Source organism: Ruditapes philippinarum, unplaced genomic scaffold (genome assembly GCF_026571515.1).
Source record: "Ruditapes philippinarum isolate M1 unplaced genomic scaffold, ASM2657151v2 ctg439_1_1_1_1, whole genome shotgun sequence".
Lineage (NCBI taxonomy): Eukaryota > Metazoa > Mollusca > Bivalvia > Venerida > Veneridae > Ruditapes > Ruditapes philippinarum.
In genome coordinates, this window is record NW_026862043.1 from 4673 (window position 1) to 140914 (window position 136242).

The 136242-nt window shown below is 32.2% G+C and overlaps 3 protein-coding genes and 1 long non-coding RNA gene across 10 annotated transcripts; 2 read left to right on the forward strand and 2 right to left on the reverse strand.

Moving 5' to 3' along the window:
* Positions 1–421: 421 nt before the first annotated feature.
* On the forward strand, positions 422–4161 carry LOC132717750 (uncharacterized). The gene is made up of 3 exons (XR_009623986.1): positions 422–676; positions 2610–2761; positions 3627–4161. It is a non-coding gene; the product is annotated as an uncharacterized LOC132717750 (long non-coding RNA).
* Positions 4162–11046: 6885 nt separating this feature from the next.
* LOC132717753 (dysferlin-like) lies at positions 11047–101111 on the forward strand. Of its 7 annotated transcripts, none has more exons than XM_060701314.1 (51): positions 11047–11282; positions 12123–12178; positions 19464–19555; positions 28566–28674; positions 30608–30880; positions 31476–31721; positions 32357–32503; positions 33961–34007; positions 35821–35903; positions 36534–36637; positions 37069–37181; positions 41498–41574; positions 43065–43076; positions 44463–44563; positions 47619–47732; positions 48069–48168; positions 48751–48953; positions 49409–49515; positions 51750–51945; positions 52437–52589; positions 53766–53903; positions 54507–54593; positions 55160–55239; positions 55727–55841; positions 56200–56302; positions 57723–57853; positions 60080–60250; positions 60929–60946; positions 65059–65125; positions 65481–65740; positions 66553–66702; positions 76656–76754; positions 77748–77909; positions 78502–78667; positions 79168–79238; positions 79730–79807; positions 84959–85066; positions 85407–85532; positions 86380–86535; positions 90204–90295; positions 90730–90900; positions 94438–94583; positions 95106–95248; positions 95590–95678; positions 96631–96774; positions 97519–97609; positions 98233–98332; positions 99217–99404; positions 99852–99961; positions 100357–100504; positions 100842–101111. In XM_060701314.1, exons 1-51 carry the CDS (start codon positions 11189–11191, stop codon positions 100875–100877), a joined length of 6171 nt encoding a protein of 2056 aa, XP_060557297.1. In that variant the 5' UTR covers positions 11047–11188; the 3' UTR covers positions 100878–101111. The 7 variants fall into 7 exon arrangements, with proteins under 7 accessions (XP_060557297.1, XP_060557296.1, XP_060557298.1 ...); XM_060701313.1 differs by lacking the exon at positions 79730–79807 and adding an exon at positions 82487–82564; XM_060701315.1 differs by lacking the exons at positions 41498–41574; positions 43065–43076; positions 79730–79807 and adding exons at positions 38218–38294; positions 82487–82564.
* LOC132717749 (uncharacterized) lies at positions 100907–101871 on the reverse strand. The gene is made up of 5 exons (XM_060701310.1): positions 101736–101871; positions 101624–101695; positions 101478–101585; positions 101302–101409; positions 100907–101037 (listed from the first exon to the last, which is right to left on the reverse strand). The coding sequence occupies exons 1-5, from the start codon at positions 101869–101871 to the stop codon at positions 100907–100909; spliced, it is 555 nt and encodes a 184-aa protein (XP_060557293.1).
* A 6483-nt stretch (positions 101872–108354) lies between these two features.
* On the reverse strand, positions 108355–116135 carry LOC132717755 (4-hydroxy-2-oxoglutarate aldolase, mitochondrial-like). The gene is made up of 7 exons (XM_060701321.1): positions 115729–116135; positions 114693–114821; positions 110856–110983; positions 110457–110591; positions 110208–110304; positions 109564–109697; positions 108355–109108 (listed from the first exon to the last, which is right to left on the reverse strand). The coding sequence occupies exons 1-7, from the start codon at positions 115985–115987 to the stop codon at positions 108959–108961; spliced, it is 1032 nt and encodes a 343-aa protein (XP_060557304.1). The 5' UTR covers positions 115988–116135; the 3' UTR covers positions 108355–108958.
* Between the last annotated feature and the right edge of the window lie 20107 nt (positions 116136–136242).

A 136242-nucleotide genomic window follows, 5' to 3' on the forward strand; every position in this document is an offset into this window, starting at 1 on the left:
TGTATTTTTTTCTGGGTTTACCGGGAACCGGATATAGTATGGCATCGAGGTTCGACACAGAAAATGTAAGTTAAAATAGCGGATAATATTTGTAAAAGCTTTAATGTCAGAATATTTTTAACAACAGAAAGTAATGATATTAATCACTTTAAACGTATTGTGAAGCTTAGACTACATTATCAAAATATTTACAAAAATAGCATAGTTCTATTGATACATCTTCTAAGTGCTTAGTTTATCGTACATAAAAATATAGTCATTGTTTTGGAAAATATTTAAATGTACTTCCATTTGACACAGGCAAAATTTAAGTAAATTTAGAACAATGAACCATCTATTACCCATTGGAAAACGCAGATATATGACCATTGATAATAATAATAAACTCGTTAAATGTTCCACTAACTACAAAAGACATTATTAATATTGTTGCTTTTATCTGACCATTTAGACTTTACAACATTAATTGAAGAGAAAATGTTGATTTTATATGTTGCATGTACTGGTCAGTAAATTTTATCAAATATATTGTGTTCTATATTGACAGTTATTGAAGGTATCAAGGGACCTAAGTTGATAATTCGGAACGTTCCAAGATATGCCAGTGATAATTACACTTGTAAAGCAACAAACGATCACGGATTCAAGGAAAAATCTATACAACTCACTGTTCAGTGTAAGTTTGAATTATCTCTTTTAATATCTCTTTAAAGAAATGTTTGAGTTTTCTCTTTTAGCTGAAGTTTGAATTATTTCCTTTATTATATGTACAAGTTTTGTTTTTCTCTTTGTTAGCACAAGTTTGATTTTACTCTGTTATCACTCAAGGTACAAAATAAGAATTAAAAAGCATTATTATTATACAAAGAAATAAAATTAAAACTTTGAATCTTTCTCACAGAAGTGAAAGTGTTCAACATATTTCAAATCAATATGTTTTGTTGTCAGTAGAACTTGCAGTTGAATCATTGCTTGTGAAACATACTAAAAACCTGCTTGTGAAACATACTAAAAAACCTGCTTGTGAAACATACTTAAAAACCAAAAGGAATAAAAATGTACAGTTGTGTAGTTCTGAAATTTTCATTTAATTTATTTATATTTCCAAATGGGCTTTTGAATGCTAACCTCTTTTCACAAACATGATTTATTTAAAATTATTTTTATATGTTATATGAAATATTTTTATATGTTATATAACATACTTGTTGTGGTATAGACAAATATTTTAGTATGATAAACTAACTCATACTTGAACTATTATTAACTCATATATGTACTATGATAAACCCATATATGTACTATGATAAACCCATATATGTACTATGATAAACCCATATATGTACTATGATAAACCCATATATGTACTATGGTAAACCCATATTTTGTACTATGGTAACCCATATTTATACTATAATAAAACACCATTTGTCCTAAAAGAAACCCATATTTTTACTATAATAAAACCCATTTGTCCCAAAAGAAACCCATATTTATACTAATATAAACCCCATAGTTGTCCTATGATAAACCTATATGTGTACTATGATAAACCAATATTTGTACTACATGTATGATACACTCATATTTAAACAATAATAAAAAAATTTTTTGCTATGATAGAATCATATTTGTACTATGACAAAATCATATGTGTGCTTTGATAAAATCATATTTATACTATAATTCAATCATATTTGTGGTATGATAAAATCATACGTGTGCTATGATATCGATAAAATCATATTTGTGCTATGATAAAATTGTACATGTGCTATGATAAAATTATATTCGTCCTATGATAAAGTCATATTTGTACTATGATAAAATCATATTTGTGTTATGATAAAATTGCACGTGTGCTATGATAAAATTATATTTGTACTATGATGAAATCATATTTGTGCAATGATGAAATCATATTTGTGCAATGATAAAATTGTTTGTGTGCTATGATAATATTATATTTGTACTATGATAAAGTCATATTTGTACTATGATAAAATCATATTTGTGTTATGATAAAATTGCACATGTGCTATGATAAAATTATATTCGTCCTATGATAAAGTCATATTTGTACTATGATAAACTCATATTTGTGTTATGTAAAAATTGCACGTGTGCTATGATAAAATTATATGTGTACTATGATGAAATCATATTTGTGCAATGATGAAATCATATTTGTGCAATGATAATATTGTTTGTGTGCTATGATAATATTATATTTGTACTATGATAAAATCATATTTGTGCTATGATAAATCATAGATGTACTATAATTAACCCATATTTGTACTTTGATAAACTCATATATATGTACTTTGACAAACCAATAAATTCATATTTTGTACGTTAATTAACCAATATTTGTACCACTATTAACCCAAAAATATTTACTATTCAAACCTCAGATTTGCACTTTTATTTACTTATATTTATACTATGAAAAACTAATATTTTGACCTACGATATATTCTGATACAAAATATACACAGATGTCATATAAGGCACTTGAATGTCTCCACTTTGTGGTATTTTGCGTTAAAGTAATATTTGATTGCAGCCGCAAGAACAATTTTAATTTCATGTAATACTAATTTTAGTTTTACCGGAAGTAAGTGTAATGGAGTCTGTGATACATGTCGCACCTAGTGAAGCGGTGACAATGGGCTGTGCTATTCAAGCATCCCCAATGAAAGAGGCTTTTTGGATAAACAGTAAGGGCCAGAGAATTACAACAGATTGGAAATATGAGGTATAGTAGCGATTAGTACATTGTTTACATACCTTTACAAAATTTAATGTTGCTTTATTTCATGATGCCATTAATCGGCAAATACGATTCGGCAGAATGAAAGTTTGTCCTTTTTTCTGGTATGGTCCGAATGACGTTGTCAACGTACGGAGAACATGACTGGATATGTAGTTTGAATTAGAATAGAGAAGTTATATATTATAAGAGTTATTGGAAGAGTTATTTGGTCTTTTGTTTTTATTTTACTCTCATTGAGTTCATTAAAATAAATAAAATTGATTTGCAATTTTTAACTCTTTGCTTTTTATATCTTACCCGCAAATTTATACGTTATGTGCCTATAAGCACAGCCTTGTTTATCTGTTTTTAAAAAAATTGAAAAGTACTTAAAATGGATATGAGCTAGCCTATTGCACAGATTATTTTCAAAAATATGAAATTTGTGAAAATAGTGAACACGTATTCTATTTCTACGTAATTGTGTGGACCAACGGCGATTTAATAGTAAATTTAATTAAAATGAAGACCGTCACATGCAATGTTGAATATTTTACATATTTGAGCCTCGTCACGACAAAACCAACATCATGGGTTTGCGACAAGCATGGATCCAGACCATCCTGCGCATTCATGCAGTCTGATCAGGGTCCATGCTGTTCGCTTACAAACTTTATAACAAGTAGAGAAACCAATAGCGAACAGAATGGATCTTGATCAGACTGCGCGTATATGCAGGCTGGTCTGGATCCATGCTGGTCGCAAACCCATTATGTTGGTTTTGTCGTGACGCGGCTCATTTATACATTTTTATGTAAAGATTTGAAGCATGTAGCTTTAAGTGTATTGTACTTTACTTTTCTTTAAGGTTTTAGAAGAAGAAGAAAATGATAATTTTCCAGTGCGCTTTCTTGAGCTCCGTATAAAGCAACATAGGATTTCAGTGCACGACATGGGCAATTACACGTGTCACGCCGAGGGAGAAAATGGTGGAACCAATAAGACAGTATTACTTGTTGTGAATACTTAATATTTAGTGTAACTATTTGAATACTTCCTGTAGGGAAGGAAAAGCTACTTGCACTTATACAGGATTAATATGGTCATGTTCGAGATCAGTATACAATTCGCCATTTAAAACAAATGCAATTTATCTTGCAAAAAATCCGTACATGTGTATGTTACTTGCGGAATTCTTCGAAGGACGTTAAATAAGAGACATATAAATAAGAGACATATAATAAGATTAAACAAACTGCAGGGATCACCTGGACTGAAATCACGTGGATTACGATAACGAGCGAGAATTTTTGAGATTAGAGATTCAGCTGCAACGGCTGAACTCCGGTTATAATTGTTTTGTTACTGTTAAAAGACTAATGAATAAATTGATTAAATCTAAATTATAATTGTTTTTGTTAAAATTATTATTATTATTATTATTATTATTATTATTATAATTATTATTATTATTTAATCAGTAATTAAGAGAGAAGAATTCAAATAAGATTCGAGTACACTCATTTACTAAGATTGACAGAACCGCATAATGGTACTTTATGTATACTTATTTATAGCGATAATTTGGCGTAAATCTCACTTTATTTCAAACCATATAAAATATAACCAATGCACTTTCAGTATTTGCACCATGTGATGTTCCAATAGAATCCAATCTTATCAATTAAGCCTCGATGCCAATAATAGAGTCCAAAAGATTCATATGAAATCAATATCATGCACCATATAGCCTGTTTTTCAATTTTTTGTGAGTCCAAAATCTATATCATATCCTTATTGTAATTGAAGTAACAAAGTTCTGTCAAAATGTCAAAAATGGTGGTGTGAAATAAAGAAGTCATACATTGTTGAGAATAATACTCATTCTATTGCGAATTTGAATCCTACACTGCTTCTAAACCTATATCAGACTCGGCTTGCGCCACTACAGTATACATAGCTTCCAAATATAAGCGAATCCCGATTTTCTCGGAATCTCGTGCGAGATTTGAACTATTTTACTAAATTACTTTTGAAATATAAAGTGTTCAACTTTTATTATGAATAATTGTATCTGCAAAATACATTTTATATTTTAATACCATAATTATTATGATAAGATTGTTTATTGTAAAATATTTTTTCTTTTTTTCTCCTTTTTTCAAACAAGGGTCTTGCACTAAAATATATATTGTAAAAATCTACAAGCTATTAGTTTCAACATATTTATTTATGCTCGATTGCGAAACACGTTCTTTCAACTTATATTAATCACTTTAGAGTCCGCTTCCTGGAACAAGCCAGTACTGGTATCAAATGAGGAAACATAGTCGTGACCCGAGTTTGACTCGAACCCACAATCCTGGAATTGAGAGGCAAACATCTTAGCCATTAGGTCACCACTACCTCTTATCACTGTATCAACCATACTTTGTGATTCATCAAGAAAGAATCACAGCTTCCTAGAGCTTGAATGGCAAAAATGCTGCAACCATGCAAAAAGCAAACGTAGAATGCATGTTTAAGTCTGTCAAACAGTTTGTTTGAACTTCAACGCGTTCAGTCGTCCATTTCGAATGCATAGACCATGATGGTTTTAGCATAGTACAAAGTTTAGGGGGGGCAAGTTATAAATGTGGAGTGAACAGAACACCCATTCATAAACTATCTCCTCTAGTGTGTACCGACCTTTTAAATTATTACATCTGGTTTGCAGCCTGAAGAAAAATTATTTATGAAAGTGTTCAAAAATCATTTTTTCGTGATTAACACACACAAGTTTTGATTTTGCTTATATCTAAGTCACGGCGTAAAATACTTAATTTATTTATGGTAAATAAAGTCATTGTTAAAAAGTACATGTCAAAGTCACCGTTTTTGTGGCGCGTAAGATAAAACTTACAAGTGCCCATGACCATGCCCTTAAGTTCAAATACTGGTAATTCAAAATTCATGACCCCTAACTAAAGTATTTATGGAGCATCGGGAACGGGACAGACGCACGTACTCGGCAACAGGCGCACGGGACAGTAAAACGTTTTCAATCCCCCTCTCCCTCAGGGTGGGGACATACATTATCGAAAATTTTTATCAAAATAAAAATATAAAATGTCCAACAAATATTTAAGACAACAGTTTTTGACTCAAATTTGATGAACATAAGATGTTTTGTTGTTGTTTTGGTGGTGGTGGTGATGATCGGTTTATTTACGTTTGATTGTAAGGTAGGTTAAAACGACGAAATTATAATTGTAAAGTTTACTGAAGTAAAATGTAAAATGGTGTGACATATTAGGTCCAGGCCATTTACTTCCAAAAATTGGCAGGGAACGTAATAAGGCCCATAAAACACAGCCTTGTGATTTATTCGGCCGTATATGTCCCCGCGACATATACGTTTGTCCGACGTGGGCTATAACTTTCAAACAAAAGTATTTATTCAAACTAAATTTAAGTATTGTACAAATAATGTACTGGATACCAAAATCCTTTAAATTTGTATTTCGATTTTACTAACAGGACATGTTTTTAAATAATTACATTTTACATGAGCATTTATACACCAGATTGGAATTATAACAATTAAAATTTTTGTTTTTTGTTGGGAATTTTTAAGTGTAAAAAATTTCCTAAGGATCATTTGTAAAAGTTCGGGGCAAAATATACCGGGATGGGAAAGGGACTGGGGATCTTTTGGGACCAAATATATTAAACCCCTCCGAGTCTGAACACACATGCAGTCTGGCAAGTCCCTATACATGTACATGATTAGCTGATCATCTTAATATCCCAAATGTGAGTATTGACAGAGCTGGCCTCGTTATATAACTTTTTACCCCGAGTTTTGTCCGATATCTTAGTATTTCCATGGTCAATGAAAACATTCAACAAGGCATGGCGACGATAAAATTTCCTTTGGATTATTTCTTCCTATAATATATGAGTAAGTGCCTAATAGAAATATGGTTGGAAACATAGTAACAAGTTTCATGACTTTGTCAAATTCATCTACATGTATATTGAAAGCAATGCGCGGTTGATAGATAATTATACTTAGACGGTGTCATTTCAAAGCAGCATGTATCCAAATTCTTGCTAATTTTCACGAAAATGCTTAAACTGTATTAATAAGTAAAATATTGTCAAGTGAATGAAAATAGCAATTAACACATGGCAAAACGACACTTATAATTGCCCAAAATAGGTAGAGTATGCAAAATAGCCCAAACTTTGTTAGTCACGCTGTGAAAATATTCTGCTCAATATTGCAAAATCAGTAATTAATTTCATTTAACATGTAAATTGTTTCTTTAATTTTGAATAATTTTACTTTTATCAAAATGTTAGAACATTTTCCTCAAGGTTGATTTGGCTCCTTTGAAGACATGGAGCTTTAAAGATGCCGTGTCGTGCAGTCATTTTGCCGTTTTCTTACGGTTAAAATTATGAATAAAATGCTACTTTCTTTTTACAGCGTTTTAATCGCTCTAGAAGGTGGGTGGTAGCAAGGCAATTTAACTTTTTTCACTTACAGTAAAGGAGATTTGTATAAGACTGTTAGTATATAGTGTGTAAGAGCGATACTGTAATGCCTCATTCATTTCTATTTAATACCAATAAAATTACAAATATAACATGATCATACATGTGAACTTTTACCAGATATTTCTATAGTTTTAACAACTGAATATTTTTTTATAGATTGGCAAAACTGTCACAGCGATTCTGTGTGATAAGAGGAACAACTGCACGGCATTGCAGATTTACTACCCCTTTTAGCTAAATTTATATTTAACAAGACAATATTTTTACAACTTTTGAAGAGTGTCGCGCGACAATATCTACTGCCTTTATGCAATGGAAATTCACCACCCGTATACACATTGTCTAGACTAAACCATTCATCTTTCAAAAAGTATACATGTATTATTAAATTGACATCGACCATACAGTGCAGTCTATGAACAGACGGCACGGACATGACGTTATAACTAAGTAAATATGAAAATGTTACCATATGAAAATGTTACCAACTTTCTATTAAATACTTAATCCTGTGAAGAAATATTGCACCCTCTCTACTCAGAATCCTGTAGAATACTGACCCACCCCTCTAATCGACTTGAAACAGAATATTGACATCTAGAAGCTGCAGCTGTTGTCGCAATATAAGTCGTCTTGTCTGTTTTTCACTTTTATGTGACCTTGACCTTACCATTTAACCTTACGCAGACTTAAACTTTTACATCAGCTGACTTACTTTTACAATTTGTTCTTGTTGTTTTATTGTTTGATTGAGACTGTTTGTACGATATGATGAAAAGGGTACAGCATCACTCACACCCCTAGCACCGGTTAAAGCGGTGTTCATTCCTGAACAAAATCAATGATTCCAAAGGTAAATATGACAACACTGATATGATATACGGGACAACATTTGATATCAAACATTTACAGCTGCCATATTATATGTCTGACACAACCGATACTGTCATCTTGTCCAATGGTATTCAGGCACATGTAATTAAAGAAATATATCGGTGCTTAATGTACATGAGATCGATCCCCGCATATGGCAGGAAAAAACTCGTACGGTTCTACCTAGCAACAAAATACATTTATATTAATTTAGCAGTCAGCACTTTTGTCATGAGTAAGCCAAAGTGTAACTTGTCCCCGCCCTTTCCCTGGATAATAACGGGGGCATAGTCTTGGATGGAAGCTACTCCATGATCGTAAGGCATATGTCTTGCACTACGAGTAGGGCTATATCCCCTATGAATCTCTTCAGCACATATGGAGCTCAGATGGAATTTTGACCAGCAATTCCTTTATTTTGAGACCATCTCAATACAATTTTCAATAACGGTTTGTTTGAATGTTAAGCATCGTTTGGTGGTAAGATTTTGTGAAAACTCTGTATTTAGAGTATGTTTATCGACATTTTTATTCATACGCATTTGATATTTTGGGCACACCAGAACTTACGACGGAAATAATATCTCGATGAAGACTGCATAAAAATCCGGAACAAAAATAGGTAAATATAAAGGAAAGTCATTAGTGTAGAATCACATTTCAATTTTCTTTTTTAAAATAAGCTTTGAATTTTATATTAATATTAAAAAAAAAGTTGAACACTTACCCTGTGATTCAGCACATATCGAGTTATAGCGCACATTTGGATCAGCGGAAATTTATTTTTTTATCAATATCCATATTGGAAGTTTATTTGAGCATACTCATTAGATACATTCAAATTGTTTAATGAAAAGCTTCTGCATTTGAAATATTAACTGTTTCACGGATGTAGAGCTGATGTTTTCACACTTCTTGGGCAAATTGAAAAAAATCAACTATATAACCCTAACACAAGACGACGTACATGTAAGTAACATCCTTAAAATCAAGGACAATATTGCTATCTATATAATATATGGTAAGGCACAAATCTTTACAATATATACAAACACTCATCATAAATTATTTTCCTATAAAAAAATATGTAAAGATTTACCCATTAACTAAGATGACAATGGTTTTTCAAAGCATGGAATCATTTGTTCCAACAGAACGCAGCTACGGCAGAAATGATAAGTTTCTCTCATAAGATGTTTAAACTATGTATACACTTTTGAAACAAAACAATATACATGCATATACATTATTTTTTTTTATTTATTTATTTAAATCTCATTCATGTACATATAAAATTTCGATTTCATAAGCATACATAATATGACAAACAGTGTAAATGGCCATTGAAACATTGAACTATCAGAGACTAGAACACGTATAATACATTGTAATATCAACACATGTTTGTGTTGCTTCTTTATATAGTTTTGAATTCACATGATGCGAGCACACTATTATAATAATTATAATAAACTTTAAGTTATGCTATATTTTGTATTTCGTTACTTTTCAATGCCTTCTTTAAAGGGATATTCAGGCAAAATAATGACAAAAATATTAAAGTGATCTTTTGTACTCATCTCGCGCTAAAATGACATTTCTAAAAGTTTCAGCATAAATTTCTGTTAAAATTCTCTATATTTTGGATTTGAAGCATAAATATATCTATATATGTTTAACAAAATTTAATGCCTATAGAATCACCGAATAATTTAAAAACAAGTCAGGTGACTTAAAAAATCGTTGAAGTTACATTAACAGATACTATGGATATTGTATGATTGAAACAAACTTAAATCATTCATTTGACATGTTCTTTAACGTTTCCAGAGTTCACTGTGACAACTATTGTGAAATCCTAGCGCTCTAACCTGACCCACGCGGGTCAGGTTAGGAAACCGCCAATTTATTCTTAATATGGAGCAAAGTTTTGTTCCTTTGACTGTCTAATATATTTATTTTGAGGGCATTTACAGAATTAGGAACGAAAAATTCAAAACTAAGAAATGAAAATTTTGCCTGTGTCTCCCTTTAAGAAGTCTAACATTTCTTTAATGTATTCGAATTCCCAGCTCGTGGAATGACTTGCCGGAACGGGCTGTTTCGGCGCAAACAGTCAGTATGAGACCACCATTATCATTGAGCCGCGTCACGACAAAACCAACATAGTGCGTTTGCGACCAGCATGGATCCAGACCAGCCTGAGCATCCGCGTAGTCTGATCAGGATCCATGCTGTTCGTTTACAAACCCTATAACAAGTAGAGAAACTGGTAGCGAACAGCATGACTCCTGATCAGACTGCGCAGGCTGGTCTGGATCCATGCTGGTCGCAAACCCATTATGTTGGTTTTGTCATGGCGCGGCTCATATGTAAATTAATCACGAGAGCCATCGCCTTCAAGTTCCCTTTAGAAAATATGTGTGTAGAAACACATCAATACAGTAAATGTTAATTGTTCATTCAAAATATTTTTTATTTCAAAATACGTTTGCGGTTTCATCTCATCAAAGATCTCATAGATAAGCTTAAAAGCGAAAACTCCCTTGCGACTACTTCACGTGATGCGCGTGCATTTTGCTCGCAGTATACATAGCTATATATATGTGAAACAGACAATCACATGTGATCATTTAGATTAGAAATTCTACTTCTAGATAGCTCCTTACATCTAACAATCTTCGTTATTTCACTAAAACTGGATCCTGTTTCCAGTTATTAAAAAGTCCTGTTAAATTTTAGATTTTATCGCGTGATTTCAAGCGAGGTAACTCATTCAACACACGATTGTATTTAATTCTGGAAATAAAACGCATTAGTCTCCCTTTATTCACCTGTTCGCTTAATTGCAATTACCCACAATTCAACTAGCCGGTACATCGGCTGTCAAGTCACACCCACACTTAACAAGATGCACGGAGTGTAAAGAAGGAAGGGGAAATCGACAAAATTCTCAAGGAAAGGTGTTTTGATTAAAATGGATTTTTAGAAAATACATTAGAGTAAAGAACCATGTCTTTGAAGGTAGAAGTTATTAGCGCTTCAAATGTTCCGAATTTGGAAACTTTTGGTGAAAGTGATCCGTACACCACTTTGAAGTATCAAGGTAAGATGTTTCTATAAATAGAACATACATGTTGAAATAGGTGTGTATTCGTTGTTTGTGTATTGCATTTTCTATACGAAGTTTGCAGATTCTTACTTATGAGTTTAAGCATTATAAAAAACCATAGCTTTTAAATTTACTTTTATGTATGGAAATTTTATTTATTCATTTCTGTCAAAATAAATAGTAATTAAATATAAATGAAACTGAAAATGTTGCAATAAAAGCTCTTGTAAAAAGTATTTTTTTTTAATAATAATATGAAATGTGTTGGCCAGCATTTTTAATTTAGCTCATAGTAAAAGATCGTTTTTGTCTGTTATGTAGTATTTATATAATATTCCCTGTATTTTGGCAAAAATACAGTTTATTTATTTTTATTATATTATTAGATATAGTTTATAGATATTTGCCTTAAATAATGTCAGCTTGATAATATTTTTTTTTTCTTAAGAAAAAAAAGAGAGACAAAGTGAAAAAGCTACATATAATTATAACAATACTATGACAGATTTATAGTACTAAATGTTAAACGATATATAATAATAATGTAGTTTGCCAACTACTTAATGGGATTGTCAGTGTATTTATAGGCTCCACTTTAAAATACATTGTTAGATCGTCAAACATGTTTGAAATATTTGCAATTTTTATTTTGCACACTATCTAGAATATTTGTAAAGAGTATATCCTCATTGCAGTTTAGGGATTGTCATGTGTATTATTTAACAATATTAAAGTACATCTTACCCTTAAGTATCCCAAATATTAATTACATGATACTAGTTAATTATTGCATTTTCTTTCCTTTAAAAGTATACATGTACTTTTATGTTGCAGGGATATCCAAAAAGACGCAAGTTATAAAATCAGACTTAAATCCCAAATGGAATGAGGTAAAACTTTATATATTAATATGTAAATTATCAAGAAACTTCCATTATTTATGCTACCATATGCTTATATTTTAGCTTGACTTTCCACTGATTTTTCTCTATGTTAATTTACAGGCAAATAAAGGCTCTTTCCCGGCCTAGCCCAAAATATTTTAGAATCCCATAAAAATCCTATATTTTCTCATGAAATGCCCTATGCATATTCTTCCCCCTTTTCTGATTTATTGTGCTATAATTTCCCCTTCAGATATCCACAGGTTGTTCTGAAAAAAATCATTGCATCAGGCGTCAGCATCGGTGTCGGCATTTGTGTTTAAGCATTCATCAGGTTTACCCCTAATATCAGGGACGGCATTTAGTCAATATTTTAACGAGGGGTATTTTCCCCCTCATATTGGGGGGGGGGGGGTCATGAGTCAATAATTTACATGATGATTTAATGTAAGTTACTGTCCTAAGATGATAATTTGGTCTTAACAGTACATGGGAAAGTCGAAAAACGGGGTTATCTGGATTATTATCCGATATCGTAAAGTAAACACTTACATATACTATATAGCATTATTCTTACAGAATCGTTTGTGTATTACCGTTATGGCTCTGTCGGTAGGTCGGAGTAATTGTAACTATTAGTGTTTTGTACTCATAGGTTCGAACCCAACTTAGTGTCATTTTATAACCACAGTTTTTTCTTCTGTTTTTTATCATTATTCTTTATTTATTTTTCGTTTTCCTTTTTGTTTTCTTCTTATAATATATATTTTATAGTATATATTTATTTTTTTTTTAAATTCCATTCTATTTTCTTTTTGTATTTTTTGATCGCAGTGTAATAAAATATTCGATATCATATTCATGTATGTATATGAAAAAACGGTCAAACTTGTTTTCTGAACAATTGACTGTTTTCTGAGGTAAAAAAGAAGTGTCTTACCAGTAGTCGAACTTCTGCCTGTACGGGCAAAAAACGCATTACCAACACGGTTGCTCTACCTACTGCGCTAACAAGTCATATGATTATGTAGTTTTCTTTTAATTTTTATAGGTTGTAGCATTGATCTGCCTCACCTATTTTTCGCATTGTTATTGGTCTTTGTTATGTAAACAAAGGCTCAAGTTATCATCCTAGGACAGTATTATCAAGACCTTGATGTTATATTATATTTTATACATAATAGCCGAATCCCAGGGGAGGTCATGACCCCCAACCCCTTTCTGGCACTTGTTTGCATTATGGTGGCATAAACAATTATCTATGCAGAATGATGGCACAAGTGTTAAGAAATTTTAATTGTTAATAATAAGGAAGATTATAAGTTCACTTTATGTTAGAAGTGTAACATGAATTCTGCTCCAAATTGATATTTTTATATGACATGACAAAAATTATATCTTATAATAAAGGGAAGTTGTTTTGTTTTGTTTTTTTGAGATTTTTTTAATAATAATATAAAGGTCTAAAGTCAGTTCAGGAAGAAATAACATGATCATCTCTAAGGACATTACAATGTATTTCATTTGATAGGCATGAAGAGTAAAAAATTGTCAAGTACTTTTAAAATAGTTTGATCTTTAAGTGAGGTTAAATTTCTAAATCAAATGACTTTAACTGGATTATGATGAAGGCTTAAAGGGTATTCAGGTCACTGCTTTAAAACAATATTGTAACCCCTTGCAGAAAAGTACTCCTATTAGTGATCTCGGAGTTGATCAAGAAAGACAGATATTTAACCACCCTACAATGACACTGTGCTCCTAAAAATGCTACATGTATATACGGTATTTTGTCCCCAATTTAAATTTTGCAATATAAGTGTAAAAAAAGGGGTGAAAAAAAGAAACAACAACAAGCAGTGGCTATACTAGTGGTATTACACAGGTCAGATAAGAGTGAAATATAATTAAGTGATGATAATTCATTATGTTCTTGCATTGAAAGCATTAAAGGAATTCCATTGAGGTGCAAATGCTTAAAAACATAATATTTGAAAATCTGAAAAATATCAAGTGAAATAATTAAATTTAAAATTAAAAACTTAACATTAAGGAACAAAGAAATATTCTCAGAATTAAATTGAAAATTGATTTTTTGTCCAACCCTTTTCATTTTTGGGTTATTTTGCGTAATAAAATTGATAATTATGGGAAAATATGGTGAGGGATTGATATTAAAATTTGCACACATTAGTAATTGGACAAAACTTGGAATTTATTTCTACACAAATTTCGAAAAAATGTTGTCAATCGGGACACATCAAAACCTTTAAAGAATGCTCAAATCTACAAATGTAACAATTATTTAATAATACTAATAGGTTATCATATAGTTATCATTAATAGATAATGATAACATTAAAATGATTTGTCAAAGTGAATGTTAAGTTCTTGACACTTGACATGTTATGTATGGGTGATGCATGATTTAGGAATGCAAACATGAAATTATGTGAAATTAAGTAACATTGCTGTCACTGTAGAAAATTTTGAAAATTAAAGCATATAGCCCCTTTAAGCTAGTGCAAATAAATTGTTAATTTATGACATAGCTTCTTTAATATGAAGTACATGCATACCAACATAGAGAGATCAGATATATAAAGTCCAGTGGTAATCAGTTTAAGTTTGACATATCAAAATACTCTTGCCAGGGTGAATATTTGTATTGGGGGACCAGATTAATGTTAAACCTTTGCATAGTTTATCAAAATGTCCTCAACCCACACATTTGCACCATGTCTATGTAGAAATCCTACTCAAAAACTAATAATTTACCTATAATAAAATTTTAGGCTTGGTTGAGATATTTTACATAACTTTAGATAGCAAAAAAAATTTCTTTTGTAAACATAAAAAAGATTGTATGAACGACTCAAATAAGACAGGTACATTTGTATTGACTGCATGCATATATGATTAAATTGAAAAAATGAAAATTGTTTCATTTTAAACCATGACCCTGCTAAATGGTAGTTATGTAATGTCAACTTACCCTGGAGCATGTTCAATTTCTTTTGTAGTTTAAAATGGTTTTCTGCTTCAGAATTTCAAATTGATTAGTCTGGTGTGATTGAATATATATGTACTCAGTACTGACTATATTGTAAGATATTTAACTGATGCCATATATATTTGCAGAATATTAGGCCTGAATCTATGGCTCACATGATTAACCTAGGCAAATTTTTGAATTAGAAAGTTGAATGAGAGGTCTATTGGTTCAGAAATGCCTCTCAACTCGTATGTATGAATCAAATCTGTACATAAATTATAAAATTACAGTATGACAACTTAACCAAAATTCAATAATTTGACCTTGACTGTCAAGGACATTTAAAGGTCAAGTTTGAGGGTGTGAGTTGTACCAAAGTCCATGTAACCATGGTTCCTCATTAAATTGACAATAAATAAACACTGGTTTGTTTTATAGAATAAAACTGAAAAAAAATAATGATATATACATGTATTAAATTAAACATGAATAAAACATGTTTATACCATAATAATATGTTTGATCCTTATTGTAAAGTATGATTACAAAAAATAAGATGTTTGTACAGACATTATAATAATGATTACTAAGGTTACATTGAGCTGATATGATGAATTGATAACCAATGTAACATATGGTATATGATAACATATGTAATGTTATCTGAGTTTTAATAACAGGTGTGTCATATAATGTCAGAATTTAATCAGTCTAAGTGGTTTACAATGCTATATTGTTGATACCCTTTAAATTATTTATAAACAATAAAGCATTGAATATTTAAATTACTATTTAAACTCTTCATGTCATAATTATATGTACCTTTAACTCCCACTTACAATGTTATTTTAAACAAAGAACAGCCTTGGTTCTATATATGGAAACTGCATGATGTGTGTGCCTACATTTTGTTGACATGCAGATCATGTAAATAACAATAATGTCTTTGATATGATGTGCTTAACTGTTTGAATGAATATCTATTTTCATAATGTCATTTTAAGTGCCAATTGAAATTACTCAACTGAGGTCAAAACTGTAACAGTTTCTGGTCCAGTACTTACTATTGAGAGGTTGGGAGATCAACTCTCGGAAATGTGCATTATTATTTTCTAATTTGAATATAATTCTAGATAACAATGATGCCAATTGTATAAAGTTTTGAACAACAAAAAATGAAAATGGCAAATTCTAGTGTATATGGTGAGATAAACAGCCCACCATTGGAGATAAAATTACAATTATATAAATTGCTGCAGTTTGTGTAAATTGCATCAGAGAAACTCACTTTTATATTTCTTTTAGATTTCTATTACTTTAAAAGTTTATATTTAAGTGACTGCACTTTACTATTTTTAACCATTAATTACCTTGCTTAATATCTTAAATGCACTTCACCCCAATTAATATCGTCAATCTTCAATATGTATATAACTATTCATCATAGGTAATTAACTGAATAGTGAGCTGGTGCAGACCATGATCAGATGGCATGGATGTTTCGACTGATCTTGGTAACTGCACTGGACATATTGGTAGAAGCGGGCTAATTATAGTTAAAATAAACTATTTAAGTTTAAATGCTAATATTTATATCTGGTAATACATGAATTGATATGCATGAATTATTGAAAAGCATGAATTATTGAAAAGGGGATTATCAAACTTTCACCATTCAATAATAATATCATTTCTCTTCTTATGTGACTCGATTCATCCGGGTAAAATGAATGACCTTGGGGTATTTATGCATTGGTACATGTTATACAGTCGTCAATAAGAAATTGCTGATCATTCAAAGTTGTCATAGTCTATCATAAAGTGTATACGCACTAACGATTTCATGATGTTTTTACACGTACCTTTACCTATGATTCATAAACATTTGAAATAACATCTTAATGTTTCACTTTGAAATATACACATCAAAAACCGTGTGTAAAGAATGTCACGCAATGGTGTATATTGTATTTTTTATGTGACATATTGAGTTTTATATGGAAAATTTTAAAGAAAACACATACATTGTATATATTATTTAATCTTATCAATTTTTGTTGGTCAAAATGATCTTATAAAGCATTCTTATTTATTGATAAATAACATTCATGTTAACAAATGAGAAAAAATATGCAACTTTTGACTTTAATTTAGGAAAGGGTGCTATGAAATGTATTTTTGTGCATATTGCCTGTTGTTTTTGGAAGTTATCCACTGTATAACTAAATCCTGTTACATAACCAGATTAACCCTGATCCTTCTGAATTTGTATAATGGATTTGCCCTGCTTTGAATTTGGAACATTCCATTCAAAGTTTAAAGGATTTCAACAGTATAGTGCCTGGTCAGCAGACTCAATAGTGGTGGCAATTAGGCTTATCACTTTCAGTAATTGTTTTATTAATCTAGTAAACACTACTCAGCTGTATTGAAGTGGGATCATGTCAGTTGAGCATGTAATGGAGTTGCTGTGGACTCCCAGCATAGAGAAAAAATTTTCTACAGTATTTCAACAAAATTTCCTCAACAAAATTTCATTGCATATCAGATTTATAGATATATTTTTAAGGTTAATGCTTTCTTTGAAATGAATTTACCATTATGTTTAAACTAATACAATCTAATAGCCATATCTATTTCTTTAGATAAAATATACTAACTAGTATATGAAAAAATCTGACCGTAAGTTAATCAGTCATACAATGTGTTGAAATTTCAAAAATGTGACCATATTATTTTACTAGAAAATGTGACCATATTATGGTACTAGGATTAATGTGACCATAAGACATGGATCAGGAGGTTATGGATTGCTGTGAAAATTTGAAAATGGGACCATTACTTTATTGTAGATCGATATAATGATAATTTTTAATATTGAAAATGTGATTATTAGTTTATCGAAGAAAAATTCAGCTATTGAAAATGTGACGATTAGTTTACTAATAAAGTTGACTGTGTGTCATTCAATCATGATAGGTAGTATAATATATTATCAAGATATTGAGAGGTGAAGAATGTTTGACACACTGTAGATAAGTGGTGTCGGACATACTTCACTCATTCATTATCAAGTGCTTGATAGTCTCTATCAACCTGTTATATCTATTACTTGTTTAAACCTTACTTTAATAATAACAGAATCCCTTGTGATAAAATATTTATAATATTTAACTTGGATAATAATTAATAATATATACATGTATATTATATGGAGAGTGTTATTAAAATACACACCAAAGGCTCAGTTTGACTGCACATCAGCTCCATCTGCACATGGGAACTGAAAAATATCATTTTGGATAATGGCCGTTGCTTTAATTTGTATGCAAAAGTAAATTACTTGATGATGCATTTTCAAAGACCTTTGTTAGCTTGTCTGTTTCTAAACAAATGTCGAGCTGTTATCATTGCTGCTGTCTTTACTAGACAAGTGCTAACAATGTGTGTGGTGCTCTTATTATATCTTTGAATTTTGCCTAAGGAATTGAAGACTTGCCATTCAATCAAAGCTTGCAATATATTCAGTCACGTCCTTGCCATTCAATCAAGGCATTGTCAATTATTTCAAGCATTGCCATATTCAATCAAAGTATTGCCATTCAATTAAAAGATTACCATATTCATTCAAGGTCTTGCTATTTAATCAAAGTCTTGCCATTAAATCAAAGCATTGCCATATTCAATCAAATCATTGCCATATTCAATCAAATCATTGCCATATTCAATCAAATCATTGCCATATTCAATCAAAGCATTGCCATTCAATTAAAAGATTGCCATTCAATCAAGGCATTGCCATATTCAATCAAAGTATTGCCATTCAATTAAAAGATTACCATATTCATTCAAGGTCTTGCTATTTAATCAAAGGCTTGTCAGTCAATCAAAGCATTGCCATTCAATCAAGGCATTGACATATTTAACTGAACCTTGCCATATTCAATCAAAGCCTTGCCATTCAATCAAAGCCTTGTAATTTAATCAAACTCTTGCCATTAAATTGAAGCATTGCAATATTCAATCAAAGCATTGCCATTCAATTAAAAGATTGCCAATTTATTCAATCTATCAAAACTATGTCTTAGCTTTGCATATGCAATCTCAGCGTTACTAAATTTAACCATTGTCAAATTTAAGTATTTTAAGTTTTATTAATGTTGATCATTCTAAGTCATTTTATGCTAAGCATGATATTTTTATACTAAGCATTGATTATAAGATTTTCTTTTTTACTTGCGTTTCCTTTTTGTGAAAGGTTGATGTAATTATGATAAATGAACCTGTTTATTTCAGACATTAGAGTTTGATCTTGGAGGTGTACCAATCAGTGGAAATGACCAGCTGGAGGTGGAAGTCAAGGACTGGGAAAGAGTTGGTAGAAACAGGTACAATACTTTTTAAAGCAGCAACTGTTCTTGTATTCTTGTATTAATACCTCAACTAAATGAGCTGTGTCATGACAAAACCAACATAATGGGTTTGCGACCAGCATGGATCCAGACCAGCCTGCGCATCCACACAGTCTGATCAGGATCCATGCTGTAGCTTACATACTCAATAACAAGCAGAGAAACTGATAGCGAACAGCATGGATCCTGATCAGACTGCACGGATGCGCTGGCTGGTCTGGATCCATGCTGGTCGCAAACACACTATGTTGGTTTTGTCATGAGGCGTCTCAAATTATTATATATTATATTAATTTACTTGGTCTGACCTGGTTACAGAATTATCAATAATTGTAAGTTTATTGAATTTTAACTTTTAAGAATGTTTGAACAACCAACAGATAGTTATAGTGAGAATATGCAGACGTGGAGCCTGACCTCAGGTTCTTTACTTGTGCACATGTTAGTATGACTTGAAAATCAGGGAGATGAGCTTGGAAAAGGGCCTCTAACCGTATTGTTGAATGCTTAAGGTTTGCATTAATTGCTTATGAACCTTTGAATCATTTGACCCTTGGCAATGTTTGTTTGAATCTAGGTAGGAAATTCAGATTATTTTAACTTGAGGAAACTATTTTACAAGCTTATGGAAGGTTGGTGGTTTTATTTGGCTACTTCCAAAAAAAATCTAGAATAATAGATTCCAACACCTGTGATCTTTCAACACCTATGATCTGATAATCTTTCACTATGTACAAGAATGATTGATTTTTTATCTTGAAGCTTTGATCATTTTAGCAAAGCAGTCATGAATAAAGTCTCCAAGGTGTAATATTATTATTTCATGACTGGAAAAATTAAAATTTTATGACAACTTTCATTCAGACCTGTTAAATCATTCATAATACTAGCACATTCCTGCAGGATACATAATAATATTTGGTTATTATCAGAAAGTGCAAAATCTTACATTATAAGAAGGCTTATTACTATTTGTATTGACTAGAATGAAATGTGTGTATTCTAAGCTTAATGAGGGTCCATCTACCCTTTGAGAGTATGATGGACCTCTGGGATGAAATGTTGAATTAAAATATTCTTGATTTAAATTTTAGAGTTTCAATTAAATTTGGAGGTTTAAGCTGGTTGAAATCATAATAATAAACAACTTTTACACGTAATATTAAATGGACCATACTATATATAAAGATATTTCAAGACTTAAGTAATGTAAAACATTCTTTGCCAAGGTAAACCGATAGCATGAACATAGTTTGAAGAAGATAAATATTTTCTACAGTGAATTTATTTCACTTTTATCTTCCAGAGATTGTAAAATAAACACATATTGTGAATATATGCTTACATTACATATGTTTAACCTGTGATAGACACAACAGACTTTCTGACTTCAGACTCCAAGTTATATGAAATTTATTTATGTGACAAATTGTTTATTTTTTCCCTATAATTATGTACTGAGCTACTGGCTCTGGAAATTCTTCTCATGAATGTGGCAAATGGTGTGTTTTTCACTAAATCTGGAAGATTGAATCAATATCTGATCTAGACGGAAATTTACTAACACAGTGCAATTTAGTAATCCAATATCTGTGTGGTCAGTTAGGTCTTGTTTTGTTTTCTCCATTCATGACAGACTGTTTGACCAGTTTGACCAGTGTGACCTGTCAATAATAATTGGTATTGGTTTGTAGTCCTGAAATACTTTACTGCACCATTGATAGATTTGTGCTGACATTATATTATTGTTAACATTTTGAGGCAATAATGTCCTGTGGTGACCAGTATTTAAAAAAAGCCTGGCCCTGTGATTTTCCTTTCCATGTATTTTGACAAAACTGCCAGAATTGACTATTGACTTCCTTAAAATTGGAAACAATAGGTCAAGTTCAGTGGCATTTTCATAGTACTGTGTATGTGTATTTAGACTTTGTACTCTGATCGATCCAGACTGAATTAAAGTTATTGCTGCCTGTGTACATTTTAAGATTAGGATAATTATAAAGTAATATGGCAAGAAAGATCTGAACTTTTAACCTGTTGAATTGTTGTAATGGATTTGCCCATTTTTGCATTTTGTTCAATGTTTAAGGGCTTTTATTATCAAAATAAAAGAATGACATTACCTGAAAGAGCCTGGTCAGACTGCATAGTTGTTCAGACCAGCCTAGCTCTACATTAATGATGGGACATTATTTATGTAGGCTAATGAATTATGGTTTGGTTATTAAGTCTTTCAAACTTACTTTGAACTTAAGGAATTGTCTTCAATTTGCTTTGAAAAAAATCTTTTAACCATTTAACTATTTAGAAAATAGATAAATAATGTTAATGAAATGAAGTAAGGTGAAACATTTGCAATGAAAGAGGAAATAATAAATTCCTGTTTTGAAAGGGTCTCATTTACTTATGCATGTTTATAAATTATCTGTCATGTAAAATGTTTTCAAGGGTTTTTATTAAGGAGACATATATCAGTCGTAAAATAGTTTTGTTTTATACATGAATTGGTAAGTTGTCCAGGAAAGCCTGTTCGGCTGATCAACTTCTGACATGTCCCCTGGCTCACCTGTGTAAATGAGGAGGGAGGGGTAACAATTGACATTTGCATTATATATTTAGTACATATAACTATCATTTATTGTATATTTCACCAGATAATTGTTCAACACTGAACCAGGAAGAAACAACATAAATTTAAATATCAAAATAATTGTTGTTTTTTTTTGCACTTGTATATTAATTATACCACACAATTCTCACACTGGCCATAGCTTTCGCAGAAGCGGTGGGTCCATGCAGCGGCGGTGGAGTATTCGTCGCAGAAGCGGTGGATAAAATATGGCCGTTTGCTGTTGACTGAATTTTGTTTTTTATGTTTTAATGTTTTACTTGAAACACTCAGTGAGACTGGAACCCACATATGTACTCTTTCAACCTATTACACGCACACGGTGCAATTCATTGCCGTTTATGCAAACACTTCTGTACAGTTTGATGAGGGGACGCCACTTTTGCCTAATTTTGGTTAAAACACATACAAATGTGTGCAAAACGACCACATAATACAACGGCATCACATCGAATGAATGATACTTTAACAAATGAACCATAATTAGGAAAATTTGGCAAATTATTCTTGCCTTTTTATGAAATAAATGACAAAAAATGTTTTCGTCGCAGACGGCAGTGGATTCGATTGCAAGGCAGTGTGGTGGGCACGATACCATTTTTGTATAGTTTAAGAATTTGAATGTCACTGTGTTATATTAATACCATATACTGAGAACACCAATTTAAATAAATTTTATGTTTACAGCGTATAAGTTATTTCAGGAAAAGTTTTCTCTATTACTTTTTTTGTAAAGACCTACGCGTTTTAAGCTTTACTTTTTCTTCTTTTCTTAAATTGTGACATAGAAAAAAGACTATGGTATGTGTTTAAAGAATGAAAAGTATGAAATGAAATAAAAAAAAGATAATAGAAATATTTTATGGAATTAAGTCATTCTTTGAAAATGTACCCAAATATAGTGAAGAACATAACAAGCGGGGAAAAAATTTCAGACTTACATTTAAGTTGTATGACCTTGAAATAACCACAATTAAGGAAAAAATCAAATTCACATACAGGAAATGAGATCGGTGACTAGCATCATGCTCAATTTAAAGAATATAATTGTATTGAACCTCCTTAATTTTGCGTGCATGTGACCCTATACTGCACGTTTGTTACGTCACTTCATTGGCTAATCGTGACGTTTATATACATACAATGTACTTTTTAAATACATGGCTGCCGTCGATTTATGAAATTATCTCATTTTTTTCTAACAAAAATGCTTGATGTATTATGAGTTCGTTATAAATAAATCCAACAGGCTATATGGTCGTATATAAACGGTTGTTCGCAATATTAATAGCTATCGAAATTCTTTTTAATACTTGTACATGTGTGTAAAAATCAGAAAATAAAGTTACAAATAAACCAAAATCTCTGTAATTAAATAAATGTCTCGATTTTCCAATTACAAATTACGTTACAAACAAACAGTATTATAAAGTTTATATATTTATATACACAACTACTGTTTATTTAATAAGTATTGTATGTCTATATATTATATTTTCAAACAACAGTTTATATACGGCCATATTGTATAGCCTTTCAAAATCTTTATAACTAAAATGATAGTCTCGAAAATGCCATGAATATGTGTTAACTTTATGTTTTTATAACTCATATGCCGTAATGCAAAAATATATGCATATATATATCCCTGCCATGCCGCTTTTAATAAGTCAGAAATCGGCATTGGTTATAAGGTATAACACGTGATCACGTGTAACAAGTAAATGTCTGACACATGTGATATTTTGGCTGAATTTATCACATTTGTTGAATTCCCTGCACATCGCTAAATTTCCTTTCGGTGGTGCATCAAGGTCAACTATTATGACTTAGTTTCCGCCGTTTCCTCAGCGGTCCGGGTTGTCAAATGCATGATCCCTAATATGAACTTGGAAATACAAATATGATAAAGGGCACTATATATGTTCTTACTTTCCTGCGCTTTTCAACTGGAATGGTGCATTCACACTCAAAAATACTTGATACTTAGTAATAACCCGCAATAAATTGTTGAACGTGGATTATTTTATGATAATTACGGCTGAAGTAATTTTCAATGGAAGGAAAATGATAGCGGACATGGGACATATATTTGTACGAGCGTATATACCGGGTATAATAATTAATGTCGCTTTAAACATCAAATAATCAAGTTTCTCAGGAGTCAAAGTAAGAAAAGGACCGAACTCAATTGAAAAGTGCGTTACGTCAAGTTAAACTTTTAAAATATACAAATATGGTATCGGGCCCACCGCACTGCGTTGCAATCGAATCCACCTCCGTCTACAACAAAAACATTTTTTGTCATTTATTTTATAAAAAGGCAAGAATAAGTAAAATGGTTTCCTGCGGTGAACATTTTAATGATATAAAGATATTTCATTTAACTATTTTCAACATTATTTGGGGGGATAAATAAACGTTTGTAACAGGAATATAGTTGACAATAATCGAACAATATAGAAGAAGGTCTTTGGAAACTGCATGTGACCGTTGAAGACCGGAGAAGGTCGAACATAAAACAATTATTTCTTTTTAAGAAAATTATTAAATAGGCCTACCATTTTATGAATAATTCCGAGCAAAAAATAAATAAAGTAAACACACAAGTTTACGCAGAAAATATCTCTTTTTATTATGGCAGATGCCACTACGAATATTTTCATTTTGCAGATTTTCAGTATAAACAATTTATTGTTTGTAAAATTTGGGATAGATATTAAAGAAACATTGATAATTTTCAAACACATCATTCAAGTTTTTCCACCTTGAACGGTAAAATGATTATAGAAAATTAGAAATCTCACGTAATAGATTTTTGTTCTCAATTAGGTGTAATTCGGACATTGGTAAATCCGTAACGTACCGGCAAACGGTATTTAGCTGGGTTTTCGAAAAGGTCAATTAACCAATCATATACGGTTTACAGATCACATGCTCCTCCATGTACCGAAAACAGGTCACGTGCTCCTCCATGCCTCAAAAGTAAAACGCGTACCAATACCCTGCGGTCTCCAGACCGCAGGGAATAATTTCCCAATTTTCCTAATTATGGTTAATTTGTGAATATATCATTCATTCGATGTGATGCCGTTGTATTATGGGGTCGTTTTGCACATATTTGTATGTGTTTTAACCAAAATTAGGCAAAAATGGCGTCCCCTCATCAAACTGTACAGAAGTGTTTGCATAAACGGCAATGAATTGCACCGTGTGCGTGTAATAGGTTAAAAGAGTACAAATGTGGGCTCCAGTCTCACTGAGTGTTTCAAGTAAAACATTAAAACATAAAACAAAATTCAGTCATATACTTACCGACAACAGCAAACGGCCATATTTTATCCACCGCTTCTGCGACGAATACTCCACCGCCGCTGCAATGGACTCACCACTTCTGCAAAAGCTATGGCCAGTGTGATTCTTCTACTGAAAATTTATAACCAGACTATTATAAATTAGTTGCAGTAATTGCTATAGTATTTAAAGAAAAAACCAAAGGGAAGTAATGTGAAAATGCATTAATGCCATTGCTGGATGCCTAAGTTGAACTCGTATAAATTTGGTTAACTTCGTCTTTTTGTCCATTGTAGAGTCAGAGTTATTATTAAACTGAGCAGATTTCTTTTTCTTGTTGATCAGAGGACAATTCAATGTTATTGCTAAAGAAAAATTGTTCTACAGAAATCTAAAGCATTAATTTCAACCATGGGGATTGGGGAAGGAGAGGGGGGAGTCTATTCATTGTTTCTCTCCTAATCTGCATGTAATATTAATTAATATAGAGTGGGAAAGGTAAAATTCAATAGAACCCCCTATGTAGACATGAAAGAAACACCCAGGTTTAAATGGTACATATAGTATATTAGTTCCTGCCAGAATTGCTTGACATTTGTACAATAGTAATTTTGGTGCACCACAATTTCTAAAATTACATGTAATTATCTATTTAGTAATTTCTGGATCAGTAATTGGGGCTGTTAGAATTATCATATGTAAGATTACACAAAACATGACCAATAAAGATAATAAGTAGTTTTTTGTTCTGCCTGATTATCTGAATTATTTCTTACTACATGATAGAGGGTAAATATCCATGAAACACTCACTGGTGTTTGTTCTCATATCTTTATAGGCATGGCTGGTTTTGACACCTAAGAGCTTTTTTTTATCACTGAGAATATTGTATTTGAATTATCCCAGAGAATTTTCTGTGTCAAAACAGCCATTGTTCTATTTTCTCAGGGTTATTAGTGCCATTGTTTTCAGTAGAAAAGTTCTGCTCTTGTTTATGTTTAAGCATGCTTATTTTGGCTTTATTATGTGCAGATGCTTTTAAGAATGTCTGTCCTGGTGCCAATATTAACGAAGCATTGTCATGATCTCAGAAGGGCAAAAAAATATCTTCCCCCAGAGTTCTTCATAAGGCATCTTTACACTTGATATTTTTCCATTAAATCCCTTTGACTGCTAATCAATAAATAGTTCAGAATTTACAAAGCTGGACACACTACGAAACAGATTTCCTAAAGAATGCCCAAATTGACAAAATTGAAAATGTTTCATGGACGATAATGGAAAGTGCAAGTTAACATTCCATGCCCCCCTAGAGCTGGCTTATGTGTGCTGAATTCAAAATTTTAACTCATGGTAATGGTGAAATTTTGAATTAATGAATCTCTTAAACATATTTGATGTGACTGTTACAATGACAAGTTATAATATTCGTAACCTTGACAAAATATCAGTCATTGTCTTGTGGTGTTGCCTTACTTTAGGTGTAAAATATTTGTACAAATCATATGTTAGAGGAGATATCTGACAAATACTCCCACTCATCATCTATATATTTACACATTTTCACAAAAATGATTTATTTGCGAATCATGCCATAACATGTACAGTTTATTGCACAGCTGAGTAAATTTGACAAGATCCTTGATGATGTATACCATTTACCAGTATGCATTTTGCATGCATTTGAATATATTTTTTTTACCAATACAAAACATTGCAATGTAATAATTTTTATCTTATACATTGTACATATTGAGGTCATGATTTTATGACTTAAGTTAAATATTATCAGGACTTAGATTTAAAGGCCCATTATGCCTTATTTTTATTTCACAAGCTCTTTTGGATATAGTTTCCAAAAATTACAAATTGGCCAATTACCTGTACTTTTGCTTTTAAGCAATTATTAAAGTTATATATTGATTTAGTATATTGTATGGAAGTTTAAATGCTTCTTTGTTTACATTTTGTTACATTTATGACAAATAATTTTATATTCAGCACTTCTTTCTTCAGGTGATAAAGATTTTACCTGCTCTTAAGTCACTATATAAACATTATAAAACTTATGTGTGGAGAGAAAAAAAATTGCATCTGAGGCATAATGTGCCTTTAAATGTTGAACTACCTGTTAATAACAATAATTGTGTAATCTGTGTTAAGTTTAGCATAAATATATTGGAAAAAGTCCAGATTAAACATAACATTTTTGCAATATAAGCACACAAAAACATTCCTTTAAGGTATTTTGATTGTCCTTGGTAAAATTTTTATTATAGATAGAGTGTTCAAACATTTTCTTTAATGTTTAAATCATGTCTAAAATCATGGTGATACATTATGTTACACTCTCACAATATTGTCTGTATTATAATGTAACACAATGTGTTTATGTTTGTATGCCTGGACATTTAATATATATAGCCCAGCATGCCTCAATGGTTAGTAAGAATGCAAAGGTAGACTGTATTACTTTACACCCCTCCAGGGAATATTCTTAGTAAGTCTGATGGAGTTATCTCCCTTAGTATAGATTCATACTGTATCACTCACTCCTCTTCAGTAATCATACTGTGAAACTAAGAATTTTTGTTTCTCAGCTAATCCCAGGGTAAAAACAAACTTTAACAGTTACAACATTGAAAATAAGCACAACAGGTTGACAAATCCATAATGTGAACGGTAGTGCACCATGATGCTATAATGGTAAAAGTTTGTACCAGGGAAAAACACACACATTTGAGTTCAGGATATCAACTACTAGGAAAGATGTAGCTTGAGTTTAGGTGTTACAATTTAGAGGTTCTTCAGGTTCGAGTCTCACTAGGATAATAAGTTGGCTTCCTGGTATAACATCAGTGTTAGTTGGTCCATAAATTCAAATAAGCAAGTCATGCTTTATATGATGCTAACAATATTATATTACACATGTTTTAACCAAGCTTTATAATATTATATGTAACTATATTCCATTTTACACTAAAGATTGATTTCAATTATCTAGCATCAAATAGATAAAGGTTAATAAATCTTTATATGGTTATTCTTATATCTCCACAGGTTGCTGGGTACTGCTAAAGTGCCATTGGCAGACTTGTGTAGGGGTGGTACACAGAGTAAAGATGTAGATACGATATTGATGGATGGCAATGGCCAGCCTTTGACTCAGGTAGGTCTTAGATTAAGTATATTTTAATCTAACCCTACCACGCTGGAAACAAAACTAATTAACCTTTTTCACCAATATAGTACAGCCGACACATCCGTGAAGTTTGACCAGGCTTTATACTGCTGGTTGAACAGTATCATTTTGATATCCTCAAATTCTTTTATGGACAATTCCAAAGTTGCAATCTGGACAATTTCATTTTAGATATTCAGCTGGTTAAGGGCATTGGGGCCCCTAAATTTGTTTAATCTAGCCCAGCTTAAAATTTGTGTGTTAATTTTGTACTTTCTGGGTATGTTAAGAATACACTTTTATTTATTTATGAAATTTTTAAGTCATGAATATTGTTGAAATATGTGTTGATACTAAGACAATCAGTCTTTTATTGCTTACCAAACAGAAATAAGATAATGCAGATAAAATCTCTCTCTCTCACATGTCCTACCTAATATTAAATTTTGATGACTAAGGAGATGTGAGCATTGATTTATTGGTATAACAATGTTTACCTTGTTTATGTTAGGGTAGTGTTTCTATAGATTATCTCTTACTGTGTAAACATCTTATTATAATTACACTTCCCTTTAATGTCATGTGAAATATGTCCTGTTTGTTTGAATGTAATATGCTTTCATGGCTGGAAAAATTTCATTGTTGTGGTTAAAGAATAAAGATATGATATGGTTGCAAGGAAGCATTGTATCCAGCATTATAAATTCAATGATATGAGGTTAGGATATGTATGAGTCTAGGATATATATGAGTCTAGGATAGGTATATGTCTAGGATAGCTATGAGTCTAGGATATGTTATTGTCTAGGATAGACCTGTATGAGTCTAGGATAGACCTGTATGAGTCTAGGATAGGTGTTAGTCTAGAATAGACATGTACAATGATAGGCATGAGTCTAGGATATGTACGAGTCTAGAATAGGTACAAGCCTAGGATAGATATGAGCCTAGGATAGGTGATGAGTAGGATAGTATCAGTTTAGGAAAGGTGTGAGTCTGGGAAAGATATGAGCCTAGGATAGGTATGAGTAGGATAGGTATGAGTTTAGGATAGGTATGAGTCTAGGGCAGGTATAAGTCTATGATAGGCATGTACTAGGAAAGATATAAATCTATAATTGGTATGAGTCTAGGATAGGCATTTACTAGAATAGATATTACTCTAGGAAATGTACAAGTCTAGAATAGGTACAAGTCTAGGATAGGTATGTGTCTAGGATAGGTATGTGTAGGATAGGTATGAGTTTAGGATAGGTATGAGTCTAGGATAGATATGAGTCTAGGATAGGTATGAGTCTAGGATAGGTATGAGTAGGATAGGTATGAGTTTAGGATAGGTATGAGTCTAGGGCAGGTATAAGTCTATGATAGGCATGTACTAGGAAAGATATAAATCTATAATTGGTATGAGTCTAGGATAGGCATTTACTAGAATAGATATTACTCTAGGAAATGTACAAGTCTAGAATAGGTACAAGTCTAGGATAGGTATGTGTCTAGGATAGGTATGTGTAGGATAGGTATGAGTTTAGGATAGGTATGAGTCTAGGATAGGTATGAGTCTAGGATAGATATGAGTCTAGGATAGGTATGTGTCTAGGATAGGTATGAGTCTAGTGTAGATATGAGTCTAGGATTGATAAGAGTCTAGGATAGGTATGAGTTTAGGATAGGTACAATCAACAGAACAACAGACTGAAATATGACAGAGATGTTATGTATAGGGTACCAATAAACATTATTTTACTGTAGGTGTAAACCTGTCAGTTACAGTATCATTTCATAATAAATCAAAAAAGCAATTCAAAGATTACTTGAATACTTGTTCATTACCACAATAGTGTGAAAAACTTGTATCAAAACTTATAGTATATTAATATTGATTTAAAACAAATGTTAATAAAATATATCTGATTTTCAGACAAAACTTAAAATGAAGGTTACTTATGCCCCTCCTCCTGGTCAGAAGCAAGCTGGACCTGCGGCTGCCACAACAGCAGCTGGCGGTGGCGGACAGGAAGTCACGCTGGATGATGAAGGGGAGGGCGAGGAGGAAGAGGAAGAAGAGGTTGATCCAGGACCTCCGGAAATAGATCCTGTCACCGGACAACCAAAGCCACGTCCCAAAAAGAAGAAGAAAATGGGCAAAAGAAGATTCCGAGGGAAGTTGTCAAATAAGCCTCAGGACTTCCAGGTTAACAATAATTTCTTGTATTTCTTTGTTGCATGCATATCAAAACGTGTCCCCCATGTTTTATGAAACAAATTTTCTTAATGTGACTATTTTAAACAATGAAAAAAAGCAACACTTTTCTTTTTTCTCAATCATTAGTGACAGGCAAAATGAATGTATATCATGATCAGCTGGATATCCTCTGAAATGCTTAAAGCTCAAGTGACTTTCTGTAGATATTTTCATAAGAATTTACATCTATTTATATGCCAGCTTTAACTGCAACCCCACTTACCCCTCCCTCGGGTTTGGGTCGAGGAAACCTTTTGTCTGACCCCACAAGATTAATGCAGTGGTATTTTATTTGTTCCAAAATGGCTGAGGGTACAAGTTTAAATTTTAATGCTGTGGCTTTAACCAGGACATTAACATTTCCAAAGATTTGAAAATTGAACAGTCAGAATCCCCTTTTACCTTAGGGGATGTGTTCTGGGAGAGTGCAAATTATGGTTATACACTTTTAATTGACTAGTAAATTAGAATCATTAAAAGTTACTCCTGTATATTAGAACATGTGGAAATTGTTTGCATTGAAATCATACATTTCTTTTTATAGATCCGAATCAAAATCTTGGAGGGACGTCAAATTGAAGGATCAAACATTCAACCAGTGTGTAAAGTGACCTGCTTCAACCAAGTGAAGCAGACCCGTGTGCAGAAATCCACGAACTCACCATTCTGGAATGAAACATTCTTTTTCAATTTTAATGCATCACCAGCAGAGTTGTTTGATGAACTTTTAGAATTTACTGTGTTTAATTCTCGTAAACTTAGATCTGATGCCATGATAGGGTCGTTCAAGGTAAGGCTTACCTTTATGTGTATGATAGAAATCTGAAAAATGGTGATTACTCAGAAGCATTAATCACAACAAAATTACATGAAAATTTTGATTCGGTTTGATTGAGTCTGTACATAAGGAATATAATGAAAAAGTACAACATCCCTCATGCCCCCTAGCACCGGCTTGACTTATCTTACTTTGAATTTGGAACCTGTCCATTGTTGATATAAGGGCGTTTGATTAATAACAAAATGTGTAGATAAAGACAGTAGAGATTATGGATTTGTGAAGGTAATCAGAATTACTGTTTTGAGAGTATGAAGGCATAATTTCTCATGCTTATGAATAGCATGTAAACAAGTTACATGCATACATTATTATGTAGAAGTTGCCTGTAAAAACAAGTGAAAACTAATTAAGGGTATCTAAGGGCATGACAATTAAGCAAGAACACAATTTCTAAAGATCTCATAATCCAAACCCTGCCAATTTGTGTGCTTTAAGGAGAATTCTCATAGAGACTTGTGAAGAATTTGAATACTATATAATTTAAATCGTTATTAGTTCAAGAATAAAGAAATAATAATCTTCCTTATAAATTTAGATTATTTACAAGTTTATGTTTGTGATAGTAATTTTTTCCTGAATTCCAGATGGACATTGGTATGGTATGGGAACAAGGAAATCATGCCTTTGTAAATAAATGGCTGTTACTAGGTGATCCCGAGGACAGTATGGCTGGTGCCAAAGGATACCTGAAGTTTTGTGCAATAGTCTTGGGGCCTGGTGATACCCCACCGGTAAGTTTTTTTCCTTCCCTGTCAATAGTTGGTCAGACAGTACAGATTTGCAGGCGAGGTCCGGCTCCATACTGATGGCATAGGCAAATAACAATCATTGCTAGGATCCTGTAGGTCAATGTTACATTGTTTGATGTTTTAGGTCAAAAGACATTATTTTTGCTATATATTTTCCTAAGATAAATTGAATTAATAGGCTCACAATTTAGAGGATTTTACACTTGTTACACAGTTCATAGATCATAAGATGGCATAATTATGACTTAAGTAATGTGAAAATCAACTAAATTAGATCAAATTATCTGTTGAATTAAAGCTATGATGTGTTTATATGATAGAGTATAATTATATTGTTATATTACATACAGGTCATTACTCTATCATATTTAGCTTAACATTATAATAGAAGAATAATTAAGGCTCACTGTTGTGGCATCTTAACATTTAAAGGTTTTACTTGCAACTTTGTGACCCTGAAAGAATTCATTTGAATTTTCACTAATATAGATATCCTTCAATACTTATGCTCTTTGTTTAACAGTCAAGCTCTGAGAATAGGTGAGCTTACAAGTCCTTCTGGCAGCTCTTGTTTTAAACAATATCAATGATACACAGTCGCATTGAATGATAAACAAACAGAGACATCTGTGCATACTATAATTTACATTACATAATTATGTACATTAAACCATAGACTGGTATCAGTTTACCAAAACTTGTGGTTTTTCATAGAACTACAAAATATAGGTTTCACATTATATAGATAATTTGACAATAACTTACAGTTCGGTCTCAATGTCTGCATAAAATTTATATGCATATGTAATTTAAAGATATACTATGCTCATCCTTCAGTAAAATATTTTAACCAAAGAAGTTTATTTAAATCCTTGAATATGTCTAATTTGACTAAAAATGTATTAGAAGCCATGTTCCTATCTACAGGACAAGTAAAGTTGGTCTGCCCGTTTCTTTAACGACATAATATATTCATATTGTGACCACCTATAGTTTGTAGAGTTTTAAACATGACATATATACTTTGAATGAAGTCAAAACATGTTTATTTTATATAAACAAACAGACTTTGTAGACATTATAAATCATTTCTGTTATCAAATTAGAGCATAGTATATCTTTACAAAAATTCTGTTTTGTTTGTTTGTTTGGGGTCACTGTGCCTGGCTGAGGTTTCTTTTTTAAATAAAAAAAAATAATGTGATAACTTTAGAATATTAACAGTTGTGGGCATGAGACATGTAGACAGACTCATTAATTACTTCACTTTATACATAGAACACCATTTCTTGGTATCAATTCGTGGCACAATTGTAGGAGTGATACATAATTATTGCCTGAGTTACAATCAAATTTAATTGCAATGCTATCTATATACTTTGATATCTTACTTTAAAAAAAACACTGAGTGTCATGTTGTTATTTCTTTTCATAAACAGTCCATGAGTGCCAACACAACATCCGATGAATCTGAGGATATTGAGAGGTAAATTTAACCTTTAACCTTTTAACCTTGATTTACTTTCTAGAATTTGGAGTTTTAAATACAGTATGATCTCCTCTGCAAAGCAATAACCTTCGGGAGACAAGACATTTTGGTTCTTGATAAGAGGTGTAGAAGTTTATTTATTGAGGTTTTTCTTTGGGAAGATATGATACTGTTTTTAGTCCCCTACCGGTTTACCGGAGGGGACTTTAGGTTTACCCTCCGTCCGTCTGTCCGTCTGTCCGTCCGTCCGTCCGTCCGTCTGTCCGTCCGTCAGTCCGTCCGTCCACAAAACTGGATCCCGCGATAATGCAAAAAGTACTGAAAATATTTTAATGAAACTTGATATATGGATAGATGGCAGTATGGAGATTATGCACGTCTTTTTCTTTTCTTCCTATGTTGAAAATTCTGGTTGCTATGGCAACAAATAGACTGAAAATATGGCAAATTTTACACATAACCTGGATCCCGCGATAACGCAAAAAGTACTGAAAATATTTTTATGAAACTTGATATATGGATAGATGACAGTATGGAGATTATGCACGTCTTTTTCTTTTCTTCCTATGTTGAAAATTCTGGTTGCTATGGCAACAAATAGACTGAAAATATGGCAAATTTTACACATAACCTGGATCCAGTGATAACACAAAAAGTACTGAAAATATGTTTATGAAACTTGACAAATTGGTAGATGGCAATATGGAAATTATGCACATCCTTTTTTATCTTCCTATGTTGAAAATTCTGGTTGCTATGGCAACAAATAGACTGAATTTCAAGATTTCTGATTCTAGTTTTTAAGTTTTTTCACTATAAGTTCTTTATTTCTTAAGGTATTTTCTTCAAACTTTAAATATAAGTTGCTTGTCATCAACCACATCATATGTGACAAGGTTTACAACTCTAGCACAAAAATTATCAGAATTACCTCCCTTGAACTTAAAATTTTCATTAAAAAACATTGTTTTTTTTTTAATAACTTCTTTTTCTGAATGTATCTACTTCAAACTTCATATAAATGTTTCTTATTGTCACTCAACATTTGTGAGTGTTCAATACTCTAGCAAGACTATTAGGGAGAATTATGCCCCTTTTGAACTTAGACTTTTTTTTGAGAAATTGGTAATTTTTACTCCAACTTCTTCAATCATGATAGGATTTTAAAAATGTTATATTTTGATAACAGGGATGTTTAAAAAATAACTTTAGAGTGTCCGTCTGTCTGTACATAAAAACTGTTTCCTGTGATCACTTTTAAAGAACTTTTTCAACAAATTTACTTAAAATAGGAACCTAAGTGAATGGCCAATGGCCCTTCAGAATGTTGCTTGGGCTCTTACCGGTAGGGGACTTATGGATTGCTTGCAATACTATGATAATTGCTTGTTGTAAAGAGGTTTTTGCTATATAAAGGGCTGCTCTGCAGAGATTGTGCTGAAATTTTTGTTAAAGTTAGTACCAAAAATACTTACACCTATTATAGTCTGTCAGTTATTGCAAGTTTGTTAGGCAGTATAGCTCTGTTAGGTAGCATATGAGGTCAACATAGGTTTGTCACTAAACTAAGGTCGTTTTATTGTGTTGACAAAGAATTTTCTGCCAAGCTGTGTAATTATCTTCTACAACTACCTTATTGTGACATAAATTCAAATACATGTGTATAAAAATTGGGAGAGGGTTTCAGACAGACAAGATGTCTGTTGATTTATTGAAATATGAATGTATTTTAAAGAGTAAATTCTGAAATAAAAACTAAACAAGATGTTAAATAGTTACTCAAGTATCAGAATATGTCATATTATTACAGTAACCTTCTGCGACCAGCTGGTGTTCAGTTGAGGCCAGCAACTTTTGCTCTCAATGTGTACAAGTGTGAAGATATACCTAGGAGTAAGTACTACCCGAGATATATCGGTATCATTGTTAACTAACTATACAAAGTTTGGTCTGACTTAGTGGATATGCAGTCTTGCATTGTTCTGCTGACTCGATGGTTTAAGGAGTGATAATGGTCCTTTGTGGCCATGTTTAAGGTCGTTGACTTCAAATAACTTACCCCTTACCACTGTAAGTTTGAATCTTGTCGAGTACATAGGATACTTAGATAATTATATGTAATATAATATATGGCTAGCGTAACAAAGGTTTGTGGTTCTACTGGAGTGCCTGAGATGATGCACAAAGGTGTCGCCTGAGGTCTTCCTCCAGAATAGTTTGAAAGTTGCACTGTGACCTTTACAGTGCTTTTGTTACTTAAAATCTCACAAATATAACAAAAAGTATGCAAAGAGAGATGAATATATAAAAATATTCTGAGTTTCATGCATATGACTTGTTGCTTTGACCAATAACTTGCATTACCTTCTAAAAGTTTTATTTTTGATTTGAATTCTTTGCTGCAAACATGTTAAGTATCAGCATAATTATAAAACTTCTAGATTTTTGACTGTTTGATCAGCTAATAAATCTTTTTCATTTTCAATTGAAATGATCAATTTCATTGATAGTCATTGATTTCAGTGGACACTGCCTTTTTACAAGGAGTGAAGAAGTTTTTCCGGATTGGTGAGGAAATAAAGGAGCTTGTAGATCCGTACTTCCTTATGAGTTTTGCTGGTAAAGAGGTAAAATAAACTTAAAATTAGTCAATCTTATAACATAAAATAATTTATAATCATTCTAATCTTTGCTGTTTTTAAAGCTGTTTATAAAAGCTTTCCACAACTTTAAAATAACATATATCATGTAAAATTTGGACTCCTTCCCTTGACTTCATACGTGCTATAAAACACATATCCACAATTTTGTGAGGTCTGCATTATACAGTTAGGGTCCTCCAAAGGAGAGACCATACATGGCCTTTATAGACAAATGCTCTTTATTTGTAGTGTACTCTGTTGTATTTTTTTATCAATGAAAGTTTGCTTAAGAGTGGTCTTTATTCACATGGTGCTCTTTATACAGAGGTGGTCTTCAACAGAGATTTAACTGTATTTTATTTTCATAAAAATGTATTCCAATCCCTTATAACATTATGTTAATATAATTTTTTTAGGTCCAAACAAAGATAATGTACTGTAATGACCATCCAGAATACAACCAGAAATTAAAGATAGGTTTACAGTTCCCATCCATGTGTGAAAAGATCCGACTGTCTATGAAAGATTGGTAAGAAATAAATAAAAAAGAAATTTTGAAACTATTTTGATGATGAATCAACATTGTATTACATTTATTAAGTTTGAAAAATTAACTAGTTATATGAAAATTATTGTTTGAAAAAAAAAAAATTGAAAGTAAAGCTGTTACCTGGCTGATTTCCTTTACTGTTAAAATATTTTTGTTCCTAAAATATTGAATGATATTACTGAATTATATTCTGGAAATACTTGATTCATCGTTGAGGATTTATTGAGATTTATGTAGGTATGTATATAAAGGTCAAAGTTGAAATAATTAAAGAATTATAGTAAATTCAGATTTACAAATGTAAAAATAACATTGGTGATAAATATGTTAATATACTTACTGGATTGACCAATACTATTTGATGACTTGCAGAATTTCTATAACTAGAAGATCAAAGGTCATTTCATTGGAAAAAAAATGGAATGTTGTTTAGGGTCATAATGTTAAATGAAAATTTCAACTTGTTTTAGTTAACCTTAAAAAAATTATTAAAAATAAATAAGACAGTAGCTCACAGCACATTGCACATGTACAATGTAGATGTCACATTCCCTTGATTATCCACCCATTTTACCTAGTCAACTTATTTTCACCTTTTTGTCCTTGAAAATAACTGAAATGATAATTTCTACATACTTACATTTTCGTTACATTTGTCTAAAGGAGCTCCACTGAGGTAATAAGCCTTAAAATGTAAAACTTGAATTTTTGACTTTAATACGCCAAGTAAAGTACTGAAAATGTAAAAAAAGTCTGCAAAGGATGATTAAAGAAATATACTCTGAATTAAATCGAAAATCATAGTGCAATTCTTAGTACGATTTGAGTAATCATTTTGCACAATAAAAAGATTATTCTGGTGGGAATATCATAAAATTTGCTCAGATATTTATCAAATGGTTCACAAATTTCGGAAAGATATTTCTAGTCATGTCATGTCAAAAAACCTCAGTGGAGTCCCTTTAACATTTATAATCATTTTTTGTACTAATGTTTTACTGTTACAATAATTTAGGGATAGGATAACAGAAGATGATTGCATAGCTACTGCATGGTTACGAGTGTCACTAATATCGGCCCTCGGAGATAATGGTTCGTCCAATCACATAAGTCATACTTTGGCTTATATAACTTATATTTATAGATGGATTAATTTTTGATGCCAAAGGAAATGTTCATAAGGGCTATTTGATAACTGATTACTACTTTCTCATCTGAGTGCGAGACAATGGTTTCTGCATGGCAGTTAAACATTGTGCTGTAATTTTGCACAGACATTTATCTAGCGTAATAGTATAAAACTGAATACTGATTTTTTTTGTTTGGTAATTTTAGATTAGTTGTTCAAACAGGTTGAATAGAAACTTTGTTAAGGCTAGTAGTTTATATAGAAAGTAGCATACATTACATGTAGCCCTTGTTACCATTTCTAAAGAACATCGCAGGTAGTTTCTCTATATGTTGTCAATATCAGCATTGTAATGTTGAAAAATTCAGACATACCGTACACATTATCATTAATATTTGAGAATATTGACAGTATATTTAAAGTTCTAAATAAAGAAATGCTTTACATACATGAAACTATTGAGTTAGCTGATGGATCTTATTATAATTGACCTAAATATGATTATATAATTGACCCTATATAGATCTTATTGTAATTGACCTCATATGGATCTTATTTAAATTGACCTCATATGGATCTTATTTAAATTGACCTCATATGGATCTTATTATGATTGATCCATTAATCTCACAATGACCAATAAATTTACTTAAGAATTTTACTTGCCTAGTACAAGACTAGCAATATCTTGTTTCATAAATTCTTATGGTATCTTCACTGACACTATTTTTTACAAGGGGACTTCTGTAGCAGAGTGATTCAGTCAATGCCTTCGAATCACTTAACCATCAAACTGCTGTGGGCTCAAAACCCCAACAAAACCCCAACAGGGAATTCATAATACTTTTAAATGCTGAAGCTATCCTGATAATTTACAGAAAGCAGACTGTAACCTAGTCAGGTACCATTTCATGATTAGAATATTTCATTTAACAGGGTATATGGTTATAAATATTGGGTATTTAATTGCTGAGATACCAGCCAAGGGTGAATATTGACAAATGAATTTCCTGAGATTGTGCTTCCGTTAAGGTCCTTGACTTCAAACCACTTGCTCTTCATCGCTGTGGATTGGACATTAGATTCTTTCATGTGAGGAAGCTATTCAGCTAGCTTACGGAACCTTGTCGGGTCTACTCAAGGCCCTTTTGTGACATAACCCGATCCCCCCTCCTGACATTTGAGACAGATCTCAGAAAAAGGTTTTTTAAATTGAGGTGGTACGACCTTTACAATGTTTGTGGGACTTGAAATTAAACATTTAAAAAGGTTTTCCAAATTGTAATATTGGTCAAATGTTTAACAAAAATTAATGATGAATTAATCTGTTAGTGGAATATCAAATGTTGGGTCTGAATTTTTCTTTTTTACAATACTGATAGAATATTAGAACACCAAATTATGTAAGTGTCAACACATTGAATGCCTTCAGCTTTCAGGGGCTGCTGAATGCGCGCTGTTTTGTTTTGTTTTGAGTTTTCCTATAGAACACCTGAAATGCTTGAGACTGGACTGGCTTAAGTTTACTATGGGCTATTATTTCTTTGGAGGGAATTTCATGTTTTTATGCTTTTTTTTGGCAATTCTGGATTGGTGCAGTCTTTAGAAATATAATGTAGGCATATACTTGACATTAAATATACTTTTTGATTGATTTCAGAAGTTTTCAAATTTATAAGTTTATTTTGCTTAATACACCATTTCAGGTTTTCCGGGGGAATTCTTTAACCATTTTGTGTTACTTATACATGTATCATATTATTTATCAATACAAAGTAAAGGCAAGGTTTATGTTGTGTAGTTTTTCAATGATTCAACACAATAGTGTTGTGTCTTAATTACTTTAACTTGAACTTACCAATATTGGTCTGGAACTTAACAATACTGGCCTGAAACTTACCAATACTTGTCTGAAACTTACCAATACTTGTCTGGAACTTACCAATACTGGTCTGGAACTTACCAATACTGGTCTATCAATTCAGTTCTGGAACTTACCAATACTGGTCTAGAACTTACCAATACTTGTCTAGAACTTACCAATACTTGTCTGGAACTTACCAATACTGGTCTATCAATTCAGGTCTGGAACTTACCAATGCTGGTCTCGAACTTACTAATTCTGGTCTTGAACCTACTAATACTAGACTGCAACCTACTTATACTAGTCTGCAACTTATAAATACTTGTTACATAACAGGAATCATTGTATCATGGTTGTGACAGTAATAGGACTCGAACTCAAGAGAGGCAGACATCTTATAATCCAGCTTTACAAAGATGTTGACATGTAATTATTGAAAACAAATCATTGCAAAGAAAATCTACAAAAAATCCATGCGAAAAAAGAAGTTTAAGATTAATTTTCACCTGTATAACTTGAACAAGCTGTACATGAACCTAGCCTTTACTTTACATCGCATGCTTTCATTTTATTGGTGATGTATCAATTACATTTTATGGTACTAGATTACAAAGTTACATGTACACATATACCCTTACCTTTATCAATCGATATAGCTAACATGTACAATGTATATTTTTGGTGTTTATATAGTATATATACATGTACAGGTATATAGTTATAACAGTGACTTCTATTTATTTCAGATACTAACACAGTATTATTTTTTACTCAAAACATTAAAAAAATATATAATACGCCAAGCTTGAGCAAAGAATAGCAATGTTAAATTTTACGGCTTGCCATGAATTTATTGAACAATTTGAAATTAAGTACTCTGATGCAAACACAGGCATTGAAAAATATTTTCAGAGTCACTAGGAGAAGAAGCAGCTTCTAAATCCAACGTGCAGGCAACATTTTTCTACTCGTTCTTCATCGAATTCTCTTAAATTCTACTCATAATTACGAGCGGACGAGTGTAATTTTCAATTTCTGAAACATCATGATGTTATTCTTGATAACAGTTATGCGGGTTTCTATATCTCATTTGTTGTCTGAGTTTGCTCCAGCTTGGTACATAAAATATACTCCATATATAGCATGATAATAGTTAATTGAACTATACTTAACATCCAGTGTTCCCACCTACCCCTACCCCAAACACTGAATGAGCCACTCAGAGTTTTAACCGTCTTAATGAAATTGTCAGGTAACCTTTAACCTCTGTCTTAGAGTCTCGAACTTTTTACCTTCCTACAGGGACAGAATAACGGAGGACGATGTAATCGGAACTACTTTTCTCGAAGTGTCACATATATCATCGCCCGGAGATCAGGGTATACAATTCTTTGTTTGCTCTTATACATTTCCTTGCTGTTCTGAAAATTGAAAGTAAGATCTCCATATTTAATAGCCTGATTCCATTCCACCTAATGTATGTTATAGGCGTATTTTCACCCTAGAATGAAATGTATTAGAAAGATGTTAGAAATGTTGACCTAGACTTGAGTGTTTTAGATGTAAGAAATGTTGACCTAGAATTGAGTGTTTTAGGAATTAGAAACGTGGACCTATAATGCAGTGTGTCAATAGATGAACTTTTTTATATAACCAATGAGTGTATCATTTTTTTAACCTGTAGAGAATATAATGCACCCAGGCATGGAGAAAATTGTTCCTCAGATTCCTGCTTTTCTCTGATGTTTTTGTATAATATTTGCATTCTGGATGATCACTTGGAAGATCTTGAATGTATCAAATTACCTGCTTGATTGAAAAATTCAATCTGCCAATTTCATACATTTGTATTTATTCTGGAGAGTAAATATGATAAAGAATTTCAATTAACGTATAACCTGCTGGTATCAATAGTGAAAGTAATTGAGACTTGGATTATACAAGTACTGTACCTTGATTTCTTGTTACAATTGATCCCTTAACTTTAAGTCTATGCACGAGCGCATCATGACAAAACCAACATAATGGGTTTGCGACCAGCATGGATCCAGACCAGCCTGCGCATCCGCGCAGTCTGATCAGGATCCATGCTGTTCGCTTACAGACCCTATAACAAATATAGAAACTGATAGCGAACAGCATGGATCCTGATCAGACTGCGCGGACATGCTGGTGGCAAACCCATTATGTTAGTTTTGTCGTGACACGGCTCAATCGTCATCACAACTGCTATTGTAACACTATGTTAACTGTAATACAACATTATCAGCATCTTAGTGCAGTAATGGGTTAACTTATTAAATCATTTAATAGGAGATAACTCATTACTGCAGTAAGGTCACAATATTGTATATCAAGCTTCAGTTATCACTACTGTATTATCCTAAGAAATGCTTGCATGACATGCTTTTTTTCAAGTCACACTTGAAATAGTTTGTTATTTCATACATAATTGTTAAATAGCTGTACATCTAATAGATTTCATGCCTTTGAAAGTTGGTTAATTTTATAATGGAATATTTTCCAGTGAGATTATAATTATTGTAATACAAGAATATACATTTTGGTAAACTTAAGATTATTCTTTACCTTCAATCATGGTGTTTCTTTTCAATGAAATAGAAGATAATTTTACAGTTAGGTTTGTTTCAAGGATTGTTTCAAATTTTAGTATTAACATGAATAAACATGTGAAATAAATAGAAATACAGATATATATTCAAATAGGCATTAGATTCATAACTTGGTAAAGCATTTTAAAGACAGAATATATCTAACTATTAGTTGATCGTGTAATATGTTGTTTTTGTTCCATAGCTTTTTAAAATTTCCTCTAATTAATATACTTTGTTATATTTTGATTATATAGACAAAGATGAGGGTAAAAATATATTCTATATTTTTCAAAACACTGGGTGTTTTTTATGCTAATGATTGTTTCTAAATGTTTTCTTTGTGATTGCTATATTATATTTCCAAGCATAATTATGTATCTTTTCACTTTTCTAATAAAGAAAATAAAAATATTACATAATGTCAAGTTAATACTAGATTAATAATTGTTTTAACAATGTTCCTAAGGTTTGTATAAGTTTTCACTTTTAATGATAATATAATTTACTTTGCCTAACATTTTCATTTAAAGATATAACTTTGATGTGTGTGTTTGGGTTTGTTATTGGTCGCCACCAGAAAGAGACCATATGGGCGAGCATAGATATATAGATATATTATTTTTGAATTATCATTTATTACATACTCAACTTTATCCTTAACTGCAAATTAAATTGGAGATTACAAGGTTGGCCAGTTTACTTAATTTGTAGAGCCCAGAAAAATTTTGTAGGGAAATGACTACAGGTGATAAAATAAGTTTTTATTAGGAATCTAAAATGAAATAATTACTTTATAGATGTCTATCTGAAATAAAGAAATCAAGCGTTATAGGACTATCTTTCAATTATAAGAGCAAGATTATATAGCTAGAAACTGTAATTCAACTCACTGTTTCATATTTTGCAACTCACTGTTTTGTAATTTTAACTTGCTCTTCCAATCTTTTGCTTGTGATAGAAGTACATGTATGCAGAATTATGTTTTTACAGGACCTATTTTATTGCTCTGTTTAGTGTTTGAATAAAGAAAACATCTTGATTGATGCATAAAAATTGCCTTGGAATTTAATTTTTGTAGGTGCCAATTAATTCTCTCCTTTTTTCTCTCTCTCCCATTTGCCTGTTTAGTAGATTTTGTAGACATTTTTACAGAGTCACGTTACAATTTAAAGATGGAATGGATTTTATTCTTTTTCATATGGTACTAAAATTTGTTTGCTAAAATGTTTTTTTTTATACATAGAAATTGTAATAAAATAGCAAATTTTGATAAACATTTTATCTGTATCAGGTACTTGAACACTTGGATTGTAAGGAAATTATATTTTACTTTGTGTTTTTGTTTTAGTTACAATAAATGTAACTTTTCTTAAATGTATTAATATTTTTGAGTTTCATTACCATATAATAAAGGCTGTATCATAATGCTTAATAACTTATTTGATCCAAAAGTCATATTCATAAATTTAATTTAAATTTGCAAAGCCTACGAGTGGGTGATATATCTTTAAAAATCTAAATTTGTGCTGTTCAGATCTGAAATGTTGTCATAGTTCATGTTAACTTTATTTTCTTATAGAAGATAATCATTTGTATATGAGTGATCCGCTTTATGAAGCATAATGTTTATTCCCTTGATTTTATTGTTGTAGGTTTTCTACCTACTTTTGGTCCATGCTTTGTTAATTTCTACGGCTCGCCAAGAGAATTCTCGGAACTGCCAGATGAGTATGAAGACCTGAACAATGGAAAGGTAATTTTAGTGGTTTATCGTTAAATGTTGCCTAAATATACGTAAAACTGCAAAGAAAAATCTTTCACTGGGGCATACTTATAAAATCTGTCATATATTGTGGTTCAGATAGAAATAGCCAACCTGAGGGTATCTGCCTAGTGGGCGGTATTGAGGCTTGCTGAGTTATCACCCATGGGCTAGTAACAGAGGGACAGATATTCTGATCTTAACCACAAACACTTGCCATATATATTTTCTCTTGCATATTCTACCATATTTTAAATGATTTACCAAAATAATATAAATTTTCATGGAAATTAATGTCATTTTTAGCTCACCTGAGCAATGCTCAGGGTGAGCTATTGTGATCGCCCTGTGTCCTTCGTCCGTCGTCGTGCGTCGTGCGTCGTCAACTTTTCACATAAACAACATCTCCTCTGAAACCAATGACTGCACATCAACCAAACTTTACAGAAATGATCCTTGGGTGTTCCCTTTTCAAAGTTGTTCAAATGGTTCCGGTCTGTTGCATATGTAGGTCACAGGGCCAGAAAAAGGATTTCAAAAAAACACAAAATTAAAAAATCTTCTTGTCTGAAAGTACATGGGCAGAGCTTTGATTTTTGGTATATGGTATCATCTATGGGTCCTCTACCAAAGTTGTTCAAATTTTGTCCCTAGTGTCAAAATTGGCCCGCCCCGGGGGGTCATAGGTTTTTTCCTTATATGTTCTATAGGTAAATCTAAAAAAATCTTCTTCTCTGATTTGGCAAAGGCTACAGATTAGATATTTGGCATGAAACATTGTGTAGTAGACCTTTATCAAGATTGTTCAAATAATGGCCCTAGGGTCAAAATTGGCCCCGCCCTGGGGGGTCATTGATTTTCATTCAAAATATATAGTGAAAACTTGAAAAATCTTCTGGTCTGAAACTAAATGGCCTAGAGCTTTGATTTTTGGTATATGGTATCATCTATGGGTCCTCTACCAAAGTTGTTCAAATTTTGTCCCTAGTGTCAAAATTGGCCCCGCCCCGGGGGGTCATAGGTTTTTCCTTATATGTATATAGTAAAATCTAAAAAAATCTTCTTCTCTGAATTGGCAAAGGCTACAGATTTGATATTTGGCATGAAACATTGTGTAGTAGACCTCTATCAAGATTGTTCAAATAATGGCCCTAGGGTCAAAAATTGGCCCGGCCCCGGGGGGTCATTGATTTTCATTACATACATATAGTGAAAACTTGAAAAATCTTCTGGTCTGAAAGTAAATGGCCTAGAGCTTTGATATTTCGTCTATGGTATCATCTGAAGGTCCAATACCAAAGTTGTACAAATTTTGTCCCTAGTGTCAAAATTGGCCCCGCCCCGGGGGGTCATAGGTTTTTCTAATATGTATATAGTAAAACATAAAAAAATCTTCTTTCTCTGAATTGGCAAAGGCTACAGGTAAGATATTTGGCATGAAACATTGTGTGGTAGACCTCTACCAAAGATTGTTCAAATAATGGCCCTCGGGTCAAAATTGGCCCCGCCCTCGGAGGTCATTGATTTTCATTATATACATATAGTGAAAACTTGAAAAAAATCTTCTGGTCTGAAAGTAAATGGCTTAGAGCTTTGATATTTGGTCTATGGTAATCATCTATAGGTCCAAAACCAAATTTGTTCAAATTTTTTGTTCCTAGAATTAAAATCGGCCCCGCCCTGGGGGTCATTGTTTTTCCCTATATGTATATAGTAAAAACTTAAAAAATCTTCTTTTAAAGAACCCAAAGAGCTAGAGCTAAGATATTTAGCATGAAACATCTTCTAATGGGTGTCTACCAAGTTTGTTCAAAATAAAAGCCCTGGGGTCAAAATTGGCCCCGCCCCAGGGGGTCATTGATTTTCCCTATATGCATATAGTAAAAACTTAAAAAAATTTTCTTTTAAAGAATGCAAAGAGCTAGAGCTAAGATATTTAGCAGGAAACATGTTCAAATGGATGTCTACCATGTTCGTTCAAATAAGAGCCCCTGGGGTCAAAATTGGCCCCGCCCCGGGGGTCATTCATTAGCTCGACTTTTTTTTTTTTTAGATATATACATATTATATATATATATATATATATATATATTATATATATATATATATATATATATATATATATATATATACATACATATTTATATATATATATATATATATATATACATACATACATACATATATATTTACATATATATAAGATATATATATACAATATAGATACATACATAGTTTCAAAATATACACACACACCAAAAAATGCAATACATATATATATATATATATATATATATATATATATATATATATATATATATGTATGTATGTATATTGTATATATATAATATATATATATAAATTACATATGTATATACATATACATATACATATACATATACATATATATATATATATATATATATATATATATATATATATATATATATATATATATACATAAAAAAATCTTCTTTTAAAACACCCAATAAGCTAGACCTTAGATGTTTAGCATGAAACATCTTCTAATAGGTGGTCAACCAAGTTTGTTCAAATAAAAGCCCTGGGGTTTAAACTGGCCCCGCTCCGGGGGCCTATATACAGGTGAGCGACTTTGGGCCATCATGGCCCTCTTGTTTCTATTACTATTTTCTAACAATAGTGTATAAATTTATCTCTTTATTCATAATGGCAAAGTGATGTCATCCTAGGCACACAGTTTTATTTTTTAATGCACTAAATTACGTCTTTTTAATGCGGTTCATTCATAAACTTTTATTCATGACCTCATCGTATAGCATGCACCTTATCTGGCACCCTCTATATCAAATGAAATTTCTGGAAAAGGTAAAAATAACAAACATTAGTCTAATCTGCAAGGAAAGACTATCCTATTTATAGTACAAGTATATATAATTAATTGAATTACATAATTTGTATAATGATTAAGACTAAAGTAGATAAATCAAATTTCTTAGGGAAATAACCTTAAGAATATAAGATGTATTTATCAAACTGTAAATATTTTGTTGTTATATTAACATAGGGTGAAGGTGTAGCATTCAGAGGCAGAGCAATGGTTGAATTGAAGACTATAGGGGGAGAGTTACCTGATGTTCCTGTAGAAGATATTGGCTCTGAAGATGTTCTTAAAGTACAGGTACTGTGCCTTACCAAACTTTGATATACAAAGATAGATATTTTTAATTACTTAATGTTATTTTCCATGCCCTTGTCTTTTTATGACATATTAAATGTTATTTGGTTATTTATAAAAGAAGCAGCATAATTTGGTTTATTTAAGTGAATAATGAACATTAGATGATGCTAGTGAAATGTTAATCAGTCAATTCAAAGGTTGAAAAATGTACAATGAATAATTGTGTTCACATGAATTTTGATAATATGTAAATAGTTACTGTAATCGGATATAAATTAAAAATGATTTGAAGAAATTAGTAGACTTTCAAAATAATTGTTTGTGTGAATTTTTCAGAAATTTATGAGAAAAAGACGTTTTAAGTTACATGCAGCTTTCTTAAATGCAACCATGGTCAGTGCTATAGATGCCCCAGTGGAGTTTGAAGTTAGCATAGGTATGTATAATGAGTAATAAAATGATTGTGTCTCAACAATTTATTGTAGAGATAATCTGGATTAATACGTACAATTTTTGCACTTTAGTGTTTGCACGTTTGTGAGTGTGCATGCAAACACAACAGTATCTGTTCTGGAAGTTATTTACTTTGACATTTATCATAGTTATCATAAAGACATAGATATAAACGAGATATTGCAAAAACAGAAAAAACGTAACCTTTAGAAATTGAGAAAATACGGTCAAGATAAGCAAATGTTATTAAAATGTCAACCCCATGAATAATCATAGTTAGGTATGATGTATACAGCAAAAAATCACATGGAAGTTAAGAACTATTTATAACAATATGTAACTATGGTATATCAATTTATATCGATCCAGTTATCTTTAAACCCATTTGAATTAAAGTGTTCTTTGAATGAATATGACGTTCTTTGAGCAAATAGTTTCTGCTAGTCCTAATTGTTGGCTGTGCATGGAAGATGATAACTGTACATGAAGAATGATTAATTGGGAATGGAGATGTTGTCATATTGATCTCTATATGTGAATTATTGGAGATAACTTAATTCTATAGGTAACTACGGTAACAAGCTGGATGATTACATAGCTCCGTGTGCATCAACTACCCAGCCGACCAATGCTGTATTTGATGGTTCCCACTACTACTTCTTACCTTGGGGTGGTACCAAGCCCTGTGTGGTGGTTGATGCCCAGTGGGAGGATATTGCCTGGAGACTGGAGGCTCTAAACTTGTTTGAAGGCATTATAGCTGCACTGGTAAGTATTCTGTCAACTTCTCCAGCATTGCTTCATGTTGACCCATGTTGGCTAGGGTTGCATTCCCCAACAACAATTGAGGAAATAAGACCATCTAGGTCACAGGACGTGTTGATTGGCTATTCAAAATACCCTTACATAATGTAAAATGATCAATGTTTTAACAGTTTATCTAAACTTCTTTGAAGGCATTATCTCTACAGTTTTGCATATTGCTCCTATAACTTTGTAAAGTTAGTATGAAGTTGTTGTTAAATAATATCTAGCACTTAAGGGTTGACAAGAAACCTGCAATAACTTATATGAAATAAAGAAGGACTTACAACAGTTTTGTGATCAACCATCAAATTATGTATATAAGTAACCATCCAGCTTATAACATTTTCTGTATACATGTATCTTGTTTCATTTGCAATTATGTAATACATTCAATCAAACTTATTAAATATTTGTAGGAATCTAACATTGAACAAGTAAAGGTTGGTGTAAAAGCTAAACTGCCAACACCAGAACTGGCTCAGCTACTGATTTCAGCTCTAGATCAGTTGGTTGAAGACTGCAAGTAAGTTTAGCCTAATCTTTCTTCTGTGTGAGCAATATATACAATCATTGTCCCCTGTGTAAAGCAGTAAATCATAATTGGTTTTCAAAAGGATTCATCCATGCTTGATTTACTGCATGATTTTGCAATTTTGTTATTGTGCCTCTTTTAGGAGATACAAAAAAATGTAAAGCGTCTATGCAAAAACTGTGAGATAGGAGCCCATTTTGATGAAAGTACACAGTTTGCATACAGCTAACAAATTGTCCTTTGGGATATGATTTTAATGAGATAAGATGTGAGTGGCTCAGGTAGTCCAGTGGTTAAGATGTATGAACCCTACTCAAGTCATGACCACTATGGTCCAAGGGTTATAAAGAAATTCTCTAAGTCTGTGCTCAAACTCAGATCTCAGGTATTTCATTGGTCAGAAACTGCCACAGAATGTACACTAACCAAAGAAAATCCTGAGATTTGAAACTGAACTTGGGAAAAATGTTTTATAACTTCAAGGCCATGTTTCATCAAATACTGGTTAATTCCAGGAGGCAGACTTGATATTAATATGTAGTTGGAAACATTCTTTCACAATCGTGTTAAAGAATATTTTTAAACTTAACTTTAAGTTTTTTAGCTCACCTGAGCATGCTCAGGGTGAGCTTTTAGGAATGATGATTGTCCGTCGTCCGTCCGTCCGTCGTCCGTTCACATTTAGTTGTTAACACTCTAGCGGTCACATTTTTGCCTCAATCATCATCAAACTTGGTCAGGATGCTTATCTAGTTGATAGCTCGGATGAGTTCGAACATGGGTCATCTCGGATGAGAAACTAGGTCACAAGAGCTAAAAATAGAAAAACCTTGTTAACACTCTAGAGGTCACATTTTTGCCTCAATCATCATCAAACTTGGTCAGGATGTTTGTCTAGGTGATAGCTGGGATGAGTTCGAACATGGGTCATCTCGGATGAAAAAGTAGGTCACCGGAGCTAAAAATAGAAAAACCTTGTTAACACTCTAGCGGTCACATTTTTGCATCAATCATCATCAAACTTGGTCAAGATGCTTGTCTAGGTGATAGCTCGGATGAGTTCGAACAATGGTCATCTCGGATGAAAAAGTAGGTCACCGGAGCTAAAAATAGAAAAACCTTGTTAACACTCTAGGGGTCACATTTTTGCATCAATCATCATCAAACTTGGTCAGGATGCTTATATAGTTGATAGCTCGGATGAGTGTGAACATGGGTCATCTCGGATGAAAAAGTAGGTCACCGGAGCTAAAAATAGAAAAACCTTGTTAACACTCTAGTGGTCACATTTTTGCATCAATCATCATCAAACTTGATCAAGATGCTTGTCTAGGTGATAGCTCGGATGAGTTCGAACATGGGTCATCTCGGATGAAAAACTAGGTCACAGGAGCTAAAAATAGAAAAACCTTGTTAACACTCTAGTGGTCACAATTTTGACTCAATTGTCATCAAACTTGGTCAGGAAACTTGTCTAGGTCATTGCTGGGAAGAAATTGAACATGGGTCATCTCGGATGAAAAAGTAGGTCACTGGAGCTAAAAATAGAAAAATCTTGTTAACACTCTAGTGGCTACTGTTGTGATCCAAATATTCTGTTAATTGGTCTGAAAGTTTGTTTTTGATGATTTCTAAGTCAAGTTCGTACATTGGTCATCTTGGATGAAAAAAACTAGGTCACACCGCCCAAAATATGGAAAAACCTTGTTAACATTCTAGTGGTCACATTTTCGACTCAGTTATCATCAAACTTGGTCAGGATGCTTGTATAGGTAATTGCTTGGATGAGTTCGAAATCGCATGTGGAACTAGGTCACCGGAGCTAAAAATAGAAAAATCTTGTTAACACTCTAGTTGCTACTGTTTTGATCCAAGTATCCTTGAAATTGGTCTAAAAGTTTGTTTTGATGATTTCTAGGTCAAGTTTGAATATGTGTCACCTGGGTAAAAAACTAGGTCGCACTGCTCAAATATGGATAATCCTTGTTAACACTGTAGTGGTCACATTTTTGACTCACCTGTCATGAGACTTGGTCAGAATGCTTGTCTAGGTAATTGTTTGGATGAGTTTGATAAATCAGGTGAGCGATCTAGGGCCATCATGGCCCTCTTGTTTTATATTGATATCAATGTAGCTCTAGATTGTCACCAAGGCTTAGCTTCTAACCCAGTTATAATGACTTGATGACTGTATTTGGTGCTTGATACAATACTTATATTTACAGGAAACCATTACCTACCCCAAAGAAAGGTACACATCTACCTACAGAACTTGATACTCTGTTAACCACCTATAGACAGTATGAGATGGAAACTCTTATAGAGATGGCAACAAACCTACGAGAAAGTGCCACTGATATCAATGAAGCCCTCAATGAGGCAGAAAACTTTTTACAAATCCTACATAACCTGGCTGTAGAGGTAACTTTTTTCTGTCATTACCTTTTAAGTGACATTTACACTGTGAAGGTCATATGTTTATGATAACCTCCTAGCTTTATTGGTGAAGGAAGACATAAAGTGTCCATCCTTGCAGTGTGTCCAACTGAGAAGAACATCGGTCATACCTGGCATTATGTTAGATGGATACCTTCATCACATGAAACAATGTAAAATTCTTTGCAAGACTGAAACCATAGATTTACTGGTGCATTTAAAGTGGATTTATATGGAAAATAAATTGATAATAAAATTATTTGCACCAAACCTTAATCAATGCTACACAATTCTAAAAAAAAGAGAGTCAAAATTCAATCTGTTAATGCCAAAAAACCTAAGTGCAGTTCCTTAAAGAAAATAAAAATGGAAATAATTAAGATTGCTTTCTTCTTTCCTTTTATATGATTTTCAACAACTCCAAAAGTCTTAGAATTCTTGTTACATTAAAATGCTCTAAATTATATACCTTATAGCCTCAGAACAGTATGCCAGATGTCATAATCTGGATGATCAGTGGAGAGAAGAGAATAGCTTACTACCGTATCCCGGCACATACTCTTCTCTACTCCAAGAACCCCATGTATTGTGGCAGAGAATGTGGCAAGATACAAGCTATACAAATGAAGGTGAGCGTTAATTCTTAGATGAAGGATTTTGTTCCAAAAGCCAATGTTGGTTGTTAAATTTTTCTGGTCCTTCGGGATCATTGATTCTAGCACTTAAGTGTTGAAAATTGAGTAAGGCTTAAGCCAGGGGGCATTACAGATGTTGCAATTATTCATTATTCATCCTGTACAGTCTGAATCAAACATAGTCTACAATTTTCGTGTAATTTTCTTGTGATTTAAATGCTGCCGAGGGATCACCCTTCTTCCAGATTTTTGTTTACTATGATGTTTTAGTTAAACTAAATTTAAGCCCAGGCAAGAACAGATGTCATTGTTAAATATCAAACATAAAGTAATAGGTCAATATTGTATAGAACAGTATCAGGTTAAACAAATACTTAGCTAGTAGAATTATAGGCCTTTTTTTGGGCTGGCTTGGTGGACATGCTAACCACTGATGTACTTTTGATCTTCTACTGACTGGTTTTAGTGAATTATTTGCAGATATAAGTTATTCTTTATACAAACTTAACTATCATTCTTCTTATGATTTGTTCTTTTTCTCATTAATTTGTCTGACATCAACAATGTTGCAATAAAACGTCACCTTAGTGCAATAACTGATTAACTGCTATTAAATATAGAAGGACTTATTCTGTTATTGCCCTAAGGTGACGATAAGGCCACCGGCCCAAAGTACATTCAAAATGGCATCAGCTTTAGTTATAGATTTGTCTGACAAATGGTTTAAGTTACTAAACTCTTTATAAAATTTTGTATATTCATTTTACCATTGACCATTCTCTTTGTTACACATCTGTTTTTTAATGATATTAATACATCTAAGCAAAAATCACAAATTAAAAATTAATTCCGGACTAAACAAAAGATTGTTTATAACAGTACAAATGAAAAGATACATATGAACTTTTTTCGATGATCATTAAGTGGGAGATTTTTCATCAAAAAGTGGGAGATTTTAGAATTTGCAATAAACAAAGAAGAAAGTTCTGACAGGGAGATTTCTTTAATTTGTGAAAATACATCTTATTTTAAGAAAAATCTGCAGAAAGTGGGAGTCTCTCGCTAAATGTGTGAGAGTTCACATGTATGATGATATTGAAAGCGAAATAAATAAATTTAATTGTAATATTGTTACAACCAAAACTGATACTTTTGTTTTGTCTTGCACAGTATCCTGGTCACAAGGAAGAGAAGAAGCACGATGTTCCAGCTCTATTAAGGATCAAACTTTGGCTCGGTCTGCAGTCGGAGGAGGAAGCATGGCACCAGATGCAGAAAGAAGGTGAAATGGCAGTGTTTGCTGAAACTGTAAGTTCCATTGATTATTTGTTGACGTATATTGTAAATGATGTAGATAGTAAAAAAGTTGAAACAATTTACTATTCAAGTTCTCTTTGATTTCATAGCATCTGGTTGTTTAAATAAGAAGAGTTTAGAATTTATTCTAGAATATCATGGATGTCTGATATTTTAATACAGTATCTTCATATTAATGGTGCTGCGCTTGAATGTAATACATTGCACATTGGTTTCACCAGTCTTTTCATTTATGTTCAAAAATTTTTAGAGAGAAAGTTTTTCTCTATTGACATTTTGGGTGACTGTAAAGTTCATATTTTAACTATTTTAGCATTACTTATGATATACCGAGAAATATCTGACTTACACATACAAGTGTTGAAATTATTTAATAAGTTCAGTAATTGTGAGAGTATTGGCTGCACTGCAGTGAAAAAACTTTGTTGATCATACTGTAATTTCATTTCATAATTTAAATATATAGAGAAAATTATTTCTCAGAATACCAATAAAACTATTATAATAAGACACAATCTTGCCAGAGTGATTGTGGTAGTAAGTAAAAAAAGTTTTTCTAGCCAAGACAACTAATATTTGTAATTGATTTTTCAGTATGAGAACCAAGTGAGCATTCTGGGTAACTGGACCAACAGGGGACCAATGATGAGTAGACCAAAATTCTCTGACTCTCAGGGAAAGGTAAGTGAAAAAATATTTTAGTGAGAAAATTTCAATGTTAATGTAAAAAATTTATTATCTTTTTTTATGCCTACTGTTAAGGAAATATTGATTTTCCATTGTATGTCTGTCCCGCTTTTACGCTGTCTGTCCATTGACTAACTTAAATTTTCGAGGGCTTGGTGTGAAAGGGTTGTAACTCGTATTGAATAAAGAAGGAGTTAAGACCCTTTCACATCATGCTGTCGAAATAGTGAAATGTGGGGGCTTGTCTGTCCTATAGACACATTTGTAATTTATGAATTTACTTTTCTGTTGCAAATAAGTCATACAAAGGTTTCATATTATATAAACTCTAATATTGTTAAAGCAACTGCTTCAGTACCCATAGATGAGTAATAATTATTTAGTTAAAGAAATTCTAATTACACATTTAATTTTTCAGGTAGCATAAACTGAATACAAATACTGAGGTTTTTGATATAAATAGTTATATTAAAAAAAGATATCAATGATTTAAATTTTGATTTTTGTTGAATATAAGTTTGGTATGGATTTCTTTAAAAAACTTGTGTGAAAATTTTCAGGTAAAATTAACAAAAGAGAAGTTTGTACCCCCACCCGGCTGGCAATGGGAAGGTGAATGGTATATTAACCCTGAATTGAGGTATTTATTTATATATATTTATGATGAAAATACTTCATCTATTAACTGAAGGTAAATTCTAAAACTTCACCAGAAGATTATAATCTAGTTAGTTGACCAACCAAGTAGTTGTTGGAGATATGGCCAAATCTCACTTCAAAGTTTTAATTTTAAATTTTTATACCTCAGTATTGATTGTCAAATCAGATGTTTTGTTACCATCTTATATCCTTACTGACAACATTCACCTTGGCTTCTATAGCTAGATTTTCTTCCTGTTATGAAAATATAACCTTGACCCCAAGATGACCTTAACCTGAAAGGTCAGATTTTCAAATCTCAGGAAATTTCACTAAAATTTTGTTATATTTATTTGAACAGACAGGCACTGTTTTGTTTCATGAACAGATTTTCTTTATTAATGTAATAGATCGGTCTACCAGTAGTTTTAAGTTTTCATGTTTATTTTAAAGTTAGACTTTTAATTGTTTTGCATTTTAAATTTCAGTATGTTATATGACAAAGATGCCGGGCACCGAACATTTATTGATGATGTATACGAGTGTCAGATGAGACTGCCTGGAACCAACTGGGTAGAGTCAACCAGACCTTGGTCAAATGTTGTAAGTTCTTTTTGTTCTAGTTAGATGACTGGAAATGGTTGGTTATTTTTCTGCTGATTATAATTAAAGTGTGGTTAAATTTTTGTTGTCAGTTTTTGTGGGGGTAAATTGCTTCTGCATACTATAAGAAGCTTATTTATTTAGAATATCCCAGTGCTATTCATGCAAAGGAACGTTGGGTAACAAAAATAAATCATGAAAGAAACAAACATTCTTTTTAGACATTTTCACATATTGTAAATAAAAAAAACCCCACAACAACAACTAAAGTATTGTATTCGGACACAATAAATTTTACTTTATTCAATGTTTTTATAAGTTAACTACAGAATTCAAGATTTGTGTGCTGTATTTACAGAAAGGTGACCCGTCACCCTCTAAAGGAGAGATGGAGTTACCAGCTGGTTGGGTATGGGAGGATGACTGGCAGATAGATCTGGGCAGAGCTGTTGATGAAGAAGGTATGTTCATAGTAAGGGTATAGACAAGGCAATCTACGTCCATCTACCAGTGCTAATTAAAATGAGGATGGGGGTGTACATGGCCAAATGATTAACAATACTGACTTCATATCACTTGCTGTGGGTTGAAATCCCACCAGGGACTTTAGATTCTTTCATGTGAGGAAGCTTTCCAGCTGGCTGAAGGAACATCGGTGGTTCAACTCGGATGCCCTTTTGTGCCTGAAATAAGGCACAGAGAGGCACACAAGGTCTTCCTCCACCAGTAAAGTTATGAACAGCTTAGCAGGCAGTTTTATAGAAATTATCATAAATTTGCTTGAAAATGTGAAGAATTAATTCAAGCTTTGATAACTGATAAATTTATCCATGTTTTCATAAAATTATTAAATACATTAAAAATACATTAAAGGGATTTTGTTTTTATACCCCCACAAAGTGGGAGCATATAGCGTTGCACTTGTCCGTCCGTCCGTAAATCCGTCCGTGGCCGAGTGGTTAAGGTCGTTGACTTCAAACCACTTGCCCCTCACCTCTGTGGGTTGGAATCCCGACAGGGACTTTGGATTCTTTCATGTGAGGAAGCTATCCAGCTAGCTTACGGAACGTCGGTGGTTCTACTCAGGTACCCGTTTGTGCCTGAAATAATGCACGGAAGGGCACCTGAGGTCTTCCTCCACCAGTAAAGCTGGAACGTCGCAATATGACCTATACTGTGTCGATGTGACGAAAAACCCAAAAAACAAACAAAACGTCCGTCCGTACGTCTGTCCCTACGTCCCGAAATCTTGTGAACGTAACTCCTCTTAAACCGGATGGAAGATTTTGCTTAAACTTCTAGGGATGAACTACCTTAATGTGTAGATGGTAGTAAAGGAAGGAATTTTTGCTGCGACCAAATTTAACAGAATTATGGCCCTTTGTTGTTTTATTCACTATATACTATGTAGAAATTTTGTGAACGCAACAGTTACTCCTCTTAAACCAGATGGCAGATTTTGCTTAAACTTCCAGGGATGAACAACCTTAATGTGTAGATGGTAGTAAAGGAAGGAATTTTTGCTGCGACCAAATTTAACAGAATTATGGCCCTTTGTTGATTTTTTCACTATATACTATGTAGAAATTTTGTGAACGCAACTCCTCTTAAACCGGATGGCAGATTTTGCTTAAACTTACAGGGATGAACAACCTTAATGTGTAGATGATAGTAAAGGAAGGAATTTTTGCTGCGACAAAATTTAACAGAATAATGGCCCTTTGTTGATTTTTAGTTTTCAACTTGTGGCACATGCAATCCAAAAAATATTTGACCTAGAGTCATAAGATTGACAGAACAGTGGCGTGTGGGGGCATCCGTGTCCTATGGACACATTTCAAGTTATCATTGAGATAAACATTTATTTTGTACATAATGTAGGATTTGAGTACTGTGTTGAGGCTACAATGGGAGGCTGGGGATCTACAGAGAGGAGATATCATCTGTGTAGACGTCGTAGATGGGTTAGATCTAGACGACTTGTAGAAAATATGAAACAAAAGAAAGAAAAGGTAAAAAATATTTCTTCATTACACCATTAAGTATGAGTAGATATTACGTTGATTCACAATGTAGTCATAGATATAAAATGTATAAGTACAAAAAAATTTAAACATCCCAATCTTTGATCAAACAAGGAGTGAATGATACAGTGGTGTAGTGTGGCACATCAATATTCTCATAGCCAAAACCATTCTTCCTTTGATATTCAATACATGTATTTATTTTATTCATTAAGGGTCCTTCTTTGACTATCATTTATCATCTGAAATATTTCATGATTTTCATTACCATTAGAATTATTTCTTCAAATTCTGTAACTGTTATCTAATTTCATTGTCTGAAATATAGCCGAAACTTTCATAACCTGAAAAATAGCTTCCTGTTGTTTTTTTTTTAATTTTAAAAGTTTCCTGATTTGATTATTTGATAAATTTCTGTATTGCATTTTCTTAAATATTATTCCTATTCATTAGTTCATACATTATTAACATGTACTGTTATTTTCTGAAATATAGCCCGGCCATGATATCATGATCTGAAATTTTCTAATTATCATTTTCTGAAATATTGTCACCTTTAAAATATAACCTAGTTTCTTTGTCCTGCTCTTCCATAATATGATGTCATCTCTTGATGATGGTGTTGGTAGTTTACAATCCAGATCACGACAGGGAGCCACATTGAATATACCAGAGCACATTTCAGCCACAACATCTCTTTAATGATACCATGTCTAATTTATCAGAAATTCTTTATCTCTTTTATCTTACCTGAAATATTATAGTAGTAACTTTATACTTCAGGATTATTTGGTAAGTATATTAGCATGGGAAACTATGTAAATTTGTGTGTTTTGTTATAAGATGTGATCACTTGTCTTGGTGTTAAGTCCTCAATTTAAGTTATTAAGCTGCATGGCTTTTATGTTGAGAGCAGGATGTGCAGAGGTTGTAACTTGGCATGGAATAATAATTGAGATACAACAGTTTATAATTAAGCCCTTGAAGTTTGGTTTATTCCCTGGTCCTTTAAATTGTGCCTTTAGGAACACATTTCATACTAAATGGAAAGACTCATTTTAAAGATACATGTTCCCTTATAAAGTCAAAGCGAGAACGATGTTCAGTTTCACCTGATGAATTATTTCAGGTTTTGTTTTACAGTCTGTAAATATAAATGTTTGTTTAAACTCAACTGGGGGTGTCTGTGGCAGAGTGATTAAGGTTGTTGACTTCAAACCACTTGGCCCTCTCTGCTGAGGGTTCGGATCCCAACAAGGACTTTGGAGTCTTTCATGTGAGGAAGTTATCCTGCTATATTTAGGAACGTTGTCAGTTCTACTCTGGTGCCCGTTTGCACCTGAAATAATGCAGGGAAGGGCACCTGAGGTCTTCCATGACCTATACTGTGTTTGTGTGATGAAAGCTGACCTAAAAAAATATAAAAAAATAAACAAATTTGTAACTTGATTCGATGAAACATTTCAATTAATGTTTTGTTATGTGTGTGTGTTTACTCTTTATTGCACATTGATTAAATGTACAAATGTGTCTCAAGGTTTGAACAAAATGTTTTCATGGAAAAATTCAATTATGTCAAGGACTGCCATAGACAAGAGGATATCTTTTGTTTGTATGTGTGTGCATTATCTAACTGCATCAATTCTTTGTTGATATTTTTTTAAGTTTATGTTTTAATTTTTTTTGAAGTTCACGATCATTCTTATCAAGTCTGTTGTATTTTGAGACTTAAAGGTGAAAAATCTGTCATTAGCAAAAAAAAAAAAAATTGTATCTATCGTACAAGATGCTCTCACCAAGGTTTTTACATAGAATGATATTATGGTTGAAAATTTGTCATATTTTATGGTTGATATCTTTAATATTGTTGTTAATGTAGATAGCAATTTTTAAAGAAATATATCAGTAAATATATTATATTTTGGTGTATGAAAAGTGGTGTATCCAAAGTTTTCATAGGATTCTGCCGATGCGTTTCAAGAACATGTTTATTTGAAATTTTCTTGGCCTGTATAATGTCATATTTGTGTGAAGTCATTTAGTTACATTATTTTAAGTTGCCAGGTCACATGACAATTTTCCAATTTTTTTATGATATCATATTGTGATAAAAAATACATTTGCTATTATTTCATGAAATGCCAACTTTTTTGAAATCCTATATATATTTATATGTTATTTTAACTTAATAGCACATTCATAATTTATTTTTAGGAGAAACATAAACAGGCGGCCACAGAGGGATGGGAGTATGCTCCCTTGTTTAACATGAAGTTTCACCATATAGAGAGGAAGATGGACCTTGTGCGACGTCGACGCTGGCACCGCAAGATGGTGAACGTTGATCCTGGTGCACCTTGCTTCTTCAGTATGCAGGAAGCTGATGTATGTACTTTACTTTATTTACATATATATTTATCTTGTACATACTAGTATAATTTATTATGTATGATTATATTACATTAAAATATACATTCATTGTAATTTTAGCTAGTAGAGAAAGTATATATAATCCAATATACACAAAAATATTAGCAGTAATCTAATATATACAAACTATATACTATATAAGTAGTTTAATAGATAAATAATAATGAAGTTTAAGAACTTGAGTAGAAATTAAATTTTTCATTTTCATCTGTCATAATGCATTCATTTAGTAAAATTATCATACTTTAATGTGAGAATAAATCCAATTTCCCTTTTATGTAATTTTGATGTGTGCCAGATGTGGACTCTGGTTACTTTTTTACCCAGGAAAATGTCACTTTTGCTAAGATTTGAGCATTCATTATAGTAATATATATTGTCACCTTAGTACAGTTATGCCCGTTAACTATTATTAAATTATATAAGGCGGGTATACACTACTGCACTAAGGTGAAGATATGTGAAATTTTATTTCAGTTTTCATGCTTGTTTCATTTTAATGCTATTAGTAATAATAATGCTAATAATATCACTTTTTACACTGCTTTATTCAAGTATAAATATGACATACATTCTGCATGCAGTTATAATTATCATGTTTTATGTACTACTTTGTTTTTATTTTTTGAACAGTCAAAGTCAAAAAAGAAGGTTATTATTTTAGTTTTTCTGTTTGATTTTTTGCTAACTTTTAAAAAGCATTTTTGTGAATAATGAATGTGCTAAATGTGTATCATGATGATGGGAATTTTGTTTTTACTTAAAATGATAAAATAATTTGTGTTTAACATTTCACTAGTCTTGTATAGAATTTCTAATTTACTAATATGATAATGGTATAATATTATGTGTTAGAATCACTATAGCAAGTTACGCTATTTGGTTTGCAGCATTGAAGTCCCTATGTATTATTGCCACATATAGAATATTGAGACTCTTTGTGGCTTCCAGTTCTAGAATATTTTGACTACAAGTTCTAGAAGGTTTTAACTACCAGTTCTGGAATGTTTTGACTACCAGTTTTAGAAGGTTTTAACTACCAGTTCTGGAATATTTTGACAACTTTTTCTGGATTGTTTTGGCTACTAGTTATGGGCTATTATGACTACCAGTTCTAGAATATTTTGACTACCAGTTTTGGAATGTTTGGACTATTATGACTACCACATGTACCAGTTCTGGAATATTTTGACAACCTTTTCTGGATTGTTTTGGCTACTAGTAATGGGCTATTATGACTACCAGTTCTAGAATATTTTGACTACCAGTTCTGGAATGTTTGGACTATTATGACTACCACATGTACCAGTTCTGGAATATTATGACTACCAGTTCTAGAATGTTTTGACTACAAGTTCTGGAATGTTTGGACTATTATGACTACCACATGTACCAGTTCTGGAATATTATGACTACCAGTTCTAGAATGTTTTGACTACCAGTTCTGGTATGTTTGGACTATTATGACTACCACATGTACCAGTTCTAGAATATTTTGACTACCAGTTCTGGATGTTTGGACTATTATGACTACCACATGTACATTTCTAGAATATTTTTACTACCAGTTCTGTAATGTTTTGGCTACTAGCTATGGACTATCATGACTTCCAGTTCTAGATTGTTTTGACTACCAGTTCTGGAATATTTTGACTTCCAGTTCTGGATTGTTTTGACTACCATTTCTGAAATATTTTGACTACTAGTTACAGACTATTATGACTTCAAGCTCTAGAATATTATGACTACCAATATTCTAATATTGTGACTACCAATATTGGAATATCATGACTACTAATATTGGAATTTTGTGACTACCAATATTGAAATATTGTGACTACCAATATTGGGATATAGTGACTACCAATATTGGAATGTTGTGACTACCAATTATAGTAGAGACTACTGGTACTGATACTAGAAAATGGATATTTTGTATTGTTCAGAGGAAATTAGCTGTTAGTGAATGTAGTTTGCTAAAGATGTCTGTTAGTGAATTTGGATAGTTATAGGGTGTTTGCAAGTGAATATAACGTTTGGGTTGTTAAGTCCTACAGTCAGTTTGTAGAACATTGTTTGCTATGATTGTAGAAATTATAAGAGTGTCATATGAGAAAATTTCATATTCAGTTTAATGTTGTTTAAGATTCTGATGTCAGTCTTTCTAGAATGAACAAAGTTAATGTCAGCACTAATATTCTCTGCAACTTTTTTATTCATTAAATACTAAATAATGTCTAGTAGTGTATCTGGATATAAATGACAATTATAATATAAAATAATATGCTGTGTTGTGTAACATACCTGAATACAATCTCATAAGCCATAATAATGACTCATATAATTATGTATTTTAATACCAAAGATGATACCAAGAAAAATCTAGATAGCATTTGTAAAATATTTTTAATTTCAAATTTGAAAATTCATCATCATTATACATATTAATAATCCTTCTCAGTATTTAAACAGAAACATACTGACTGATTCTTGTTCTCACTAGATTTAATCTCACTTGTTCTCAAATGATTCTAATTCTCACTACCTTCAACCGTGATACAGTCACAAAAATGACTGAATTCTTGCTAATTATAAGTTGTCTGACTGTGTTCCTTGCTTTGTAGACATAATTCTTGCACATGAATTTTTGTCTGTCTATGTTTAATTGCTGTGATATGTAGCCCATGAAGATCTTAATTCTTGCACATTCATTTCTGATTGCATTCATTGATTTGCCATGTCATAGCTCACTTTATTATGAAAATTCTTGCACTACTTTTATTGCAGTGTTTATAAATTTTACTGATTTCTGATGGTTTGATGAAACCAGGTAACTCATGACCTTTTTGGAAACCACTGAAATGACTTAATTTTGAAGTTGTATTTATTAAAATTAACCATTGAACTTTAAAAGAGTCATTCTCATCTTTAGATATTATACCTCAGCCCTTCTTTATCTGTCTTAACACTTTCTTTTATAGACTCATATACTATCATACATATCACATGTCACAATACTTATCATTGACCTCAACCCTTAAATGGGTCATGTTCAAGGTCACAAAAGCTAAAAATAGATGATTCCTCTGAATATGATAAATATAATTATATTTTATGCTTTGTCTGAGCGACATTCAGGGGTGTTACCAGTTATGACTGTCCTTTCCATTTTGTTTTCTAACTGCCTTATAATGCAATATTGAAACAGGGTAGCTTCTCATTCATGAAACTTGTAAGTAGTTTGAGATATGTTTAGATGCTAGAACATTTTATTTAATCCAATTTTAATATCATTACTGGTTAAAAACTTTACAAATTTACTGTTCAGATTAAAATAGTTATCCAGGTTTGTTTTTTAATTCTTTCAAATAAAAGAAAAAAAATCCGTTTTGAAATCAGAAAATCAAAATCTGAAAATCAAGTTCTACAGCAAAAACAATATCTTTTGACTTATTAGGAAAGATTTGTAAGGAAAAAACTTTAAATTCTATTGTTTTTTTTTTACATAAAATTTCAAATGGTTTCATTTAGTTGTATATATGGTAACTTATCTTGTTGCTCACAGTTGTACTGTTTTGCTTTTTCCAAAATAAGTCAAGACCGAGTAAAAACAAAACAATTAATTCATTATGAATATATAACAAAGCCTCATTAAGGAATACACAAATGATTCTTTTTAGTTATTCTTTCTTTATATAAATTTCCATTTTTTTTGCATCATAATTATGTAAAGTTTAATATCCTAATTTTTATACTTTTGCATGAAACATATTTTTTTACATGTTCATTGAGTTATTTATGTTATAAGAAAGCATGTTATTATATTGTAATTAGGAATTGAACACTTGAAGAATAGAATATAGAAGTTCTGTTTATAGATAACAAAACAGTTTAAGTTATTTAAACAATTGAAATAGGTTGCATGATATTTCTTGACACGCCTTTAATTGTAATAAAATAGGCATGATTGTGAATGAAGTGTACTTCTGTTGAATGGCTGAGTCACTCTCATTGTTTATTGTAGACATTGGTAAACTTTTAACTTGCTTTTGATATGTTGCCATGGCATAACTTTTCTGTTATGTGAAAATATGCAATATTATTTTTTTATAATGTTTTATTTGTTATTTCATTCTTATTTTCATCAATTTCATGTATTATTAATAATTCATACTTTTCAATGACATATGTAATTCCAATTTTCATAACAATCAGCTTTTATGATGGTGTTTTGTGTTGTTATTTAGCCACAATATCATTTGTATCATAATTATATTCCTGTACTACATTTATTTCATATCTTGTTTCCATTGAATTAAAAAAGGGAGGATTCCAATTTACACAATGAGATCAAGAGAAATTGTAGCAGCTTAAAATAAAAAAGGACAAAATCATTTCACAACATTCTGTTGTTTCCATATAAGTGTTTTACCACCAACTTCATTTATTGATAGCTTTTGTTTGCACAAAAGTGTACGATAACGCATGTAGGAATTACTAGTCTTTAACCTGCTGAAATTTTTTAATGGATTTACCCTGCTTTGAATTTGGAATAGGCTATTCAAAGTTTTAAAAAGATTTCAATAACAAAATACAAACATTAAGCTTCTTACAATATAGAACCTGGTCATTTTGTACAGATATGCAGACTGGCCTGGCTCTATACTGCTGGCAAAGGCTGATTGTTTTCTGTTCCAGCAGGTAAAGGTAAGGTGAAATGAATGTACATGTATATATAAACCATGTGACCTATATTTTTACAGGACAGTGATGATGAAAGTGAAGAGATCTCACAGATGTCTGCTCCTAGAATGTTCCTGCAATTTAAAAGTAAGTTGTTGTTTTTATGTTATATATAGGACTTATTTATAATTATGTAACCTGGTGAAATTTTGAATTTTATTACCTGCATAAACAAGATTCTTTTATACTTAACTTCTTTTATTTGAAATGATTATACATGTAATTGATATGTTCACAAAGTTGTGAGTAAGAAATGTTTTATATGATACTGAATGACTTGAAAGAAAAAAGAGTGAAAGCAATTAAAATCAAAGTAATTCATTAGCAGTGGAATTTAAAGTGTGTGATTTTGTTGTTTTATTTCTTGATTTTTTTCTACCTTTTATACCTACCTATAGATATGTGTTAATTATAAAAATTGTGTTATGATAATTTAATACAGATACGTTTAAGTACCAGCTACGAGCCTACATTTATCAAGCTCGTGATATTCTTGCCATGGACGACTCGGGCATGTCGGACCCGTTTGCTCGCGTGTCGTTCCTCACTCAGAGTTTACGTACAGAGAACATTAAGAAGAGTTTATGTCCAACATGGGATCAAACCCTGATCTTTGAAGAGTTTGAGATACACGGTAATCCACGTACGATCGAGGCCCAACCACCAGATATCTATATAGAGCTGTTTGACCATGATACCTTTGTAAGTATGCATGTTGGGTGGAGTCTTTTTGACTACACTGCTATTAATGTAATTTTAATTGCAACATGATTAAGATTGTTAGATAATTATTGCAAGAATGTCTTAATTTTGTACTGAGTAATTAACAAAGGTCACTTTCTATGCATTACTTGGCCCTCACCACTGTGGGTTCAAATCCCATCAAGGACTTTGGAATATTTTATGTAAGGAAGCTGAGCTTACAGAAGGTCAGAGGTTCTACTTTGGCGCTAACATGTGCCTTAAACAATGCATTGAGTGGAATCTGAGACGTCCTCCACCAGTAAATCTAGAAAGTCACTATATGATGTTCTCACTATATGATGTGTCTTTAAAGATATGAGAAATGAATAATATATTGGATATTATTACAGTCTTCTGTAACACTATATATTGACCACAAGCATGACCATAATGATGATGTAAAAAGATGTTCATTTTAATGTTAAAAATGAATATAAAATACTCTTGAGGTGCTGAACATAAATTTTTCAATTGCTTTTTATTATTTAAAAGAGACAAAAAAATGAATATCTTCAAAAAGTAAATATGTCAATTAAAAAAGCAACAAAAGATGGTTAAGTGTTGGTTTTTTCTCATGATGGTGGCTCATTGCTTTAAGAATTTGACTGGGGGACAAAAGAAAGAAGGTGAGATTTAAAACTGAGTTTCATTTGTGCACATTTAAGTTAAACAAGTGTAAAACTGAACCTTAGAAATATTGACCAGATAATGTATTTGAGACAGGTAACTGAATATTCAATAATCATGAAATTAAATATCATTTTTTTCAGGGTGAACCTGAGTTCTTAGGAAGAGCTAAAGCTCATCCAATGGTAAAACTGGACCCAGGGGATGCCCGGTCACCAGTGCTACAGTGGTATGAGATTAAGCGTGGCAAAGATTCAGGAGGGGAACTCCTTGCAGCATTTGAACTCTTCCAGGTGAGTGTCAGGTTTGAAATGGTTGTCATGGTAACATGTTGTATTAAGCCATGAAATACTGTTTGTTTCTGATTTACTTGTTGTAATTTTCAGTTTGAGATAGTGGCTTTTGACAAAAAAAGGTTTAAAAGGCTTAAAGCTTCTAACCCACACATGATTGTTGGTGGAATGAACTTCAGCATCACCATAACTGTTTACAATTATGAAAAACTGAAATTATGGCTTAAAGAAAGCTCTTAAAAGGAAGACATGTATAAATCATAGAGCAAGACATGTATTGATTATCTTTTGATCACCTTGTTCTATGAAAATTAATGGATGAATTTTTGGTTTAATTGTATTTTTGATGACTCCTTAATTCAAAAATGCTCAAACCACCATGTGTTGGAAAGAAGCTGTAATTTAATTCTGTGAAACAATTTAGGGGTTAATTACAAAAAAAAACACATTAAAGTTTTGAAACAAACATATTTTAATGGATAAGCTTTTTAAATCTACTTTTGCTTCTACATAATAATTATTCAAAACATCATTAAAACCATTCTTTATATTCTTTTAATTTTTATTTAATAAGGCACTGTTGATTATTATAATTTTTGTTCACAGTTATTTAAATGTTAATTATTTATGCTTCATTTAGTTTAAGTTAACAGCATTGTTCCATAATCATGTTATTAAAAAATGTTGTACCTTGATATGTACAAATATTTACCAAGTTGGGTGATGTATGGGATTAAAATAAGTCAACAAACCTGTCCATATTGAACATGATCAGTTAATTACTATAATATCTATTGCATTATAGATACAACTTTTATATGAAAATAACAGAAACTTGTGAGAAAATGCAATAATCAAAACTACAGAAAAATGAAAGGGCTACCTTAAATGTTATAAGTTATTGCAACAGCTACCTTACTTTCATGCAGTCTTGACAAAGTGGACATTATCAGAAGATTAATCAGCTTTTATGCCTGTATAAATGATAAAAAAAAATAGAATTGATATGAGATTCTTGAAAATTCAGAATAAAGTTTGGATTTTAGGTAGACCAGATCAAGGCCATTAAAGCTGAAAGTAGATTACATGTATCCAGATAGTATTGCCATCCTGTAGCTTTTTTCAAAACAACTTTCTTGGGATGGGAACATTGATTGACCAGTATTTTTGCCTTTATAACAATGCATAGATTTTTTAAGTTTCAAATATTAAAATCTGAACAGAAATCATTTCAAGATGGACAGATTTGACATTATAGTACTAAATGTGATTATGTTATTAAACTCTTTTCATTCTGTTTTATTTCCATAAACTAGACCAAGGTATGTGATGGCGTAGGGAAATATATACTTTATAGCTTGTTTAAAATATTGAATGGATTCTTACTGTGAAATATTTTAACACTTTTAATAGTTCACACAATGGCATAACATAGCCATTGTGTTTGTGGTTATTTTTGCCAGCCCCTGTCCTACCCTATCTTTATTTTCTATATACATTTAATCTTTACCATAGTAAGACATAATTATATGTACTAATTACAGTATGAAATAATTGTACTTATCAATATAAATTGGTCATAATTTTCAATATGTTATCAGTAAAAGGCTATTCAGTTAGATTTGGTAAGAATCCCAATTGCCCTCTGGTGCTATTTTTTTGCATTATTACAATCTTGCAACTAACTGGAAGGGATGTCTGAGTCTGAGTGGTTAAGATTGTTGACTTCAAACCACTTGCCCCTAATGCTGTGGGTTCGAATCCCAACAGGGACTTCGGATGTTTCATGTGAGGAAGCTGTCAAGCCAACTCACGGAATGTCAATGGTCAAACTCTGGTGCCTGTTGGTGCCTGAAATAATGTACAGGAAGGCACTGGAGGTCTTCCTCCATCAGTAAAGCTGAAAAGTCACCATATGACCTATACTGTGTTGGTGTGACTTTAACCCAACCAAAAAATAAAACAAACACCTAGGCCAGAACATAAGGAATGAAGCAACTTTCAACTACATATATAAGCAATCTTATGTTGGCATCCAGTTAACAGCTGATTGATCAATAAGTGTAGTGTTAAAATCATATATTTATGTCATTATTACAAAAAATCCATTGACAGAATTCCATACCATCCAGTTAAGACCATTTAGATACAAAAGCATTGTTGGCCAGTTGGCTTATTGTGTCGCCTCTACGGAGTAGTGGCGACATATAGGGATCACTTCTCTGTCTGTCCGTCTGTCTGTCTGTCCGCACTCACAGGAGAGTAATTATGTGGCTAGAGGGACAATAGGTAACTGTTCTTTCTCTTTGATGTCATTCATTCCGTAATGCTTTTATGTGGCTATTTTCTTTTGTGTGGCTAAAAAGAACAATAGAGAGAACAATAGAGTAGCCACATAATTACTCTCCTGTTAGAACGTCCGTCTGTCCGTCCGTCCGTCACAAAACTTGTCCAGACTACTCCTCATTAACTGCTGGTGCAATTTCATCCAAACAGGAATGACCAGTACCAAGTCTAGTTGTGCATATTGTCAGCATTTTCCGGTTCAATGATTTTTGTAAGAGTTATGGCCCTTTAATAATTTTTATTTTAAAAGTTTGTCCTGTCTATTTCTCTTATACCACTAATGCAATTTCAATGAAACTTTACAGGATTGATCTGTAGCTCAAGTCCTTGCGCATATTGCACAGGTTTTCCGGTTGAATGATTTTTATCCGAGTTATTGCCCTTTGATAAAATGGTGTTTTTTTCTGTGTGTTGCCAGATACACAAAAGCTTGTCCGGATTACTCCTCATAAACTACTGGTGCAATTTCATCCAAACTTTACAGGAATGATCAGTACCAAGTCTTGTTGTGCATATTGTCAGCATTTTCCGGTTCAATGATTTTTGTAAGAGTTATGGCCCTTTAATATTTTTTATTTTTAAAGTTTGTCCGGACTACTTCTCTTATACCACTAATGCAATTTCAATGAAACTTTACAGGATTGATCTGTAGCTCAAGTCCTTGCGCATATTGCACGGGTTTTCCGGTTGAATGATTTTTATCTGAGTTATGGCCCTTTGATAAAAAGGTGTTTTTTTTCTGTGTGTTGCCAGATACACAAAAGCTTGTCCGGACTACTTATCATAAACTACTAGTGCAATTTTATCCAAACTTTACAGGAATGATCAGTACCAAGTCTTGTTGTGCACTGTCCGTCTGTTTGTCTGTCTGTCACAAAACTTGTCCCAACATGAAATTAGCCATCATGAGGCGACACATGTGATCACTGATCGCTCTTGTATTTATTTATTTGCACTGTTTGCTCTTTTTTTTACAAAAAAAGCAAGAAAAATTGCTATGTTTTCACCTGATTGGAATAAGAAATAATGCGGTGCTAGTCTCCAGATGTTTGTCTTGTTATGATCCAGCAATTACAAGCTAATTGGTTGAAAGATTAATAGTCATTTAATATTGTGACAGAAACTTTGTCTCAATTACATTAAGGCAACGTCCTACAAAGAGTCTAAAAATTGTGATAAAGAATCCATTCAGTATTTAAATATAAACATAGCATGGTTAATAACTAGAAATGAAAGTTTTTAATTGTATAATTATAATTTTTGCTAGTAAATTTAATATGGAGTTTCACTACTTATACCTGTATAGACTTCTTTGCAGCTAATTAGCTGGTGGTGGACCTGGTGGTTGCCATAGAAAATAAGATAGAATTACATGTCTTTTCATGTATAAGTATTTTCCATGTCTTCCTTCTAACTCTCAAATGTGTAGATTATATAATTAGCTAGTGACAAAAATATATTTTATGATTTTATTCTAGAATTCTCTGAGACATACCTTTCTTTTTTATTTTATATTATTTGGTCTTAAAATTTGCTGTAGAAAAATCAATGTATACTAAACAATGATGAAAAGAAAGTGTTCAATTTATAGTTGAAAGGAAAGTGTTCTGTTTAAAGTGAATAGAGTGGTGTTCTGTTTAAAGAGGAAAATATTCTGTTTTCTTTGAAGTAAATAGAAAAGAGAAACAAACAAACAAACACACAAAACAAAACTAAAGGACCAAACAGATATGGAAGTATCCCAATTGAAAGCTTTTCTATCTGGATATGACTTTAAATTTGGCTTGATGCTTAACATGTTTGACTAACAAAATTAAATAATGATATGTTAAAAGATAAGCAATATTCAACATACCACTCAAAGATGATATCAAATTAGTCATATAGGGGCGTCCGTGTCCGCGTGATTAAGGTTGTTGACTTCAAACCACTTGCCCCTCACCGCTGTGGGTTCGAATCCCGACAGGGACTTTGGATTCTTTCATGTGAGGAAGCCATCCAGCTAGCTTTTGGAATGTCGGTGGTTCTACTTAGGTGCCCGTTTGTGCCTGAAATAATGCACGGAAGGGCACCTGAGGTCTTCCTCCACCAGTAAAGCTGAAACATCGCGATATGACCTATACTGTGTCAATGTGACGTAAAACCCAAAACAAACAAACAAAATTAGTCATATATCTAAATTTCATCATATCCCTTGTAAATAAGAGGTGAAAATCCTTAATTCAGTCACTGGCCCTTTAAGCAGTGGGTTTAAACAAGGGGGAGAATCACGCCGTTCGTTACCCAAACAAACAAGATGGCGGATGCAGCCAAAAAGTAGGTTTTTCCCTTTTTTCTCTGAAATTCGTGATGTTCTGATGTTAAAGTACATATAACAACCTTCTACACAATTTTCCTGGCACACAGGATGTTATTTCATGATGTTTCGTCCCGTACTTCATCTGAAATGCGCGTCACCAGATTCAAAGCGAGAGAATTTTCAACCGGTTTGATCGTGGTAACGTACGGCTTTTTCTCTTACATATATGTATATTAACTGAAACCACTGACTTAAAAAAGTTGTAATATGTTGTCAAGTAAGCAATCATGCCAATTCTGGCTAGATTTACTGCTTAAATATTAATATCGGGGCATTTTTCGGAAATGATAACGTATGGCGCACAAAATATCAATGATAACGTACGGCGCATTTTATTACTTGGTGGATTTCAATTTGTCCAATAAGCTGATAATGAATTATTTTTATTATGCCCCCGCCATGTAATGGCCGGGGCATATAGTGTTACCCTGTTCCGTCCTTCCGTCATTCCGTCCTTCCGTCATTCCGTCCTTCCGTCATTCCGTCAGTCTGTCATTCCGTCATCATCAGTTTCCGTTCATTATCTTAGTAACGGTTGCACACATTCAACTCAAATTTGACATATGGATATGTCGTGAGAAAATACAGGTCAAGTTCGAATTTGGTCATGGTTCGATGATTTTTGGCAGAGTTATGCCCCTTTTACTTTAAAATAATATGAAATTTTCAGTTTCCGTTCATTATCTCGCCAATGGTACAACACATTCAACTCAAATTTGACATATGGATATATTTTTGGAATGCCCAGGCCAAGTTGGAATTTGGTCATGGTTCAATGATTTTTGGCAGAGTAATGCCCCTTTTACTTTGAAAATAATATGAAATTTACAGTTTCTGTTCATTATCTACCCAACTACTCAAATTTGACATATGGATATGTCAAAGGAATGGGCAGGTCAAGTTTGAATTTGGTCATGGTTCGATGACTTTTTGGCAGAGTTATGTCCCTTTCACTTTGAAAATAATATAGATACATCTTAGGAATAAGCAGTTTAAGTTTGAATTTGGTCGTGGTTCAATGATTTTGGACAAACTTATCTTTCTTGCATGTTGGAAAAATTTTGAACTTTCATTTTCAGCACTGAAATGAATGTAGCCATTATTTTGGCTACAAATATGAAATATGCTATTTTCAAAAGGTTTAGACTGAATAATTTCAGTGCCTTGAACATTGTATGAAAATGGTTTGTGTTAACATTGAAAAGTTTTAAGGGCTTTGAACTTAAAATGAAAAAAATAATTTGTGCAAACAAATTTGGAACTAAATATTATAACATCTGAAATTTTGGCTACATGCGGGGGCATCCGTGGCATGATGACACATTTCTAGTGTAGGAAATGATAGTTATCTGAAAAAAATGTGGGTCCGGTAAGAAATAATTAATTGAACAATGCTGTACTATCGGAAATAAATATCTTTCTAGCTGGTGGCATAGTATATATTCGTTGTTAATATACCAATTAAAACACACGTGTATAGTTTGAGAATATTTTGTATAGCATTAAGGAAACATTTGTGTGTTGTTGTCTTTACATTAAATTTCGCCAGTGTTGTGCGATAATTATGGTCTTATCCCCTAATTGGAAAGAAGAAACGCATTCAGCAGAGCAAAAATGTTAAAAAGGTACGGACGGCTTGATATATTTTCTTTTCCAAATCATTCCTAACAAATTTCTGATAAGGAAATCTTAATATTTGAACCCGTCAACATTTAAAAAACGAAAATTGATTGCGACTAGCTTACACCCAGATGAGATGAGCCTGTGTTTATTCAATATGGTCGCTAATTGAAAGAAAAATACATAACAGAGAAAAATGAATGAATGTAGGTTCTATAATGAGTTTATTGAACGAGTTAGAAAATAATGTTATGCGAAAAACTTAATTGAATTTAGTAAATAAAAAAAAAAATTGTTTATTAGACGGGCGGTTAATATTAAAACGCTACCATTTAGCGTGACGTTGTGCCACTTTGGCGTCAGATATAATTACGCGACATAGCCTCACAGTTTTTTTATTATAGTAGACAGTAGACATTTTATTTTATTCCATTTGGCTTTAAAGCCAATGAGGACATAAAACATGCATAATAACGAACAGTTCATATAAACATGTAACTCCTTTCCCCTCATGAGCCATATTGTGAAAAATGGCCGTTTTCATTAAAAAAGCCCCTGTTAACAAGTTCAAAACTGCTATGAAACTTTGAAAAATGTTTTCAATACTAATCAAACTTGGCACAAATGTTGACTTGGACCATTGCCTTTGTTAACGACATGCTCCGTCTAAAATTTCCTGTTACCATGGCAACATGGGGACATTCTCAATATTGCCATAAATCACTATTTTGCCTTGAGTTTTTTCATCAAAATTTATTTCAAAGTGCTGCAACTTCTCAAGGGATTGAGGATAGAGTCAAAGGCTTTTCAGCCGTTGGTTACACGTTACCTTATGATCGACCTGGGTCATTTTTAGTCTCTCGCAAGTCCAAAAATTTTCTTAGGCGATGAGGGGGACTACCGCCCCTCTTCAAACCCCCCAAAACAGAAGGGGGGCCACATCCCCTTCTGGCAACCCCCTGATGTTATCTTTTGGATGGGGGGCGGCGCCGAAAAAGTGCTCACTTTTTTAGCAACGTTTCTCAAACGAAAACATGTGTTTGGGGTCCAAAAAAGGACATTTTTTTCACTGAGGGCCTAAAAGGGGTCGAAAAGTGTGTTGTTTCGCGTATATATGAGGTAAAGGGGTAAATACCAGCCGAAATTTTCTGAAGGAGTTACATAATGAACATTTTCAAAATTGATCTTTAAACCAGTAACTTATAGGTCTCTTGTATTTACATATACATACACACGTATACATGTACATACATACAAAAAGCATACATTACATGAACTATTAATGCAAAATTGTTGTATATAAATCGATTTTTAACACAGAAACGCAATTACCGTTGTTTATACATATATCCTAAAAATATGAAGGTCCCTTCGCATCAGTTGCGGATTTCATAATTGTAAATAAAAGGAATGTCATAAGTTGATTAAAACAATTACATGCAAGAATTTGACTATCATATTCTGGCGTTTTTTTTCACAAACGCCCCAACAAAAACAATAATTTCTTTTAAAAAAAGTATTGCAGGTATCAGCAATAAAAGAGTGACATTGGAATTTGCTTATTAATTTCTAGCGTTAATTATGAAGTTTCAAATTGTATTTGGACTTCGGTGTTTTTATCCATGCCGGAAACCCGTCTGAAACCTTTAATGCCAGACCGCTCATGTGCTTAAATGACGTCATTATCTTTATGAAAGAACAATTTTAAAAATTATTACGCTACTCTTACACTATCTATGAAGTATATGTAAGTGTTCATCCGTGTTTTTCTATTTCGACGGGAGCGATAGCGACCGGAGAATATTTCTTATTTCTGTAGAACAGCTAGTGTCAAGCTTCATTTGGCTTCATTAGTATTAACTTTATTTCATCACTATACCTGTCCATTTGCACAAACGCGGTTCTATGAAGTACTATGAAAAATAAAAGGCTGCTATGAACGGACTTTGATGTATCATCGACTTTTGTTCTTCTTTTTTATGAAAATTTACACAATTTTTTTTAAAGAAATACAACGCTTTCATTGGATGACAAATAAAGCTGGACACTGATATTTTTTATTTCAGTTTCTTAATTTGGTTCTACACATCCACTTATGTCTTGTAAACATATTTTTTCTATTATAAAGAAAATCAATTAATCAGAAAAAAATGCGCCGTACGTTATCATTGATATTTTTGTGCGCCAATACGTTATCATTTATCAAAATGCCCCGATATTTAATATTTCACAGCAGTAAATCTAGCCAGAATTGGCATGAATGCTTACTTGACAACATATTACAACTTTTTTAAGTCAGTGGTTTCAGTTAATATACATATATGTAAAAGAAACAGTGAATTTGAGAGAAAAAAGCCGTACGTTACCACGATCAAACCGGTGGAAAATTCTCTCGCTTCGAATCTGGTGACGCGCATTTCAGATGAAGTATGGGACGAAACATCATGAAATAACATCCTGTGTGCCAGGAAAATTGTGTAGAAGGTTGTTATATGTACTTTAACATCAGAACATCACGAATTTCAGAGAAAAAAGGGAAAAACCTACTTTTTGGCTGCATCCGCCATCTTGTTTGTTTGGGTAACGAACGGCGTGATTCTCCCCCTTGTTAAATCCTACCAGGGTCTCTAGATGCAGAATAATTATGCAGATGACAATTAATAGATTTAATGTAGCTGAAAGCAATTTACCTTGTTTTAATAAAGGTCAAAATAGGCAAAAGCAGGGAAAAAATCTTGTGAACTGGTTGTGTTTCCAAAATTAATAATTATTAGGTACAGGAATTTGGAAGTATATATATTTTTGAACAATGCATGTGTTCCTCATATGTGTAGATAAGAATTCTATTATAACTCATGCATGCAATTATGATATAATAATTCTGTATTCTCCCTTTTAACAGATAATTAATTGAGCGTTTTTAGAGATAATGGTGATTTAATAATATATGATAGTATTAAATTATCAACATTATTTTTTAGCCAATCACATTGCAGTATTTTTCAAATTTCTGCTAAGTCTAACTTTGGTTAATGTGTACTAACGAAAAAAATTTACTTAATCAGTCAGCTAACCAGTCTAACTATAAACAGATTAGAGAAATGCTTTGTTTTGGGTTAAAAGATAAAAATGTTGATCATTGAATAGGTTCAAATGTTTAATAATACGCATTAACAAAAATTATTTGTTCGGGTGCCTGCAGCCCGCTTGATCAAATTATTTTTGTTAATACGTATTATTAAACACTAACCTATACATATCATACTAGATTTAAACAAGTATATATTACACTAGATTTTAACATTTAGTTTGCCTGTACTCATTGCTAGTATTGACTAACATTTTTGTTATGTGCTTATTTCAGGTTTTAATCTCAATTTTAAAATTATACTTCAGTAATTTTATTTATTGTTAAGTTGTATATTGAAATTCTGAGGGAGAAAATTGATATGAAATCAGGTCAACTTTGAACACAAAATTGTATTTTCTATTTCAACAAATTTCAATAGTATTGGCTTTCAGATGAATTTCTTGTTTATAGAATATATACATGTAATAGAATTTGATTGGTGAGTGAGTGTAATATGTCATTGGTAAATATATTTAATTTATGAATAATTATTTTCAGATGAATGGAAAAGACCTACCTTTTATGCCACCAAAACGAGGTAATCTTTTCACTGTACCTAACGGAATCAGACCTGTGATGCAAAGGACTGGTATAGAGGTGAGATTATTACACGATTATTAAGATGACGACTTTTAGAAAAATTGACAAAATAATGAAAAGTGCTGTACAATAGCGTCATTTTAGCGCATTTTATAGCGCATCAATAAAGCACGTTAAAATGACTTCATTTTGGCGTAAAATTATTAGAATGAAATTACCTGTTTAGGATGATGTAATTTGGCTGTTATGAATAAAGTTTTAAATTCATACACTATTGTAAGAAAAAAGTTATGGATGAAAAGATATTATATTCCATGGAAATTTGTTGAAAAAATATCTGACATTTGTTTGCAGTTCAGATAGGAATATCTGTCTCTTGGGTAATGGCGAATCCCGTCGGAAAGGATTTTCAATCGGAACTGCTACATATGACAGAATGATATTATATTTATTGCTTGTCTAGTAGAATTGAGCATATTTTTAATGAAGGATCACTTTGTGGGTCATCTTCCAAAAATAAAACTTTAAATAGAAATATGTGTACTGTAAAATCCCGATTTAACGCCCCCACCCTAATTAACACCCCCACCCACTTTTGAAATACTTTTTACGCCACCACCAACTTGTTTTATATAATTTAAACAAACAAATAAAGAAACTCTCTTACTAGTTTGGCGATTTATGGTATATCCAATATCATTCCATTTATGAAAAATATCCGTGAATCAAAACTTAAACACTTTAAAGTTCAGTAAAAAGAGTGTAGTCTATTTGAAAAAAGTAAATGTTAAAAACACAAAACGGTAAACATATTTTCAGTACACACACTATCGTTATAGCTTTGCACCTGGACAACTACACAGATCTAGAAGTGGGTCTGTTGACAAATTTTGAATTAGGAAAGTAGCATTGATTACCTCAGATTGTCGGCAAGATCAAAGATTTTTTTTGTATCTTTTTTTTTTATCTTTATGAAATGCCCCTCTTTTGAAAAATGTTACGCCCCTGGGGGCGTTAAATTGGGATTTTACGGTATTTATTTTTTTCCAGGTGTTATGTTGGGGTGTAAGGAACATGAAGAAATACCAGCTCTCCTCTGTTACATCACCAAGCATCGAGTTTGAGGTATCTGGTAATGTTGTGCAGTCAAACATGATCAAAAATACTAAAAGGAATCCTAACTTTGGTACACCCCATCTGTTCTTTGATGTGGTAAGTAAATATATTTCCAAATTTCAGCCCTTAGCATTTAAGTTATTTGCATAACTAATGGAAAGAAGAATGTTGGTGTTTGCAGCAACTTGTTATAAAGCTCCACTTGTAAATATGTGATAGACATGAACTGTTGATTTAAATCAAATTCTTAAGTGTTGGTTACACAGGATCCTACTTGAGTTATCATTTTAATTAATGTGTTACAAGTCTTAGAAAAAGTTAGAAAGAAAGGGGCCAGACACAAGTATCAATACGATGTCTGGGGGGAGTTAAATGTAATTGTTTATAAATGATAAAGAATTTAATTTTTTTCATTTCATTACAATTTAGCCCAAAATGGGCAAGAAATGTTGCTTTATGTTGAACATAATTTATATAATTTAAACAATTTGGAAATGGTTACATTACATTAGAGTACATTAAAGACCTGACATATTATAAAATGTTTATATGCAGTCAGACCTGGGACTCTTTGCTGAAGGCTAAATCCCTTCAATTACTTGTATCGGCATTTATACAATTTTGTTTATTGACAATATATGATTGCCAATCATATATCACTAACGAGGTTTGCTATTATGATAATTAGATGCTTCCAAAAGAAGAGTTGTACATGCCTCCAGTAAACATCAGAGTTAGGGACCATCGACAGTTTGGACGTAAACCTACAGTTGGTCTTCATGTGTTGAAATCTCTAGAGAAATTCCGCATTGACCCCGTCATGCAGGGCGATCTCGATGAAGATGACCAGCAAGGTATATGTATAACATTACTAGAGATTAAACAATTTTTCCAAATTGGAAAATCCAAAAAAATGGATTGGAGATTAAACAACCATTTCGTTCTCCCATTTATTCCAGTAACACAAACTCATACTGATATTAGAAATAAAAGTTAAAATGCATCAATTATGAAGATGGCTTTGTCCAGTGATAAATATAGAATAAATAAATCAATAAATTTAGCATTGAATCTATACAAATATAATTTTCTATTTATCACATACCTAAAAAAAGAATTGTAAATTGTCATGGACGCGCCTATAATGTAACATTAACATTAGCGCGCTTTTATGGTAATTTATAACGTACATGACATCACTTCAAATTTAGTGTAATATCATTTTAATCAAATGGCTTTATTACACGTCTGTGCCATGGTTTATGTGATAACTATATGTTTTAGTTTCCAAGTTTAAAATTTAATAGTTTTTTGCTTGATCTTCAAAATACTGACCTATCTTAATTTTTCTCAGCAATTGTTGGAAATGGCCCTGGTGGAGAACATGTTGTGGACATGCCAGCAGAAGGTGAATCTCCTAAAAAGGTAGGTCAAGGTCATTGGAGTCTTATTTAAGCTAATTCTAGAAAATAGTATTAACAGCTTTATTTCTAATTCTGAACCAGTCAGGTAGTAGTAATGTTAGTTGGAAACAAACCAAGATAAAATGAAGAGTTTCTTTTCCAAGTAAGAAATATTTGGCATTTAATTCTTTTCAGGGTTTAAGGTTAATGTTATAAAAGAGACAGTTTTATGGATACAGATTCTGTGTAACTTTGACTGTGGCTGAATTAGAAATTTTATGTGGTTAATTGTTGCAAAAAAATAAATATTTTGTAGAAATATATCCGTAACTAATACTAATACACTGAAGGAAACAATAATCTTGTCAACCCACTGCTGAAATGTGACCAAAAATGTTGCTGAACTACATGTGGGTGTACAAACAAGACAAGCAATAGCCAAATCCCTTTATGTTACCTTTTAGTGTTGACATTAAAGTGGCTTTTGATAAGCATGATTCATTATTATTACAGAAAAAGAAAAAAGTAAAATCAGGATCCAAACTAATAGCGAGAGAGTCTTTTGTAATGTCTATGGCTCCATTGATGACTGTGAGATTAAATTTGAATGTTAACGGAATGCTATTTTTAGAATTTTATTTTCTTTTTAGCTCACCTGTCACAAAGTGACAGGGTGAGCTTTTGTGATCGCTCTTCGTCCGGCGTCCGTCCGTCCGTCGTCCGCCCGTAAGCTTTTGCTTTAAATGACATCCTCATTAACCACTGAGCCAATTTCATCCAAACTTCACAGGAATGTTCCTTTGGTGGTCACCTTTAAAAATTGTTCAAAGAATTTAATTCCATGCAGAACTCTGGTTGCCATGGCAACCAAAAGAAAAATCTTTAAATATCTTCTTTTAAAGAACCATAAGAGCTAGAGCTTAGATATTTGGCATGAAACATCTTCTAGTGAATGTCTACCAAGTTTGTTCAAATAAAAGCCCTGGGGTCAAAATTGGCCCCCCCCCCCCCCCCCCCCGGGGGTGTCATTGATTTTCCCTATATGCATATAGTAAAACCTTAAAAAATCTTCTTTTAAAGAACCCAAAGAGCTAGAGCTAAGATATTAAGCATGAAACATCTTCTAGTGAGTGTCTACCAAGTTTGTTCAAATTAAAGCCCTTGGGTCAAAATTGACCCGCCCCAGGGGGTCATAGATTTTCCCTATATGCATATAGTAAAAACTTAAAAATTTTCTTTTAAAGAACCCAAAGAGCTAGAGCTAAGATATTTAGCATGAAACGTCTTCTAATGAGTGTCTACCAAGTTTGTTCAAATAAAAGCCCTGGGGTCAAAATTGGCCCCGCCCCAGGGGATTATTGATTTTCCCTATCTGCATATAGTAAAAACTTAAAAAATCTTCTTTTAAAGAACTCAAAGAGCTAGAGCTAAGATATTTAGCATGAAACATGTTCTAATGGGTGTCTACCAAGTATGTTCAAATAAAAGCCCTGGGGTCAAAACTGGCCCCGCTTGGGGGTCATTGATTTTCCTTATATGTGTATAGCAAAAAGTTAAAAATCTTCTTTGAAAAAACCCAAATAGCTAGAGTTTAGATATTAAGCATGAAACATCTTTAAGTAAATATCTACAAAGTTTGTTCAAATAAAAGCCTGGGGGTCAAAACTGGCCCTGCCCCAGGGGTGTCATTGTTTTTAACTATATGTGTATAGTAAAAACTTTAAAAATCTTCTTTTAAGAAACATAATGAGCTAGAACTTAGATGTTTAGCATGAAACATCTTCTTATGGGTGTCTACCAAGTCTGTTCAAATAAACAAATAAAAGCCCTTGGGTAAAAATTGGCCCGGGGGGGGGGGGGGGGGCTATATACCGGTGAGCGACCTCAGTGCCATCATGGCCCTCTTGTTTCTTTTTTTCTCTCTATTTTTAGCTCACTTGAGCTTTTAAACTGCTCGGATTGAGCTGCTAGGATAATTGGATGTCAGTTATAAAGTTTATATTATTTATGGCTTTTGATGACTACATCTTGTTTTGAAATTTTTGTTAATGATATTCTGTATGTTTTTATTGTTCTCATCCTGGACTCTCTTCTCATCATTATTAATTTTGTTGATGCTGAATTATCAGTTTTTATTATATTTGCTTCATTTTTGTGAAAGTTAATGATTATTTCTTTTCATTTTTTTTGTATCATGTTGAATCAAGTGTTCATAATATATTGGTTTATGTTAATTTATACATAATACTTCAAAGGCCAACATTGGAATTTAGGAATAGAGTTTTGTAATAAGAATGTAGTAGAGCTTGTGCTTGGGAAAACGTAATGCATGACCTTATTGGAACAAGTTATCCATTTGTAAACTTGAAAGACATGCCAAAGAATTCACTATGTCAACTTTCTGAATTTTATACTATATTTTTAAATTGATTTAATCTGCTTTCATTTCTTTCATTCTTGGAAATAATAGAAAATATCTTATAGATGTCATCCAGATATTAAAATCAAAATGAGATAACCCCAAACATTAAATTTAACATGTGGATTGGTGTCAATGAGCAAGGTGGCCAACTCATGTGATGTTTTTGTGTCATACATGCAGGAAAAATTTGTAAAAAGGGAAATATTCAATGACTATTTTCTTCTTGATAATGAACAGATTTATTTCTATGGGCAGAATTGGGAGAAGACTAATTAAGTCAGGTTTCGTGATACTCAAAGCATCTTGAAGCCTTAATTTGCTCATTTTGAGTAGCAGATTTGCCTTGGTTTGAATTTGGAACAGCCCATTAACAGTTTGAGGAAGTAAAAGCTTCAAAATATTGAAAATATAGCAGCCAATAATATAGAAGAGCCTGTTAGTCTGTCTCACTACTGATGGTCTCAGCAAGTCATTAATGTCACTAGTTTATAAAGTTATGTAAGTTGACTCTAACCTGTTAAAGTGCAGGAACTGAAAGTGATCCAGTAGAAAATTGTGCAGTCTGAACATGCGACTATATAAGTTTATAAAAGTTAAGTAGCTTGATATTTAAAATAAGTAACATTTATTTTGCTAATGAAATCCCTTAAAATTTAAATAAACTGTTTCAAATTCAAAACAACACAAATTTAGCAGGTAAAGTGTTAAAGTATAATGCTGCTCGAAGTTCAAAAAGATGTGCACGTAATGAAACACAATAAGCTAAAAAACAAATCTTGGGTTGGCCATCTTTGTAGAAATTAGTTTCTATGAGAAATGTTCAAGAGTAAGTGCATGTATATTTATAGATGTTTGGAGATGTGACATATAGTTACCCTCAGGAAGAACTCTCTAGTCTGAAACCATTGAATAAGCCGTCCCGAGAGGTTTGTCTTTGCCTCTAAAAATAGCTTTGCTATAACACTCGACTCTACTAACACATTACTCCTGTCCTGTGTGATATAGGTCAGGCTCTATATTACAAAAGGAAACATATATATCTAAAAGTAGCTTAGTTATCATTCTCATATTAAAGTGTTTGGCTTTTTTCTTTACTCTTTGAAAATATATGTACATGTATATGGGCATTGTATTTTAATATTGTTAAACTTTCAAAACAGACTTATAAAATTAGAAATAAATGTAATTATATAATTATAGTCCTGCACATAACCCCTTAACAAGCCTATTTTTTAGTAATTAAAAGAAATGTGTAATTCAAGAATTTATTTGAATTTGCAGTCTTCACAGTCATTTAAAATAGCTGCCTCAGATGTTGACCTCTTTGTGTGAAAATTTGCAAACTGTTTGCTTTAATTTTCATAAAAAAAAACAACAAAAACACAAACCCAAAAGAAAACCCCCATACAAAGAACACAACAATAACAAAACTTTAATAAAGAAAAACAAGGCAAAAACCAAAACCTTCAGATTCAGTGTAAATGTTTTAGTTTTAACATTGAAAAAAATTTGTTTCATTCTTGATTGTGCTTTTCCTTTCCCTTTATTTGGTAGTATGGAATATACATGTACTATAAATCAGATAGCATGTGATAAATTGCATTCTCAATACAATATACGGTTTCTTTACAACTTTGTACCTTACTTAAAGGGACTCCACTGAGGTGTTTTGATATGACGGGACTGAAAATATTTTTTCTAGATAAATGTTCCATTTGATGTAGGGTAGACAAAGGACTTGTGTGCAAAATTTCAGACTATTCCCTCAATCTGTTTGTCCAGAATAATTATTCTTATTATGAAAAACTGCGCAAAATTGAAATCGGGCGAAGAAGAGCACAGAAAAAACGATTTTCAATCTATTTCTGAGTACTTTTCTGAATAGCTTTTGCATATCTTTCTCTTTTAAGTGCTCAAGCTGATTAATAACAAAAATAATCAAATTTTATGTTTTTTTAGGCTTTTGGACTTCATTGGAGTTCCTTTAAGCTATATAATGAACTTCTGAATTATAAAACTGTCCATTTTTATATAGAATGGATTTTAATATAAAAAATAGTAAAAGCAAAAAGTATAGATAAGAGTCTAATCAGTCTGCAAAGGTGGCCAGTATACTGGTGCAACTGGCAAATCATTACCACTGCTTGCATATAGCGTGACAATTGTGTTACATCTTGGTTACATTGGACCCAAAAAATTGCTTTTGCTTTCATTGCTTTGCATAGTTTTAAATCCTTACAACTTAGTTATATTGGACCTAAAAATTTATTATGCTTTCATATTTCTTTGCAGAGTTTATATCTGAATCTCCTTAATCAGAGATATTCACAGTAGCATAAAATAATACGGCTATATTATAACAGTGTTATACTTATTCTTATAACATAATGTTTATACTAATAACATACTGTTCATACTAATATTCACACAATGGTTCTCAGACTAGATACAGAGTTCTACCTTTGCTGATTATAATATATATATTTTGATTGGTGATAAGTATTTTGATTGTTCATCTTTTTACTTATGCCATTATAAATGGTGTATATTAATTTAATGTGAAATATGTAATTATGTATAATTATAAACTATTAAAGAAATTAAAGAACTATGTTGTTTCACAAATCAAGAATGCATAACAGTACTGCTATAATTTAACTTTCATGTGAATTTCTTTTGCCGTCAAACTATACAGAATTCTTGACTTGTAAAGAATCTAATTTTCATGTATTCCAAGTCTAGTGCATAACCTTTGAAGTCAATTTATGCAATTAAGTTACAGACTTATATGACTTAATCAACTTTGAATTCCCTCTCGTTCACTTAGTGATGTTTGTGAAAAGCCATTACTCAATTTGTAATAGGGTATGATGATAAAATAGTGGTAGTAAAAGTTAAATCATATGTTGCATATAACCTGTAATATGTTATAACAATTTTTTTTTTCATGAAACCTTTATTAAATACTTTATCCATTCTTGAAAAATTTGATTTTATGAAAATGGAATCATTCAACTTGAGTTTGTTAGGTGTGTACAGGTGTTGTCAATAATTGGTTGTTTATTGTATTTGTTGTTTATTTATTATTTGTTATTAATTACATTTATTGTTTATATATTATCAATCTTTAAAATCAGATCATTGTTTTTGCTCCATTACCTTTTGATACCTGGCGAAGATTTTGAGGATCATGATTTTAATGAGATTGATTTATTATTTGTTGTTAATAACTTGTTGGTTATTATTTATTTGTTGTTTATTATTTTTTGTTGATTTATTATTTGTTGTTTTATTATTTATTTGTTATTTATTTGTTGCAGGAAGAGGTAGATTATCAGGATATAGACTGGTGGTCAAAATATTACGCTTCTATTGGTGAGACGGAGAAATGTCAGAAATACCTCAACAAAGATATGGACAAAATTGCTGTAAGTTAACAAAATGTTACATTTCAAAAATTAATATTCTTTTATGTTATTTATCCTCAAGTTTACACAAATGCCTTGCAATTTAACTTTTTCCAGATTTGTAAATGCATCAGAAAAAAAAAATCCCGCGCTGTGCAGAATTTGAATTCTTGTCCTCAGCATACAAACACAAATTAAGATAGACCACTGTTCAAAAAAGTAAAATCGCTGGTGGAGTTGTCAGAAGTTGTAATTGCTGTATGTAAGCAGCAAAGAAGGTGTGGATTTAGACTAAGCTCAATATGATTATAAATTTTATGCTTCATTGACATCACGTTAAATGGTCTATGTCTACATACAGGTGTATGAATTTGAACTGGAGAAGAAAGATGGTTTTGGAGAGTTTGTAGATTTCTGTGAGACATTTGACCTTCAGAGAGGCAAGGATGATGATGATGAAGAATCTAATATCATTGGACAGTTCAAGGTAACATTTATCACATGTTACATGTTTTATTGTGTGTAAAAAAATTCTGGCCCAGTTTATTATCAAATATACAAAACAGTCTGCCTGTTTAATTATTTTTGTGACAAATTTAATATGATTTTTATCATAAAATGGAATCTGATGATTTGCAAGATATAAGTCCCAAGTTTCCTGGCTAATCATGCTGCAATTGAAGACCAATATCAGCCAGGACATCTGTGCATTCTGATCATGATCTGCACTGTTCACTATATATTCAGTATGTTCTTATTTCAAAATTGTCCCTAGAAATGATGAATTGTTTTGTCAAGAGTAAAAAGTAGCAAGTGCATTTAAGATATTTAAGCATGGTTAGGGTTTAAAGGGTTTCTACTCAGGTGCCATGTTCATACTTGAATTAATGCATGTATGGGGCACCTGAAGTCTTCCTCCAAACTCCTCACAGTGATAACCTCCCTTGGCAGAATTGTAATCACTGCCTTCACAGACGTCACATGATGATGAAAGTCACATGACGTAACGTCAATATTCAAATGTAAATATTGACCGTTGCATAGAAAGTCATTTTTCTTTTTGTTTTATTTTTAACTTTTCGTACCTACGTTCATTATAGTTTATCAAAAAATTATCAAAAGTATACAAAATAATGAAAAATAAATTAAAAAGCTAAAAAATATAAAATATCAGAAAGTCTGATATATCAGATCGTGGTGGCAGAGATCTCTGTACTGTTAAGGGGAGATCACTGCGTAGGAGATTGGTCTTCCTCCAACAATAAAGCTGTGTTGGTGAGATTTTAACAACATTATGTTGGTTTTGTCGTGACGCGGCTCATTTATATTTTCAGGGTGCATTTAAAGTGTATCCACTGCCATCGGATCCCAATGAGGAGATTCCAGTGAAAGTTCTTGGCAATGTGCCATCAAGTGAACCAGAGGATTGTGTCATAAGAATATACTGTATCAGAGCTGAAGGGTTACAGCCTAATGATCCTACTGGACTGGTAAGTTTTAGAACAAATACATGTATTTTTGTGCCCCCACTATAGGGGGGGCATTTAGATTTACCCTTGTCCATCCGTCCGTCCGTCCGTACATACCCAGAGGTACTTGTGTCCATCGGTTCGTCCGTCAGTTCCCTTTATGTGTCGCACGTAGCTCAAAAAGTAATTGACCTAGAGTCATGAAACCTTACAAGAATGTTGCTCAGCATGTGTAGTTGTGCACCTGGGTATTTTCGTGGGGATATTTTTAGTATTTTTAGAGTTATTGCCCTTGACTTAGTAAAAATTTCCAATTTTCAACATGTGTCGCAGGTTACTAAAAAAGCATTTGACCTAGAGTCATGAAACCTTACAGGAATGTTGCTCAGCATGTGTAGTTTTGCACCTGGGTATTTTTGTGTGGATATTTTTAGTATTTTTAGAGTTATTGCCCTTGACTTAGTAAAAATTAACAATATTTAACTTGTGTTGCACGTAACTCAAAAAGTTTATGACCTGTAGGCCTGAAAGTTTACAAGTTACATGTTGGTCAGCATGTGTACTTATGCACCTTGGGGTTTTCTTGTGGCTTAATTCAGTATTTGTATTATTTGCCCTTTACTTAATAAAAGATTTTTAGCTCGACTATTCGAAGAATATGAGAGCTATTCTAGTCGCCCCGGCGTCGGCGTCGGCGTCCGCGTCCGCGTCGGCGTCTGCGTTGGTTAAAGTTTTTTGTAAATTCAAATATCTCAATTATTGCTTGAGATAATCAATTGAAACTTACAATACTTATTTATAGTAACAATATACATCAGATTGACAAGTTAGATAACTCTGCCTACAATATTGACAGAATTATGCCCCTTTTTAACTTAGAAATTTTGGTTAAAGTTTTTTGTAAATTCAAATATCTCAATTATTGCTTGAGATATTCAATTGAAACTTACAATACTTATTTATAGTAACAATATACATCAGATTGACAAGTTTGATAACTCTGCCTACAATATTGACAGAATTATGCCCCTTTTTAACTTAGAAATTTTAGTTAAAATTTTTTTTAATTCAAATATCTCAATTATTGCTTGAGATATTCAATTGAAACTTACAATACTTATTTATAGTAACAAAATACATCAGATTGACAAGTTCGATATCTCTGCCTACAATATTGACAGAATTATGCCCCTTTTTAACTTAGAAATTTTGGTTTAAGTTTTTGTAAATTCAAATATCTCAATTATTGCTTGAGATATTCAATTGAAACTTACAATACTTATTTATAGTAACAATGTTCATCATATTGACAAGTTGAATAACTTTGCCTATAATATTTACAGAATTATGCCCCTTTATAAATTTTGGTTAAAGGTTAAAGTTATTCAAAGATATTTACTTGAAACTTTACACACATGCTTAGGGTCATAATTGGAGAGTCATAATTGTATGTCACTGACCAAGTTCCATAACTCTACTCGCATTTAGGCTGATTCATCTCCCCTTTTCTACTTAGTCTATTGGTTAATGTTTACATGCAAGTATTACATATCTCAATAACTATTAAAGATATTTATTTAAAACTTCACATATGCATTTAGAATCACAATTGTAGGTCACTGACCAAGATCCATAATTCTATCTTGCATTTAGGCTGATTTTTCTCCCCTTTTTCAACTTAAAAATTCATAGTAAAATTTTGCTTGTAAGCTGTTATCTCCATAACTACTGAAGAGTTTGTGCCTTTTTGGGGACATTTTTATGCATTCATAATAATAAAGCAGTGATTTACTTGATAAAACATCTTTATAACAAGCCTGTGTACCTTTTCAGTCAATTTTATGTATTCATAGGTAACTAGCATTATTATACTCAATAAATCACCCTTGTGACAACATTTTGAATAGTCGAGCCAATACTGTCCTCCGACAGTTCTTGTTCGACTTAGAATTTACGTTAAAGTTTTTGTAATAGTTCAAATATTTTCAAAGTCCATTGACATATGGCTTTGAAACTTTGCACACTTGTTCACCATCATGACTCCAACCTGTAAACAGGAGGAGGTAACTCTATCAAGCATTTTGACAGAATTATGCCCCTTTTTCGACTTAGAATTTACGTTACAGTTTTTGTAATAGTTCAAATATTTTCAAAGTCCATTGACATATGGCTTTGAAACTTTGCACACTTGTTCACCATCATGACCCCAACCTGTAAACAGAAGGAGGTAACTCTATCAAGCATTTTTTTTACTATCTAGCACTTAGAATAGTCGAGCGTTGCTGTCTTACCGACAGCTCTTGTTAGTTTTCAACTTGGGCACATGTAGTCAAAAAAAAAATTTGACCTAGAGACATAAGATTGACAAATTGGTGGAGTGTGGGGGCACCCGTGTCCTATGGACTCATTTCTAGTTTTGTATTTATTTGCATTAAAATGAACAATATGTCTCAGTTTATAAGATTGCAAAAATAAAATATTTATGTTGCAATTTCATATGCATTTCGGTTTCTTTCCTTTAACTTTTCTACCCTTCACATTAAGGGGGCAGGGGACCTAAAAATGAACAATTTTGTATTTCAGTGTAGCCAGAAACACAACTCCAAATATTTCAAAATTTGTATCACAGGCAGATAACCAGTTGCACAACATTATTCAATGATATATGACATACATTGAAGAAAATAATAGTTTGCATGCATTGCTCCTGAAAAAAATGACTGACAGCAATTTATATAAACCCACCCAGCCAAAATCACACCTAAAATATACCAATATGGGCAATTTTCATGAAGGTGTAGCATACTCCAGAATCCGCCCGATCCCTTTAAAAATATCACTACGCACAGTGCAAGCAATGGAATTTTCAAAAATGACCAATAAAGTGTCTGTCATATGTTTAGATTTTTCACAAAATTTATCCAAAATTAGATTTTTCACAAAATTTATCCAAAATTTCTTACTTGTTTGGCGCCAACTGTCAAAGTTTGATTTTTAACTTTTTCACCTTCATTCTGAGAGTCACAAATACATACAAAGCTACCAAAATGCTTAGTTTCGGGTATTTTAAAACCCAAAAATACTTCTCATTTACTACACACAAACAAGAAATAATTACAATGACAGAGAAATATCAGAAGTTTCCAGTACCTTCAAAACACCACGTCTGAGTTATTAAAAAATTTGACCTGGGGCCATCATTCAAATATGTCCCCTGCCCCCTTATTTTACAGATATGCAAAAAAATGTCTAATCCGGAAACCTTTCTAATCCAAACTTTTCTTCTGGTTTGGAAGAGTTCATATAAGACAGGTTTCACTGTATAATGAGAGAATGATAATGAAAAATTTTTCAGAATTAATCTGAAAGTTAATGGTTAAGATTAATCTTAATTTCTATCCAAAATTTGAGCCAGAAAATCACTTATAATTATACAGTGAAAATCACTGAAAAGTGAAGGGGTAAAAAGTCGAGGCCTGAACTCTTGAATCTCTGTTAAACTTATGGACAAGTAAAGTTTTTGTTTTTGGTAAGGGTCCAGATTGCCAATATACATTATGGTTAGTTATTTCTTTGAAATCAAGTGCAGATAAATTGTATTCAGATTTTTTGTATCATATGAATTTAGCTTTGAATTTATTCATTAAATGTATAATCATGTACCTGTATGTATATATTTACTATTCTAGGCAGATCCATACATACAGATCAAGATAGGGAATAAATCTATGGACAGTAGAGACAACTATATCCCAAACTGTCTCGACCCCGTATTTGGAACGTAAGTTCATACAAGTTATTTTTTACTTTTTGTGGAAATTGAATAATGAAATTATACACAAATGTAAGAAAACATATTTGTAATGAGGCTTACCGAGGGACAAATATTCCGATCTGAAACACAAAGATATTTCAGATATTTTTTTCTTGCATATTCTACCATATTCCATTATATTCTTAATGAAACAATTTTCCATGGAAAACATGTCATTACACCCGTTAACTTCATTCATAACGGTAAAATTATGTCATCCTAAGCATGCCATTGCACAGTATGCGACTCATCTGGCACCCCCATGCCTGATGAAATTTCCGGTATGGGTAAAACTAATGGAAACGCCAGTCTGATATGCAAGAAAAGTTGTTCAATGTAAATATGGTTATGGAAATGTAATCAATATAAATGCATGTTGAATGAATTGATATATTTTTCAGGATGTTTGAGGTAACAACTGTATTACCGATGTATAAAGATCTAACAATCAAGGTGATGGACTATGATTTAGTGAGCAGTGATGATCTGATTGGTGAAACAGTGATAGATCTAGAGAATAGGTTGTTGTCTAAACACAGGGCTACTTGTGGTTTACCCATGTCATACTGTATGTAAGTAGCTTTATTACCAATTGTTCACTTATTGTTGTTGAACGATGTTCCTTATAGTACAAGTTTAGTTTATTTAAATTTTGTTTATTTAGGAAAATGGATATCAAGTTTGAGTGCATTTATGTAGAATGCGCAGGAATATAATCATGAAGGCCAATAGGCCTGAGTGATTAATTACAAAGCGTTTGAACAATAAACCATGCATTTTTAGCTCACCTGTCACAAAGTGACAGGGTGAGCTTTTGTGATCGCTTTTCGTCCGGCGTCCGGCCGTAAACTTTTACTTTAAATGACATCTCCTCATAAACCACTAAGCCAATTTCATCCAAACTTCACAGGAATGTTCCTTTGGTGGTCGCCTTTAAAAATTGTTCAAAGAATTTAATTCCATGCAGAAGTCTGGTTGCCATGGCAACCGAAAGAAAAACTTTAAATATCTTCTTTTAAAGAACCAAAAGAGCTAGATCTTAGATATTTGGCATGAAACATCTTCTAGTGAGTGTCTACAAAGTTTGTTCAAATAAAAGCCCTGGGGTCAAAACTGGCCCCGCCCCAGGGGTGTCATTGTTTTTAACTATATGTGTACAGTAAAAACTTAAAAATCTTCTTTTAAAAAACCAAATGAGCTAGAACTTAGATGTTTAGCATGAAACATCTTTTACCAAGTTTGTTCAAATCAAAGTCTTTGGGTTAAAATTGGCCCTGCCGGGGGGGGGGGGGGGGTAAATCATTGTTTTTCATTATATGTGTGTAGTAAAAACTTAACATCATGAAACATCTTCTAATGGGTGTCTTCCAAGTTTGTTCAAACAAAAGCCCTCGGGTTTAAACTGGCCCCGCTGCGGGGGGGATGGGGCTATATACAGGTGAGCGACCTCAGGGCCATCATGGCCCTCTTGTTATACTTTATTGCAAGAAAAATCAGTATATATTTCCATTCTAACATGCTATAAAAACAAGAATGATAAAAACATGGAACTACATTGAGCTTAGAAATAATTTCATAATGTTATTTGGGTAATTGGTGTCATTTTATGATGTCATATGTTTTAGAAGCATTTGTTTATATGTTTTGCATATATTGTGTAATAATGCATTTTCTATCCCTATTTGTTTGATAGGGGAATAGTGTGAAGCGTGTTTGACTTTGTAGTGTATATAAAGCAAAGGCATTTATAATGTTAAATATATTCAAGCACCTACCTCATCTGTTTGTCGTTGACTTCAAACCACTTGCCCCTCACTGCTGTGGGTTCGAATCCAAAAAGGGACTTTGGATTCTTTCATGTGAGTAAGCTATCGTGTTAGCTTACGGAATGTCGGTGGTTCTACTGAGGTCCCCCATTATGCCTGAAATAATGCACGGAAGGGCACCTGAGGTCTTCCTTCACCAGTAAAGCTGAAACGTCGCCAAATGACCTATACTGTGTCGTTATGATGTAAAACCCAGTCAAACAAACAAACAAACAAATATTAAAGCACCTCTTTGTCAAGTACAAAGTCGGTCCTATATATATATATATATATAAATATGAAGTTAAATAAATTTAAGGGTTATAAATTATTTGTTGATATTGTACATAATGTAAGAAAATATTAGACTTCTGCAAGCCATTTATTTGAAAATTGAAAAAACAAACATTTTCTGTTATATAAAGGTTAAGTTTTTTTTTATAAACTAAAACAGAAGTCTATTTTTGGACAGTTGCCATATATAAACATATATAAACTGTGTTTTTAGCTCACCTGTCACAAAGTGACAGGGTGAGCTTTTGTGATCGCTTTTCGTCCGGCGTCCGGCGTCCGTCCGTCCGTCCGTCCGTCGTCCGTAAACTTTTGCTTTAAATGACATCTCCTCATAAACCACTGAGCCAATTTCATCCAAACTTCACAGGAATGTTCCTTTGGTGGTCACCTTTAAAAATTGTTCAAAGAATTTAATTCCATACAGAACTCTGGTTGCCATGGCAACTGAAAGAAAAATCTTTAAATATCTTCTTTTAAACAACCCTAAGAGCTAGAGCTTAGATATTTGGCATGAAACATCTTCTAATGAGTGTCTACCAAGTTTGTTCAAATAAAAGCCCTGGGGTCAAAATTGGCCCCACCCCAGGGGGTCATAGATTTTCCCTATATGCATATAGTAAAAACTTAAAAAATCTTCTTTTAAAGATCCCAAAGAGCTAGAGCTAAGATATTTGGCATGAAACATCTTCTAGTGAGTGTCTACAAGTTTGTTCAAATAAAAGCCCTGGGGTCAAAATTGGCCCCGCCCCTGGGGGTCATTGATTTTCCCTATATGCATATAGTAAAAACTTTAAAAATCTTCTTTTAAAGAACTGTAAGAGCTAGAGCTTAGATATTTTGCATGAAACATCTTCTAGTGAATGTCTACCAAGTTTGTTCAAATAAAAACCCTGGGGTCAAAATTGGCCCCGCCCCAGGGGGTCATTGATTTTCCCTATATGCATATAGTAAAAACTTAAAAAATCTTCTTTTAAAGAACCAAAAGAGCTAGAGCTAAGATATTTTGCATGAAACATCTTCTAGTGAGTGTCTACCAAGTTTGTTCAAATAAAAGCCCTGGGGTCAAAATTGGCCCCGCCCCAGGGGGTCATTGATTTTCCCTATATGCATATAGTAAAAACTTAAAAAATCTTCTTTAAAAAAACTGTAAGAGCTAGAGCTTAGATATTTGGCATAAAACATCTTCTAGTGAATGTCTACCAAGTTTGTTCAAATAAAAACCCTGGGGGCAAAATTGGCTCCGCCCCAGGGGGTCATTGATTTTCCCTATATGCATATAGTAAAAACTTAAAAAATCTTCTTTTAAAGAACCTTAAGAGCTAGAGCTTAGATATTTGGCATGAAACTTCTTCTAGTGAATGTCTATCAAGTTTGTTGAAATAAAAGCCCTTGGGTCAAAATTGGCCCCGCCCCAGGGGGTCATTGATTTTCCCTACATGCATATAGTAAAAACTTAAAAAATCTTCTTTTAAAGAACCCAAAGAGCTAGAGCTAAGATATGTAGCATGAAACATGTTCTAATGGGTGTCTACCAAGTATGTTCAAATAAAAGCCCTGGGGTCAAAACTGGCCCGCCCCGGGGGTCATTGATTTTCCTTATATGTGTATAGCAAAAACTTAAAAATCTTCTTTGAAAAAACCCAAATAGCTAGAGTTTAGATATTAAGCATAAAACATCTTTAAGTAAATATCTACAAAGTTTGTTCAAATAAAAGCCCGGGGGTCAAAACTGGCCCTGCCCCAGGGGTGTCATTGTTTTTAACTATATGTGTATAGTAAAAACTTAAAAAATCTTCTTTTAAAAAACCCAATGAGCTAGAACATAGATGTTTAGCATGAAACATCTTCTTATGGGTATCTACCAAGTTTGTTCAAATAAACAAATAAAAGCCCTTGGGTAAACATTGGGGGGGGGGGGCTATATACAGGTGAGCGACCTCAGGGCCATCATGGCCCTCTTGTTGTGATTTAAGATGCAATCCATCAATATTGAATATTTTTTTGCTACAGTGAGGGACCTAACAAATGGAGGGATGCAATGAAACCTAAAGAAGTTCTGGAGGAATATTGTAAGAACAGAAATATGACACTGCCAATGTTTTATGGAAATAATAGTGCCAAGGTTGGACGTAAAGTCTACAAATTGTCTGAATTTGGTATGTATTAATACTGAACAGATAATTTCTTTTATCATTAAAACCTTAGTTAAAATACATTACACATGTATACAGCTTTTTATTTGGGTGACAGTCAATTCATAAGAATTGTGGATGTCATATTATAAGTTTATCATAGAAGAAACTGTTAAAGGAGTAATAATGTGGCAGTGTTTTTCTTGATATTTCTTTCCTTGTTTTCTAGTATTGCCTTTTGAATTTCCATATTGATGAGACTTTACATCTCCTGATAATCAATATAAGAATCTTACCCTGGCTTCCGATACAGACCCGAATATCTAGCTTGAAAGTAACTGTTTAAGGTGGTAACAAGGCTCTGCCAAGTCTCCGCTAAACAGTTACCCGAGAGCTAGATATTCCTGTCTGTACCATCATGTAGGAATACAAGTTTACTATACAACCTTTGCCCAGCTGCGCAGGACTTATAAACATACAACCTAAATATATATTGGGCCATGTAACTAGTTTTGTTTATACAAGTGTATTTTTCATGTATTACAGAAGGTGCAGGGAAGGTGATAACACCAGATCATGGTCCAGCTGACCAGAGACTAGCCCTACATATTCTCAACACATTGGATTTAGTGAAGGAGCATGTAGAAAAAAGGCCAATATATAACCCACTGCAGCCCAATATTGAACAGGTATTTTAAAAGTGATTGGATATTTTAACGATAAAGGTTATAGATAATCTGTTTTTAGCACTTCAATGAGTTTAGTTTTAAATTGTTTCAGCAAAGTTGAATACTTGACAAGATTTAAGTTAAACCTGAGAATTAAACTGTTATTTTTAAAGGTTGACATAGTTGTATTAGTCGGATATTAAGAAAGTTGCCATACTGGGAAGGCTTTTATTTATGCTTGTTCAAGATCTATACACGACTCTTCTTTGCACTATTCTTCTTAAAGTATTTGTTTTAAGCAAAAATATAAAAATTAATGCAAATAAAAATTTATTACAAACCTCTACAAACTAAATTTTCAGGGCAAGTTGGTGATGTGGGTGGATATATTCCCCAAGTCTATGGGAGAACCTGGACCACCATTTGATATCAAGGCCAGAAAACCAAAAGAGTAAGTTTTCATATATCTGTAAAATTTCCTTCAGGTTTAACTTTTCAGTACCGTATGTACCCAGTAGAAATAGGACATTTTTTTATAATGCCACATGAGTCAAATGAGATAACTGAATATTTTATGAATGGTGATGTTGGTGCATATATAGTTATGTAGGATAATACTAATGATAAAATGGAAATACATGTTACTTTAATAATAATGTATATTTACTTGGAAATAATTCTACAAATGTAGCTTGCATCATAAATAATTAATTGAATTATGATTTTTTAATTTTTTTTATTTTTAAAAATCCTAAGGCAGTTAAAAATGCTTTCACAGTTCCTCAAAAAGTCATCTTTTCAGACTAAAAAAAAATGTTAAAATTATAGTAGAAGACAAATCTTATTTAGGACTTTAAGAATATTAAGTAAAATGTTAATTTTACTATATTGATAATAATTCTTTTATTTTAGTATGATTGTAAGTCATATTATAGATATATGGCATTTTGACTATATTTATGGCTATAATTTTAGATACATGTTAATTTGACAATAATGTTTATGCCCGATATTTTAGATACATGCTAATTTGACTATATTTATGTCTGTTATTTTAGATACATGATAATTTGACTATGTATATGTTAGTGATCATCCGTGCTGTTCTACAGAAATAGAAACTTCGACGGGAGCGATAGCGACAGGAGAATGTTTCTAATTTCTGTAGAACAGCTGCGGATGAATACTAACATACTTAGTGTCAAGCTTTATTTGGCCTCATTATCATTCACTTTATTACTTCACTATGCGGTTCTATGAAGTACTATGAAAAATAGAAGTCGACTATGAAAGGAATTCGATATAGTATACGACTTTTGTTCTTCTATGAAAATTAACGCACAGAAATACATTTTCATTGGATGACAAATAAAGCTGGACACTAAATATATATATTATATTAGATACATGTTGAGAGCCGTGATATATAACACTGTGGACGTGATCCTAGATGAGACATCTATTACTGGAGAGAAAATGAGTGATATATATGTAACAGGCTGGCTTCAAGGAGCTGAGGAGAAACAGAAAACAGATATCCATTACAGGTACATTCTTATATAACAATGTTTGAGACAAAATTAGCCCATGTTTCATTTATTAATTTTGAAAAAGTTAAATTAATCCCAAGTAATAAACAAAGATTGTTTGTAAGCTACCCAAAGGGAGAGCATATAGTCGCTTCTTTGTTTGTCCGTCCATTCGCTTTTCTTGTCCTGGACATTACTGAAACTATAAAATACAAAAAATCAACAAGAAACTTTGTTGGTAGATAAATCTCATTGAGTAGAAGTGCAGTGCATAAGAACCATAACTCTCCTTGCTTAACTTTGGAGTTATTGCCCTTTGTTCATTTTTACACTTTGAATTTTGTCAGGAACATAACTCTGAAACTACAAGAGGTATCAACAAGAAACTACTTTTCTGTGCCCAAAGCCTATTTGGGAAGCATCTGGGTTTCTTGTTTCTTGCTTTGATTATTTATGTTGAATTATGAAATGATCAAAAAAAGAATTTTGAAACTTTCCTTGTATTATATAACATCCATATTATGAGTTATTTGATTGTCTTTATAATTTATTATAACATTTTTTATTGTGATGGTCACATTATCTTAATTTTTTTTTTTTTTTTACTCAGACATTTTAAAACCAAATTCTTTTTTTTTAAGTTTTATTTTACAAAATAATTGAAGTTTTTGAATACAATGTATTATAATTATATGCATGAATGAAATTGATTAATTTTTTAAATGTGATATCATTGGTAAAATGTTTGTTATATTATTAAAGGTCACTAAATGGGGAAGGAAACTTTAACTGGAGATTTGTTTTCCCATTTGAGTTTATGCCAGCTGAGAACTGTATGGTTGTGAAGAAAAAGGTAAGATTTTATGGAGGAAATTGTACGAAAATGGTAAAAAGTTCTTAATGCAAATTATGCTTGTTTCTCTTTGTTTTTTGGCCATTAACATTGTGGTTAGTTAAATTACCCAATTTAGAAATGAACTTTAGCCGTTTAGATGATGAATTGTGAAAAAATATGATTTCCATTACCATTATTATATCGATGTTATGTTTGTAAATGTTATCTTATTATAGATGATATATAATTATTGCACAAATCTAAATAAAGTATCAGTTCTGTTCTGTTCCTTTCATATTACATTTGAAAGCAATTCTTTATTGAAAATTCAAAGAATTCTTTATATTTAAACAAATTTGATATGGTCACTGTTTCTGAATAATTGTAATAAAATCTCTTAAAACAGTTAGCACCTAATTGACATTGTTGTTCATTGACATTTACATTATACTCTCTGGTTAGTTTTCTGGACCAAATTTAGATTTTCATCTTGATATCCCTAATATTGAAAATTGACAGTTCCAAAAATAATAGCTGGACGAATCCATTACATAAATTCTTCAGGTTTTGGGTTTAAATTTTATTATTTGAATATTTGATAGTGTGTATATATAATGTTTTGTCCTGTTGTATTTTATCAGGAGAAGTTTTGGAGTCTAGATGAGACAGAACAGCGTCTGCCAGCTATATTTATGATACAGGTCTGGGATAACGACAAATTCTCATTTGACGACTTTCTCGGTAAACACTTTATTACTGTAGTTTGTAGATTATAAGTTCTTAATTTCTTAATCAAATTTCTTAAAGGTACATTTTTCCTCAGAACTCAAATTTTTTGAATTCATTTTAATTGTCAAACATGTTTAAAATGATTTTATAATGATTTAGAGCATGTTAAACAACTTAAGAAATAGCACTACACATGTACTAATGTGTCACAAAGGTAGCAAAATGTGAAAAAGTAGTATTTTGACTTCCATACAAAATACTAATTCACTATAATTATACCAATTGCTAACAGCGCAAAAGATCTATATGGCAAATGAGTATTTTTTAACAATATACAAAACTTAAATCTTGTTAAAGAAATTAAAATGATAGCATATCTGAGGCATAATGGGCCTTTGATAAACTGGATAACAGACATAAATTAAACTCATTAAATTAAATCAGTCCTTTTATGAAGTTTGAATGATAAACACTTTAGTGTATAGTTACAAAATTTATTTTAGTTTGATTGTGTTGGAAGTTGTTAGCTAATAGGCTTATTCTCAAATCTGTAGCATCCAAGTGGAATCAACCAGTACTAAACAATTAGTGTTAAGTTTGTTTTTTATCAAGGACACAGCTGCTTGCCCCTGACAGATACCTCTTTGAAGTATTCATTAACTGATAAAACTATAGCTTATGAGTCAATTGCATGGGAAAAAAAGTTCTAATCCAATATTAAAGGGATTAATTTATGAGTATGGAAATATAAACAAAGTACAAAAATGCCAGAAAGAAAATGTGTTTGATTGGCTATATCTAACCAAGATTTTGCTAATCAGAAAGATATTATGGAATAACAAATGATTTGTCAAATCGTAGAAAAATATTGAAGGTACTGCTATATCTTTATACAGGTACTGTAGAACTTAACTTAAACAATATGCCAATGCCTTCCAAACGTGCTGGATCATGTGATCTGAAACAGTTACCGGACATCACCATGGGAAACACAAATGTGAAGACTGTGTCATTATTTGAACAGAAGAGACTTAGAGGGTTCTGGCCGGTCTATGATGAGAAGAATGGTCATAGAGAACTAACTGTAAGTAATTAATAAGGAGTTATTCCAATTTATATAAATAAGATTAGAAGAATAGCGGTACTATACTCTGTTTATTTTCTTGTTGACTGATAGTATTAAAAAGATCCATTGACCTTGATTGTGTGCGAGTGGTTAAGATTTAAATTATGTATTTAAATCTTGGCCATCAGTGCTTACCAGTGTGGGTTGTAAGCCTGATATCTTGAGACTGAAAGTAATTTCATGTGAGCAAGCACTTCATCTAGCTTGATTGATTGTTCCTCTCTTGTGCCTACTTGGGCCTTAAATTAGGTGAGCATTTGGGCTATAGTTTTACATTCACCAGTAAAACTGTTTAGTGACCTTTTTCTGACATACACATCAATTATTTTGATGTTGCTCTTATATGACAAGACTGAAGAATTAGATGTGATAAGGAGTATCTACTATTATTTTGTATACTTTCAGGGTAAAGTTGAAATGGAAATTGAGCTGATTACCAAGGATGAAGCGGATGTTAGACCAGCAGGTAAAGCCAGAGATGAACCGAACATGAACCCAGTTCTTGAGCCTCCAAAGTAAGTTCACTTCTATAATTGATCTTAGCTTGCAAGTACACAGACAGTTGTCTTAATTTAAGATCATTAGATTTGAATTGGTATCAGGTATTTGTTTACTTCTTGCTTGCCAAAGGCTGGAGTGATACATGGGGAACCTTCTTAGAGGTGGAGAAGACCTCTAGTTAAAAATCATTATGACAGTGTTGATATGACTAAATATCCATACCTCGAATAAGAACATTACATTATGATAACATTTATAAGTAATGCCAGTGGAATTGTTTTGCATTATGTAAGTACTGGCCAGTAATCTTGTTCTTGATTCTCAAGAAACAATAATCTGATTATTATTTTGCGTAGCTCTCTTTTAAATTTGAGGCATTTTATACATTGAGGCATGTTATACATTTCAGTCGACCAGAGACATCGTTCCTGTGGTTTACATCACCATTTAAGACCCTGCGTTACATTATCTGGGCCAACTACAAGTGGTATTTCATCATCGGTCTCCTTGTTCTTCTCCTCATACTGCTTGTCTTCTTGTTCATATACTTCTTCCCGGTAAGTCAACATTTTGTTACCTTGTTTTTCATTAATCAATAAACATTTGTAACGTTGTATTGTGTGTAAGATTTCATATACTTTTTTTCTTTAATTGTTAAATTTTCACTCTTGACAATTTGAACAATAAATAAAAAAAAAAAAAAATTACCAAAACATTTTTTTTTAAATTTTGGGGTTTTTAAGCTGAATTTAAATTCCATATACAGTGTTTTTTTCACAGTCAGAATCGTTATTCAGTTTCAAATGTTGTGTTTAGAATTTTCATTGCATAATACTTTTTCTAAAGCATGTTTTAATTAATGTTTAATTTAATTTTAATTTCTTATCTTTTCAGGGCAACTTTTCAGCCTGGATTCTTGGCAATAACTAAAGAAAGGCCTAAATGTACTGTGATCAAATTCAGGAAACATTTTTTTTGTAAAAGGAACATTTTGTTGTGATGCCATTATCATCTTGTGTAGAGTATGACAAAAACATGATACCATCTTTATATATACAATATATACATCTAGTTTGGAATATGATACCACCTTTATATATACATCTAGTGTGGAACATGATACCACTTTTATAGTGGAACATGATACCACTTTTATAGTGGAATATGATACCACTTTTATAGTGGAATATGATACCACTTTTATAGTGGAATATGATACCACTTTTATAGTGGAACATGATACCACTTTTATAGTGGAATATGATACCACTTTTATAGTGGAATATGATACCACTTTTATATATACATTTATTTTGGAACATGATACCACCTTTATAGTGGTACATGATACCACCTTTATATATACATCTAGTGTGGAACATGATACCACCTAAATAGATACATCTAGTGTGGAACATGATACCACCTTTACATATACATCTAGTGTGGAACAAGATACCACCTTAATAGATAGTGGAATATGATACCACCTTTATATAATTATACATCTAGTGTGGAACATGATACCACCTTTACATATACATCTAGTGTGGAACATGATACCACCTTTATATATACATCTAGTGTGGAACATGATACCACCTTTACATATACATCTAGTGTGGAACATGATACCACCTTTTATAATATACATCTAGTGTGGAACATGATACCACCTTTATATATACATCTAGTGTGGAACATGATACCACCTTTACATATACATCTAGTGAGGAACATGATACCACCTTTATATAATTATACATCTAGTGTGGAACATGATACCACCTTTATATATACATCTAGTGTGGAACATGATACCACCTTTACATATACATCTAGTGAGGAACATGATACCACCTTTACATATACATCTAGTGAGGAACATGATACCACCTTTACATATACATCTAGTATGGAACATGATACCACCTTAATAGATAGTGGAATATGATACCACCTTTGTGCATGTTGTATAAACATCTAGATTGGAACATGATACCATTTTTATAGTGGTATAATGATTCCACCTTTATAAAAGTGATAAAAGCACCAAAAAAATGAGATTTAAATGCAGTACAGATTTCAGAAGTGCATATGGACTTTATTTGGGAACTTTGTTGTTTTGTTTTTTTAGCTCACCTGAGCTTGCTCAGGGTGAGCTTTTAGGATCGGTGAATGTCCGTCGTCCGTCGTCCGTCGTCCGTCCGGCCGTCCACAATTGCTTGTGAACACTCTAGCGGTCGCATTTTTGCCTCAATCATCATCAAACTTGGTCAGGATGCTTATCTAGTTGAAAGCTCGGATGAGTTCGAACATGGGTCATCTCGGATGAAAAACTAGGTCACAAGAGCTAAAAATAGAAAAACCTTGTGAACACTCTAGAGGTCACATTTTTGACCCAATCATCATCAAACTTGGTCAGGATGTTTGTCTAGGTGATAGCTCGGATGAGTTCGAACATGAGTCATCTCGGATGAAAAAGTAGGTCACAGGAGCTATAAATAGAAAAACCTTGTGAACACTCTAGTGGTCACATTTTTGAACCAATCATCATCAAACTTGGTCAGAATGCTTGTCTAGTCAATTGCTTGGATGAGTTCGAACATGGGTCATCTCTGATGAAAAACTAGGTCACAGGAGCTAAAAATAGAAAAACCTTGTGAACACTCTAGTGGTCACATTTTTGACCCAATCATCATCAAACTTTGTCAGGATGCTTGTTTAGATAATAGCTCAGATGAGTTCGAATATGGGTCATCTCGGATGAAAAACTAGGTCACCGGAGCTATAAATAGAAAAACCTATTAACACTTTAGCGGTCACATTTTTGCATCAATCATCATCAAACTTGATCAAGATGCTTGTCTAGGTGATAGCTCGGATGAGTTCGAACATGGGTCATCTCGGATGAAAAACTAGGTCACAGGAGCTAAAAATAGAAAAACCTTGTTAACACTCTAGTGGTCACAATTTTGACTCAATTGTCATCAAACTTGGTCAGGAAACTTGAATAGGTCATTGCTTGGAATAAATCGAACATGGGACATCTCGGATGAAAAACTAGGTCACATGAGCTAAAAATAGAAAAATCTTGTTAACACTCTAGTGGCTACTGTTGTGATCCAAATATTCTGTTAATTGGTCTGAAAGTTTTTTTTGATGATTTCTAAGTCAAGATCAAACATGGGTCATCTTGGATGAAAAACTAGGTCACACCGCCCAAATATGGAAAAACCTTGTTAACATTCTAGTGGTCACATTTTCGACTCGATTATCATCAAACTTGGTCAGGATGCTTGTCTAGGTAATTGCTTGGATTAGTTCGAAATCGCATGTGAAACTAGGTCACCGGAGCTAAAAATAGAAAAATCTTGTTAACACTCTAGTTGCTACTGTTTTGATCCAAGTATCCTGGAAATTGGTCTGAAAGTTTGTTTTGATGATTTCTAGGTCAAGTTTGAATATGTGTCACCTGGGTAAAAAACTAGGTCGCACTGCTCAAATATGGATAATCCTTGTTAACACTGTAGTGGTCACATTTTTGACTCACCTGTCATGAGACTTGGTCAGAATGCTTGTCTAGGTAATTGTTTGGATGAGTTTGATAATTCAGGTGAGCGATCTAGGGCCATCATGGCCCTCTTGTTTACATAATAAGTGAGTGTATCGATTGAATTTTTGAACATAGAAAATGAAAATATATGCCAATTTTGAGCAACAATAAATTTGTAAAATTGAAGTTCGATTTCAACTTAGATCTGATTTGTAAATAATATGGTGAAGAGTTCTCTCCCTTGCATGTCTTGTCAAACATATAATGTGGATTAAGTAAACCATTAAAGAATGTAACAAAATGTAAGTGGCTTTGATGAAGAAATAATTTGGTATTGTTTATAATAATGTAATAATAAAATAAGTTGTAGTATACCTAGTGTGTAGGGATAAGTTTAATACACTATGCATACATTATTTAATTGGTGCTTCCGTATTGGTCTATTTTTCTTTCTCTCTCTCTATTAAATTCTGTTGCTGTTTTATACAATGTTAACTATTTATATTTGTACTTGCTACTTAAGCCAACATGATCAAATTTTAAAATCTGATAGGACACTGACATTACAAAGATTCTGTTTGGTTTGGTTTTAGAAAAATAAATGTTACAGTATAAGCCACTATACATAAATGTCTATTATTCTTGAATTCTGAAGATATTTAATTAAATAAATGAGATAAGGAAATTTTAAGAAAAAAATATTTGTCCAGCAATATAAAATGGTAAGATTTCCATTACATTTTTGGCATTATCAGTGAGAAAAGAATAAGTCAAATAATTTACAAACACACTGATTTAGTCTTAGATCTTAAGTATAATCAGCTTCCTGAAAATATAAGAAAACTATAAAATTAATAGTAGCACAGTTACAATAAGATATTGTTGGTTATAAATGGTGTAGTTTTCTTTTGTAATTAACCTTAGAACAGAAATATATATTTGAGATGTAAGTGTCCAACCAGTTTACTTTAAAAGCAGCGCTTTTTTTATTGTTAACCTATACTTTAGTATTCACTTTTGTGATACATTATATTTTCTAGTGCTATACAAACAACCCATGATATTTAAGATATATTTTACATATTTTTTCATGGTATTTGATAATGACAGCTTTTGTGATACATTATAATACCACCTATTACATAATTATTGTATGGAAATTGTTTATTCATTAAGATAAATACAGATGTGTGCAAAAAGGTCTGTAATTTGTTCGAAATAATCAAATTGAAACAGTTGATTTTGAATCAAGTTGTGTCAAACTTTCTTTCTTAATGTGTCAACCAGTAATAATTGAGCCATGTGGTATCAAACTAAGTGTTTACCATTAAATCACGCCATTGTGATAACCACTAGTTTGAACCATGTGGTATCAAACATCGTGTTTAGCCATGTGATATTACCTTTTTTGCTGACTAGTAATTTGAGCCATGTGGTATCAAACTTTTTTGCAACCAGTAATTTATTGTCTTTTTGAGCCATGTGGTATGGAACGTAATGTGCCAACTATTAATTTGAGTTTTGTCACTTAGTGGTATCAAAATATTTTTCAGCCAGCACTTTGAGCCATGTAGCAAATTAGTAATTTGAGCCATGTGGTATCAAACTTTGTGTTAAATAAGTCATTTGAGCCATTTAGTATCAAACTTTGTGCCAACTAGTAATATGAGCCATGTGGTATCAAACTTTGTGTCAACCAGTAATTTATTGTCTTTTGATTTAAAAAAAACATTTGGGATTATTTATCAAATTTGTATATTTATAAACTTCATTGTGTTTGTGTTTCTTGTTGTGTGTATAGTTTTTGATAGTTGTTTAATTAGTGAGTAAAGGTCAGTGGTGCTATAAGACTAAGTATCAAAGTACATGTAGAATTATTTTTCTTTAGTTATAATGACTGGGATTGGGTTATAGGTTGTATAAAATATTTGATACATTAAAAATGTTTGTGTCATGTATAAGAACTTTTATTAAGATTAAAAGTAGTAAATATCTGGTCAATATGAATTGTTTGTAGAAATATCTGGTAAATAAGAATTATTTGTAGAATGGTTTACAATAAGAATATACTTAAGTTTGGTAAGAATCCTTTTTTTGTTAATATGAAAATGAGATTGTATTTTTTTTGGCAAGTATACACATGTATTAAAGGAACACCAGATGGCAGTTGTTAGGCATTTGGCAGGTCTGTTTCAAAAGTACAACGAAAATGCCTACAAATTACTTATTATATTATATAAAATAATTTATTTAGGGTATTCATTTAATTTCAAATTAAGGAAGTTTTAACAAATGATGTACTTAAACAATACATTACATTATGAATGTGAAGTTTTTGCTTATTGTCATTAAAAAAGAGAAACAATGTATAATATATGGATGAGAAGGTCTATTAAATCTGTTTATTATTACATAATTAAGGGATGGAAAGGGCACTTAAATTTATTAATTAGATAAATTTATATCTAATACTGGAAAAGCCTGCTAAATTTTACTCTGAAAATAGCATAGTTGCTCTTATATTATAGTCAGCCAATTTAGTCACACTAATATTACTCATATTATCACTTTAAATTATTTCACTAGAATAAAGAATGGGCTTCTATCTGCTAAGAAAAAAGGTACATATATAAAGTTCATTATAAAAGTATGTGCAGATAACTAGTTCAGTACATATAGTTGCATATTTATAATACACTTTCAGCATTTAGCTATGTTATAATTGCATATTATTACTATTATATCAACATATGTACAGGTTTATTATATATAAACTTATATGCATTTTGCTGTTCTTTAAAAGTTTTCATTCTTATTAATTTTTCAAACATTATTGAAAAGAAAAGAAAACACTTAAAACACAGCTAAGTACAGGGCTTTACATTGTTAGTATGTATAGCTATATTTTGTTTAACTCGCTTTTTTCTTTTGTATGTATAAACTGATATCACACATTTTGGGTTTATATTTTTCACTGATATTTTTCTGACATATTTACCTCACTATTTTAGCTTTTCTTATAATTACTGTCTTGTTTTTCTTGCAATATAGGTGCAATTACTTAAAAGAAAATAGAATAGAGTTAAAATCTTTCATATGGTTTTGTATTACTTTTTACATAAATAAAAAATGGTGAAATTTTGTCTGAAAATGCAAGCACAATTTTTCTATTTCCTAATTGATATAAAGGCTTTTGTATCAATTTCACTATCAATTAATCATGATAGGGGAGGAGCGTTTATGGCCAGGTTGTTAAGGTTGCTTATTTTGAATCTTTTGCCCCTCACCTTTAAGGGTTTGAGTCTTGCACCAGGGACTTATTTCTGATTATTCACTTAAATGTAAGTCGGGGCTGAGGGGTTGCCTTAAATAGATGTGGCATAAGAATTGCAGCTACCCTTTAACTCTGCGAGATCGTAAGAGGCGACTAAATGGGTTGGAATAACTGGACTCTATGCATTTCTAAGCTCTAGCAGAGATGGTTTTGACACCAGGTGTTACTTTGAAGTTTGCAATATAATCCTTATAATTTTGAAAGCAATAAGATAAACTAAAACTTTCTGAAAAATAACATGCAAGTTATCACAGTAGGTATGTGTTTAGATGCTTATACATTTTCTTAATGTTTTTCCAGTTACATGTACCTGTATATTTCACATGTATTAATGTGGTTGTGATTGGTATATATCTTAATTGTTAAAATTAAATCAGTCAAGCAGTAAGTTATGTCCGTATATCAAATATATATGTTGACATGTTATTTTTTTATTCTTATGTCTGCAAAAATTTCTTACATTTTTTTCTTTAATATTTTTTTTCTTCTCACTTGTATTTTTTTATATCTCAGATCAAAGAAAAAAAAGTCAAACTGTTTGATTACAATGTATGACAATGTACAGAAAGGCTGAGCCAATTTTCTTTCCATGTTCTTGTTTATAGATTATGCCTAATTATTCTTATTTGTTTTTTTATTTGTTACTAAATTTGACTTTCGAAAAGTCTTTGCTACATATATGCCTAATTATTCTTATTTGTTTTTTTATTTGTTACTAAATTTGACTTTAGCAAAGTCTTTGGTACATATCTCTATCTGTAATAAATACATTATACATTATGCATTGAAATGTAACGAAAAAACAAATCTTTTATATTATATTATTCACAATTACACATAAACATTTACTACTCGCTTTTCTTTATATAGTTATTAAGCAATATTATATATTTGTAAATGAAACTTGTGGTTAAGGTATTAAATTTTATCATTTCCTGTCTAGTGTTTCTTGTTTATTTTACACATTTTGTTGAAATACTATCTGCTTTAGAAAGTGATATGTTACAGGTCAAAAAATTAGATTTTATAAATAAATAACATTCAAGTCTTTATGTGACCAGATAAGGGAAATCTATTTATTAGTCAAATTCAAGGTTGATTTCAAGATAAATCCTTTAGGCTGTCAATGATGGATAATAAAAACTTTGCCAAGCTCTTCAGCACTGTAGGTTTGAATCCAACAAACGACATAGAATAGAAATGTGCAACATCTACCAAGCTAAATTAATGGTTCTTCTCGGTGTAACAGTTAGTGTAATACTGAATAGTGAAGACTGGAAGCATGACGATGCTGTCTCACATTTGACACCAGCAGCCAGCAATAGCAATAATAGCTCGGAATAGATTATAAATAAATTATGTAGAAGCTAGGACCATTACGGTAAAAGTAACAGGCAATAATTCTGTAGTAACCCAACATGGCAATAAATTCTGCAGTAGCATGCATCATTGTTTGACACTGGAGCTTTTACAGGGCATTTTGTCCCATGACTATGCTATTACAAAACAAACAAATGTTAATTTAGTGATTCTATGTATTTTCAACAAAATGATAAACAATTTTCAATTATAATATTCCGAGATTGCATATAACAATATACATTGTATAACTTTGAGTACATTTTTTCCTGTAAGAAATATCAACAGAAATCTGTATATAAAATAACAAAACATTGTATTAAATGTATATTATAAAATTTGGGAGAACCACCCATATCGTAGTAGTAAACATTCAATATTCACTGTGAGGTTCTATTTACTATCAAGTCAAAATGTTTTAAAATATTACATTCTTATGATAAACAATGTTGTTATAACATTCTAAATTTGAGAGCTTTACACTGTAAATAAAAAATCCCTCTTCTGACACTGTATTCCGTTCTCTAAATATTCAGTTATCACAGTTGTTGTTCTATTATCAAATGGCGGAATGTATAGATATACAGGCTTAGCAGCAGAACTATCATTATCACTATATTGTGTTTACTAATTTTCCCTCTGAATATACATACACTGTATATGCATACGCATTTTTTTTAAATATCAAAAAAATCAATCAATCAAATGTGCAGATCTATAGATGCGAGAATATAACTTAATACAGATCCATATTCATAGTTGTTACAAAAATCCTTCATTAGTCAGTACAGTCCTGAGGGCTTCCTCATTCTGTTTTGTGATTGGTTGAAGTGGTGACCTTGAAGGACCTCCATAGTAACCCAACATCTCCATGGCTCTCTTTAAACCTGGCACGCCCAGCTTCTTTGTTACCTATTAGTATAAACAGAAAATATTTAATTTATTCCATAAAGGCTTTTTTTATAACCATTAAATCTTTTATCATTTACTTGAGCTTGGGAATTATTGAATCATAAAAAATGTTTCTTGTGTAACACTGGAGATACATGTATAATGGTATCCACAGCTCTAGATAGGTACAGGATTAAAAAAGAGATGATAACTCATTTCCAAATTCATATACTCTAATTATACTGTCTGGTCCAATGTAAAGGTTAATAGGTATTTATTCATCTTATCGAAAACCAACTGACTGAAAAGTATTTTTTGACAGTTCAAAGCATTATAAACAGCGTTTGTAATTCTAATTCATGGACTTTAAAATTTATAATACATGTACCTGTACATGTATGGAAAGGACTTCATCTTCAGTCTTACGTAATATTTTCTAATTGAAAAAGATAGAACATGTCTTTTAATTGACTTACCATTATATTTGGATCAATTAACCTATGTTGTAATAACTTTGCTTCCTCCATTTTTCCCGCCTTGAAGAGTTTTTCTACGTCACAACACTGCTCACCTAAGATGTTAGCTAGAGCTAAAACACCACCAACGCCACCTGGGAAAAGTACGAACTTTAAGATTAGATATTAAGATTGACAACAACAAAAAATACAAGAAATCTCTGACCGGATCAGGTTTTCATTGAGTCCAGCACTTTTAGGTGTTGTGAAATTAGTACCGATCAAGCCGGTGCTAGGGGGCGTGAGTGATGGTGCACTTTTTCATTATCCCTCATGTACGTACAGATTCAATCAAACCGAGTCTGAAATTTTAATGTAATTGTGCTGTTTTAACGCTTCCGAAGGATCACTTTTTTCCATATATTTAGGAATATTTTTGAAAGACAATTTATTATTACCGACTGTTTAGTTTTATTTACAAATGTTACTAAAATATCTCGGTTTAATTATTTTCAATGAGCAACGATCATTTTGGTGACGATTCCATTCAGTTATACTCCACTTGATTATAATAAGCCACAAAATCTTGTCCATATCAGAAATTTTGTCACTTTAACAACTTTAGATCCTGAAAGGACTTACAGATGTTACCATTTTGATCTTACCTAATGTATACGAAGCCAGTAAAAAGCTGGCAGATCCAGAAAGAACTTGGAAATCATTTCCCTTTGTTGCATGCACCATGTATCCTATCTTTGCAATCTGAAAAACAAAATATCTGAGATAAGGGAAATCAACTTGTGAAGAGACACTGGCAGTACAAACAGATTTATCAGTAAAGATAGACACTGCGACGGGAAATGTAAATGAAAAAAATAATGTAAGATATATATAGTGACAAATAAAATACTTACGTCACCTCCGCTATCTTTTACTCCTGCTATATTTGGGTGTGACGAGAGCTGAATGACTACTTCCGGTGCTAGATCTATCGCGGTGTTTCCCGGGACACTGTATAAAATGACAGGCACTGGGCTTGCATCCGCAACCTTAAAAATAAAAGTATAATAACATCCTCGGTTTAAACATATAATCGAAATATATTCAAGTTCAAACACAATCTATTTACGTTACAAACAGTCTCTTGTCTATAGATTTACTATATGTAGTTTTTCATTTAATGGACCAAAAAGTAAGTAAAGATGACTTATTAATGTCAATAAATTTTCACCTATTCTCAAAAGGTGGGCCAAAGCCAAAAATTGTCGGTCCTGTGAACAATTTTACCTAGTAAGAGGAATGTAGAGATATACCTTGGTATAATGAGAGATTAGTGCAGCGTTTGACATAAGCGACTTGTAGTAAGATGGCGTCACAACAAGCACCGCCTCCGCTCCAACTTTCGCCATCTTCTCACACATAGCGATGGTATCTCTGGTTGCTGTGTAAACGAAACAAGAGGGCCATGATGGCCCTGAGGTCGCTCACCTGTATATAGCCCCCCCCCCCCCCAACGTTGCAGGGCCAATTTAAACCCAAGGGCTTTTATTTGCACAAACTTGGTAGACACCCATAAGAAGATGTTTTATGCTAAACATCTAAGCTCTAGCTAATTGGGTTTTTTTAAAAGAAGATTTTTTTTAAAGTTTTTACTATACACATATAGTTAAAAACAATGACACCCCTGGGGCCGGGCCAGTTTTGACCCCAGGGCTTTTATTTGAACAAACTTTGTAGACACTTACTAGAAGATGTTTCATGCTTAATATCTAAACTCTAGCTATTCGGGTTTTTTCAAAGAAGATTTTAAGTCTTTGCTATACACATATAAAGAAAATCAATGACCCCCGGGACGGGGCCAATTTTGACCCCAGGTCTTTTATTTGAACAAACTTTGTAGACACTCACTTAAAGATGTTTCATGCTTAATATCTTAACTCTAGCTATTTGGGTTTTTCAAAAAAGATTTTTTAAGTTTTTGCTATACACATATAAGGAAAATCAATGACCCCTGGGGCGGTGCCAATTTTGACCCCAGGGCTTTTATTTGAACAAACTTGGTAGACACCTATTAGAACATGTTTGATGCTAAATATCTTAGCCATAGCTCTTTGAGTTCTTTAAAAGAAGATTTTTTAAGTTTTTACTATATGCATATAGGGAAAATCAATGACCCCCCGGGGCGGGGCCAATTTTGACCCCAGGGCTTTTATTTGAACAAACTTGGTAGACACTTATTAGATCATGTTTCATGCTAAATATCTTAGCTCTAACTCTTTTGGTTCTTTAAAAGAAGATTTTTTAAATTTTTACTATATGCATATAGGGAAAATCAATGACCCCCCTGGGGCGGGGCCAATTTTGACCCTAGGGCTTTTATTTGAACAAACTTGGTAGACACCTATTAGAACATGTTTGATGCTCAATATCTTAGCCATAGCTCTTTGAGTTCTTTAAAAGAAAATTTTTTAACTTTTTACTATATGCATATAGGGAAAATCAATGACCCCCCGGGGCGGGGCCAATTTTGACCCCAGGGCTTTTATTTGAACAAACTTGGTAGACACCCATTAGAACATGTTTCATGCTAAATATCTTAGCTCTTACTCTTTTGGTTCTTTAAAAGAAGATTTTTTAAGTTTTTACTATATGCATATAGGGAAAATCAATGACCCCCTGGGGCGGGGCCAATTTTGACCCCAGGGCTTTTATTTGAACAAACTTGGTAGACACCTATTAGAACATGTTTGATGCTCAATATCTTAGCCATAGCTCTTTGAGTTCTTTAAAAGAAGATTTTTTAACTTTTTACTATATGCATATAGGGAAAATCAATGACCCCCCGGGGCGGGGCCAATTTTGACCCCAGGGCTTTTATTTGAACAAACTTGGTAGAAACCCATTAGAACATGTTTCATGCTAAATATCTTAGCTCTAGCTCTTTGGGTTCTTTAAAAGAAGATTTTTTAAGTTTTTACTATATGCATATAGGGAAAATCAATGATCCCCCGGGGCGGGGCCAATTTTGACCCCAGGGCTTTTATTTGAACAAACTTGGTAGACACTCACTAGAAGATGTTTCATGCCAAAAATATAAGCTCTAGCTCTTATGGTTTTTTAAAAGAAGATATTTAAAGTTTTTTCTTTCGGTTGCCATGGCAACCAGAGTTCTGCATGGAATTAAATTCTTTGAACAATTTTTAAAGGTGACCACCAAAGGAACATTCCTGTGAAGTTTGGATGAAATTGGCTTAGTGGTTTATGAGGAGATGTCATTTAAAGTAAAAGTTTACGGACGGACGGACGGACGGACGACGGACGGACGACGGACGGACGGACGCCGGACGAAAAGCGATCACAAAAGCTCACCCTGTCACTTTGTGACAGGTGAGCTAAAAAATACGACATCGTTTAAAATACATTATAGTATAGGTTTTTGCTTTACTACATGGAAAGCAATGCAATCATTGCAAAAATTAAGGCTAATTTAGGCCTTCACGGCAGAAATTGATATTTTATTCTGCCGAAGAGCACTATCGTAGTCCCATTTATAAGGTTTAACGTTGTTTTAATCACTTAAATTTCGATAAGGAATTAATATCGTTCCGTGACATTTTGAATTATTCAGTCACACATCTAGTTAAACTCTTCTTTAACCAGTGAACGTCTGCCTACCCCGTTACTGTTTAGCGAAAATTTAATGTACTCGCTACGTAGGGAATTCGGAAAAGCGTTTTATATCTATCAAACTTTAAGAGCTGCTTTATTAATTATTAAAAGAATCGTTCAAAAAAGTTTTGGATTTAACGTACTCAAAACCGTCTTTTTCCGATTAGTATTAATTCACACTATACTGGCATGTAAGACCAAAATATTATGATGATGGCGTTCACTGACCATGTTCAGAAAAGGACAATTTAATTCAGCAGTCGTAAAACAGCAAAGTAGATCTACAGTTGTGTAAACTGAATTTCCTTATTGCATATCAATGATATGTACGAGGGATGATTCAAAATAATGTAAAACTTTTGCTGTAAATGTTATAAATATAGTCCACATTTCGTATGCAAAATAACACCATCATGAATTGGAATATGTCACGCAGTAGCTTATTCCATAACGTCGTTGACTCCGCACAATTATTGGTTTACTAAATAGGCGACATGCGTACAAGACGACCATCAAGACCCAAGTTTAAAAGAAATTCTCAAAGCTCAAACTCAAATCCCAGGAAATTGATTGGTCAGAAACTGTCTTAAAATGTACCAGGTACGTATATTAACGTTAATATACGTACCTGAATGTACACAGACCAATGAAAATCCTGAGATTTGAGACAGAACTCAGAAAAAAGTTTTATAAGCATGAGGCCTGTTCATATGTTACACTCAAGTTAATCTCACTCGTTCTGATGGCAATGAATATATTGTTGGAAAAAGACACTGCAACACGCTTATTAATTCCCAAGTATAGCTGCACGTAGATAATTAAGGGATCAGAATCGAATAAAGAAGCTGTTCCTGCATGGATTGATATATGGCAAAATGAACCGAAGACATTTCTGCAGGAAAAATGATAAATATTTTCTATTGAAAGAAAATCTGCGCGCGCCGCATACGAGTCACTTTGGCTATAGTAACGTTTAATTAATATATGATGATCATTATTTTTCTTTCTTATCATATATTAAATTACATGTAAATTAATTTCAATAGATGGTTTACTTAATGTAAACAACCAGCAAAAGTGTCTCTCTTACAAACCAGTTTTTACAATGTTACTAAAACGATGATAACAAGGTCAAATTGAACGGTTTGTTAAATTCACAAACACGTTCTAAGTGTTAATATCATGTCGAAATGTGATACTTATATCAAAATTATACATTCAAACTTGTCGTCGAGATACAGAGCAATGTAATTTAAACTCTGGGCAATAGTCAATCACGGTCCTCTGTTAGGCGCCAAATGTCACAGGGTAAGAAAAATTTGCAACCTGATCGGGACTTGAACTCGGGACCCCCGGAATACCGTATCGCGGTTCTAACGACCACTTACACATCATCTCCCCTGAATAGTGAATATTTAATTCTTAACTGTTACACCATCATACGTAATGATTACGAAAGGTTAATAAATAAACTAACATACATTCACAGCCTGCACCGGCTATAATAAGTTTATCTTTTCCCGCCATTTCGGACACCCTGCGCACGAGATCTATTCTCTCATCCTCTCTAAGGAACACATATTCACCGTTTGATCCCTGAACCACATAACCTATGCACAAAAATAAAAGAAAAATAGCACTTAATATCAGAACAAGAGCAATCAGTGATCACATGTGTCGCCTCATGATGGCCAATTTTATGTTGGGACAAATTTTGTGACAGGCAGACGGACAGTGCACAACTAGACTTGGTACTGATCATTCCTGTAAAGTTTGGATAAAATTGCACCAGTAGTTTATGAGGAGTAGTCCGGACATGCTTTTGCGTATCTGGCAACACACAGAAAAAACACCTTTTTATCAAAGGGCCATAACTCAACCAAAAATCATTCAACCGGAAAACCCGTGCAATATGCGCAAGGACTTGAGCTACAGATCAATCCTGTCAAGTTTCATTGAAATTGCATTAGTGCTATAAGAGAAGTACGTAGTCCGGACAAACTTTAAAATCAAAAATTATTAAAGGGCCATAACTCTGACAAAAATCATTGAACCGGAAAATGCTGACAACATGCACAAGTAGACATGGTACTGATCATTCCTGTAAAGTTTGGATGAAATTGCACCAGTAGTTTATGAGGAGTAGTCCGGACAAGTTTTGTGACGGACGGACGGACAGACGGACAGACAGACAGACGACGGAGAAGTGATCCCTATATGTCGCCACTACTCCGTAGAGGCAACACAAAAATCATGACAATTCTAATAATTAATTTGTATAACGTAAAATTTAAATTTTCTAGAAATATTTATCATTTTGAAATATGTATTCCTATTTTTTTCTTATTCTAAATACAAAATAAACATCAATTAATAGAACACACGAGAAAAATAATCTTAATATGACGCCAAACCCGCATGATGTCCTCGTGCTTGTGTACAGAAATTCATCCAACGAAAGTCAACCAGTGTACAAGTCCCTGTGAACATATTTATAAAAATAACAATCATGTATACCTCTAAACGGAATTTTATTCCATTTTTCCATATTCTGTTGCAGTTTGTCATATGCAATCGTTTCGTCAGCATTGAAAGGTGTAACAATTGGTGGATATATCCCACTGATGTCCATCTTTGATGCTGCTGATGATGATGAAGCCATTCGTGACGATAACGATGGGGAATACGTTACAGATTTAGTCCAACCTTGTATTCCGCTGATAACAATTTGACCTAACGGTCTTATCCTTAAAACTCGAGCAAAAAGGCACGCCATATCTTAAGATTTTTGATGCATATACACCTAAACATAACAGATACAATCCGCGGTGAACAACTATTAACTATATTCCGTTCATAAACATATCTGATTGTAGTAAACGAACCTCGCGTAATCCGATCGCGTGTACATGTAATTCCCACAGGAGTCCGTAAATATAAACAGACCGTTTAAAAACCTGTTGTAACTCAACACCGTAGCTCGGATGGGTTATTTAAATAAATGTATATAATTTAAAACTATAATTTTGTTTTAATAAATAAGATAGTATCAGACTATAATAAATCAATGTTATGTTAATTTTCTTCAAACGTCTTGTACATGAATGGAATGGTAGATCTATGTAATAGACTGCCTGGTCAATGTTAAAGCGAACAATGAAATACTTGAAGTCAAAACTTGTATAAATATTCACACAAAAGCTAACCTGTATATCTTTACATGTATGACATAAATTATGTTTAATGTAATATTCTTTACCATATTTCTAACCATGTTTTGAAATAACTCAGTGCTTAATTAATGGTTTTCATACAATGTATATACATACATAGGGGGGGGGGGGGGGTAAACATTTGTACTTTTTTCTACTGTTATCATACATACAATTCTGTTTAATCTAATATCTTATAAGTTTTCCTAATTAATATTCTTTAAATGTTTTTGTTCTTTGAAAATTGTTAACTTATTAAATTTGTTTGATCATTGATATATAAAATAACTTTTCCCCCCTTTTTTATTAAGAAATGGAGGAAAATTGACATTTGATAAAAAAAACCTATTAAGCTATATATCTAACTTACGTAACTTTCTAGATCTTAAAACATATTTTTGTTCAATAACTGTTACATTAACTGATACGACTTCGAATGTTTATTTCTTAATCGATTCAATATATTTAGTATCTTTTTGTATAAAGATTATCTTAACATTTAACAATAATTACTCATTAACTTATTTAAAACATTACAAAATTGTTTATTTGTATAAATCTCCACAGTAAATTATTTCTTACCCGTGTCATATCCAAATTTTTTTTAAAAAAAAATGGAGTGATATTACACATATATTTCGTTTTGGATTTCCTTCAACCAGTGCTTCTCAGAAGAATAGACGTCAGTTTCTGGTACGTCGATGTTTCTTAAATTTGCTGTTTTTTTTTCCAAATTAACAAAAAGGCTTTACTCCTAGAAAGTGATGTACGTATTACAGACGTCAGGCTATTTATGAGTATCAACATCTTGATTTTGAATTAGAATTGTCGATATATATGCTTTCAATAATAAGCCAGAATCCTACTTGTGTCTTGTTTTATATTGATTATATGTTTTCGGAGAACTCGGGTTTAACAAAAAAATATTTTTAGGAAATCGCAAAATAGAGAAAGTCATAGAGAGTTGTCTGATAATAACACATTTATCCGATGGGATATAACCAAAATAAATAAATTCTATTCAATTCTTAACACAAAGCAATCTGTCTTTTTATATATATTTTAAATGGATGTAATTATGCGATGATATTGATTCACTTGTAAATTCTTTCACTCAGGTATTAAATGAATGTTCTCACAATGTTTTTGGAAGAACGTAAATAGTAAACACAAACAATTATAATAATAATAATAATAATAATAAAACACTGCTCAACTCGAACTGTTTTACCGCAAGAAAACAACTAAAAAAACCAAGGAATGTTTTTTGTTTAAAATATAATATAAACTATATACAATTCAGAATTTATTAATGCAAAGAAGAATAATAACAAGATCAAACGTATACAAAAGTATAAGTATAACTAAAAAAAGAAAAATAATCTTAATATTTTAAGCAAATCTCAGCCGCGTCAATTTTGAACAAGAATTACAGAACAATACTCTAAATCTCAACTAACAGCAGAAAATCTTGATATTGGCGACTTATACATATTTTTTTAAAATTTTTATATTGTTTCGATGATACACCTAAAGTGGTTATTATGATGAAGTCATTGACTGTAAAATAACTATGTCAGAAAAAAGGAGCGAATCCCGATCTTTTCACAAAATTATAATAATAGTAATGGTACTGATACACTGATCGCGGAAATACACAACCGCTCATTTCTATTTATTTCTTAGATAATACTAAAATTATTTAACAGAATTTTCGAATCTGGAGAATATCTAATGTCATGGGGTCTGGAATTATAGTACCAATATTTACGGGAGGGGGTCGACATTAATGAAGCAAGAAGTTACAGAGTGATAACATTTATAAATTATATTGCAAAAAGATATTCTCAAGGTTTATTGAATCGACTTACAAAATGATCTAGCAAATATTACAAAATCATTGAGAATCAATTTGGATTCCAAAAGAAAAAAAAAACAACGGTGAAAAAAAAAACACACACACACACAAGCACACACACAGAAAACCAACATTATGTTTTCATAAAAAACTATACTGTGTGTTCATAGATTTTGAAATATTGTTTTATAAAATAGAAAATTAGAAAGGCCATTTATATTGCAAAAACATGTTAACGAAAGGGCAGGTTCTAAATTCATTAAAGCAATCCCTTGTATGGTTAGTACTGTTACTTAAAGCAGCTGTATAATATAATTTTTATACTACATTTTTCATAAATGTTGAGTAAAAAGAATCATTTTGCTTGTATGGATTGTTAGATGAATGCTATTATTTGTTTCTCTGCAATAACTGATGGGAAAACATTTTTAACAAGAAACATGGCAACGAAACCAAGTTTTCAATTATCGCCATTGTTGAAAGTTTTAGTTGTAGTTGAAATACAAATACAAGCAACATACAATATAACTATGTGCTATGTTCAATGTGAATTTAAAAATAAAGTTTCCTTTTAAAAGGAAAGGCTTGCTCAGTTGTGCCATCATCCCATCCATTTCAAAATAAAAAATTCACAATTTTTTTGAATTACGATATCTGTATATCATAAAGGGTTTATTAAGTTTTTTCTTTCTTTTTTTTCTCGTAAAAAGAAGTTTCACTTTTAAAGGGATAGGTAGGGTAAGCCCAAGACTGGACGAGCACCTATGCTCATTTGTTTGAGCACCAGTGTTATGCATGCAAATTTGGACAAAAGAAGGACCAGAAGTCCACTGATTATAACTGAACAGAAACATGCTGACGATAACAGTAACAACTTTTTTTTGTAAAAACGAATATTTTTTGTCAAAAACGATTTGAAATCTATTCTCTATTGTATAAAACTAATAAAGAAAATAATCAGTCGTGAAAATACTAACATTGGCTCTCCCACGTGGAGATCTATCTATCATACTGAAGGGAAACAAGTGTGCACATTTCATTTCCACTTTTTTCGCAGAGAGAGTCATTCGTTTTGGCAGTTGTATAGCAGCTTTATAGACAAGTCAATGCACTAAAAGACTTCGTTACATGAACCAATTAATAAGCATGTATCAACTATGTTACACCTAAAATATCTATGATCACAAATATACCGACAACACAGGATACGCTATCTGTAGATCAGCACGTGGTAATGTTAATGATATGCATGGGCTAGTTTTAGATTACCTCACCAAGACGTTTAAACTCTACGTTAGAATTGCGTTTAAATAAAAGACTCAGTAGATCTAAATATAACTCGATCATGCACTAATATTCTGTGTGATTCGGTCACGATCTTTTGGTAAGCAGGACTGCTTACCGCATTTTGGAGACGGAATACTACTACAGTAACCACCCTCTATTGTATAAAACTAATAAAGACAAAAACCAATTATAAAAGAAACTAACTTTTGCGTCTTGAAAAAGAATTGAAACGGAACAATTTCTTTATAATTTATGTCTTCCTTCTATCGTACTTACGCTTTAAACCGATAAATCAAGTCAAAATAGAAATCCTATTTATATAAACAAACTGGGATTACCGAAGTAACTAAATAGCTTAGATTTCCGTAATTTACTTCGTCTGATTCCGCAGTATGACGGAATCGCCCGAATTGTCACGATTGCAATCGGAACTGCCTAGGCTATTATCATTAATCCGAAGAGTGACGGAAAGGGCCGAAAAGATGCGATTAACACGATTGCAGCGGAAACATAGACTGGTTTCCCGTTCAATCATGCACTAACAAATGTAAGCAGGAACCACCTTACCGGAACAACTTTTCCAAAACAAATGGCTTGCGGCCGTGGCCGCAAGCCAATTATGAAGCAGTAAAAGAAATAAGCATGTATTGCTCAAAAGTAAATCAAAGTGAGGCTTTCAAATAGAATGCTATACAAAATTTTTTGATGAAAATAGGTAATTTCTAAATTTAGTTATTGACCGCAAACCGACTTTCTATCTTCAGTAACAGTTACTTTTGCTTAGGCTATCTTAAGCCCGGTCTTAACATAAACTTAATTTAAACAAAGTTTCATTGCAATCAAGATGCTATAGTCGCAATGATTTGACCTCTAATATATTTAATCTTGTTATACATGTAATATAATATCAATATGTTACACAAAAAACAATAGCCGGTTTAAACTGGGTGATGCTCCCCTCATAGGTTTTGGACACAGAAAAGTACACCTCTTGTAGTTTCAGAGTTATGTCCTGGACACAGTTCAAAGTGCAATAATTCTAAAATTAGGCAAGACAGAGTTACTGTTCTTTGCACTGCACTTCTATTCAATGAGATTTATCTACAGACTTAGTTTCTTGTTGATACCTCTTGTAGTTTAACAGAAATGTCCCGGAAAAAGTTAACAGTGTAAAATAAAAAAAGGGCAGTGACTCTAAAAATAGGCAAGGCAGAGTTACTGTTCTTATGCACTGCATATCTACGCAATGAGATCTATCTACCTACACATGAAACTGGCTATTTAAGTCAGACTACTAAGTATAACGTAGTATAGTACGCACAGAGCCAAACAATGGGCAAGGTAGCGACCCAAATGTTGCGCGCGACACGTCGTCTCAATGTGGTGATCATTTCTGTGAAATAGTTTTAAAATTCGACTTCAAATAACGAAGTTATAGGCTGGACACGATTTTGTATCGACGGCATATAGAACATGTTTTACAACAAACACGGATAAGTGTAAAATTGCATTTTAAAAATAATAAAAAGGTGTTAAATTGAAAATTTTAAATCTAGTGTACAAACATTTAATTATGCCTCGGCCAGTCGCAGAGTATTTCTTGGCACTGTAGACTAGGCGGATTTCGGTAAATGTTTTTGGATTTGCGGCGTCTTTGCTGTGCAGCATCAACATTTAGCTTGTATACTTGATAAAATATATTTATTCTGCTCTCTCTCTCTAAACATGACTGTATTAAATTAAATCGTATATATACATGCACAGTGCGTTAACTGGAGGGCAGGTATTAGTTACCGGCACTCCAGGGCATGCCCATTAATTGGCTCATTTTGCTAGGGTTTACTTATTGTGACGGCAGAGAAGCGGAAAGCGACAGAAAAATCATATTCAGATCCTCGTTCATTTGTTACTTTTTTTCTGGGGAATTCCATACTGTGACATCAGAGAACGTGTCTTTATGGTTGACTAGGAAACCAAAATAGAAAGAACATCAAAAAACTCGGCAATCTGATTAATACTCGGGGCTACGCTAAGATAGTGCTCTTTATATTACTCAATCAGTGTTATTTGAAACCTTTTCATCCAGTATATTTTATCAAACAAAAATGTTCAATAAACATACAAAATGGAAATGACTCTTTAGTGCTGTAAATAGGCTCCAATAAGTCGCTTATTTAGGGGAGTAACTGGTCCCCGATCATAAACAGGGGGTTTTCCATTTTCCCAAAAAATGTTGGGTTTTGGGTCCCTAAAAATTTACAAAAATTGGATTTCTTTTTTTTTCCCATAAGGGGCTAATGGTCAAATTAAAAATCCAAATGGCGCCCAAAAGATGGCCCCCAAAGATATAAAAATTTCCCATTTATTATTTATTACTTAAATTTGCCAGCTTAAGCCGCCATTTACTATTAAAATATTCGTTTTTAAACATCTTAATATCAAATATATTCCTTAAATTTAGTTTTAGTATCTATTAGTAATGTTAATAGATTTTGTAAGATAAAAACAGATCATTCTGGCGAAATATTTAAAAAAAATACTGTTTTTTAAATAATTATGTGCTTGACAATTTCTTACTTTTTTGCAATTCAATAATGATTTGTTTCCTTATGACTGATTCACAGAAAACAACTTTTTCACAAATAAAATGTGCCAATGAAAGTTATCATTTTAGTATATTTTTTAGGATAATGTGTTTTTAAGTGGGTGGGGTAAAATAATAATTTTATTGAAATTTCAAAATACTCCAGATTACTTTATTTTGACTGTCTAAAAGAATTGAATCTACTCTTTGTTACATATTTCAGAGTCATTGCTGAATAGCAATACCCTACTTGTTTAATATGAGGAAAATATAAGTAATTTCTTCTATTTAAAACCACTTAATGTTTTAACAGTCAATTTTTGTACTTTTTTCTTTTCCCTCAAAATATTTCATACATATAAAATCTTGCTGGCATATTTTTTCAGTAAATATAAAATCCGACATTAAGAATTCAGCTTCTTTTTTCGAAAATGTGTTTTACTTAATTTTTCCTTTTAGTATGCAACTGAGTGGATGGGGTACATAGCAAATGTATTTAATAATGTTGGAAATTTGCAATATTTAAAGATACACAAAATTTAAGGCTATAGAAATTAATGCTGGAATTTCTTTGCATCATTTTATCAAATATGTTTAGAAATGCAGTAATATTGTCACTTTTATAAAATAAGTATTTTCCATGTTAAATAGGAAAACAAGAGGGCCTGGTGGCCCTTGCTCGCTCATCTGATATATACTGCCAGAAAAGGTACTAATTTTTAATTGTTCAGTGTTGATTTAAAGTCAGAAATGAGGTCACATTGGGTTTGCATTTTTGACCCTAGCTGATTTAAAAAGATATTTTTAGAATGCCCAATGATGAATATCTGTCTAAGCTTTTAGCATTGTAGTTTCATAAATTTATAACTAAGACTTAAATGTATTTTCCTATGTTCAAATCAATATAAACTAAGTGACCCCCTGGGTAGGACCAATTTTGACCCCACAGTCATGGTTTATATTACTTTTGTAGAGTCCTTTTCAAAAGAAACATAAGGCATGCACTTGGAGTCAAAAGCCTACTCTTAAAAAGGTCATTAGGTTTTAGTAGAGTTACATAGTAAAACATATTTTAAGCTTCTTTTGTAAAATTACAATGACCAAGGCTTTGATATTTTGGCATGTAGTAGCTTAGTGGACGTATGCAAATGTTTTACCTCTTAAAAAATGACAATTTAATGCGATCTTTTTACTGGCTATTGGATCGTAGAATTGTGACCTTTCCCAGAAATATTTCTCAAGTAAGCGATACAGGGCCATAATGACCCTCTTTTAAAAACTTATTAGCAGCTTGAACGTAGTGGAGCTGACACGAATGTTTTGCAAACATATTCCTATAACCCTTTCCATAAGCAACAGGGGGGTAATAAATAAGTCGCGTCAAAAATGTACATAGCCTGCATGTTGAACAAAACTGATCTTAAGACATTTTAGAAACTTAGATATAAAATAATTTCACATAAAGCGAACTATAGGAAACAAACAAATCATCATTAGACACTGTACAATATAGACGAAATGGTTGATACAGTGACCAATAATTCCCTTCACTAAGCCTATTATGCCTCAGAAACAAATATATTTTTACTTCTTTAGAAAGGGCAAAATAAATTTTATAATGTTTTAATAATGGTTTTAGAGAATGTAGGGTATTTGTTACTTTACCGAAGTAGCCCTAAATGTGAAATAATTTGTTATAAAAGTAGCACAAGGTACACAATGTAGTATTTTGACTTCCATACAAAATACTAATACACTATAATTGTACTTATTGCCATAAACAAACAGATGATAAAGATGGTTCTCGTAATAAGCCAATGAGTACTTATTTGGATACTATAAAAGAAAACGAACATGAAAAAGCTTTTTAAGAAATAAAAATGAAATCATTTCTGATGCATAATGGGCCTTTAAGATTTAAAAATGGATATCAATTTAAATTAATTAAAATCCACACAAAATTGTATCCCGGTATAAGTAATTATTGTGCGCAAAGAGCGAATTCTATTTTTAAAGTTAGTAGCATATTTTTCATATTTCGACAAGGACAAGCAATTGTTATATAAAAGTAAGCACATCAAGTGCATTTCAGAATGATAATATCAGTAACATGCAGTAGTTCGGACTGTAATATCCGTCTTAAGGTTACCTAACGAAGTCCATCTATCTGCTGGGTAGCCCATGGGCGAGAGACAGATATTTCGATCTGAACAGCAAACAAGTCTTTCTTCTATAAATATAATATATTCTATCATATTTTAAATAGTTAACCTCAATAAATTAACTTTTCATGGAAATAAACGCAATTCATCCGTTACTATTTTTATTACAGAAGCGTATGTACATGTAATACAACTTTCGTCGCCACAGGTGAAAAGATATCAGTTGAAATCGTGAATTCGTGAAGTTGAAATTGTGAAGTCATGAAGTTGAAATCGTGAATTCGTGAAGTTTAAATCGTGAATTCATGAAGTTGAAATCGTGAATTCGTTAAGTTGAAATCGTGAATTCATGAAGTTGAAAGCGTGAATTCGTGAAGTTGAAATCGTGAATTCATGAAGTTGAAATCGTGAATTCGTGAAGTTGAAGTCGTGAACTCATGAAGCTGAATCATGAATTCGTGAATTCCGTATTTTGAAAGCGGTTTTAAATTGTGAATTCATGAAGATGAAATCGGGAATTCATGAAGTTGAAATGGCCCTACCGGACTTTCGTACATGCAGTTTCTTTATAAAACCTGCCAAAATGGTGTTCTTTTCAGCATGTAACTAATCTTACTTTAACTTCCAACATGGAACAAACTAGCACATACACCCGTCTGATATGCAAGAAAAAACATTTGCATTTGATTAAACGATGCAAAAAATCAGTTCAACATATTAAAGTTTTGATTTTATTGCATTTTCGGAAACTTACAATTTGCAACAGCGTAAAAATAGTATTTTCTAGCCCACCTATTCAGTAACATAATATTGCTAGAAACATTTTTTTGTGTTAATAACACAAGGAAAAGAAAAGCTAAATCTTAACAATTTTAAGTTGGGGCGTCCTGTGCCCGATTGGTTTTTAGGGTCCTTTTAACTTCAAACCAAATTTGCCCCTCACCGCTGGGGTTCGAATCCCGAAGGGACTTTGGAAATTCTTTCCATGTTTAGGAACCTGTCCCTGAGCTAGCTTACGACGCAAACGTCGGTGGTTCTCTCAGGTGCGCCGTTCTTTGCCTTGAAAAAAAAGCACAGAAAAGGGAATCTAAGGTCTTCCTTTTCAACCAGTAAAGCTGGAAATTTTTATATATGCTTGAAAGATGTTGTTAAAAATTCAATTAAAAAGAAAAAAAATATTTATAATAAAGAACATGAAGGGTATTTTTTAAAATTTAAATTTAAATTAAATTTTCCCCCCAATTTATGTTAAAATACCACTTCCTATAAAATGTAATGAAATGAAAATTTTTAAAAATATTAGGTTTTGAATTTTACAAGAGCCACAGCCCCAAAATTCAAATACTTTTGAACCATGATGGTCCAAATTCATTTAAAGGTCAAAAGTTAAGTTCAACGTTTTAGAAATGGCCTTTGTCCAAAAAGGTTTTCCATTATTTAAATAACCAAGTTACAGCCAATTATTTTGAATAATATGTAAATATTCAATATTTGACTTTTCAAGGTTCAATGTCATTCATGGTTAAGGTCAATTCAAGTTTAATAGCTAAAGGGTCCTGATCCCTTAAAGGGGTTCTGAAAATAAAAAGGTTATAAAAATTCAATAAATAAAAAGTTTAGTCCCCGGTTACAAAACCAAAAAGGAAAGAATAGAGAATTTCATTAATTTGATATTGACAGTCATGGTCAGCTAAAGGTCAATGTCACATCTTAATGATTAAATAAATCTTTTGGTAACAAGTCTAGTTGTGTTCAAGTATAAATAAAATCCGTACATAAATAACAAAATTATGACAATTTAACCAAAATTTAATAATTTCACCTTCACAGTCAAGGCTTTTTAAAGTTCAAGGAGAAGGTCAGTTTCGCCTTTTAAAAGATCTTGTCCAAAAAGTTGTTTTGTCAATGTATGAAGATAATCCATTAATTTATTACCGAGTTACAGTCAATTGTAGCAAGAATCAGTGGAAATTTAATAATTTACCTTCATGGTCAATGTCATAAAAAGCCAAGGTCAATTTAATTAAATATACATGAAAGTCTCATCCTTAAATGTGTTATAATATGGAGTAAATCCATAATTGATTATTAACAAAGTTATAGCCAGTTACCGCCGAAAAAATGAAAAATTCTATAATTTGACCTTCAAGGTCAAGGTCATTTATAAGTGAAGATCAAGGTTTGTCTAGTTAACTTGAAGGTCTATCCTAAAAAAAATATTATGTTCAAGTTTGAGGACAATCCATTAAAAATAACAAAGTTAGTGCCACTTATAGCATAAAACAACAAAAAACAAACAAAATTTATACATTTGACTTTAGAGGTCAAGGTCATTTATGAATGAAGGTCAAGGTTAGTCTTGTCTACTAAAGGTCTTGCCCCAAGAGTTGAAGACTGTATATAAAGATTAAAAAAGTAATGATCACGGTTAAAGTTTGCTGACGGCAACGTCAACACCGACATGACTGTAACAATAGCTCAATTTTCTATTTTTTTCTCCATTTTATCTAATTGTATTATAATTATTTTTTAAGTCAAGCTTAACATGTTGATTTCTTTAAAATCAGTCATAAGAAATCAAATTTTTATCAAATAGAGAGAAAAATTAAGAAATTGTCTCAAGTATTTTTAAAAACAGCATTTTTCCGGGTATTTTCCGTAATTTTATTTTCTGTTTTTATAATTAAAAAATATAATAACATTAAAAATACATATTAACACTGCATTTTAGGAACACAATAGATACAAAAATAAAGAAAGAAAAAATGATGAGTTTTAACTGCCAAAATTCAAGTAATTTAAAATAAATTGTGATTTTCATATTTTTTTGAGGCCATCTTTAACGCCATATTGGATTTCTTAGTCCCCAGCACTTTCCAGGAAATGAAATCAAATTTAGTAATCGAGGGACTCAAACGAACATTTTGGTATATAAAACCCCCCTGTTTATGTTCGGGGACCAGTTAGGTGTTCCTAAACTTATCAAATTTGCAGCACTATTGGTTAAGGTCATGGCTTACATCTTCCTATAACGGAAATAGATATTTTCTTTCGTGACGTATAAACTTTGAAAAAATGCTTCAATACTAATCACACTTGGCACAAATGTTAACTGGACCACTGCCTTTGTAACAACATGCTCAATCTTAATTTTCCTTTAACCATGGCAATGAGGGGACATCTCAAAATTGCCAAGAAACACAATTTAGCGTTGATTTTCCTCATCAAAATTGATTTAAAACGCTGCAACTACTCAATGGATTGAGATAGAGTCAAAGGCTTTTCAGCGTTGGTTACACATTACCTTATGATCGACCTGGGGTCATTTTAGCCTCTCACAAATCCAAAAGTTTCTTGGCGATGAGTGGGTGTACCGCCCCCTTCAAACCCCCCAAACAGAAGGGGGCACATCCCCTTTCTGGCAACCCCCTGATGCATCTTTTTGATAGGGGCGGTGCCTAAAACGTGATCACTTTTTTAGCAATGTTTCCAAAACGAAGAACAGTGTTTGGGGCCTAAATAGGGTATTTTTTCACAGGTTGAGGCCTCAAAAAGAAAGGGGGTCGAAAAGCCGTCAAAACACGTCTATATGCAGTAAAGGGTTAGCTTTGGTTTGCAACTAAAGAGACTAGCTCTAGTCTTTCCAAGTTAAAACAGAGTTTGGTGTAACCAAACCATTGATACGGTTTATCTCTCGACACAAAATGAGGCCTATATACTTAATCGAATAATAATTTACAATACTTGTCAAATATACAATTATCTCGTTTCAAGGAACACTTGATAATGAAATTAGTTTATTCGATATATAAGCCTCCAACCCAAAATACAATCAGATTTTCAATTTAACAAAGAGTGATGTATAAATATATTAAAACAAGTGAGTATATTTACAAGTAAGAAATATGTTGATAAAAAGTTAATATTATTAAATTAAAAATAGTGTACAGATATTCATTTAAATACATTCATTAAACATAAAGACATGTTCACGTCAAAAAACGTTCGTTTCAACAAATAGGGCAATAACTAAAATAACTGCAATATTCACATTATTTATAAACAATGCATCACACTTAACATCTATACTTTTCTTCAGTTTAGTTGAATTATACTTTAACCCTTTCCCTCATGAGCATATTATGAAAAATGGCCGTTTTCATTGAAAAGCCTCCTGTTACAAGTTAAAACTGCTATGAAACTATGAAAAATGCTTCAATACTAATCAAACTTGGCACACATGTGTTAACTGGACCATTGCCTTTGTAACAATATGCTCAATCTTAATTTTCCTTTAACCATGACAATGAGGGGACATCTCAAAATTGCCAAGAAAGACAATTTAGCCTTGATTTTTCTCATCAAAATTGATTTAAAAAAGCTGCAACTCCTCAATGGATTGAGATAGAGTCAAAGGCTTTTCAGCGTTGGTTACACATTACCTTATGATCGACCTGGGGTCATTATTAGCCTCTCACAAATCCAAAAGTTTCTTGGCAATGAGTGGTTGTACCTCCCCCTTCAACCCCCCCAAACAGAAGGGGGCACATCCCCTTTCTGGCAACCCCCAGATGCATCTTTTTGATAGGGGCGGTGCCTAAAACGTGATCACTTTTCTAGCAATATTTCCAAAACAAAAAACAGTGTTTGGGGCCTAAATAGGGTAATTTTTCACAGGTTGAGGCCTCAAAAAGGGAGGGGGTCGGAAAGCCGTCAAAACACGTCTATATGCAGTAAAGGGTTAGCTTTGGTTTGCAACTAAAGAGACTAGCTCTAGTCTTTCCAAATTAAAACAGAGTTTGTTGTAACCAAACCATTGATACGGTTTATCTCACGACATAAAATAAGGCCTATATACTTAATCGAATAATAATTTACAATACTTGTCAAATATACAATTCTCTCGTTTCAAGGAACACTTGATAATGAAATTAGTTTATTCGATATATAAGCCTCCAACCCAAAATACAATCAGATTTTCAATTTAACAAAGAGTGATGTATAAATATATAAAAACATGTGAGTATATTTACAAGTAAGAAATATGTTGATAAAAAGTTAATATTATTAAATTAAAAATAGTGTATTTAAATACATTAATTAAACGTTTGTTTCAACAAATAGGACAATAACTAAAATAACTGTCATATTCACATAATTTATAAACAATGCATCACACTTAACATCTATACTTTTCTTCAGTTTATGTGTAGTTTTCTTAAGTTATTATCTTCATAGATGCATTTTCCAATTTTACAATAATGTCTTTCGTTGTCTCTGACATAACAGCATTAAAGCTCCAACCAGAGTTTAATTATTGGTGTCGGAGATCGTTGTGCAGTGGACAGTTTATCCAAAAAAAACCCCCCAAAAACAATGCGCGTTGATTTTCATCTACATACACATTACGTTTAAGACAACATGAACAAAATCTAAATTATCTATCAATGTTTTTGTGTCTTCCTTATTCAATTTCTAAGTTGAGGCAACTGCATTTAAATTTTGCTAAGGCGCGTTAACATGCCTAAGGCATACTTTTTGTCAAATAACATTCTTCAGAAAGAATGTTTTATACCTTCTGTAACTAATAACTTTTGGCGATGAATTAATATCAGGCATTAACGTTTGTCTTAGGCAGTCTGAGACTCAAGAGAATAACATTCATTTGTAAATGATGGGACTAATATCTCCATGCAACAAAACAAATTATACGATCACAAGAGTTATTTTTATTGCCAAAATTATGATTGCATGGATTTACGACTTAAATAGTACGAATTCAAAGGAAAAGAAGGAAACAAATGGGAGGAATATTATCCTTCCCCGTTGATTTCTACAAAACGATTAAAGATGCAATGATTAAGGTCGTTAAACCGTTAACTGTTGGCTGTCAATAATATTGGAATAAATTTCTGAGATAATAGATATAGAGTTTCAGGAAGCAAAAACACATCAATGACGAAAGTGATAATATCTTTTTGCATATGCTTACCATTGCCAGAAATATCAATTACATGACATTAGATGATCGCTAACTTTGTTTTCTAAAATGCAGCAAACGAAAGAAAAAAATAGAATAAACGAGAAACAAAATGAATGAGTGTTGTGTTCGACAACAAAACTAGATGGGGAAACGATTCATTAGTTAATATATGATTTTAGACATAAATGTGTAAACATTTAAACAGTGGTAACAGAAGCTTTACTTATCAACAGCTTTACTGTACTCACAATATTTCATAGTAAGAAAACAAAATGCTTTGTACTTTTTGATAATTAAGTATACGAATGTGTTTTTTGTTTCAAACAATATTCTTAAAGTTGTGTGTATGTTGAAGAAATTAATAATAAAAGTTTATTTGTGTTGAAACTTCAACTACAAATATTAATGTATCAACAGTTCAGTTAACAAAGATGCATAATGCCAATAAGCAAATTGAGATCCACCAAAATAATGTTAACGTTTTAAACAAATGCGGGTTATAAGAAACACACGTACACGGATTATGTAACTTTTCAATTAGAAGAAAATTTCGAGACAAAATGATATGAAAAAAACTTTGAATTTATTAACTTATTTGAATTTAAAGGCATAGAAGGAAAAAAAACCCAGATTATTAGCAGGTGTTTTCTTTAAAAAAGTGATAAGGTAAGAATGAAACATTTCTGTAAACAGACACCTCAAATTACACTTCATTCTAAAGACAGAATGATATGTAAAGAAGTGCTACAGTCTGCAAGTACCGCAAAACTTTTCGAAACCATCAACTGATATTTTAAATTATGTCACATTTTCAATATTTTTTTATATAAAATTATCGTTTTAATATCAAATTAAATATGAACAAACCTTTTAAAAACATGTTACAGACCTAAGTGACACATAACATAAATGTAACAGGAGTATCTCAGGATATAACTGATGATACAGTACCATTAACAGTACCAATACTAGATTTTATCTCGTTACTGAAGTACCAGTACTTTTTTTTAAAGGAAGTTTTTAAGTATCAGTACCAGTACTTCTATATATTCATCATATTTTGAATAAATACACACTGTTAAACAAAAATAACATACGTTTATTTACACATTTTAATGATACAATTTCTTTTTAACAAATATTTTCATTTCACATGTGTACACTTCAAATTTAAAAAAAAGAAATGCAAACATTATTCAGCAAAAAAAATGGAATTATTATTTACTTTCAAAGTTAACATTGCATTTTTACATTTTAATGATTTAACATACTTTTAACAAACAATTTTTACAACATATATTCATATCATATCTTATTGGAACCGTCAACTGTAATACAATGCAAACATCTTTCATTTAAAACAGTCTTTTGTTGCAATTCTCAACTTCACAACTCTTTTCAATTTATACCAAAGTAGATAACAAATTTTCATGGTGCTAACAATATCACTAGAAATAGGATGTTAAGAATAGAAGCAATTGATTAGTGTTTATATTGATCTTTCTTCACTAGTAAACACAAAGAAATAAAATGATGACTGATATTTATCAAAACCGTGTGGTATTTACATCTGTCAAGGAACGGTAACTAGTTAAGAGCTTCGAATAGCTTCATTGACGGAGATCTTTGGGGTTGCTGTTAAATGATTTTAGCAAGTCGTTTTTGTAATTTACAAACATTATCTATCTAGTTTATGTTTCCTTTACCCCATATAATACAACAATAGTCCATAATGGGCATTAAATATGTATTGTAAAACAATAATTTCATATCAAAGTGAAAAAATACGATTTTTTTTTCAATAAGGCATTTTTTCTGTCAAGTTTTTTACAAACATTGTCAACTTGCCAGTGCCATTTTAAGTTGTTATCTATGAAAATACTCAGGACTTTTTGATCAGTTACATTTTCAAGAACTATTTCATTTATCTTAAGATTAAATTTTCTCATATTGTTTACTTTTTGTCTTGTTCCTATTACCATACATTTTGATTTATCTGGATTTAAGGCCATATTATTTATTTTGCACCATTTCTCAATGTTATTTCAATGATCTTGAAGTTTTACTTCTACTTTTGATATATTTTCTCCGGACTCATAAAGAGTAGAATCAGAACGAACATACGTGTCTCTTCTGTGCTCTTGTGGCGATATTTTTTTTGCCATTCTCCATCACTTTAAAGGGAAAGCAATATAGACTTTTGCTGCTTCGTTTTGTATTCTTATATGTTGAATATTTAAACAAATAGATCACGATTTAAACCAGGATAGGTCTGGTGAATGAAATTAAATTGCATGCATCTCGATATTTTGTACAGTGTTTATTGTGTATAATTATTTAATAGGGGTTAAATTCAACATAACACATATTTAGGAAATAAAAATATATCTTACTTTATAAAACTTTAATATGTAACTGTTGAATTTAGACAAGGTCACAAGCAATTTGCTTTCAGAATCTCTTACTACATGTACTAATTGATTACTACATTTTAATACAATTTGACTATCAAGGTTAGTTGAAATAATTGAATAATGATCTCAAGTTAAAAGTACATCCTATGAATCTTATCTTTCATATAAAGATATCTCGTGTAAATGCCAAACATTATATCACTGATAACCAAATCAAAGTAAACATAAAGACTAATTACAGACCAAGTAATAAATAATAACTATGCCGTTTATAATATGATTCAATTAATATCAATAATGCAAGCAAAATATCAAATAAAATAACAACAGTTAACAATAATACTGAGTTATAATTCGGATGTTAGAAATAAATAAAATTAATGTCTTATAGAATTTTTTACATGCAAGACAATTTAAAACTTATAGCATCCATCTTAAAAACTCACACTGAATTTTCAGTCTGTATTGTATCCCTAATAATGGCTTAATATCTTAAACCGTGTGTGGTGTTTTTAATTCATTACAAGTTTACAGAACAGAACAGAACATATACTTTATTTCTGACTTGGGCTCAACACCCAACATCATAACATACATATACATGTATAATTATTACAATGCAAGCATCAAGAATCATGTTATAATAAATTCAATCAGTTATATTCAAATATTTATGACATAGTTAAACAAGTTGATTGAGAATGCAAAAAATAAATTACTACATTAATAATATCATATCGATATGCTAATGTACCTACTTGTCTCGTCTTTCAAATGCTTTGATACGAAATATTGCTAATTTTCTAACAACCAGTTTTCTATCTGCGTTTAACAATTGTATGAATTTATAAACACTAGGATTAACAGTAAAGTATCTTGAAATGTACATACTTCTAAAATCACTATAAATTGGACATATTAATATAAAATGAAATTCATCCTCTATATCCCCGGACGTACATAATGTGCATATTCTCTGACTTCTTTCAATACCCCTGTGTCTTCCAGATTCAATATGTAGTGTATGGGAACTTAATCTAATTTTTGCAAGAACTGGTCTATGTTTTGCATTTTCTAATAAATTAAGATAAATAGACCTTTCATAATTAACTTTAACATTGGAATACAATTGCAAGGAAGAGCATAACGTCATGTCTGTTCGCCATTGGGTTACATATATATACCTGAGACGTGATCTGAATACTGGTATAAAAATGTTAATATTAACCGATTCTGGAAATAACCATAAAGTAATTGCATTTTATAGTCTAAGTTTCATGCTTACGCACGTTCACCGACTTTACAGCTATTACCCCTGGTCATCGGGCTACTGGTATCTATCTATCAATCTCCCTGGGGAGTCTTTTAACTCCGCTTAGTGCAGCCGACACTTTGGCGCAACGGATTTATACCACCCTCGCAGGTACCCATTTACACCTGGGTGAAGTGAAGCGATCGCAGGTAAATTTCTTGCTCAAGGAAATTAGCAGTGCCCCTAGTGGGGTTCGAACCCGGGACCTCTCGATCCCTAAGCGCGCGTCCTACCACTGGACTACTGCTCCTGTTACCCATACTTCGGCAAATCCAGCGTTTTGTAACATGTCTCGAACTTTTGATGACCAATTGACAACATTTGCGTTATTTGATATATCATTTCTTTGAGAACTTAAAATAGTTGTTAAAATGCAGTTTTGACTCTTATCGCCGTGTAACTTTAACCAATATTTTGCTATCCTAACATATCTTTCAATATACAGAGGAAATCTACCAAGTTCAGAATACAATGATAGAGTATTTGTTGACATTTTAACATTCAATAACCATTTACAAAATTTTCTTTTCACACGTTCAATATTTTCTGCTTTATTAAAGCCCCATACTTCACAATTATAATTCAAAATAGATAAAACATAAGCATCGAACAAATTGAACATTATTTCTATAGATATATCTAACTCTTTTGTAATGTTAAGTAAAGAGTTCATTGCCCTTAAGCCTTTTCAACTAAGGGTATTCGTTACTGGTACAAATGAACCACCGCTAGAAAATACAATTCCTAAATAATTGAATTTTGAACAATTTCTATATCAATTCCATCATATGACCATTTGAACTCTCTACTTAATTGATCACCTTTTCTAAAAACAACAATTTTAGTTTTATCAACATTTACAGTTAAATTTCATTTTTTTGCAATACAATTGTAAATTATTAATATTGTTTTGTAGACTTTCTTTGGATTCAGAAAAAAGAACGGAATCATCTGCAAACAACAACAAATACATATATATCTGGTCTAGTGTAATACAAGCATTTGGGTCTTCTTGTAAAAACATTTCGATATCTTTCAAAAATATAGAGAACATGATCGACGAGGTGATCTCCCCTTGAAAGAGACCTACATCACAGCGGACAAAATCTGACAAACTATTTAAATGTTTGACACACAGTTTAACATCTTCGTACATTGACCGTATAATAGAGAACAGTTTTCCGTCCACCCCGGTCTTTATGAGCTTATACCAAAGGTAATTTCTGTCGATTAAGTCATACGCCTTTTTATAATCCACAAAACAACATAAGAGCTTATTTTTTGTTCTAAAATGTCTTTCTATTAAAGCATTTAATATAAAAATAGGATCAATAGTACCATAATTCGGTTTAAAACCGAATTATGCGTCTGTCAAAGTTTCTGTGTTTTCAGCCCAACGTTTCAATCGTTCATTTATGATAACTGTAAACAATTTAGCAAAACAGCTGATTAATGTTATTCCTCTATAATTATTCGGGTCAGACGAATCGCCTTTTTTTATATATTGGTATTATTACTCCTGTTGACCAGCTACATAGATTATTTGTATAAAGACGAAGAAAATATGAATGATTTACATTTAATACATACATAAACATGAATCAAAAGTATAAATGATTTATAAAGAAAGCAGTAATTAACTACGAATACTTAAATACATTTGTTGATGCTTGTTTTTATTGCTTCTGTTTCCCTATTACAATCAGAAACATGCGTTTTGAAGTATCGGACAATAATGTAAACATTTGTCAAAATACTTTCAGAAAGATTTCAACATATAAACTTGTAATAAACAATGACAGACTTTGTTACTGAGGCTCTTATATACGAGGGACGGTCAGAAAATATCCGGAATTTTCATGCTCCTCTCTTTCCACGTGCAGCTATATACACACATTATATATTGGTGAAAACTACAATGTACATTCATTCGCCAATAACGTGGTCAGTTTATTTTCAATGATAGTTGTGTATACACAGTATTTTGCCCTCTGATATATGATAGGTGTTTCGTCTATCATGGACTCTTTGTTAGAGGAACAACGCTCTGTAATAAAGTTTCTGGTTGCAGAAGGTGAAAAGCCATGCCACATCTTTCAGAGGCTTAAAAAAGATTTTCTGATAAATGTGTATCACGTTCAACCTTCTACAACTGGGTTTCTCAGTTTCGTGAAGGCAGAACAAGTGTTTGTGACAGGCCTAAGACTGGGCGGCCAGCT

Bases quoted from the DNA above. Each gene is read 5' to 3' on its own strand.
- LOC132717753 (XM_060701314.1), top strand. From the start codon at position 11,189: ATGTCTTTGAAGGTAGAAGTTATTAGCGCTTCAAATGTTCCGAATTTG. The intron at 12,179-19,463 runs GTAAAACTTTAT...TGTTTATTTCAG, and splicing joins TAAATCCCAAATGGAATGAG to ACATTAGAGTTTGATCTTGG. The intron at 56,303-57,722 runs GTATGTTCATAG...TACATAATGTAG, and splicing joins CAGAGCTGTTGATGAAGAAG to GATTTGAGTACTGTGTTGAG.
- LOC132717749 (XM_060701310.1), bottom strand. From the start codon at position 101,871: ATGTTCCATACTAGATGTATATGTAAAGGTGGTATCATGTTCCTCACT. The intron at 101,696-101,735 runs GTGGTATCATGT...AATTATATAAAG, and splicing joins CACTAGATGTATATATAAAG to GTGGTATCATGTTCCTCACT. The intron at 101,038-101,301 runs GTGGTATCATGT...GTATATATAAAG, and splicing joins CACTAGATGTATATATAAAG to GTGGTATCATATTCCAAACT.
- LOC132717755 (XM_060701321.1), bottom strand. From the start codon at position 115,987: ATGGCGTGCCTTTTTGCTCGAGTTTTAAGGATAAGACCGTTAGGTCAA. The intron at 110,592-110,855 runs GTATATCTCTAC...TTTATTTTTAAG, and splicing joins TAATCTCTCATTATACCAAG to GTTGCGGATGCAAGCCCAGT. The intron at 109,109-109,563 runs GTAAGTCAATTA...TTATACTAATAG, and splicing joins TAATTGATCCAAATATAATG to GTAACAAAGAAGCTGGGCGT.